Source organism: Sarcophilus harrisii, chromosome 2 (genome assembly GCF_902635505.1).
Source record: "Sarcophilus harrisii chromosome 2, mSarHar1.11, whole genome shotgun sequence".
Lineage (NCBI taxonomy): Eukaryota > Metazoa > Chordata > Mammalia > Dasyuromorphia > Dasyuridae > Sarcophilus > Sarcophilus harrisii.
In genome coordinates this window covers 466,980,334-467,124,512 of record NC_045427.1, presented here as the reverse complement: position 1 = coordinate 467,124,512, position 144,179 = coordinate 466,980,334, and the positions used below count along the sequence as shown (strand labels likewise).

General features: G+C 35.0%; 2 protein-coding genes across 12 annotated transcripts in view; both read right to left on the bottom strand.

Moving 5' to 3' along the window:
• Positions 1–33,285: 33,285 nt before the first annotated feature.
• CYLD (CYLD lysine 63 deubiquitinase) lies at positions 33,286–97,715 on the bottom strand. 7 transcript variants are annotated; one of them, XM_031954482.1, is made up of 20 exons: positions 97,612–97,715; positions 96,668–96,746; positions 79,925–80,573; positions 78,113–78,415; positions 76,869–76,974; positions 72,843–72,851; positions 71,747–71,845; positions 70,038–70,154; positions 67,813–68,192; positions 61,649–61,814; positions 60,415–60,556; positions 57,746–57,868; positions 54,244–54,335; positions 53,291–53,357; positions 47,949–48,081; positions 46,992–47,100; positions 46,702–46,820; positions 46,099–46,315; positions 36,072–36,290; positions 33,286–35,242 (listed from the first exon to the last, which is right to left on the bottom strand). In XM_031954482.1, the coding sequence occupies exons 3-19, from the start codon at positions 80,426–80,428 to the stop codon at positions 36,106–36,108; spliced, it is 2,871 nt and encodes a 956-aa protein (XP_031810342.1). In that variant the 5' UTR covers positions 80,429–80,573; positions 96,668–96,746; positions 97,612–97,715; the 3' UTR covers positions 33,286–35,242; positions 36,072–36,105. The 7 variants fall into 7 exon arrangements, with proteins under 7 accessions (XP_031810342.1, XP_031810341.1, XP_031810343.1 ...); XM_031954481.1 differs by having other exon boundaries at positions 33,286–36,290; XM_031954483.1 differs by having other exon boundaries at positions 33,286–36,290; positions 79,925–80,435.
• A 6,120-nt stretch (positions 97,716–103,835) lies between these two features.
• NOD2 (nucleotide binding oligomerization domain containing 2) overlaps positions 103,836–144,179 on the bottom strand; it is a 42,281-nt gene continuing 1,937 nt past the window's right edge. The window contains exons 2-14 of one of the 5 annotated variants that reach the window (XM_031954475.1): positions 143,782–143,887; positions 141,047–141,096; positions 138,032–138,498; positions 134,823–134,928; positions 130,763–132,614; positions 128,187–128,270; positions 127,946–128,029; positions 125,712–125,795; positions 124,774–124,857; positions 124,547–124,630; positions 109,939–110,022; positions 107,218–107,301; positions 103,836–105,865 (exon numbers count right to left, since the gene is read on the bottom strand). In XM_031954475.1, coding sequence (XP_031810335.1) covers positions 105,793–105,865; positions 107,218–107,301; positions 109,939–110,022; positions 124,547–124,630; positions 124,774–124,857; positions 125,712–125,795; positions 127,946–128,029; positions 128,187–128,270; positions 130,763–132,614; positions 134,823–134,928; positions 138,032–138,490 — 3,078 coding nt within the window. In that variant the 5' untranslated portion in view covers positions 138,491–138,498; positions 141,047–141,096; positions 143,782–143,887 and the 3' untranslated portion in view covers positions 103,836–105,792. The other 4 variants (XM_031954477.1, XM_031954478.1, XM_031954476.1 and 1 more) reach the window with 4 other exon arrangements.

The following is a 144,179-nucleotide window of genomic DNA, read 5'->3' as shown; positions in this document are numbered from 1 at the left end:
AGCTTTCAGCCCTTGAGGGATCACTAAATAAAATCAAAGCAGATGGACCATTACAAGCTCGTTTCTGTTCAGTACAAGCCCTCTACCTCCAGCAGTGATATACGGCACCTTTGTATAAAATGACACAGAGGGTAACATGACCTAATGAAAATAGCATCAGACTTGGCAAGTGAGGGATGAGCCTAAGAAATATGTGTGGCTCTGTCTACAAGGTCCTCCCTGGCCTGGTGGGGGTAGGGACTGGAAAAAATGGATGGATTTGGAATTTACTAATATTCTGAACTGAACTTTCTCTTCAAAATCCTATGGCTGCTATGGAGAGGGCACAATGACTTAGTTGCTTTTCAGTTGTACCCATATCTTTGTGACCCATTTTGGGTTTTCTTGGCAAAGATACTAGAGTGGTTTATAGTTTCCTTTTCCAGATCATTTAATAGCTGAGGAAACTGAGGCAAAGAGAGTTAATTGACGAGCCCAGGGTCACACAGCTAATAAGTGTCTGAGGCCAGATTTAAAGTCGAGAAGATGAGTCTTCCTGAGTCCAGGTCTAGCACTCTGTGTACAAAATTCACAGGGACACTCAATTGCCAGTCTTTTTCCAGATCCAAAGAACCTCTTCATGAGGTCTTCCTTGATCTGTTGTCTTTCCATCAATCTCTGATTCCTCCATTATATCATTCCCTTTATTGTGCTTATGATTATGATATAAAATGAGGCTGACTCAATTAATACCACATATGTCTATCAAGCATGCTTAAGATAACAAAGTGCTGTCCTCCAACTGGTGCTGTGAGTTAAGTCGGCCAACTAGAATTGTTCCCGTGTTACTGTGAAAGAACTATAATTGAAAGAAATAAGTGACTTCACTATTAAGCTCATACAATAAATAAATGTCATAGCCTCAGTGGAAACCCAAATCTCCTGACTCCATGTCCAAAGTTTTGGAAAGAATGAATGAATGAAAAAGAGTTTCATCAGCACTATGTGCCAAGCATTGCATTAAGCCAGTGATGATAAAATCTAAAATCAGATACACTGAATTCAAGGAACTTACATTTAATCCACTGTAATTGTTTTCATGATTGTTATGCCTTTTTCCCATTCATTTTGTCCCTTATTTTCAAGAACAGAGATTATGCTTCTTTCTTCCATCTCTTTATAGAATCTAGGATTACTAATGCCCAATGAACCATTTGTAATATTTTGCACACAATAGATACCACAGCAATAACTTTCATATCACAAATTAGGTTCCTTTTCCCTCTAATCTCTTCAACTGCCAATATAATCTTTCTTCTTTTTCTCCACCTCTGTCTTTGATCTTATCACCACCCACTGGCATTTTTAATTACATTCATGATGACCACATAAGCAATAAGATAGAGAACCAGACATTTTCTCTGACTCCCATGACCTCTCCAAAACAGAAATATGCACAAAAGATAAAGCAACTTCAGCTATCTCAACAATCCTGGATACCCAGAATGCAAAAGAAGATCTTTAAAAATCCATAAATATATTGAGCTTACATCCCATCCTTCCACACCTCATCTTCCCACAGCAAGGATGCATTAACAGAGACAAGTACACAACACAAGCCCCCAGATTAGCTGAGAAAACAGCAAGATATAACTATCTGAAGTTCAAGACAGTCACCTTCCAAACCCAAAAGTAAAAAGAGGCTAACTCTAGCATAAAGTCCCAAATCAAGAAATAGGTTGGAAAAAAGAACAACTTTAAAACAAAACAACAACAACAACAACAATAACAAAAGAACAACTTTAAAAGAACCTAACTATAAAAAGTTACTATGGTAACAGAAAGCTCAAAACACAAACTTAGAAGACAATGACTGAAAAATATCTATAAACAAAGTTTCAAAGAGCAATATTGGACATATGGTCCACAAGAATTCTTAAAAGATCTAAAGAGATCTTAAAAGAGCAAAAAGAAATGATTTTAAAAATCAAATTAAAACCAGTTGAGGAAAGATTGGAAAAAATAAATAAGAGCTATGCAAGAAAATTATGAAAAAAAATTAATATCTTAGTATGAGACAAAAAACTGAAGAAAATGTACTTTTTAAAAACAATAATTATTTTTCTAAATAGTAAAAGAGATTCAAAACCTAACTACAGAAAATAACTCTTTAAAAATTAGATTTGGTGGGGCAGCTAGATAGTGCAGTGGATAGAGTACCAGCCTTGAATTCAGGAGGACCTGAGTTCAAATATGACCTCAATAGCTTAACAATTCCTAGCTGTGTGACTCTAGGCAAATCACTTAACCCCAACTGCCTCAGCAAAAAAAAAAAAAAAAAAATAGAATTGGTCATGTGGAAGCTAGTAACTCCATGAGGTAACACAAAATCATAAAACAAATGTATGATTGAAATTGAATCAAAACAAATTGAAAGACTAAAAAAAAAGAATAAAATGTGAAATATTTCATAGAAAACAATGGACTTGGAAAGTAGCTTGAGAAGAAATCATTTAAAAATTATTGAACTAGCTGAAAGCCATACTAAAAAAAAAAAGGAGCTTAGGCATCCTATTTCAAGAAATTATAAAGAAAAAGTGCCCAAACATCTTAGAACCAAAAGGCAAAATATAAATTTAAAAAATTCATTAATCACCTCCTAGAAGAAATCTCAAAATGAAAAACTCCTAGGAATATTTTAACCAAAATTCCAAAGCTTCCAGGTCAAGGAGAAAATACAATAAGCATTTAGAAAAAACACTCCAAATACCATGGAACTATATTCAGATCACACATTATTTTATAGTTATCACTGTAAAAAAGCAGAGGGTTTGGAATATATTTCAGAAGGTAAGGGAGATAGGCTTACATAACATACCCAGAAAAACTGACTACAATCCTACAAGGGAAAAATAAGTATTTAAATGAAATAGAGGACTTTCAAGCATTCCTAATAAAAAGACCAAAGTTGAATAGAAAATTTGACATTCAACACAAGATTCAAGAGAAACATGAAAAGGTAAATATAAGTAAGCAATCATAAATAACTTATTAATGTTAAACTATTAAATTACCAAATGGGAAAGTGATACATGTAATCCCCAAGTATTTTATCATCATTAGAGGAGTTTGAATTAATCTTCTTAGACAGAGATCATAGATGTGATTCTATTATGATTTCAGTGATTTGAGTGATTGAATGATTGATTGATCATAAGTTTGATGATTTCAGAAAAAGAGCAGAAAGCTGAGAAAGATAGAAAGGGAAAATAAGAAGGGAAAGGAAAATGGGAAAAAATAGTTCCCATAAAAGAAACAGAAAATGAAGAGTTTTTATAATAGGGAAAATGGAGAGGGAATGAGCAACACTTGAACCTTGTTCTCATCTGAACTGGTTCAAAGAAGGAACCATGTATGTATGTATACATACATACATACATTATGTATGTAGGTGTTAGATATAAAAATTAATCTTACCCAACAGGGAAATAGGAGGAGAAGGGACAAAAATAAACGTTTGGGGAGTGGTGATGATGAGAAAGAGGGTAGAATAAGGGAGGCAGTGGTCAGGAGCAAAACAGACTTGATAAGGGACCAAAGTGTGGAGAAGGATAAAGAGAATAGGATGGAGGGAAATACCCAGTTATTTCCCAGTATAATACCCAGTATATTCATAACTGTGAATGTAAAGAATGGATGAGTTCACCCATAACTTAGAAAAGTATAACAGAATGGATAAGAAGCCACAGCCCAGCAAAATGTTGTTTACAAGAAATATATTCAAAATAGAAAGATACAGAGTTAAAATAAAGTGCTAGAACAGAATATATTATACTTCAGCTAAAGTTTAAAAAAAAAAGCAGGGGTGGCAATCATGATCTCTGAAAAAACAAAAGCAAAAGTAGACCTAATTAAAAGATAAAATCCAGGAAACTACATTTAAAAAAATGAATTATGAAATATACTAACAACATGCTACATATATAATCACCAAATGGCATAGCATCTAAATTCCTGAAAGAAAACTTAAATGAATTACAGGAGGAAATGGCAAAATTATATTAGTAGGGATCTAATTTTCCCCCTCTCAGACCTAGATAAATCTAATCACAAAATAAATAAGAAAGAAGTCAAGGAAATGGATAAGATTTTGGAAAAGTTAGACATGGTAAGTCTCCAGAGAACACTGAATAAGAATAGAAAAGATCATACCTTTTTCTCACCTGCAAATGGCAGCTTCACAAAAATTAACTATGTTTTAGGGAATAAAAACTTCCCAAACAAATGCAGAAAAGCCAATATATTAAATGCAACCTTATCAGACCATAATTCAATAAAAATAATCCAATAAAGAGTTTTTGTTACACAGATGAAAATTAATTAGAAACTAATCTAACCATAGAGGATGAGTTGGTCAAAGAATAAATCATGGAAATGATGATTTCATTAACGATAACTAATAATACAATATATTGCATACAATAAGATAATATATCAAAATTGCAAAAGCAATACTTAAGGGATAATTTGCAACTTTAAATGCTAATTTTAAGAAGAGAGAGATGTGTTTTTTTTCCCTTTTTGATCTGATTTTTCTTGCACAGCATGATAAATATGGAAATATGTTTAGAAGAATTGCACATTTAACCTATATTGGATTACTTTTCTAGGAGAGAAGGGAGGGAAAGGAGAAGAGAAAGGGGGAAAACTTTGGAACACAAAGATTTGCAAAAGTGAAAATTCAAAACTATGCATATGGTTGGAAAAAATAAAATACTAAATAGATCAACAAATTGGTTATAGAACTGACTATACAACTAGAAACTAGAACAACTAGAAAAAGAACAACCATGATTCCAGAGTAATCATGATGACTCATGCTACATACTTCCTAACAAACAAATAAGCAATTTAAGGAACAAAATTCTCTGGTTTTGATTATAGCAAATGTGTGGATTTGTTTTCCTTGATTATTCATTGTTACAAGGATTGTGTTGGGTTTTTTCCCTTTTTTTCAACTGGAGAGGTAAGGATAGAGGAACTATGTTTAAAAGAATTAGGTAAAACCAAAAAGAAAAAGAGTGTCACTGAAGCATTTTTTAAAATACAGAGAAAAGAAGAGTTCAGAAAAAATGAAACCATTAAAAATAACATTTTGAATTTATTATATACCTTTTTTAAAAGCAAGCTGTGAGTAACATTTATGGTTTTGTAATATAATCCTCTTTATTCTATTTTATGTATGGAAATGTTTGGTGGGTATGAGAAAGATGGATTAAAGTAGAGAGATGGGAGATAAAAAATAAATAAATAAATAAAAGTAAGCAATATTTTGGAGAGAAGAAAAACCTAAAGTAGGGTGGTGATTGTGGAAGTAATATGTCAGTGGAGCTTAGAATTCAGTTACATAAATCAAAAAATTGTCTATAGAGAGATGGCAAATGAGATCATGGGAGCTAAAGGAGACACCAAGGTGAAAAACGTGTTAAAGAAAAGAGGGCCTAGACTAGAACCTTGAAGTACACCCAGTTGGTACATCCAGTTAGTAAGCATTACATTACAAAGAATCTGCTAAGGAAACTACAGGTAGTCAACAGAATCAAATATTGGAAAGTCAAGGAGAATGATGATGGGGCAGGGCAGGGAAGACAATAAGATTTGGCAACTAAGAAATAAGTAATAACTTTGAAAAGAACAGTTTCATTGAGTAAGTTTCATTGAGTTTCATTGAGTAGGGGCCTAGTTCACTGTCCCTCAGACTGTTGGAGGGCCAGACTATAGTAAAAACAAAAACTTTGTTTTGTGGGCCTTTAAATAAAGAAACTTCATAGCCCTGGGTGAGGAGGATAATCGTCCTCAGCTGCCGCATTTGGCCTGAGGACCGTAGTTTGAGAACCCCTGGAAGGAATCAATAAAAAATCCTATATAATTACTGAGTTGCAAAATGATGTGTTACATGATGTCTCAGGGAGGATATTCTTAGGTTTTGTGGGGTTAGGATTCAGGAAAGAATTAATGGAGGAAATAGTCTTTGAATTGGGCCTTAAAATGATGAACAGTAATTCAATAGCAAAGAGGGAGTAAAAGAAGATTAGGAGTTCTTTTTTCATCACCCATGTTATAGAGTTACTTTACCTCATGTAAAGTTTGTACTCAATATTCAAGTAGATCTGTGTTTGTATCATTTTAGAAATCCCTCTGTCAGTTTAGATTGCAACCCATCTATATTTATATTATCTATGTTATAGTGTATTTTTATTTATTTTGTTAAATATTTCCAAATTACTTTTTTTTGGTGAAACAATTGGGAGTAAGTGACTTGATTAAGATCACACTTGAGTTTATTGGGAAGGGGTGGATGGAGAGAAGGAGGGATTCTAGTGCAGATTTGAAGCAGGCAGATCCACCCTTCCAAGCTGGCTATTGTGATAATCCAAACATGAGTGATAAGGGCCTGCACTCAAGTGGTGGCAGTACCAGGGAAGAGACCCGAATGTGTTCCAGAGATGTTGCAAAGGTGAAATAAGACATGTTTTGGCAAAATTAGATATTGGGGGTGCAGGATGTGAGCTTGGGGGACTACATGTAATATACAATAATATGAAGGGTTTAGAAGTGAAGATAATGAATTCTGTTTTGAATATGTTTAAAATTTAACGGAAAGGCAATTGGTAAATAAAAATTAGAGGTCAGTAGAGAGGTAGATTTGAGAATTATTACCATTGAATTCCTGAGAGCTGATGGAATCACCAAGTAGCATGAGAGAAAAGAATCCAGAACTGAATAATTGAAACACTTATAATTAGTATGATCTGAAAGACCCAGCAAAGGGGACTGAGAAGGACTAGTTAGATAGATAGGACAACCAGGTGAATGATGTCCTAAAAATCTATAGAGAAGAAAGTATCAAGAAGGAGAACAGTGTCAAAGAGAGATCAAGGAGAATGACGATTCAGAAAAGGCCATTAGATTTGGCAACTAGGATATTACTGGGAAATTTGGAGTGTTTGAGGTCAACTGATAAGGTTGGAAGTCAGATTGAAGGGAGTTAATGAGACTGAGAGAAAACAAAGTGGAAGCATCTATTGAAGATGGCCTTGTCAAAAAGTTTTACCATAAGAGCAGAAGAGATATAGGGTGATGGTAAGCAGGGTTGGAAGAATCAAGTGAGAGGATTTTTTTCAAAATGGGAGTGAAATGAGCATGTTTGGCAGCAGTAGGAAATGAGCCAATAGATAAAGAGAGATTGAAAATAAGTTAGGAATGACAGAAGAGACCATCTGCTGGAGATGCAATGGAATGTGATCACTTGAACAAGAGAGAGGTTAACCTCACTAAGGAATAAGGCTACTTTATCATGTGAGACAGAAGTGAAGAAGGACATGGGGCAGAATGCAAATGAGGGATAGAAGGGAAGAGGGAAGAAAAAGGCAAGGTAATCAGTGGAGAGAGTGGGAGAGGGAATGCCATAGGAGGTTAAAGAGGACTGAAAAGGTTTGGAAGATTGGCTATGGAGAGTGGGATAGTGATTTGTTATAGGAGGTAGAGTAAGATTGCCTATTTCAAATTGCCATTTGAAATTGTGCAACAAAAATTTGTAGTAGACCCAGTCAGATTTATTCACCTTTGTTCAGAAGTATCTGTGTAAGAGAAAATGAGGCAAATCATAGCAGTAAAAGGCTTGTAGAATGTAGTCAATGAAATGATAAAGATTCAGGATTCAAGAGAGAAGGTCAGTATAAAGTTAAATTGGTTCAAGAAAGGGATCAAGATGGGGAAAAGAAAAGAAAACATCTAAAGCAGGGGAGATGACCTGGAAGAGAATTAACGGTCCAAGGGAATGGAGGTCATGGTGTGGACAGAGAGAATAAGAAAAAAAGTCAATAGATTATGATCAGATAAGATTCGGTATTCTTAAATGTAGTGGTGGTACATTTGTGGGGAATGATAAAAGCAAGCATATGACTATCTTTTTGGTGGCTCATGTGATATGAATATTTTGAAGAATTGATTGGTTAGTGTTTGAGAGTCAATACGTATATTAAAGTCCCTGAATCATATATAAAATACTGTCATAAAAACTCACTGAGAAAGAAACCAAGTGGAACCTGGTGATTTGGTCTGTAAACAACAGATACCAGAATTTTGGTTGGATAGTAGATATAAACAGCATGGATTTTAAAAGGAAGAGAGGTTACTTAGTGATGGAGGTAGAAGGAGTGAAAGTGTTGGTGAGGAACAAAAAGTAATTTAACTCTCTCAACTTGATTGGTGAGCCAAGGATAATGAGTAAGTTGTAGCCTGTACTAGAAACAGTGGCTAGGGAGGCTGTATCACTTAGGGAGAAACATGTTAGAGTAATAGCTAGATGTATGGGATAATAGTAATAATAGATGAAATGGGAGAGAAAAAGACTTAAGACAAAGGGAATTTTGTTGCCTATGGAATCAGCATTCCACAGAGCACAGAGGAAGGACTAGATGGCATTTAATTGAAATTTGTTGGTAGAAAAATTGAGGGAATTGGAAATGAGGTTTGGATGATGACTTACATATTGTTCCGAATCACTGGGATATAAAGGGCATGAGAGAATGTGAGAATGTTCATTTTTGAGTGAAGGGTGCCTTCTTCGTCTTCTCATAGACATTGATGATCAGGAAGGAGGAAAGGGTAATTTGGATAAAAGGCACAAAGTCAGATTGTCAGATGGGAAATTCTACTTCATTACTTCTCTGCCTTCAGTAAAGATTAAGCAGGAAGTGGAAGGTGTCTGCACCACTGAAGAAAGAAGTCCATTCCTCATCAATTTTTTCCTCAAGGACATTTTTCCCTCAAAGGACAATTGAAGCAAAATGGAACACCACTATTAAAAAGTAAGTTTCTCTATTTTGCACAGGAAGTTCTTCACATCACTGTTGGGAGATAAGCTGGCAGCAGGAGGGGAAAGATGCTTTGTGCCAGCACATGTGAAAGTTGTTGCTTTTGGGGCAAATGGAAGATCCAATAAGGGGCTACTTTTTCATAAAGCTACACTGTACCCACAAGAAGTTTAGGTGCTCTTCTCACCTGAGGAAACCTGATTGCTCCACTCACTAAACAGTTTGGTCAAGGAGGTTCTGTCACTTTGGCAAATCCCTTAGCCTCTCAGGATACCCAACCACTTTCGAAAACTATAAATTTTAGAACAATGTAGCTCCCCCTTTATAAAGGGAATTTCCCTCATTTATAGCTCACTATACTGATGAATGCACACAATTGGAATAACATTTATATAGTCCCTTAAGATTTGCCGAGTCCTATTCCAGTATTTAATTCCCCAAAGCAAATTTGTAATCCTTGGTTGATTTTCTTCTATAAACTCCTACAAGCACAAGTCAACACTAAAGAGTCCATTTCTGAGGGGTCAGGACATTCATAGCTGTCAGAATATAAGACTGACCTTGATTAGAAAAGCAAATTGACTAGAAATCCAAAATCATAGGATGAAATAGTCCATCACAAGTACTTTTTTTGATTATCCACATCATTATCCTTCTCTACTAACATGGAAAGCAGAGTTGAGTTTATGTATTTACACACTGAGTTATCATCCAAGAGAAGGACTACCTCCTCACCCAGCTCAGGCCGATAGAAGAGAAAAGGTTAAGAATTCAGGTCAAATGTTACAAAAAACATTGAAGACTCCTGTGATTTCATAAGTCCAGACCTGAGTAAGGACTCAATTTGTGAAATTCATAATTCTAAAAGTAATTCTTTCTAGATTTAACTCAAAAGATGATTGTCTTTTCTGGTATTTCAGAATTCAGGAAAATTCTCATCATTGCCTTTGGTCTACTTTAGATTCATACTGGAATATATACAACTACAGTTATGGTATAGTCTATTGGTCTATAGTCTATTGTCGGAAATCCAGTCTGGCTTACATCACAGACAGGTATTCCTCCACTAATCACCACTAACAGCTGATTTGGAGGGGCCCCAGCAACTCATGAAACTCAGATCTTTTGTCAGTAGAGGAAATGTCCACACTGGTAATACTCAGAAATATTCTGAAGTTAATATATGTCCAACTCTCAAAAGGCAAGTATAAAGTAAATCTAAAATTCCACTTTTTCAACTCATTATTTGGTGAATAAACCAACAGGAATTAAATAGATAAATTCTACGTTATCTTTCAAAGTGCATTGACTGTTTTGCAAGTTCCTGGAAGCAATGCTGGTGAATGCTCAGAAGTTAAGAATAAAGTTCTGAATTCAAGTATCACTATGACCAACTTAGGCCACAAGATGGCACTGGCTGCACTCAGAAGATCAACTGCCTGAGTTTTTTTGTTTCGTTTTCCTAAGACAATTTTTACCTGGGGATTTGTTAATTCCATCAGTGGAATTATAGAAAAGAATGTAAATTTAAAATAGTGGGCACCGAGAGAGAAAGGATGCTTGAGAACTGGAGAAGAATGATGTTAAAGCAAAATAAAGAGAGGAGGATTTTAACATCTTTGACATTGCTTCCATCTCTTTCCCCATTTTTTCCTAGATCATAAAATCCATGACCTGAAAGAAATCTGAGGAGTCACCTGATCCAGGCCCTCTGCCTTTGGAGATGTGGACACCTAAGCCATCCAGGGCAGGTGGCTGTCTAATCTCTCTCTGAAGTTCTTCTGAGAAGATTGCACAAGTGTTTTTTTTTTTTTATTTCATATAAACGTATTATATTTACATATTAAAAAGTCACATTTATAAAAATTGTTAGATATACAATTCTTTCCCCATAAAACAGAACAATTTTTTAACACACTAAACATACCAATTTCACATCCTCAGTCACTTGGTCCAGTGTTTTATCACTAGTGAAGAAACCTTTCCATACCTAGCACAGAACCTTATATATAAGAATTCAAAAAATGTTTGGTGAATTGAACTGAATTGTTCCTTATATCTTAATGCTTTTACTCTTGTCCAGGATGGAAACAGAAATCTGTTATAGGTACCATACACAAAAGGAAACCAAACCCGAAAGGGCTTTTCATCAGTTTCATGCCATGGACCCATTGGCAAATATACTATATCCATGTGTAAACAATAGCATTATGGTAAAGGGCTTTAAATGACAAAAAGTGAAGTTTGTATTGGATCCTAGAGGCAATGAGGGAATCACTGACGCTTCTTGTAGGAGAGTGACCCAAACCTCTGCTTTAGGAAATCTCACTTTGGCTGCTGTGTGGAGAATGGAGAGGGAAGGGACTCAAAGCAAGAAGACTAATTAGAGGCTATTACCATAGTCCAGGAAAGAGATTGATGAAGGCCTGAATAAGGGTAGTGGTCATATGAGAAGGAGAAGAGGACAGATGTAAAATACATGAAAGTGAAATTGATAAATAAAAGGCTATTAAATAAAAAAAAAAAGAAAGTGAAATTGAAAAGATTTGGCAACTTATTAGATAAATGAAATGAGGGAGAGTTAGTTGAGAGGCTGAGAACACGAGAGACTGGAAGAATGATGATGCTTTAGAGAGAAATAAGATTAAAAAGAGGCAGGGGTTCTGAATCTGGGTTCCATGAATTTGCTTTTTTCTAAATTTATGAATATTTTAATATAATAGATTCCTATCATAAGGAATGTATTTGGCAAAATATTTTTTTACAATTTATTTATGGTTTTTGGTTTGGTATGGGATTTATGGTTTATACTGGCATTTGGGTGGGTGGTTGTTGTTCTTCATTCTCAAAGAGGACCAAAATGATATCATTATGATTTCCTAAAGTAGAGGGATACTGTGTCCAACTAAGGCTGATCACACCCATGTGAGCTTAGAAGGATTACCAGATCCAGAACAAATAGTCCATTTGAACATTTGGAACAGAGATCTCTAACTTAGTGCATTTCACATTTCTTTTGCGCTATGGCAATTCTGCTCTGCTCATTAAACGTAGCATTTTTTTTGATGCAAGCATGGCATGCTGAATAGTCCTATGCCAGTGTCTCTCATGTCTCACAATTATCACCAAAGTTCTTCAAAAAGAACTTTAGAATATCCTTGTGTTCTTTTGACATTCTTGGGAGTGTTTGCCTTATAGAAAATGATCATTTAAGCAAATGTATGTTTGGCCTTCAAACAACATAGCCAAATATCGGAGCTGTGCTTTCTGTGGTAAAATATGAATGCTTAGCAGTTTAGCTTCAGAATTTATGACCAAAGAAGAACGAGATCGTTAATTGATCACAAAATAGAAAATTTCAACTATACCAAACTGAAAAGTTTTTGTACAAAGAAAACTAATGCAGACAAGATTAGAAGGGAAGCAATAAACTGGGAAAATATTTTTACAGTCAAAGGTTCTGATAAAGGCCTCATTTCCAAAATATATAAAGAATTAACTCTAATTTATAAAAAATCAAGCCATTCTCCAATTGAAAAATGGTCAAAGGATATGAACAGACAATTCTCAGATGAAGAAATTGAAACTATTTCTAGTCATATGAAAAGATGCTCCAAGTCATTATTAATCAGAGAAAGGCAAATTAAGACAACTCTAAGATACCACTACACACCTGTCAGATTGGCTAAGATGACAGGAAAAAATAATGATGATTGTTGGAGGGGATGCGGGAAAACTGGAACACTGATACATTGTTGGTGGAATTGTGAACAAATCCAACCATTCTGGAGAGTAGTTTGGAACTATGCTCAAAAAGTTATCAAACTGTGCATACCCTTTGATCCAGCAGTGTTACTACTGGGCTTATATCCCAAAGAGATCATAAAGAAGGGAAAGGGACCTGTATGTGCACGAATGTTTGTGGCAGCCCTCTTTGTAGTGGCTAGAAACTGGAAACTGAGTGGATGCCCATCAGTTGGAGAATGGCTGAATAAATTGTGGTATATGAATATTATGGAATATTATTGTTCTGTAAGAAATGACCAACAGGATGATTTCAGAAAGGCCTGGAGAGACTTACACGAACTGATGCTGAGTGAAATGAGCAGGACCAGGAGATCATTATATACTTCAACAACAATACTATATGATGACCAGTTCTGATGGACCAGGCCATCCTCAGCAACGAGATCAACCAAATCATTTCCAATGGAGCAGTAATGAACTGAACCAGCTACGCCCAGAGAAAGAACTCTGGGAGATGACTAAAAACTATTACATTGAATTCCCAATCCCTATATTCATGCCCACCTGCATTTTGGATTTCCTTCACAAGCTAATTGTACAATATTTCAGAGTCTGATTCTTTTTGTACAGCAAAATAACGTTTTGGTCATGTATACTTATTGTGTATCTAATTTATATTTTAATATATTTAACATCTACTGGTCATCCTGCCATCTGGGGGAGGGGGTAGGGGGTAAGAGGTGAAAAATTGGAACAAGAGGTTTGGCAATTGTTAATGCTGTAAAGTTACCCATGCATATAACCTGTAAATAAAAGGCTATTAAATTAAAAAAAGAAAATGAGAAAAAAAAAAAAAAAAAGCAGTTTAGCTTCAGAAGGTCCTCAGCTTCTGTCTCCTTATCTTGCCAGGTGATCCTAAGACAATTCAAATGGAAATGATTCAGTATATTTAGGAAACAATTCCTAACAATTAGAGCTGTCCAAAAGTGGAGTGAGGATCTTGGTTCTGCAGTCAGGAAGAAGTGCATTCATGTCCTGCCTCTCATAATTATTAGCTGTGTTACTATGGGCTAGTAACTTGATCTCTCTGAACCTTTTCCCTCATATGTACAATGAGGGGGTTTCTGGTATGGTACAGTAAAAATAAGACAGGCTCTAGAGGTAATCTTAGGCAGAATCAGAGGATGTGAGTTCAAATCCCACTTTAACTAACTTGGGCCTCTGTTTCTTGATGTGAAATAAGAGGTTTAGACAAGATGTATCAGAGTCAAGACCTTACAATTCTATATTTATGATTTTATGACCTTAAAAAAATAGTGAATTCCCCACCCCTTCTTCAAGAATAATGAGGGAGATAAAAGATTTTTAATCAGACATAACCATTGAGCCAAGACTATTGGAGAAACTTTTGTTCAAGTATGCATTAGAGGTAATAATATTAATATTATTCAAATATGTCAACACCATTATTATCTCCATTTTGCAAATGAGGAAACATTTAGAAAGACTGTGACTTGCCCATGATCTCACAGAAAGTAAATGACTAAGAAAGGATTGGAATCCCTATCTTTTCTGGTTCAAGATCCAAGATTCATTCTGGCAGATGAGATTACTTCCAGACAGCCTCCAAGGTCCCCTCCAGTTCTAAAACTTAGATTCTCTGGGTGTTCTGAAAAGTACTTTGGATATATTGGGAGGGAGAGCACCAAATTAAAAAATTAAAACATCGCCTTTGTGCAAAGCATTGAGATCAACAAGAGACAAAAAGCATATAAAACAAATTCCTGCTTTCACAAAGATTTAGTAATGGGTCAAGATACAAAGAGATAATATTTAATACTTATAACAATCCTCAAGGTTTGGCAGAGTAGGAAGGCATGGTAGATAGAGATCTGGCCTCAGAGTCAGGAAAACCTGTTTAGGTTCTGTCTGTAACATATACTGCCTGTGTCAATCCAGGCAAATTATTCAATCTCTCAGCATCTGTAGTCACAAATCAGGATTAGTAGAGTGAATTTTCAAAATTACAAGGAATTCTAGTCATCTTTAAATCAAGAATCTTGATCCAGAAAGAGGTTTGCATAATACATATAAATAACATATATAATATAAGCTCAGAGAAGATATCAAATTATATATCTGGTCTGAGAAGAAACCATAACCTTCATGACTTCATAACATTCATGATTTCATGAATGAAAAAATGCGCATTATACTGTAAAGGATAGTAAACATTCAAAAAACTGAAAAGGGAGGGAAAATATTCAAGGTAAATGGAAGAGAGGCAGCTATAGTGCAGGGCAAGAGAAAAAGTATCCAGTATGACTGGAACACAGAATATAAGGACGGGATTAATATGAGAAACCTCAAAAGGTAAGGTGGCACTAAGTCATCTCAATAACCAGACCTTGATACCAAGCAAAGATGGTTAAAATTTGGTAGGCATGAAAAGAACCTGGGGAGATGGTGGAGTGGGTCAAAAAATCCCAAGTCCTCCAAATCTCCCCAACAAGCAAACCCTTAGGGTGAATGGAGAATAGTAAAAATAAACAAGAGTTGGGTAGAATAGTGGTCCTCCTGGGAGAAGATCTGAAAAAAACACCCCAAAATGGAGGTTTGGTCAGTGTGAATTATAAACCCTTCTAGGCTAGTTCTTTTGAAACAGAAAGGGGTGAGTCCTGGGGCTAGCTGATTTGAGAGGTAGCCCTTTTCTTCTAAGTAGGGGAAGATTGAGACAACCTCGGCTAATAAGGGACTCCAGGACCAGATATGCTACCCAGACACAAGCCTTGGCAAGGAGGAATCACCACATATCCCCTGAGAGTAGAAGTGGTGGGACAGGGGCACTGCTGACTATGGGCACTTACAATAAAGCCTGGTAGTTCCAGGCCAAACAGGAGAACTAAAGGAGGTCCTGAGACCAGGGGCACCATTTTCCCCATCCCAGTACTAGAGGTGATTTGTATTATTAAGTTATTATATAAAAAAATAGAAGCAGGAAAAGAAGCAGGAATAGAAAGTTACTATGGGAATAGAGAAGATTAGAGTTAATGAAGAAAAAAAAAAAAACACACAAAAAACTCTTCTCCTACCCCAAAGAGTAACATCAAATGGTCACCTGGCCAAAAAGAATTCATAGAACTCAAAAAAGCCTTAAAAAATCAAATGAAAGATATTGAGGGAAAAAATGTTTTTCAAAAACTTAGAACAATCCAAGAAGATTATTAAAAGAAAGTCAACCAACCAGACAAGATCTGGAATCTTAAGGAAGAAAATTACTCCTTGAAAATTAGAACTGGGCAAGGGGAAGTCAGCAAAATTATAAGAGACCAAGAAATAATAAAAACCAAATATAAATAATGACAAAATAGAAGAGAATGTGAGACATCTCATAATAAAAATAACTAATCTGGAGAACAATCAAGAAGAAGAAACAAAAGAATAATCAAACTACCTGAAAGCTATGATGAGAAAAAAAGTCTTTATACAAGAAATAATTAAATAAAATTGTTCTGAAGTGATAGAATACATGGGAAAAGTAGAAATAGAAAAAGAAATCCTATGAGGAAAACTTACAGGAACATCATAGCCAAATTCCAAAACCTCCAGATCAAGAAGAAACTACTATAAGCAACAAGAAATAAACGATTTAAATTGACAGAGCCACAATTGGAATCACACAAGACCTATCAGTGACTACACTAAAAGATTGCAGGTCTTAGAACACTATATATCAAAGAGCAAAAGAACTGGACTTGCAGCCAAAAGTATCTTACCAAGCAAAATTAAAAATAATACTAAATAAAGAACAATGGATATTCAATGAATTTCCAGACTACCAGGATTTTATTTCAAAAAGGCCTGAACGTAATAGAAAATTTAATATATGAGATTCAAGAGAATTGGAAGGAAAACATCAATATTAACTACAAGGGATTTAATAAAGAGAAACTATTTTATGCATGGAAATGTAAACCATTTGTCTAAGATTGCCAATAATTGGGTAGTTTGAAAGAAAGACTGGGATAGAGCTAAGTATGATGTGATTCTTAAAAGCAAAACTATGGAAAAAAGGCAAAAGGAATAATATTCTTATACAAATGAGGTTTGAGAGGAAGAACTGACAGAGGAATTGGGTGGGGGAAGAGAGCAGGTAGTTCTAGAACTCAACTCTCTTTGCAAATGGTTTAAAGAGGGAACAAAACATACATATATACATACATACATACATACATTCATATATATGTATAAAATCTTCTAAATTCAGAAAAGAATAAGAGGACAAGGGATTAGGGAAGGAGTGAAGAGCATAAGGGCTCTCCTTTTTCTAGAGGGATTTTTTAGATTTTTAGAGGGAATCCTACTCATATTAGATATGGTTAAAGAGAGAACAACATATATATTTCGAAAGGAATACAAGTCTAAAAGTCTTTTAAACTTATAAAGAAATAAGGCAGGGAGGTAATAGGATGGGAATGATATAAAAAGAATGGGGGGAGGATAAGGGAAGGATTCTTAGAAGGGAGTAAATTAATAGGAGAGTAGGTGAGCCAATAGAAGTAAAGTAGAGAAGACAGGAGGGACAGGAAATAAGAGATATACACAAACATAAAATAAAGATCAGAAGAATAATTTATTTTGTAAAAAAAAAAAAAAAAAAAAAGGCAGGGTAATAATTATGACCTCAGAGTTACAGCTGAAATAATAGTCTTAATCAAAAGAGAAAAATAGGAAAACGATACTATATGGCAGCCATATTAATCAATATTGTTTTTAGGCTATTTAAAATAACTAGACAGTATAAGATTGGAATATTAATGTGGTGTAGGAAACCATGAGCTGGTGAAGTTAGAAAAATATGGAAAGACTTATGAAGGAAGATATCTACCTTCAGAGAAACAGAACTAACAAGCACAGTACAGTCTTATATAAATGCAAATGAATGTATATGTGTATACATGTGTGATTATAGATACCTATCTCTATGTATGTGTATACATGTTTGTGTGCACTGTGTGTGTATATATGCTATGCATGTGTCCAAACTTAATTGTATTCTATTTGGATAGTGGGGAGGAAGAGGTGGGGGAAAAGAACAAATTAAAAAGTGCACAGCAGAGAACAAAAGAAAACTTACAAGGAAACGAAGAAAATATGGACAGCAATAAACACAATGTATAGCATTTATTATGTAGTCTTTCCTAAAATGGAAACAAATTGCTTTTTATTTTAAATCCTCTTTTATGTATTCTGTTATGCACATGGCATTGTTTTCATATTTTCTATTTAAGTTTGAATAAAATAAGTTTGAAAAAATTAGGTTTTAAGAAACCAGTGAAATTTTTGAGCAGAGGAAAAGATGGTCAGAATTATTTTTGTTGTTTTTGTTGTTCATATCATTCAGTAATGTCTGATTCTTTGTGACCTGCATCATCACACCTCATGTCCATTGTTTCCATGACACTATCTGTCTCATCTTTAGCTGTCCTCTTCTTTTACCTCCAATCTTTGCCAAGAAGAGAGTCTTTTTCAATGAATTCTGTAGTTTAATTATGTGGCCAAAGTATTAAGTAGGGTTTATGTTTCCATATATGGAACAGTTGAGTCCTTTGAAATTAATCTTTGATGTTGGTTTTTATATGTTAAATTTTCTATTGAGTTCAGATATAGGTGAAGCAAAATCCTGAAAATCTACAGGTTTGTTGAATGTCCATGTGTTTTCATACAATTTTATGCTTAGTTTTGCTGGGTGATATTTTTGGTCACAAGCTTAGTTCTTTTGATTGTCAATATACAATATTGTAATTCCTATGGTCTTTTATTATAGCTGCTCATAAATCCTATACAATTCTAATTGTAGCTCTAGTATATTTAAATTGTTTTTTGTTTGTTTCTTACAGTTTTCTCTTTCTTCTGGGGATTTCAAAATTTAGCAATCATATTCCTATGTGTTTTCCAAAGAAGGATCTCTTTGAGATGGTGATCAGTGGATTTTTTTTCCTATTTCTATTTTTCCTTCATATTCTATCATGTCCAGACAATTTTCTTTCATAGCTTTCAGGTAGTTCTTTTGTTTTCTCTTCTTGATCTGTTGTTTTTCTTATGTTTCACATTTCTCTCTATGCTTTTACTCTATGTTTTGTTTTATTTCTTGGTCTCATAGTCTCATTGACTTCCTCTTGCCCAATTCTAATTTTCAAAAGATCATTTCCTTCTTTAAGAATCTGGAGCTTCTTTTCTAATTGGTTGACTTATTTTCATAATCTTTTTTCTTGTGATTTTTTTTTTTTTAGTTTTTCCTCAATCTCTTCCATTTGGTTTTTAAAGGTTTTTTGGGAGGGAGTTCTCCTATAAATTCTTTCTGGGCACATAGTCTTCCTCTGAATATGAATCCAAGTCTTCTCTATTCTTATAGTAAACTTTCTGTAGTTGAGTTCTCTTTTTCTGCTTTTTTAAAAAATGAAAACTTATTAGTGTAAATACCTCTAAACCTGGGGGAAGGGGAGTAATGGTCCTCTGACTTCATCTCTTCTCCCTGACCTGGAACCCCAAAGCAAGACCTGCACCCTTTTACACCTGACCACAGCCAGCACCATCCTTATACCACTGCTTCTGCACTCACAAGTGGGCTGGTTCTTGCCCTGCCAAGTCTCTGCAACATAGCTGGAGCTGGCATTCTTTCTCAGGAAAAGTTCCCTCAGTCTTAGTTTGGGCTAAGGCTATCTCTAAACGCAGGTAGCCCCAGGGTTCTCTACTTGCTGTTTCTGTGGAGCTAATCTAGATGTATTTGCATTTCACTATGGTTAAAGCTCTTTCCTGGAGTCTTCTTGAGTTGTCCCAGGAGGATTCCTGTTTTGTCCCAAGTCTTGTTTTTACTAATCTATGTTCTTCCCTAAGGGAAATCTTGAAAGCTTGGAATTTCTCTGCTATCTTGCCAAAATCTTCTGGGTTTTGATTTTTTTTTCTTTTAAGTTTTTACTCAAGCCAGTTTTTACACTCTCCTTTTATTTTCTCCCACTCTGTTTTTCACCCTCAACAAAAGGCTCCCTTATTATTCTTCCCTTTTTGCCATCAGAATGTTATTGCCTGCATATCTGAGATATTATTTGATATTTCTCCCAGCAACCTTAATTCTGACTTTTGATTTATCTAGCCAGGAATTTCAAATGAGGGTGCTGTACTCTACATATAAATTGAATACAGTCTTGTAATTCTCCTTTCCTAATCTTAAACCAATTAGTTATCCCAGGATTTGTTCTATTATTTCTTGACCTACCTATAGGTTCCTCAAGAGACAAGTGAGATGATCTCATACTTCCATCTCTTTGAAGAGTCACCACATTTTGCTGTGATCTACACAATCTAGGGTCTTAGTGTAGCCAATGAGGCAGAAGTAGATGGGTTGGTTTTTTTTTCTAGAATTCCCTTTCTTTCCAGAAATGTTGGCAATTTGGTCTCCAGTTCTTTCTACTTTTCAAAAACTAATCTGCTCTTCTGGTAATTCTTTGTTTACATATTGCTGAAACCTAGTTTGCAGAAGTATAACCTTGCTTGTGTGTAAAATGATTGTAGTTGTTTAGCAATCTGAACATTCTTTAGCATTGTCCTATGTTCATAGTCAAATTCCAGAGTTCTTTCGCTTGGTGTACCTGGTTCAATTCATTACTGCTCTATTGGAATTGATTTGGTTCATTTCATTGTTGAAGAGAACCACAATCATCAGAATTGATCATCATATAGTATTGTTGTTGAAGTATATAATGATCTCCTGGTCCTACTCACTTCACTCAGCATCAGTTCATGTAAGTCTCTCCAGGTCTTTCTGAAATCATCCTGTTGGTCATTTCTTACAGAACAATAATGTTCCATAATATTCATATACCATGATATATTCAGCCATTCTCCAATTGATGGGCATCCACTCAGTTTCCAGTTTCTGGCCACTACAAAGAGGGCTGCTACAAATATTCTTGCACATATAGGTCCCTTACCCTTTTTTAAAATCTCTTTGGGATATAAGACCAGTAGTAACACTGCTGGGTCAAAGGGTATGCACACTTTGATAATTTTTTCAGCACAGTTCCAAATCATTCTCCAGAATGGCTGGGTATATTCACAATTCCACCAACAATGTATTAGTGTGCCAGTTTTCCCACATCCTCTCCAATATTCAGCATTATCTTTCCCTGTCATTTTAGCCAATCAGACAGGTGTGTAGTGGTATCTCAGTGTTGTCTTAATTTGCATTTCTCTGATTAATAATGACTTGGAGCATCTTTTCATATGGCTAGAAATAGTTTTAATTCATCTGAGAATTGTCTGTTCATATCCTTTGACCATTTATCAATTGGAGAATGGCTTGATTTCTTATAGAGTCAGTTCTCTATATATTTTGGAAATAAGGCCTTTATCAGACCCTTTGACTGTAAAAATGTTTTCCCAGTTTATTGCTTCCCTTCTAATCTTGTTTGCATTAGATTTTGTTTGTACAAAAACTTTTCAATTTGACATAATCAAAATTTTCTATTCTGTGATCAGTAATGATCTCTAGTTCTTTGGTCATAAATTCCTTCCTCTTCCACAGGTCTGAGAGGTAGACCATCCTATGTTCTTCTAATTTATAATCTCATTCTTTATGTCTAGGTCATGAACCCATTTTGACCTTATCTTGGTGTATGGTGTTAAGTATGGGTCAATGCCTAGTTTCTGCCATATTAATTTCCAATTTTTCCAGCAATTTTTGTCAGTGAGTTCTTATCCCAAAAGCTGGGGTCTTTGAGTTTGTCAAACACTAGATTATTAAAGTTATTGACTGTTTTGTCCTTTTGAACCTAACCTATTCCACTAATCAACTAGTCTATTTTCTAGCCAATACCAAATAGTTTGGGTAACCACTGTTTTTAGATCTGGTACAGCTAGGCCACCTTCATTTGATTTTATTTTCATGAATTCCCTTGAGATTCTTGACCTTTTGTTTTTCCATATGAACTTTTATTTTTTCTAGGTCATTAAAATAGTTTTTTGGGAGTCTGATTGGTATAGCACTAACTAAATCCATTAGTTTAGGTAGTATTGTCAGCTTTATTATATTTGTTCGCCCTATCCATGAGCATTTAATATTTTTTCAATTGGTTAGATCTGACTTTATTTGTTGTAAAGTGTTTTGTAGTTTTGCTCATAAAGTTTCTGATTTTCCCTTGGCAGATAGATTCCTAAATATTTTATACTATCGGTATTTACTTTAAATGGAATTTTTCTTTATAACTAACTGTTGATTTAATGCTGATGACTTATGTGGGTTTATTTTGTATCTTGCAACTTTGCTAAAGGTGTGGATTATTTCTAATAGCTTTTTAGTAGAATCTCTGGGGTTCTCTAAGTATACGATCATATCAGCAAAGAGTGACAATTTGGCTTCCTCATTACCTACTCTAATTCCTTTAATCTCTTTCTCAACTCATTGCCAAAGCTAGCATTTCTAATACAATATTGAATAGTAATGGTGATAGTGGGCAACTTTGTTTCACTCCTGATCTTATTAGGAATGGTTGCAGTTTATCCCCATTACATATGATGCTTACTAATGGTTTTAAATAGATGCTACTAATTATTTTAAGGAAAAATCCATTTATTCCTATACTCTCGTTTTTTTATTAGGAATGGATGTTGGATTTTGTCAAATGCAACATCCATTCCTAATAAAAAACGAGAGTAAAATTCGGATTTTATCAAATGTGTTTTCTGCATCTATTGAGATGATCATATGGTTTGTTAATTTGGTTATTAATATGGCCAATTATACTAATAGTTTTCCTAATATTGAACCAGCCCTGCATTCCTGGTATAAATCCTACTTGATCATGGTGTATTATTCTGGGGATGATTTTCTGCAGTCTTTTTGCTAATACCTTATATAAGATTTTAGCATTGATATTCATTAGGGAAATTGGTCTATAATTTTCTTTTTCTGTTTTCAACCTACCTGGTTTAGGTATCAGCACCATGTCTGTGTCATAAAAGGAATTTGGTGGGACTCCTTCATTCCTTATTTTTTCAGATAGTTTATATAGCATTGGGGCTAATTGTTCTTTAAATGTTTGGTAGAATTCACATGTGAATCCATCTGGTCCTGGAGATTTTTTTCTTAGGGAGTTAATTAATAGCTTGTTTAATTTATTTTTCTGAAATGGGACTATTTAAGAAATTTACTTCTTGCTCTGTTAATCTGGGAAGCCTATATTTTTGGAGGTAGTCATCCATTTCACCTAGGTTATCAAATTTATTGGCATAAAGTTGAGCAAAGTAACTCATTATTGCTCTGATTTCCCCTTCATTGGTGGAAAGTTCTCCCTTTTCATTTTTAAGACTAACAATTTGATTTTCCTCTTTCCTTTTTCTAATCAGACTCACCAAAGGTTTATATATTTTATTGGTTTTTTCATAAAACCAACTCTTAGTTTTATTTATTAATTCAATAGATTTTTTTTACTTTCAATATTATTTTCTCCTTTTAATTTATAATTTCAAATTTAGTATTTGATCAAGGGTTTTTGATCTTTTTCTAGCTTTTTAAGTTGCAAGTCCAATCACTGATCTTCTCTTTCTCTATTTTATTCAAGTAAGCCTCTAAAGATATAAAATTTCCCCTTATTACTGCTTTGGCTGCATCCCACAAATTTTGGTATTATGTCTCATCGTTGTTATTATCTTGGGTGAAATTATTGTGTCTATAATTTGCTGTTTCACCCAATCATTCTTTAAGATGAGATTATTTAATTTCCTATTACTTTTTGGTCTATTGACCCCTAACTTTTTGTTGAATGTAATTTTTATTGCATCGTGATCTGAAAAGAAAGCATTTACTATTTCTGCCTTCCTGCATTTAATTTTGAGGTCTTTATGTCCTAATACATGGTCAATTTTTGTATAGGTTCCATGAACTCTGAGAACAAAGTATACTCCTTTCTGTCACCATTCAGTTTTCTCCAAAGATCTATCATACCTAATTTTTCTAATATTCTATTTACCTCCTTAATTTCTTTCTTATTTGTTTTGTGGTTTGTTCTGAGAGTGCAAAGTTGAGATCTCCCACTATTATAGTTTTTGCTGTCTATTTCTTCTTGCAACTCTTAACTTCTCCTTTAGGAAGTTAGATACTATACCATTTGGTGCATATATGTTCAGTATTGAGATTGCTTCATTGTCTATGCTACCCTTTAACAAGATATAGCTTCCTTCCTTATCTTTTAATTAGATCAATTTTTGCTTTTGCTTGATCTGAGATAAGCTTGGCTACCCCTCTTTTTTGACTTCACCTGAAGCATAATAGGTTCTGCTCCAGCCTTTTACCTTTACTCTGTATGTATCTCCCTGCTTTAAATGTGTTTTCTGTAAACAACATATTGTAGGGTTCTGACTTTTGATCCAGTCTGCTATCCACCTCCGTTTTATGGGAGAGTTCATCCCATTCACATTTATGGTTAAAATTACTAATTCTGTATTTCCTGCCATCTTATTATCCCCGGATTATGCTTTTCTTTTTCTTTCCTTCTTACCCTCCTCCCCAGTATTAAACTTATGGGTCCCACTTGTGTCGTGCAGCTCTCCCTTTTTGAGATCCCTCCCTCCTTCCTTTGAATCCTTTCCCCTTTCTTGTACCCTTCCCTTATCACTCTTTTTCCATTTCCCTTTTCCTCTCCCACTTTTTAATGGGATGAGAGAGGTTTCTCTGTAAAACAAATATGTCAATTATTTTCTCTTTGAGCCAACTCTGTTGAGAGGAAGATTCACACAATGTTCCTCCCTCTCTCTAAGTTCCCTCAGATATGATAGGTTTCCTTTGCCTCTTGGTGGGATATAGTTTCCCTCTTTTTATCTCCCCTTTTTCCTTTTTCTGACACTATCCCCTTTCCATTTCTACTTCCCTTTTTTATGTTATATCAGTAAAATCAAATTATACATGTACTCTTTTTGTATATCCACAAAAGAAATACAGTTCTCAAGAGTTCTTTTTATCTTTTTCTGCTTCTCTTGAGTCCTATGTTTGGAGGTCAAATTTTTTGTTTAGCTCTAGTTTTTTCCTTAGAAACAAATGGAATTCATTTATTTCATTAAATGTCCATCTTCTTCCATGGAAGAAACTGCTCAACTTAGCTGAGTAGTTTATTCTTGGCTGCATTCCAAGTTCTTTTGACTTTCGGAATATCAAATTTCAGGCCCTTCAATCCTTTAATGTGGAAGCAGCCAAATCTTGAGTCATCCTTAAAGTGGCACCTTGGTATTTGAATTGTTTTTTTCTGGCTGCTTGTAATATTTCTTCCTTAGTTTAATAGTTCTGAAATTTTGCCACAATATTCCTTGGAGTTTTTATTTTAGGGTCTTTTTTCGGAAGGTGTTCAATGAATTCTTTCAATGCCTATTTTACCTTCTGATTCTATTACGTCTGACAGTTCTCTTTGATGATTTCCTATAAAGTAGTATCTAGGCTCTTTTTTTCATCATAATTTTCGGGAAGTCCAATGATCCTCAGATTATCTCTCCTAGATCTATTTTCCAGGTCTGTTGTTTTTCCAAGTTGATATTTAACATTTTTTCTTAGTTTGTCAGTTTTTTGGTTTTGCTTGACTGATTCTTGATGTCTCAAGGAATCATTCATTTCTATTTGTTCAGTTTTGATTTTTAATGAGTTATTTTCATCATAAGCTTTTTAAACTTCTTTTTGAATATGTCCATTTGAGTTTTTAAATGAGTTGTTTTGCTCTATGGAGTCTTTTTCCATTTCACTAATTTTTTTTTTTAACCAAGTTATTTTCTTTTTCCAATTCACAAATCCTACTTTCTTGGAAATTCTTTATCTTTTCCAATTCACAAATCCTGCTTTCCTGGGATTTCTTTACCTTTTCCAATTCACAAATTCTGTTTCCTTGCCCTTCCTGGGAGTTCTTTACCTTTTCTAATTCACATTTCAGGAAGTTGCTGCTCTCTTGCACAGCTTCTCTTTCCTTTCCCCATTTTTCTTCTAGTTCTCTTTTATGATTTTTTTATAGTTTCTTCTAGGAGAACTTTTTGTATTGGGGACCAGGTTACATCCCCATTTGGGGTATTGTCTGGAGATTTTCTGCTATTTATCTCCTCCTGGTTGAAAACCTGTTCTCTTTCTATATAAAAGCTATCAATAGTCCTTTTGATTTTTTTTACTCATTTTTTAAAAAGTCTTTAGGGTCTGCCTTCAGGGCAAGGAGGTTACCAGCTTCCTCTGCAGAGCAGGGAATAGGTATATGGACAGTAGCTGTCCTGCAAACAGGCTACAAAGAACGGAAGAGCTGCAGGGGTGCTCTGAGAAGAGCTCCACACCAGAAGTGAGAGGCCTGGGTATCACAGGTCGAGCTGTGGAAGTTCCCTTCAAGAAGCTCCACTGTGAGGATTAGCGACTACCCTGAGGCTAAAGGCTGAGCAGCGAAAGTATCACTGCCTCCCACAAAAGCCCCCTTTGAATATTAGCAGTTGCCTTATCCCTCACAGCATCAGAAGTGTCTCTGCCTGGGGAGCATGTAAATTTTATTGCCCCAGGCTGAGTTGCCCACTGTGAAGATTAGAGGCTGCCCTAGGCTAAAGTCCTGGGCTGCAGAATGCTGCTGCAGAATTGTGTTATAGTCTACGCTGAGTCACTTCTGGTCCTGGTGGGCACAGCCAGATTCTGTTAGGCTTTAGAGTATCCTTCAGAGAACCCTCTACCTGATTAAAGGAATCAGAATAGGCAGTGAGGAAACCAAACTATCACTCTTTGCAGATGATATGATGGTATACTTAGAGAACCCCAGAGATTCTACTAAAAAGCTATTAGAAATAATCCATAACTTTAGCAAAGTTACAGGTTGTAAAATAAATCCCCATAAATCCTCAGCATTTTTATACATCACCAACAAAATCCAACAGCAAGAGATACAAAGAGAAATTCCATTCAGAATAACTGTCGATGGCATAAAATATTTGCGAATCTATCTACCGAAGGAAAGTCAGGAATTATATTAGCAAAATTACAAAAAACTTTCCACACAAATAAAGTCAGGCTTAAACAATTGGAAAAATATTAAGTGCTCCTGGATAGGTCGAGCAAATATAATAAAGATGACAATACTCCCTAAACTCATCTATTTATTTAGTGCTATACCAATCAGACTTCCAAGAAAATATTTTAATGATCTAGAAAAAACAACAACAGAATTCATATGGAATAATAAAAGGTCAAGAATCTCAAAAGAATTAATGAAAAAAAAAAATCAAATGAAGGTGGCCTAGCTGTACCTGATCTAAAACTATATTATAAAGCAGCAGGCACCAAAACCATTTGGTATTGGCTAAGAAATAGATTAGTTGATCAGTGAAACAGGTTAGGTTCACAAGACAGAATAGTCAACTATAGCAATCTAGTGTTTGACAAACACAAAGATCCTAACTTTTGGGATAAGAATTCATTATTTGAAAAAAACTGCTGGGATAACTGGAAATTAGTATGGCAGAAATTAGGCATGGACTCACACTTAACACCGTACACCAAGATAAGATCAAAATGGGTCCATGATTTAGACATAAAGAACGAGATTATAAATAAATTGGAGGAACATAGGATAGTTTATCTCTCAGACTTGTGGAAGAGGAAGAAATTTGTGACTAAAGACGAACTAGAGACCATTATTGATCACAAAATAGAAAATTTTGATTACATCAAATTAAAAAGCTTCTGTACAAACAAAACTAATGTAAACAAGATTAGAAGGGAAGCAACAAACTGGGAAAACATCTTCACAGTTAAAGGTTCTGATAAAGGCCTCATTTCCAAAATATATAGAGAACTGACTCTAATTTATAAGAAACCAAGCCATTCTCCAATTGACAAATGGTCAAAGGATATGAACAGGCAATTTTCAGATGATGAAATTAAAATTATTACCACTCATATGAAAAAGTGTTCCAAATCATTATTAATCAGAGAAATGCAAATTAAGACAACTCTGAGATACCACTACACACCTGTCAGATTGGCTAAGATGACAGGAAAAAATAATGATTATTGTTGGAGGGGATGCAGGAAAACTGGGACACTGATGCATTGTTGGTGGAGTTGTGAACGAATCCAACCATTCTGGAGAGCAATCTGGAATTATGCCCAAAAAGTTATCAAACTGTGCATACCCTTTGATCCAGCAGTGTTTCTACTGGGCTTATACCCCAAGGAGATACTAAAGAAGGGAAAGGGATCAGTATGTGCCAAAATGTTTATGGCAGCCCTGTTTGTAGTGGCTAGAAACTGGAAAATGAATGGATGCCCATCAATTGGAGAATGGTTGAGTAAATTGTGGTATATGAATGTTATGGAATATTATTTCTGTAAGAAATGGCCAGCAGGATGAATATAGAGAGGCTTAGAGAGAATTACATGAACTGATGCTAAGTGAAATGAGCAGAACCAAGAGATCATTATATACGTCAACAACGATACTGTATGAAGATGTAATCTGATGGAAGTGGATTTCTTTGACAAAGAGACCTAATTCAGTTTCAATTGATCAATGATGGACAGAAGCAGCTACACCCAAAGAAAAAACACTGGGAAATAAATGTAAACTGTTTGCATTTTTGTTTTTCTTCCCGGGTTATTTTTACCTTCTGAATCCAATTCTCCCTGTGCAACAAGAAAACCGTTTGGATCTGCACACATACATTGCATCTAGGATATACTACGACATATTCAACATATATAGGACTGCTTGCCATCTAGGGGAAGGGGTGGAGAGTGGGAGGGAAAAATCGGAACAGAAGTGAGTGCAAGGGATAATGTTGTAAAAAAAAAATTACCCTGGCATGGGTTCTGTCAATAAAAAGTTACTATAATTAAAAAAAAAAAAAAAAAAAAAAGAGTACCCTCTACCCTGAGCTCAGTTTCTCTACTGGTCACCCTGAGCTCTAATTTCTCTACTGGTCTACTACTCTGCAACCAAAGCAAAGCAGTTAGCCTATAGCAGAAAGCTCTCTGTAAACCTTCCAACCACGGAGGCCACTCCAGTTTCTATCCCTGGCTGGTCTGTTCCCACCCCTTAGGACAAACTTTTTCTGGCATTCTTCCAGATTATCTTTGGCAGGTAAGTTGTACTTCCAATCTTTGTGAATTTTACCAGGCAAGCGCTATTTTTGAGGCTGATTTTAAAAATTGGTAATGAGGGTATGAGAGGAGCTTAGAAAGTCATGTGTGCCTTCTCTGCCATCTTCACACTTTTTTCTTTTTACATTTATAAGTATTCTCCTTAAATCACTGCCTCCGGATGCAGGAAAACTGGGACACTGATGCATTGTTGGTGGAGTTGTGAATGAATCCAATCATTCTAGAGAGCAATCTGGAATTATGCCCAAAACATTATCAAACTGTGCCTGCCCTTTGATCCAGCAGTGCTACTACTGGGCTTATACCCCAAAGAAGGGAAAGGAACCTGTATGTGCCCAAATGTTTGTGGCAGCCGTGTTGTAGTGGCTAGAAACTGGAAAATGAATGGATGCCCATCAATTGGAGAATGGTTGGGTAAATTGTGGTATATGAATGTTATGGAATATTATTTTTCTGTAAGAAATGACCAGCAGGATGAATACAGAGAGGTTTGGAGAGACTTACATGAACTGATGCTAAGTGAAACGAGCAGAACCAGGAGATCATCATACACTTCAACAATACTGTATGAGGATGTATTCTGATGGAAGTGGATTTCTTTGACAAAGAGAAGATCTAACTCAGTTTCAATTGATCAATGATGGACAGAAGCAGCTACACCCAAAGAATGAACACTGGGAAATGAATGTAAACTGTTTGCATTTTAGTTTTTCTTCCCGGGTTGTTTTTACCTTCTGAATCCAATTCTTCCTGTGCAAAAAGAGAACTGTTCGGTTCTGCACACATATATTGTATCTAGGATATACTGTGGCATATTTAACGTGTAAAAAAAAAAAACTCACTGCTTCCAACATAAACTAAATAGCATTTTGTTCTATGAAATATGTAAATTGCTGGAATTAATGGAGAAGTAAAAGTATACACAGTTGATCATCAGCAATCTACAGGTTCTCAAAAATGGAGAAAAAATTTCCAAATTCCAGTTATCACCCATAGTAGTACTATTACATAATGCATAGGGGGGTAAGGCCTTTGCAGATCCCTCTTGCTATATAGGATATACTGACAAGTTTTTGTAGAAATCTGTTTTTACATAATATTCTCAGTGTTTCTGAATCCACCTCTTCCCCAGGCTGAGATTCCAAAGTTTTTATCATATCCTTTATATAGCTTGAATATTGGGGTGAAAGTAATGGTGAGATTCAAGCCCAATTACTTTTTTTTAATTGAACATATTTGTTGTTCGGTTCTTTGAAGGGAAAATATAAAACTGGGCAAAACAATGATTTTTAACTGTAATTTAAAAATTACAAAACATTATGTCACTTATTGAACACAACGATACATTTAAAGGATATAGATATAAGGGATGACAGTATGCAAAGATATTAAAGAACTTCTCAAACTCTTCATTTTTTAAGCCAGACCTGTGTATAGTCTATAACATTTAAGAACTAGAGTATTTTTAAATATTGGGGCAAAAAGGAAAAGCTTTTTTGATACTCTCCATTACTGCGAAGAAAGGAAATTATTCCTCCCCCAAGTTGCTTGCACTTGTTAGTATTGGAAAAGAAAATTCATAAAGGATATCCACAAAGGAATATGAATAACCACTATGTGGTGTTTAAATGTCTAATAATGTCTATTGATCCTTCATTGCAGTGAATAATTTCCTACATCTACTGGACTTGGAATTCAAAAAACCTAGGTTCAAATCCTGCCTCAAATTTTTAATAGTTGTGTGATCCTGTGCAAACTGCTTAATTATTCCCAGATTCAGTTTCACCATCTATAAAATGGAGTGAGGATCAAATGAGATCACATATATAAAATACTGTGCAAAGTTTTAAATGGTACATAACATATCAATAATTATTTCCCCTGGGTAAATCACAGGTTAGGGGATCTAGTTAATATTGAACAATGCAACTCATCTTTACACAGATTAATTTTACTCACTTATCCAGGATAAGAATAAAGACAGGCAAGATAACCTCCTGCCATCCCAACCACATCTAATGATTCAGAAGCATTATGAGAGACCTTTTAAATATTGTACTTAATTAGGCTAAGAACCTAGAATGAAATGTTATTTTCTATAAAAGCTGAATAGAGAGTTTTAAGTATCTGGAGATGTAAATAGCATTTATAATAACCATGGAGTCTGTGACAAGATTGTAGTTTGACAAGTAGTTTAATACGAATGCCGTTTTCCTCAGATATATTCAAATTTTACAAAGGGACTAGCTTAATTAATTTCAAAAAGAAGAGGAATGTGAATGATATTGTGGCTAAACCTGAAATATTTATATTCACATTCTGTAAAGTCAAATAATTGTAATTGAGAACAACCATTGAACTAATTCTCTTCTAGTACCACAACAACAGCATATGAAGGAATTAGATCAGTTAATATAAATTTCTGTTATCCCGTAATACCCCAAGAACCATCCCCAAAGAAATGAAATATAAGGGAACCATAAAAATTTAATTTTAATGATACAGAAATAGTATATAGTACATTCCTTTCCACAGCAGCACTTCATTCATCTCTAAAAAATTTAACAAAATTAAGGCTAAATCAGAGCAACCTGATAATAATGGGATATCCAATGATTTTTTTTTAAAAGAATGTTTTCATAAATAAAGCATATTCTTCAAGAAAACAACAACAACAATATATCAAGAATGGAAAGTACACAATAAAGCATGTTTCTTTACACCAAATTAACAATAAACAAACCCCAAACAATTTGAAAATTACAAATGGAACTAAACCCTCCAACATCACAATGTAAAGGCTTTCCGGACTTGGAATTATACAGTATTAGGCCATTTTGTATAACAAGGCCAAATATCACCAGAGACACCTATGTCTTCATGATACTCCTTTAGGAATTTTTTTTAAAAGTGCTTTAAAGACATGTATGTATGTATGTGTATATCTATATCTATATGTATCTCTATATATGAAAATATGTGTGTATGAATATATATAGATACTTATAGATATAGATATATATCAAATTCAAGTTAACCATTTAGATTAGTGGATATTTGTTTTCTGAAACTCTGGTTTAGATCTCCAGCACTAACCTTCTTTTCCTTACCTTATCCAGGCAAAAAGAAAGAATTTATGCCTCAGTACTGCAAAGGAAAAGTTGTCTCCCTGCTAGAGACAGGAAAACAAGAAATAAAATCCTTTCTCCTCCTCCCAAAGTAATATATAGTTTCTGTTCATTTTCCATTTAAAAATATTTGCACTCTGGATCAAGTTTATTTTCTAATCTTTTAATCTTGTTTAAAGCCACAAAAATAGGCTTTTAACAAATCTACCAAATCTTTCCCTTTGTTCACCTGACAAGTGACAATTTTGGAAAGTCTTCACTTGTTCCTATAAAATTTTCCCCCTTCTTTTCCTCAGAATAATATTCATTTTTTTTAAAAGTAAAAGAAAATACTGTTAATTTTCAGTAGCATGATTTGCTTTCTGAAATCCTTTGCTCTGAATAGATAAGAGCAATATCTATCTACGACTAATATGAGCCCTTGTTTACATTTAGTTCCTCTTATCACATGTTTTCAAGAGTTTGTCCACTACTTTATTAGCAAATGTTGGTTTCCATTTTGTATTTTTTGTCTCAGTTTTGGGAATTTCATCATTTTTTTCATCAGCAGAAAAGTATGGCTGTTTTGTCAATGTTACCATTACCTAGAAAAACATATCCTATTTCACCTGACAAAAAACAATCAACTATTTATTATCTCATAGTTTCCATGCATGATTATACATTTTCATGTAGCAAGTAGCTGATAGTATTATCTCCAGCTCTACATAATGACTTATCTCCTTATTTCTTTGGCCTTTAGAAGCTTTATTTTTCTAGAGAGTTCAAATAATGAGGGAGAAGTCCAGATAACATAATAAAAACTCATCTTAAAATATGGGAAGAATAGTTTGCATTTGGAACAACACAGCCATAGTACCTTTTTTCCCCAATGACCATAACTATATGAGGGAAAGTCAGTTAAAATAGATGAAATTTTTGCTTTATGTAGCCTTGCATTCAAATCACATATTTGATACTATAGTTAAATCTTACTTATTCACATTAATACCAGGGACCATTAACAAAATAACATAAGATAACCCAATGTCACAATTATGGTGTAAGTTTCCTAAGAATAGGAATTATATTATACTTCTCCTGAATTCTCCACAGAGCTTAATAGCACAGTTAAGCAAATAATAATGGGTACTTAAAACTTATTTGATGATAACCACTAAGACTCGGCTAATGCCTGCTGTTTCATATTAATGAATACTTAGAACAACTTTTCCCACAACTATCTAAAAGCACAGAATCATATAGCTAAGCAGTGAATGTCAATATAAAGATGAGTAGAGAGTAATACCTGTATATAAACTATATTCATTTAAATAATTAGATAATATAACTCAATATAGAAAATGTTTCATGTCCAAACAATTATTATGTGATGAACATAACCTGGGGGGAGGGAAAGGGTGAAGCAGGTCAAAAAAAATTTGGAATAGAAAGGAACTAGAGAATCTGCCAATTAAATAACTAATAATTTGGGAGAAAAGATCTTATATGCCTGTTGTGTTAATTGTTTAATAGCTATCATTTAGTGGACCTAAAATAAAACATTTTTTAATCCACATCTGTGTGTAATACAATGATTATGCTACAACAGGATTTTCCTCTATCTTTTCTCTTGATTATAGAAAAAGTAGTAGGAGAAGAAAGCATTTCCAAGCATTTGAAACATTTTTTAAAGGTTGAAGAACTGAATTTGACATTTAAAGAAAAGAGGGACTAGGGAAGTACAGAGGATGCAACACCATCTAAGACTACATCACCATTGTCTTCTCTCTCTCTATCTTGCACATTTGACAGTTCAGACACATTGGGGGGGAGGGGGGGGGAGAAGGGAAAGAGAAAAATGAAAAGCAAAAAAGAAAGAGGTAAACAAGATAGGTACTTCTGGTCTATTTAAAATTTCATGACATCAAAAAAGAACCATAGTACTGTGCTTTTTCACTCCTTCTAGTACTATTTTTACTTTAAGTGTTGTTGACAAGGGAAAACAGTAAATTAAAATCCCAATATAACAAAAATAAATAAGTTATGACTAAGGGACTTTGTAGAGAAAAAAATGTACCAAATTTCAATAGGAAAAAATGCAAGCATTAAATCATCAGTTCTTTAAAAACTAAAAATCTTTCCTCACAGACAGGTTTTCCTCAAATTAGATATTTAAAAAAAAAAATTCTAAGGAAAGAATTATCTACTAGTTTCTTATCATCAAATGCCCAACTGGTGTTAAGTATCAAATTATGTCAAAAGATAGAAACTAAAGACAATGCAGATAAAAGATTTTACAATTTGAATCTTGACCTGTCCTCGAGAGTAATATATTTTTAAATTACATTAATGACTTTAGTTGAAAAAGTATTATATAAATTAAGGAATATGAAATCTGGAAAGGACTTTACAGGTCACCTTACTCCACTCCCTAATATTGCAGATTAAGAAACTGAGGCCATAAGAAATTAGTGACTTATCTAGGACCAAATAAATGGTTAAAAAAAGAAAATCCAGGACTAGAACAGAGATCTCCCAAGTCCCAGTACAGTGAGCTTTTTGTGGCACTTCCCCAAGATATTATTGAACAATCTTAGTTCATGAATTCCAACAATTTAAGAGAATAATTTTTTGTACACTGTTGTAGTTTTTAAAGTTAATAAATGTTTTTAAAGGAATGATGCAACTAAAGAAAATGTTAAACTTTTTTAAAAAGCTTTTAATTTATAAAGATTTTAGCCATTTGGGCATTTTTATAATACTAAACACTTGTACAGTCATATGCTATAAGCACATGACTCAATCTTGTCTTTCTGCATGGTTAGGAAGTTAGCTCAGAGACACCAAAAGTATAAAATAATTTGAGATTACACATTCCACAACAATGAAATTCGTATCTATAAAGAGAATCTACAACATCCAATTGCGGTATATACACGCAACAGATATTAACTAAGAAAACATCAGGCTTTTTTCCATAGCTTCCATAGAAGTCAGGATGAAACCAGTTGACAGTATGTTTTCACAGAATGCAAAAAGATTCTTAAGAAGCATTATCTCAGATGAAATTAATCTGAACTTGGATTCCTAGCTATGGTCCTGTATGTTAAATGTTTTAGTCCTAGGCATTTAGATTTAAATATACTAAAAGGTTATGGGACTTAATATCTTTTTTTTTTTTTAAATTACCATATGACTTCCCACACAAAAATTTAAATTTTTTGGACTACACTTATGTAGAAGTCTTCGTGCACAGCCTTGGATTCTCCTGGAGTCCAGGGAATGCAGTTCTTCTAGAGACATTTTCAAGTACTCCCCAACTTCTGGACATGGGGTAACTTGAGGAATGTTAAAGCCATTCTGACCACCTATGAAAAAAGAAGTTTGAAAAAATAGATCAGTCAGCTGACATCTACTACTATATATGAATAGCTTTTTTTGTCAAATATTACTGACCCAATCCCCCAAGACCATTACATCACAAAAAAACATTTTGTCTTTTGTTTGGGTTTTTTTGTTTGTTTGTTTGTTTTTTAGAAAATAGTTCCACGCATCTATCGAGGTGGGGGGGGGGGGGAACAGGAGGGGGAAGGCAGAACAAACAGAAATCAACAATATTGGAGAGGAAGGATAGGAATTTTCTGACAACAACCGTAGAAACAAATTCAGGATTCCTGACATGCAAAAACTTGAACTAGATAGGAAAGAGTTAAAACAAATTCAGCAAAACAACTCTAATAACTGTGTTGAAATCAAACCTCTTAATAAAACCAAATTATTTCTTCCTCAAGGCAACCATTAGCAACAAAGGAAAAATTATTTGGTATCCTTGGTCCACTGTAATTCTCCAAGCACAGGGTCATGTGTCTTTGTTGACATTCTCAGTGGACTAAGGAGGTTTTTAAAACTGTTACAAATCAATTTCTATGACTTCAAAAATATTATATGATCAATGCACTTAACTTAAAGCTTCAGGTTTTAATAACTTCATTAGATTTCTTAAAAAACCAACACAAACATACTTTCTAGAGTGCAAAATGCTTCTTATTTAAATATTCAATAACATAAATGCAATTTGTTTTTCAATGCATTAATCCTTTTCTTAAGGATCATAACCACAGAGGCATCCAATGCCGGCAATGGATGCTAATTAGGACAGCCAACTCAAGTAAAATGCAACAATAAAAATTTTCATACAGTTTCTTCTCCTTTTCCAGTTGATCATCATTATTTACTTATATAAACTCATTGTTGGACTCTGATACATGCACATATATGCATCACAAAGAAGTCTTCGTGCACAGCCTTGGATTCTCCTGGAGTCCAGGGAATGCAGTTCTTCTAGAGACATTTTCAAGTACTCCCCAACTTCTGGACATGGGGTAACTTGAGGAATGTTAAAGCCATTCTGACCACCTATGAAAAATAGAAATATTTGTTTTCAGAGCTCATCCAGCAAAAGTAAAAATCTTCAATTCTATTGATTTTTTTTTATTTTTTTTTTAATTCTAATTTTAGGAGTCTCATTTTGAAATCTAAATAAAATTTTACTATGTAGAAAACAGAATGATAAAACCTCAGATAAATACTCTATTGTGAATTAAATTCAGCAAATAATTTTGAAATAACAGTTACCCTTGATAATATCAGAAAAATTTGGGAAGAATTATGTGAACTGATACAAAATGAAGAAAACAAAATCAGGAGAACAACTTACATAGTAACAGCAATACTGATAATTATTTATGAAAGACTCAGTAACTCTGATCAACACAATGTACCCCCACAATTTCCAAGGATTCATGATGATACTCTCCACCTTCAGATAGAGAACTGATGGATTCAGATGGCAGACTGAAGTATATATGTATTTTTCCTTTCATTTTTCTTACTTTTTAAAAAAAGAACATGGCTAATGCAGAGCTATGTTTAAAATGACTTCACAGGTATAATAGATATTCCATTTTTTTTCCTTCTCAATGCTCTAATTTTAGGGAACTCACAAAAATAAACTTCTGATTGTCAGATTGAAAATGAAGCTACGAACAAGGTTTGTCCACTAAACCCTTACTTCTCAAAATAGGCATTTTACAATCCCATGATTTGGTTAAAATTTAAAGAGATTTGAAAGCTTATGACTTAACTTTTGACCACTCTATAGAGCAAGCGAAACTTGTTGCCACTTTATAAATGCTCTAATTGCTTAGTTTCCAAAAACATCTTTTGGCCTAATAGTGAAACTGAAATGGAAAAAAAAAAAGGCACAAAGTAACAGAAAATCCTTGATTTTCTTCAAGATTAAGTGCAAGCACCCACATTTCTATGAAGCTTTTCCTGATCCTGTCAGTTACTAGTATATTCTTTCCTCAAACTACCTTGTGAATAATTTTGTATATATTATGCAAATACTTAAAAGAGATATACATGTGCAATCCCCCTGTTAAAAATGAAAACTCTTCTAGGAGTTACAATAAGGAACTTTCTCACTTTTGTCTTTGTATCCCTGATGTATATATATAGCACAATACCCCCAAAAGAGAAGAGCTTGATAAATACTTGGTAAGTGATCATCAGACTCCACCCACAAGGGGAAACAAAAAGATTTTATCTATAGTGCATATTTCCATAGCATACTCCTAAATCACTCTAAAGAGTGCCAGATTATAGCATACTAAGTAATGTGACTATATTTCTGCTAAATATAAAGATTTTTTGCTTGTTTTATGTGCCACTTGGGCAGAACTGATCTTAAATGTGTCTATATAGAGTAGGAGGGTACCCATGAAGCATGCTTTGAAGGGCTATGAGAAAAAGCCCTTTAGTCCCTAAATACTCTTTGCTCCCTCATTGGCTTCGCCACTGTGTATAAAATTCCCACACTGCCTATGAGTTGACACTTAAATGCAATTATATCTGGAAAAAAATAATATCATTATCATCTTCTTTAACTCCTATTAATTTAGCTTATTAGCTATGGAGAATAACGTGTGCTGATGAAAATCAACTTGAGACTTGCAAATTTTGATGCTGTGGGAAAGGGCGAGGACTCTTCTCAGTAGGAAAAACACAATAGCAAATCCTGGGGAACTAGAAGTAGCATAAGGAACAACGAGGGGCTCCCCTAACTATGGAACTCTATTCAAAAAGTTTTGCCACTCTTCTCCCCATTAACTCACATGGGGTTAACCTAGAATTTAATGAGGTAGAGGGGCATATAAGGAACTGGCCTCCGAATCAGTAAGAGCTAGCTCCAAGTGTCCTCTAATATAAATATAGGTTAGCTATTTCACTATGGACAATTCATTCAACCTCTTAGTGCCCTAAATCAGAAATGTCAAAATACATGGTCTGCACAATACTCCCAAATACAGCCTGAACCAGATTAAAATAAAGTTCCTATCTGATTTTAAAGCATTAATAAATTAATAAAAAAGAAATATATAACCATGTGGTTTTCTAAGTCAATAAGGTTCCTTATGTATGGTTTAATGGTCTCTGTTTCTATTTGAGCTTGACACCAATACTCTAGGCAACCCTCTAAGATGACAATTATAGAGAATATGCGAATCTGCACAAGTAGAAGTATTCTTATCTAGAAGTTCCTATGCCAATAAAATCACAATTCCAATCTATCCCTAGAACTTAGTAAGAGCTCATTTTTTAAGGCTTAATAGCACTTTATTTTACTTTTGGTAGTTTGTGAAGTTGAGTGTGTTAAGGGAACAGTAGAAGATGGAGACAAGAGTAGAATCTGGAGATAGAATAGAAAAGGACAGCAGTAAAAGATGGAGATAGAAGAAATGTCAAAAGGGAGAAATGAAGTAAAGAAAAGGAGAGCTAAGACTGATGAATACAAAAGTGAAATACTTCACTTTTTCCTAGATCTGTTCCTGATCTTACAGTCTTATATATCTTATATTCTGGAAGGTGGTACAGAAGTAAGTAGAAAAAAATTATTCTACATGAGGGATGGGAAATTTTAGTTTGGGGGGCTTTTTAGTGCTATTTCAAAATCCCTATATTGAAGAATGAAATGGGAGGTAGAAGAAACAAGTGATAGAACCAATAGTCACAAGTGTTTAGGACTGTATCTACTTACTAATACATGAACATCTTAAATTGTCAAATATCACTGCACCAATTCCCAAGACCAATATCACAGGACAACAAATCCAGAGGACTTCAGACATGTAAAAAACCTCTAACATATGGATTTCTAATCCATTAGAAATAAATTTCTTATTTCTAGTCTATAGGTTAGAAGTTACCTAATTTTGAAACAGACATAATAAAATTTCACATATAAAATTACTGATTTTAATATATTAGATTACTAATGTGTTTCAAGATTCAGTAATGTCCCTAAAATGATGACATATCTATTGTGTATAGCATTGTCTAAAAGGATCCCTTTATTCCACTTCTTAACTTTAGAGTTCATTAACTTGTTGTGTTTTTTATAATCAATATAATATAATATAATATAATTTATAATTCAATATAATTGGTTTCTTTTATAACCTTACATATTTCACTTATTGCATTTGAAAAACATTCTGAAAAGGGGCCCAGAAGCTGATTCAGACTGGCAAAGGGATACATAACAAATAAAAAAGATTAAGAATCTATTCTCTCTCAATGATCTTATTATCTCCCAATGGTTTTATCCCTGGTAGTCTCTCCCTCTGATTAGGTTAATTCTTCTCATAGCCTCCAACTTAAGAATATCCAGGCTAAAACCATGCATTAATTCCTCTCTGGGCCATATTCTTGACTCTCCAAAGGAATTTTTCCTACCATGCCATCAAATTTGTTTACCTTGGAAGTTTATTCTACTGCTGGAGACTCCTTCTCACATGGCCCCTCATGGCCTCTCTATTTGGCAGTTCCTCCTAGAACTTCTAGTCTAAGAAGGATAGCCCAGACCAAATCGTGCCTTCAGTCCTCTGCAGACTGGACTATGAATTCCACAGAAGCATCTATCATCCCCTGATGCCAGGTCCTTTCATCTCCTCCCTTTTGTATGTTGTCATTCCCCCACTAGAATGTAAACTCCTTGAGGTGCAAGGGTTATCTTTTCCTCGTATTTTTTATTTCTAGCACTTAGCTCCTCAAAGTGCCTCACATATACTTTTTGACTTGATTTGACTTAAACTATCTCTACAAAGATAACTCCTAAATCTACTTCTATTGCAGTCGCTCAGATTACACAATCTCAGAGCCATCTTTGATGACGACTTTTCTCCCAGAAAAAGCTTTTCATATCCAACCTGTTCTCTCCACTCACATGGTCATCATTCTTCTGAAATAATCTCTTAATAAATCTTATTTCTTCTGTCTCTTCTTTGATCCATGTCCACAGAACTGCCAAAATAACTTATATATAAAATCTGACTATGCTGCTCTAACAATTCAAGAATCTTCAACAGTTTTCTATTGCCTCTAGGATAAAATATAAATTCCTCAGTTTGGCTCTTCTACCTTTCTAACGCCCAACACAAAATACATGCTTAGTAAAAACTGAGTTTTCCAGATTTGTTTCACATAATTCCCCTCCATTTACCCTATATTCCAGGTAAATTAAACTATTTTTAAAATTTGTTTAATACTATTGTGTCAACACAGGATTCCAACCCCTACTTTCATCAATTTATCAATAAGCATTCCATATGTTACAAAGTATGCAAGATCCTAGAGATACAAAGACAAAAAGAGCCAATTTTTGCCTTCAAAGAAATACCATTCTAATGGGAAAGAAAAAAGGTACAGATATGAGTATGTTAAAAATAAATATAGGCAGATGCAAAACGGCAGAATAAAGGCAGCAACTCATCCAAACTTTCCCAACATTTGCCTCCAAATAACAATAATGTATCAAATTAAATTTGGGAGGGGAATATACAATAAAAGGTTGGAGTGAAACATTTTTCCAATCTTAAACAACTTGGGATGTCGGCATTAGAGTTCTATGACATTGGGGTAGGGATCAGCCTGAAGTGCATACAGTGACAACATCATCAGTGGGCCTTGGAGGTGGCTACAGCAATAGATGCAACTTTAGGAGTTCTCAGTCCAGACCCTGAATTGACATTGAGAGCAGGACCAGGAACTGTTTGGCAACTCCATTGCCCATGTATAGTTTTAAATCACAGTTCTATGGCAGAGAGGAACATTTGTAGTCAGTCACAAGGGAATAGAAGCATTAACACTTGTGGCTACAAGGGAGTAAAACCCAGAGCACAGACCAGAAGTGCAGTGACTATATCTCTCCCAGGATAACACAACTTTAAAAGCACCAAAAACTTGCTGACTTTTAGAACTAGCTCTGAAAAAAGCATAGCAAAAAAGGCCTGAAGCAAGGAACAGTGCTTTCCAACTTTAACATAAAGTTCAAAGTTAAAAAATAGGTTGGAAAAAAGCTAACATATGGCAGATAAAATCAAGACATAAACTCAGAAGAAAATAATGTGATAAAAGTTACAAGCAAAGCCTCAAAGAAAAAATGTAAATTGAACACAACCCCAACATGAATTCCTAGAAGCCTTAAAAAAAAAAAAAAAAAAAAGGAGGTAAGAGTGGCAGAAGAAATTTGGAAAGAGAAATGAGTGATGCAAGAAAATTATAAAGAGATTTAACACATTGGCAAAAGAGGTGCAAAAAAAACTTCCCAAACAACACCCTAAAAAATGAATTATCTGAATAGTAAGGAGGAATAAATATTCACTATATAATAAAACAACTCCTTAAAAAGCAAAAAGGGCCATATAGGGAAAGGATTCAAAAGCTTGCTCAAGAAAACAATAGGAGCTAATGACTGTCAAAATTTTTTTTTAAATGTGAAATATCTTACTGGAAAAATAACTGACCTAGGAAACAGATCAAGAAAAGATGATTTAAGAATTACTAGAGTACCTGAAAGCCATGATCAAATGAAGGCAGAGGAGGGATTTTGAATCTTATTTGAAGAAATTATAAAAGCAAACTGCCCCAATATTAAGATAGTATGATCCAGAGAATAAAAAAGAAATTTAAAGAATCTACTAAACATTTTCTAAAAGAGATACTCAAATTCACTGAATACCTCCTGAAAGAGATCTCAAAATAAAAACTCCCAGGAATAGTATAGTCAAACTCCAGAGTTCCCAGGTCAAGGACAAAATACTTGAAAGCAAAAAAAAAAAAAAAGAAATTATTCAAATATTGTAAAGTCACAATCAGGATCATATAAGATTTAGCAGTTTCCACATTAAAGGATCAGAGGGCTTGAAGTATGATCTTCTGGAAGACAAAGAAACTACAATCTCAACCAAGAATAACCTACACAGCAAAACTGAATATAATCTTTCAGAGGGAGAAGGGAGAATAAGTAGAGAAAGGGGAATGAATATGCAATGAAATAGAGGGCTTTCAAGCATTTCTGATGAAAAGACCAGAGCTAAATAGAAAATATGACATTCAAACACAAGAATCAAAAGATGAGTAAAACAATAAACAAGAAAGATAATTCATAAGGGACTTAAGATTAAACTACTGACATTCCTTTATGTGAAGATGATAACATGTAACTTCTCAGAACTTTATCATTATTAGAGTAATTAGAAGAAGTCTATACAGACAAAGGGCATGGGTATGAGCCAATAAAAAAAATGAAGGGGTGAGAAAGAAGGATATACTGGGAGAAAGGAGAAGGGAGAGGAAGAATAGAAGTTATCTTACATAAAAGAGAGATACAAAGTATAGAAAGAAATTTATCTTGTGTAACATGAAAATAGTAGAAGGGGAAAAGGGAAATGGGTCAGGGGAGAAGGAAAAGCCAGTGTTAAAAAAGGCAAGTAGATTAAGGGAGGCAGTGCTCAGAAGCAAAACAGATGAGCAGAGGTAGGATAAATAGAGAAAAAGATAAACAGAAGAAAATAGGAGGGAGAAAAATACAGAGTTAGTAATCATAAATATGAAAGTGAATGGGATGAACTCACTTGTAAAATGGAAGCAGAGAGCAGAATGGATTCAAAATCATAACCTAACAATATGCTGTTTACGGAGACACACACACACAGAGTTAAAATACAAGGCTGAAGCAGAATCTATTATACTTCAGTTGATGTAAAGTAAGTAGGGGTAGCAACCATGATTTTGAGACAAAACAAAAACAAAAACCAACCCAATTAAAAGAAATAACCAGAGAAATTATATTTTGTTTAAAAGTACCATAAACAAGGAATATCAAAAAATTTTATAGCAAGTTTCTTTAATACAAGCTTTATTTCTCATATATAGAGAGAACGAAGTCAAAAAATAAGAATCCTTTCTCAGATGATAACAGGCGGTTTTCAGGGAAAAAAAATCAAACTATCTATAGCAATATGAATAAATGCTCTAAATCAGTATTGATTGGAGAAATATAAATTAAAACAACTCTGAGGTATCAACTCAACTTATCAGATTGGCTCACATGATCCAAAAAAAAAAAAAAAAAGGAAAAATGCCATATGGATATGGAAAAATTGGGACACTAATGCATTGTAGATAGGGCTGTGAACTACTCCAACCATTCTGGAGAACAATTTGGAACTACGTCTAAAGGTCTATAAAACTGTCCATATGCTTTGACTTAGCAATACTACTACTAGGTCTGTATCCCAAAGATTTCAAAGAGAAAGGGAAAAGATCTATATATGTACAAAAATACTTATAGCAACTTTTTTTTTTTTTGTGCTGGCAAAGAATGGGAAATCATGAAGATGCTCATCTTGGGGAATGTTTGAACAAATTGTGGTATATGATTATGACGGAATACTATTGTGCTAAAAGAAACAAAGAGGAAAAATCTATATGAACTAATGCAGAAGGAAGTGAGCACATCTAGTAGAACTATATACAGTAACAGTAATATTACAGCAAGGATCAACTATGAAAGACTTAGTTTTTCTGATCAATACAATCAATGATCCAAGAAAATTCTGATGAAAATGCCATCTACAGACAGAGAACTGATTAATTCTGAGCGCAAAATGATGTATATTTTTTTCATTTTCTTTTTCTTTAACATGAATAATATGGAAAATACATTTTTCTTGAGTTCATATGGATAATTTATATTATATTGCTTGCCTTCTCAATGAGTTGGGGAGGGGCTAGAAGGAAGCAGAAAATTTGGAACTCAATTTTTTTTAATGTTAAAAATAAATAACAATTTTTAAAATAAATAAATGCAAGGGTACTTGGGGAATGACATAATATATAATAAAGCTGGAAAGGTAATCTTGTGCCAGGTTGTAAAAAGCATAAATATAAAAGAAAAATAAGTATATATGATCCTAAAACTGTTATGTAGCACTAGTGAAATTTACTGAGTTGGAAGGTCCTACAGTAAGACATATATTTTAGGAAAATTACTATATATATATATATATATATAGGATACATTGGAGAGAAGAAAAATCTGGAATAGGAACACAAATGTAGAAGGCTACTTGTAATTACTGTAATATGTAATAGTCTAATGTGTAATTATTATAATAGCCTAGGAAAGAGATGATGAAGGTCTGAACTAGAGTGGCTGCGCTGTAGAGTACAAGTGAGAACAAATAAGAAAGAGGGTATGGAAGAAGAAATGTTAAGATCTGGTAATCACATAACGTTAGGGACGTTTCTCCTTCTCTGAGAATTGCCATGTATGCCATGTCAGCTGGTAGAGCTGGCCCAGGAGGTAAAAAGGGACTTAGCTTCTGAGGCAGGAGGTTGTGTCTTGCACATGTTAAAGGAACCACTAACAGGTTCCTTGAGATGGCGGAGGTGTGCCCTCTTGCTCTATCTCCACCTAGGATGCAGCACTAACTCCAGGTGTCTCCCTTCTGTAGATCCACCTATGCAGTGGGCTAGGCACAGGGTAATCCCAGAGGAAAGCAAATATAAATAATCAGCTTTGAGCCCATACAGGGAGATGCAGAGAGAGAGAGACACACAGGCATACACATAAAAACTTGCTCTTTTATTCTCTTGCTCCTTTCCTGCAAACCCCAGCTGAGATTACCAATAAAGAAAGGCTATTTTGCACCTTAAAATCAGCTCATCTTCAGTGTATCCGGGAGGTATCCCGAAGACTGGTATGTATGGCCCTGGCAGTCTAGAATAGTGTGCATAGATGGTCTAGTATAGCATAGATTGATAGGTAAGGAAGACTAAGGAGTAAAATATAATACTGAGTTCCACTTGTGCAGTGATGAAGAGAGTTACCTTCATCCATGTGAACAGAGTGTGGAACACAATTTAGCATTCTCACTTTCTCTGTTGTTATTTGCTTACATTGAAGTTATTTGCTTCCTTTGCAGTTTTTCTTTTTCTTCCTTCTTGATCTGATTTTTCTTATGCAACAAAATAACAGTATAAATATGTATATATATATTAGATCTAACATGTATTTCAATATATTTAACATGTATTGGACTATCTGCCAGCTAGGAGAGGGGTTGGGGAGAAGAAGGGGAAAATTTCTGCAACAAAAGGTTATGCAAAAGTCAATGTTGGAAAAATTAACCATGCATATGCTTTGTAAATAAAAAGCTTTAATAAAAATTTTTTAAAAAAGAATAAAATACTGAGGTTGTGAAATGGATTATCTTATGCTTTTAACATAAATAAAGAAGTTGAAGAACAGGTTTGTAGGCCAAAAATAATGAATTGTTTACATGCTGAATTTGAGATAGCTACGGGACACCCAGTTAGAAACATCCATAAGGTGATGTAAGTCTGGAGCTCAAAATGGAGACTAGAGCTAGGAGTCATCTGCACAAAGAGAATTAAACTCACAGAAAACTGATGAAGTCACCAAGTGAAATGGTGAAGAGAGAGAAGGCAGGCCAAGACTTTGCATAGGCTATTCCTCTGTGCATTAGTTCTACAATAAATCTTTCATGATTCCCACAGTAATTAGTGCTATTCTTGTATGCCAGAGAAGAACTATATAAGCTCCTAAAGGACAGATTATTATTAATATTATTTTTTTTTTTTGCTGTTGGTGTTGTTTCCTTATAATACCTGTCCACAGGAAGCAATTAGTGTTTACTCAGTTAAACCTGAATTCATTAAAGGATTTTCAAGTATGAGCAATATATTGCCACAGAACAGGCTTTCTCAATAAGAACTATAATGATATGGTTTGCAAAATGAAAAATAAAACACTATTTTATTGCCTTAAACTTAGAAGAAAGTTGTTTTTAAATACCATCACGGTCCGCCATGCTGTCAAAGAAAAGCCAAGCAGAGTCATCTCGCCCATATTTTACAAATGCAACATAATGGCTTGTTTCAATGCAGAGAACAGCAAACAATTCCATCTTTTGACAAGGTATGCAGCCATGTCTCCAATCCCAGTCAGGTAAGTCTTTGGGAAGTGACACTGGGTTGTATTTATGATTTAACCTCTTGGGATGAAGGTGAACCTAAAATGAATCATTTAAGAGGAATGAGTGAACAACTTTGCCTCACATTGTTCATTATGAATCCCATTTACCATAATGCTAAATTCAGTATTTTAGGTCAATGTATTTTATTAACCCTTAATTTTTAGTGGCCTTAAGTATTTCATAAAAGCTTAACAACATAGTATCAAGAAAATATTATTTTTTTATAATGAAAATAAAATAAATTTTAAAATGAATATAAATTTTTAAAATTTATTGTTTGAAATATAGTCATTAAAACCTAAACTTTCCTTTTAATTAGAATATTTTCCCCTTGCCAATGGAGAAATAAAATATAAAACATCATCATAATAGTACATTGTTATTTACTATATAAATTCTATATCAACTAAAGCCAAACTCACTTGTGTGTTGCAGGTTTTACAAAATTGCTTGATTTTTCCAGCAGAAATGTCAGAATCATCATAACATTCTCTGCATTCATACATGGCAAGTCCTCCACATATACGGCACTGTCTAGGAGCTAAATTTTGGTAACAAATAATACATCCCTCCATTAGAAAGCAAAAATGTCACATTTTGAAAGAAACAGTATTTATGTCATCCTTAAGAATTCCCATGCCCATATGTTTAATTTAGATCTTCTTAAATTTCAGTTATCATTTGCAAAAAAAAACTTGATCTCTATACTTACTATCTTCAAGTAAATCTGTTATATTTAACTCCAATGAAGGAAAAATTTTTTTGAAGAGTTTGAAGTCTTTTCCAAATCGAGGCATCTGAATAATCAGACATGATGGTGCCTTAAAAATATATACATATATATTAAGATCAAAATCCCAAAAAAGAATTTTCCCTATAAAACTATAAACATTACTAGTGTGTAGGGCACATTTAATCAAAATATTTTCAAAGTATTTTATGATGATGTCCTTATTTAAATCATATAAGCAGTTTCAATATGTACACAAGTTTAATCACGTGTTGACATGTTGTTCACAATGTTATATACCAAATATAAAGACTAAATGGTATTGATAGCCCACTGACCTTGGGTTCATAAAATAGATAATTCTTTTTTGCAAGAATGGTACAAAACAGCTATTCATTTCTTTATTTCAACAAATAAAAACACTTGTCAATGTTAAACATGCTTTCAAAAATCAATACATTAAAAACCTACTAATAGAAAGTAATCAAGAGATTTTAAACTTTTACTCAACTTTTTTTTTTTACTTTCACTGAAGAAAGGAGAAAAAGTAAAAATAATCCTCTGACATATCTAAGTAGAAAAAATTTCTACTTGGAAAAAATGATAAATATTTTAGCCATGAAAACATAATATTGGCTCTGTTTTACAAGATACAAATGTTTTTTGTTTTAATTACATAGCTATTTTATTAACATAAATTAGTTTCATGTTTCCTCTTGTCTCCAAAAAGTCAGAATGTTTAGTCAATATTTTTCATTTGTACCAGCAGATGTGACACTTCACATTAAACATTATGCTCGATTTAAAAAAAAAAAAAAAAACTCTTCCTCTATTTAATATGTATAAAGGAAGATATTAACTTTACTAAAGGACCAAGCAACCATAAGCATTAATATAATTACAAGTATTAATAAAATTCACTGAAGACTAGTCACTAACCTCTGCAAATTTTAGGTTACTATTGATAAAAGACCATTCTAGCAGCTGTTGAATTGTAGGAACACCAACTTTTTCATTTTTTTCCATAAAAATTTGATAGAAGTAACAATCTTGTACCTTTTGTCCTGCAGATCTAAAGGATAAAGAACACTGTTCTTAAAACAAATAAGCACTGCATATTTGTTTTTCTTCCCAGGTTATTTTTACCTTTCTAAATCCAATTTTTCTTATGCAACAAAAGAACTGTATAAATATGTACACTATATTGTATTTAACATATGTTTAACATGTATGAGACTGCCTGCCATCTAGGGAAGGGAGTGGAGGGAAGGAAGGGAAAAGTTGGAACAGAAGTGAGTGCAAAGGACAATGTTGTAAAAAATTACACATGCATATGTTCTGTCAATAAAAAGCTATAAAAAAAAAAAAAAAACAAATAAGCACTAAGGTGATACTGAAAGGTTAAGTCACAATGTAAGGATGTAAAATGGTAATTGAGAAGTAGAAACTTTTGTAATTTTAAGTACCTTCTTTAGATAGAACAATTTCAAAAAGAGGTAAAAAATAGTGGCCAAATATATAATTAACTACCTTTAAATACTAGAAGTTAAACTACTTCAAGTTAAAAGTGGTTTGTATGAGTGACTAGGAGGGAAACAAAGAAATCATGTTAGAAGTAAAAGTCATTAGTGATCATAAGCAGAATGCAAAACTGACTAGCAGGATATTTACTAGGAAGTAGCAAATGATGAGCTATGCCATGCAGCATTACCTAAGATGGACAGGTCATACTAGAGAGTTCTAACAAAAGGTAATCCACTGGAGAAGGAAAAGGCAAACCACTTCAGTATCTTTATCAAGAAAATTCCATGGAGTAAGATGCTAAACATTATTACACTGAAAGATGAGCCCTTCTGTCATGTACTTTCGTTGTTATTTAATCATTCAATGATGAAGAGTCAGACATCACTGAATGACTAAACAATATCAAAGTAAATGACACAATTTCTGGGAAAGAAAAAATTGCCAATCCACAGACTCAAAGAATCTATGAGCTAGAAGGGCCTTAGAGATAATTTGTTTAACCTCATTTCATTCTATACATTTTGTTGTTATGTAATTTGTTGTTAAAAAAAGGTCACAAAAAAGAATCAATAGTAGAGCAAGGGCTAGAAAACTCAGATCTCCTTCCTCTCGGTCTATTTTTTTTTTTTCCTACTTCAGCATGCTGCTTCAACTTTTCAACTAGGAATGTCTACCATTATTATAACAGCCATAACTAGGCTTCTCTTCAAAATGGAATCATTTTTAAGAACATTCGATTTTTGTGTCAGGAGTTATGTTTCAAAAAGATTATCTTAAAATTCAGCAATAAATTTTAACATCTCTAATTTGTGTGTGTACATTGACTTGAAATATCTAAATTATTTACTATACGCATTCCTACAATTTCAGCAACAACAAAAAAGTGTGTCTATATTTTCATATATATACATGTAAATATATATGTCATTCATATATATATATATATATATATATATATATATATATACATACACACAATAAAACATATATACAATAAAACCTTGTTATTCAAGGTTATAAAAGAACACCAAATCTGGATAAAACAAATAAAATATATAAGCTAAGGAGGGGCAGAATTTTAAAATGGAAAGAGTATTGAAATCAGAGTTCAAGTCTTGAGTGCCATTATTTGTTTGCCAGTAAAACACTTCCCTCTCTGGCACTGTGTATCCTCATCTGTTTGAGGAAAATGGACTAGATGCCCTAAGGTTCCAACTCCATCATTCTGTAATTCTGTAAAATCAAAACACCTTCTTTGATAAGGAAGAAGACAGCCTTAGTCAATCAAAAGCATAGCACAGAACTATTATTCAGTAGTGATAAAGGATTTCACTTCTACAGTAATACTTTCTTTCTGAAGTTAAAATCAGATCAGCTAATAATTTTTGACTTGTCTAAGTCAATTTTAGCTTTCAAAAGGCAAAGGAAGCAATGATACAGGAATGATTAAAACAGATCTGATTCTCACTAACACAAAAGAACTGATTGCTAAAATCAAAATAATGGTAACTATAGGTAGAAGTAATTATTCAATCTTAAAATATGTGGAAAAGATAAGCTAAGAACAAGTTTGACACATATCTTAGATTTTAAAAGAATAGATTTCAAAGGATTTAGAAAAAAGGACAAATAAGATTTCAAGTTCTCTAATTCTAAGGAGAAAGTCAGGCAAGTAAAAATAGCAAACTCTGAGAAAGAAATTTTATAGACACAAAAATAACTCCAAGAGAACTGTCAAAATAAACCAACATGAATGCACAGGGAACTCACTGACCAACTTAGAGTTTAAAAGATATACAGCCAGATATGATGTCACATACCTGTAATCTCTGCTATTGGGAAAAGCTAAATCTAGTATATTAGGGATCCACCTTTGAATTCAGGAGTTCTAAGAAGTAAGTAGGACTAAAGTTGGTCAGATATCTGCATTAAGTTGGCACAAATATACAAAAGTCTCCTCTCCCAAAGGAAGTGGAAGGCCACTAGGCTGCATAAGGAAGGCAAATTGGCCTGGGTTGGAAATGAAACAATTAAAAGCTTTCAAATGGATTAACATTGGATTAACTCATGAATAGCTGCTGCACTTTTCAAGATGAATTGAGATAGGAAGACTCAGTCTCAAAATTTGGGGAAAATAAAAAAGATATTAGGAAGATAAAAGGTACAATAGAAGATGAGTACATCTATCTATCTATATAAAAAGCAAGGGAGGAAAGAGATAGTGGATGACACACTACTATAACAAAAGTTTCAGGAACAACATAAACTAGAAGCAGTTAGATGGCACAATAGAGATAGCAGGCTTGGAATCAGGAAGATTCATCTTCCTGAGTTGAAATCTGGTCTCAGACACTTTCTAACTGACTCTAGGAAAATCATGTAACCTCATTTCATAAAATCAACTGGAGAAAGAAATGGCAAACCATTTCAGCATCTTTGTCAAGAAAGCCCCAAATGAAGTCGCAAAGAGTCAGACACAACTGAAAACAACAACAAAAAGCCAGAATCACCTTAGGCTAAGAAAATCTATTTTAATTTTTACTGAGGAGAAAGGAAGTATTCAAAAAGGGACAGGACCACTGATAGATCAAATGATGAAAATATGAACAAAAATAAAGTCTTCCATTTTCCAAAGACAATTATGTTTGGGCTAGAAAGGAATGATGATAAGGAAAATTACAAGACAACATCTATTAGTTCTTGATTAGTTCAAGTCAGCACCCAGATTTTAAACTAAATCCCAGTTGAACTAAAAGAATTAGTTAACAACTGTCAAAAACAAAAAAGATTCTATGGGACTGGAGAAAAGCAAATTTTGAACTGGTTTCCAAAAAAGGAAAGATAGTGGACACTACAAACTACAGGCCACTTAGTTTAATTTATATTCCTGGCAAAATCTAGGATATAATATCAAAGAGATTTAATTCATTCAACAAGATTTAATTTCAACAAAATTTAATTCATTCAACAAGAAATTATTAAGCATGCACTATATGTAAGCAGGCTCTATGCTAACTGCTAGGAATGAAAAAACAAAATGAAGAACTGACTCCACCCTCAAGAAGTTTATTTATATTTTATACAGAAGACTTAAGAGACAAGCAAGTGAAAAATAATTTGAGAGAGAAGACATTGAATGGTGGCCAACCTCAAGCTGGTGAGAGGCCTTAAAGCTCATGCCATACATATGAGGATCAGTACGAATAAGGAAGACACTGGGGATGTTTATCCTAGATAAGACTAGGGGTAATGATAATAGTCTTCAAATATTTGAAGGCCAATCATGAGAAAACAAGGAATGGCTTGTTTTGCCTGATAGATCTAGAGAAAATGAGCAAAATTTACAGAATGATAATGCTAAACATGGTTTGTCCCTTGAATACTTTAAAATTGCTAATATGACTTATTGTGGCACTGTTTGTCAACTTTTACCCAAACAGATGCTAAGGAACCAGTCTGTTTCCTAGGCTTCAGAAAAATGCCCTCCCTTCCATGGAGATTTATGCAAAATAAGGGCAGGCTGAGAGTTTTTATATATGCCAATGTTAAAGGCTCTTATGAAAAAAAATACTTTTGGAGATTGAAATATTACAAACTCACTTACTATTTAGAAAATTAAAGTTGGTTCATATATGTTTAAAAAATTCTTATAAGGTGATGTGAGAACTAAGGGAAAAGCTTATGAAAAAGCTATTTTGCTACCAGTGTCCTTCACACCACATAAAAAACAAAAACATACAGTGAAAAACAAAAATAAAATCAAAGTAGCTACAAGCTTTCAAGTAAGGCCACTGTTGTTGAAGCAGATATCATAACTGATGTTTTCAACTCTGTTGAAAAGTCAAAATATATAGCAACAGTAAAAAAAAAAAAAAAAAAAAAAAGAACTGGCATGAGAAAAACTGAAGTTGCTTTAGCTCTTGAAAAGATATAAAAAAGAAAAAAAAAGGCAACCATTTTATAATTAAGATTCATTCCACCTTTATGAGAATAGAAAAATAACTATAAAACAGTAACTGCAATTTTTTCACAAACAAGTTCCAAAATCAGTACCGGGTTGCAGAACTATTGAGTAGTATGGCCCGCTACATATTCATAGTTAGGGATATCCCAATAACCAAAGCTGAAAATGATGACACTGAATATTTAATAAAAATTTATGCTGGTATACTCTTGTTTCAAAAATCAAAAAAAAAGTATAATTCATTTTAGAAAACTTGCCATGAAAATAGTTTTAAATAGTTTTAAGAATTCTAGCACTTAAAAGGGGTAAATCTTCAGCTATCTGGAAACATTCCCCAAAGGTTCCAGACAGCCCAAGAACTAAATGTATCAAGTTCAACAAGTTTACTTAAGGTGAAAAAAAAGATTAATGAGTTAAGAACTGAAAACAATAAACCCAATTTAAAACTAAAAATTTAATTCTTTTAAGTCAATGATGGATATAAGAAAATAATGTTCTTATAGAATGTGATTATCTTATAATATAGGATTCCCCTAAAAGGTTCATTAACTTATTCTATGAAAATATTTGTACACAATTTCATAAAAGAATGGTTTGCAATAATATTTGTTTATCAGATTAAAGTACAATTAAGTTGCAATCATTTTCTAAGCTAAGCTTCTTTTTCTGGGGAAACTACTGACTAAAATGAATTTAAGCCACTGCTACCTGGCATTGAATACTAGTATTGTGAAGATAGATTCAAAGGAAGAATCAATTTTCTTAAACCATCATGAAAGAATTAGAAATTTACCTTATCTTTAATAATGGTTCTACCCTCAAAATATGATGAAACAAGATGTTCAAGAACTCTTCAGGATCTAAATAAAAATGAAAGCAATTTAAGCAGAAAAGATTTAACCAAATTTCTAAGTCATTTCAACCACATATTCAATTTCAAAATTAATACTGTTCTAATTATCAACAGAAATCTGTCATTTCCCTTGTTATCTAGAAATGAAAAAAATTTCATACAAAGATTAAAGCAGCACTGTCCTCCAGTTCTCACTACAATCCTACTACAGTTGAATAGTAATACTAATTTAAATACAATGTGTTAACTTGACATTGTTTTCTCAGATATCTGGGATAAATGGATTAAACCAATTTTCCCTATCATTTAAATAAATGACTGTAATTTAATTTTTGATCAGCAGTATTAAAAAGTCAGTTAAAGCACACTGATGAGACCAGTCATGAGTTTCCATCTCTATGATGGAAAAACTTGACTATGATTCTTGGCTTAATCCCATCTAGCCATAACTTTTTTAAAAAATATATGAAAAACCACCAATAGCTCTAGGCTTCACCCCAAATCTTTAGTTTTAATAAATTTGATGATATTTATTGATGGCCTTCCAAAAAATAACCAAAATCTTAATGTGAACCCCACAGAAGTAATGAAGAAAAAAGAATGGATCCATAGCATCATTATACCGTAAATTAAATGTGTTATCCTTTCTGCCTATTTATTATTTATTCAAAGTAGCCAATTTCTTAGAAATTATCATTTATTACCACTTTGTTTTCAGAAGACAGAAAATAAAATCTGCTAAAGAAAAAAACTCCATAAAACAAATATTCCTTTCATCCTATGATAAAGTAAATCCCTAGTTATATACACATGCCTTTAGATTGCAATGTATTTAATATAATTTTACTTCAATCTATTTTTATCATATATACTTCCTATAAAGTCAATGTTACCTTTTTCCTCTGAGGTAAAACCTGATGCAGCCTCAACTTTCTCAAGAATTTTCCTCAGTTTCATAATTTTTGTGGCACAAACATATCCATATCTATAATAGAAGATAAAATACCTGCTTATTAGTTTTAAAAAAACATTTCAATTATAACCCAATAAACACTCAGAATTATACAAGTTTTAACTTCAGGATTTCATACATTAACATAATATCCAATTATTCTGAAAAAGTACATTTGCATAATTCTTTTTGAGACTGAACACTTAAACAGATTTCAAAGAATAAAAAATATCTACAAAAATGATTTATTTATTTATTTGTTTGTTTTGCTGAAGTTAATTGGGGTTAAGTGACTTGCCCAGGGTCACACAGCTAGGAAGTGTTAAGTGTCTGAGATCACATTTGAACTTGGGTCCTCCTGGCTTCAGGACTGGTGCTCTATCTGCTGCACCACCTAGCTATCCCCAATAATTTAAATTCCTAAAACATGTCAGAAAAAAAAAAAAAAAAAAAAAAAGATGCACATTCAAATTTGTTTTATGTAGAGAAAAAAAATTTGTTGGATATGGCAAATAGAAAAGGTAAAAAAATCTACTTTATACCTCTATTAAAAATTAACAAATAAAGTTTTAAATATTGGCATAATAATCACCACTTACAGTAAAGACATGGCAGATTTAAATTTCTATTTAAATATAATATATAATTATTTTAATATGTGAAACATATCTATTTATATTCCTATATGCATAGAGACAGTTTTTAAGTCAAAATTTTCATTTTTCATCAAATTTGGTATTTTTAGAATTATATGGATAAAGGCTTACTCTAAACCATGAGGATTGAGAATGGAAAGAAATATTCCAATAGTACTACAAAATATAATAAACAACTTCAAATTCCAACAGTAAGAAGTAAATGACTGATAGTTATTATGTGGATTGGTGGCCTAAAATTCATGACTACAAAACAGAAGTTAAAGAGAAATGTATTTGATATTAGTTATGGTTAGAAAATGTTTCAAAAAGGTATACATTTCTATGAAAGTTGAGCTAGAAGAAAATAAGGGAGAACATGAGAGTGATCTAGTGAGAGACTGAGGAAATGTTGAAACTCCTGTATATCTATATCTTCATACTGCTGGGTAATTACCAAATAATTACATGACATCATTTCTTATGGTATGAAAAAAAGAAGATTGGATATATAATTAGGTTGATATATAGTCAGAACAACTACTAAGAAGTATTAATTAATAGATCCATAATACCATGAATGTCTCTAACTGGCTTGCTGAAGGACTCTATACTTGGCACTATTCCTTTTGAATATGTATGCCAATGTCTTAAACAAACATATTATCTCATTTGAGAAAAAAAAATAGTAAAAATATTTAATGTGGTAAATAAAAGAATTAAAATAAAAAACAAAAAACAAATCCCACTACCACCACAATAGGTTTGAATTATCCCTATTTAGGTTTAATCAATTAAGTTCACAAGTACAAAATGAAAAGAATGTTATAAAAGAAATAAGTTTATGAGAAACCTACGGGTTCTAAGTCAACAAACTCAGTATGAGTCAAAAGTAGAAATTAACTAATGCTGATACTAATTCAATATATCCAATTCCGAAAATCCACACTGGAACTCCACCATTCCTGCTTAATCCAGGCAATATTTGATGCATGTCTTCCTTCACACAAGTAAGCCCAATGTACTAAAGATCTTCCTCATGTTGCCTTGACTTTGTGAAAAATGCCAGTGCAAATACTTTGGCTATTTATCAGTAATTCCTCACTCTTGCCATAAGACCATTTATATTTTTTCAATCATACATTTCATTGATAACTTTTTCTAAATCATTTCTCCTGCCATAATTCCTTGCCTTACAATGTATTGCAACAAGTTCACGCCTACAATATGCCTCTCCATTTCCCTTAGAGTATGTCTACAACTTCAATTCTTTGAATTCATGATACAGTCATATAATACCACTGGAAGACTGCTGTTGTTAAAAAAAAAAAGATGCACCTTTAGTTCATGAAGACTCATGTGTATATTATATATAAATGTATACATTATAGATATACATATGTGTATGGTATATGTATATTGTATAATAAAATATATAATAAACTTATACTACACACATGTACACTCACACACACACAGAAAAGTTTTATAGATTGTCCATACAAAGAGAGGCAATGGACTCCAAAATGAAACATAATTTTTTTGGATATGGCCAATGCAAAAATTTTTTATGATCGTTTATACATGTTTGTAACAGAGTTTTGTTTTTCCTGCCTTTTCTATTGGGGAGAAGGGGAATAGAAGAGAGAAGAAAGAGAACTTTGTTTGAAAAAAATTTTAAGAAAACAAAAACTTTTAAAAATGTTTTATATTTAAGTTCAAAGTCCTAACTTAAGATGTTCTTACATACCACCTATCTCCCCACTGACTGATCAAAAACTTTTATTGGGTATTCCTTTTACTTCTGCCAATTCAAACAATTCCTACAACCAAGGAAAAACACTTTCATGTACTAGGAAAAAGTTTCTTAACTATAAAACTTTTATATTATATTTTTTGCAAGAATCTTGTAATTTAAAAAATCATCTGTTTCTAATATGAAAGTTAACAATTAGCTGCAAAATACACAATACTTTCCCCACTGTGGCCCTAATCCTTTACATAAAGGATATCCCAAAAGTCTTAGTACAATTTAATGTTTCCATTAACTACATTAACACTTTTGGGAACATCCTATATAATTAAGTACAATATATTTAAATTCAATTTATCTAAATCATTTAGACACTACTCCTACTAATAAAATGTACATATATAATAATAAAGAGAATCCCAAGCATCTTGGTTTTTCTTAACCTATCATAATCACTAAAGTCCAATATATTTCATTAAGGTTATTTAAACCATTTCATGATACACTACATAGTACTTCCTTGGAGTTAAGAAATCAGAACACTAAGATAAGTTACAGTGGGATGACTAAAGTATGTTGGGGTTTTTTTGTAAGATTTGTATTAAGGCTGGGCACTATGTAACACTCCTATAATCTCTGATTAGGAAGACTAATAAAGCTGATGGATCGTGTGAGTTTGGGAGTTGTGAGCTACCACAACTAAAGTTGAACAGGTATCTGCACTAAGTTTGACAGCAGTATGGTGAGTTCCTGGGAGACAGAGTTAGCTTGTTGACTAAACTGGGGTGGAAAAGTGGTCCAAGTCAGAAATGGAACAGGTCAAAGTCTCTGTACTGATAAGTGTGATCAGGCTCTGGCTTGGTGAGAAAAGAAGCTCTCCTCCCTCCCCCCCCAAAAAATGGTAGGCATTAGTTTTGGAATATACTGCAAAAATAGAATTTGGCTACTTTCCCTTCTATATTAAATAATATGATAGAATAGTTAATTATCACACAATAGTAACCAAATACCTATCTCAAAAGTAGTATAGTAAGCTATAATACTGTGATACTTACATTCTAAGAGGATTTACAATCTCTGTTCTCAGTAGTTCTTGAGTTTCGCTATAATATTCTACATCATTCTTTTCTTTTGGCCTAAGTAAGACAGTGTCCAGAACAGAACTAAAAGAAAATAAGCTGTAAAAAAAAAAAAAAAGAAAAGAAAAAAAATTGCTTTGGGAGGAACTCTCAACACAAGAACATATTAAATTAATACAAGAACTAACACATTAATTCTAAATGCAAAAATAAAAAATGGAGGACCAGAATATAAAGTAGAGGGAAAAAGTAAAACACTAATTATTAGCTTGTTCTGCAATTTTCTACTTAAATGCATTGCATAGGTAGTTTTCCTATACCTGCAATAAGATTTCCTCCACATTTTCATATATTGATTTCTTACAGCATTTTGTTTGATCCTTTCATTTTTCATTATATTGTATTTGGGTATGTGTTTTAATCCTCTGTATAATCTTGGCCATCTTCCATACCTTCCTATTTCTATTGAGGACCCCATCTTCCTAGTTAAGTTTTCTTAAACACTAATGTTTTCTAACATAGAAAACTGAAACTCCTACATCTATCATTCAATTTAATTTAAATAATTTTATAGAGTATCCATTTTATGCAAAACACTGTGTTAGAAGGTAGAGATATGAATCTTAAAAATACAACTATCTGTGCCCTCAATTCAAATAACATTATAATAAAAATTTGCCATGTGCAACCCACTACACCAGGCACAAGGTACATAGAGAGACAAAAATTAATGTAATCCCAACTCTGTGAGAAGGGCTTATACTCTACTAAGGTTACTTACTCTCTATACATATATATAAGTAAGTATAATAAAGGTAAACTAAGAAAGAAAAAAGATAAAACTACCAACTAGATAGATTAGGGAAAACTTCATAGAGGAAAAGGCACTGAAATAAACCTTGAAGGACAGCAATGATTCTTGATGTTGGAGATGTAGTTGAGATGTAATGGGAGTACCTCTGGGTATGAAGAATGGCTTCTGGAAATGAACAGGAGGAGGATGATTAAATATGGAGGGAAGGTGGTAACCTAGTTCAGACTAAACAGATTTGGTCAAGGACAACAGTCCAAAATAAAGCTAAAAAGACAGACAAAAAGCAGATTATTGGGTCTTTTAAATACCAAACTGAATAGTTTGTATTTTATCCTACAGGCAACAGAGATCTTTAGACAATTGAATGTCATGATCAAACTGTACCTCAGATAGAAGATTTTGGCAGCTGTATGGAAAATGAATTTAAAAAGGGAGAGACTAGAGGCAAAGAAATCAATGAGGAGCTTTTGTAGTCCTCTAGGTAAGAGCTATCTGGTAAGATCTGAAATAGAGTGGTAATTATGTAAGTGGAGAGGAGAAAAATGCAAGATACATTGTGAAGTTGAAACTAAGCAAGATTTAGCAACTAATTGGATAAGGGAGATTTGAAAGAGGAGATAGTCAAGGGAGACTAGGGGATTAAAAACTTAAACTAGGAAGATGCGGTCCTCAACAGAAATAGGAAGGTATGGAAGATGGCCAAGATTATACAGAGGATTAAAACACATACCCAAATACAATATAATGAAAAATGAAAGGATCAAACAAAATGCTGTAAGAAATCAATATATGAAGATGTGGAGGTAATCTTATTGCAGGTATAGGAAAACTACCTATGCAATGCATTTAAGTAGAAAATTGCAGAATAAGCTAAGGAACAGCTAGAAAAAAATTCAAACTACCTAGTAAAGGATGAAAAGGGAACAGAGCTAAATATGGCTGGCAAGGTAAACTGTGCCCAGATTGCAAAGATCTGAATAGATCTTATTATCCCCCAGGAGGTCTTGCCAGAATGAAACAACTAAGAAATAGGAAAAAAGAAGAAATAGGATGAAAAATGCTTTTTAGAATCAAATGGGAAGGAGAAGGCTTGACAATACTAAAGTTGCTTTTAGATTGGAATTTCTGCTTTGTTTCTTGTTTTGTTTTGTTTTTTTACACTGTCTACAAGACAAGATAATTGATATAACAATTACAAGAGGAACGATAAGGAGAATGATTTCAAAAGGAACTGAAAATTTTTGAAAAAAGCACAGATCTAGGCCAAAGACTGACAAATCCACAAACACTCTAAATATGTTCAAACCATAGCCCTGTCCTTTAATATTTTGAGCAAATCACTTAACTTCTCTGGGTTTCAGTTTCCTCTTCTGTAAAATGATCAGGTTAGACTATATGTGCTCTAACATTCCTTTCAATTCTAAATACCATGATAATTCTCTTTGAGAGAGAACCAATTAAAGGGGATAATCATCGCATGCTAACAAAGAAGTAACTCAATTCATGGTAGAACAAGCTTCACATACAAATATCACAGTGGTTCTATTGTATATCTTTTGAATGGTTGGTTTCTGAATTTGACCCTACCCCCTAAAATATTTTGAGTGGTTTGTTTTGTTTTTAGATTTGACTCTACCCCATAAAAGAAACCTACTACATACCAACAAATGGACTGCAGCAAACCCCACCGTTTGATGCACACAGAGATAGTACTTGTTTATTCTTTAGAAAGTTAAATGCTTAATGTGTATTGCACTTAGTGTAAAATGTATTGCTTCTAATATTATCATTAACCTATCAACTTTGTCACTCAATTATGTTTTAAACTTACCAGAATAAGGTAGAGTCTAAGTAACAAGAATTATAATGGCCCTGGATTCCTTTCTTCTTTCCAATCATTACCTCTAAACCTTCTTTTTCCATTTTTGGTGGAGTATTCTCTTCTACCACTTCACTTAAGTAACCTCCAAATGCTGAAAAAATAAAAATAAATGTGAAAGTATTTCTCAAAAAATAACTGGATTATCTGTTTCTACCCACACTTTGATTTTACTTAACTACATTTTGATGTACTGCTACACATCTACTATGGAAATCAAATTTCCAAGGTTAAAAATGAGTTCAACTTGTACTATTTAGCTCAATTTACAAAACCTCTAATTGATTCCTGGCTTTTTTTACCCTCAACTCAACCCAGATCTTAATTAGTAAATAGTATATAATCTTTTAAAATCATATGTAGCAACAGCAAAAGTTGGCCAAGTAAAACTTTTATAAATGTTTATTTTGTTGACCAAAGCAGAAAGAGCTGTTTCAACTGTTGCAATTAAAAGTACTTTTTGTCACTAAATCATCTTTTTAATGAAATAAAAAAGACATCTGAGAAGGAAAAGAACAAGCAGGACAATTCTGAAAATAACATGTTAAATTTATTGGATACTTTTAAAAAGTGCTTTTCATAAACATTTATTGGCCAAAAAAAAAGTCACTATTTTGCTTGTACCCATTCAACTCTTAAAATGAAGTACTTTCCAGTATGTATGTCATAACTAAAAATATCTAGCTATTTGCTAAATTTAGGCAAGTGATAATTTCAGGAAACTGCAATATTTAACAAGAAGAGACATACCCTATGTTAATAAATCAAAAATAATTTTCTAGTGTAAGACCAATTTATTTCAAAGTCTTAGCTAACTTTGTAATAATCAATTCATTTAGATAAAGAAGTGTAAAAAAAACTAATTTTTTATTTCATTCTTCTGAAATTATTGAAAATTAAATGACTAAAAATAACAGTAAAGTTTTAAAAAATTCCTTGATTTTTAAAAGTTTTCAATGCGTATTATATATAGTTAAAATCTTGGTAAAATTAATTTCTCATCTAGAATATTTAAAATTATTACTATGAGGCAATAGGGATTTTGTTATTAATATTGATTTAAAAGGTATGTTAATGTTAACAAGAAATTGACCACAATATTTTCATTTCTAACTACTGTACAAAATCATGAAAATGGAAATAGAATCTATTCCAAACTGGAAATAAATAAAAAGGTTAAAAATACCTAAAGAGTTGCACCGTTCAATCTGGTTGGAAACTGGTTGAAGTGAGGCAAATCTAGAATCAGGCCGGCAGCTCTTGAGTTTAACGAACAGCGCCTTCTTCAGGGCACAGGTAAAATAACGTGTACCCCTAAAAGTTCCGTCTGTACAGCCTGCACATTCATCTTCCTGAAATAAAATAAGCTTAGAGGTGAATTATTCTGTATGTACAAAGGTAATGGTTAAAGAACTAGGTAGTGTTGGTTGATATTTTATATTTATTCCACTCTTGATTCACTGGAAGTAATACCAAGATTTCCATTAGAATGATTATTTATAAGAGTTTAAGATAATGAGGCTAAGGTCTTTATTTTAAATATGGACCCATAATTTCCTTAATTTATTTTTAAAAGAACAGCTTGAATTTTCTCTGGGCTACTGAATCTCTTCTACTACTATTTCAAGTAAGGAAAAAAAAAAAAAACTGAAGCCATTATTTTCTTTGAAAACACAATGGTAAATATTATTCATTGCAATGATTAATGAACTGAAAAGGAAAAAGGAAAGAAGAGTCCTTAAATGAGTCACATTTCTGGGATTCTCCCCTTCTAAGACATGCAACAATAAAATAAAGGAAACTCCTTTGGCATATCTGTAGAATTATTCTCAGACATCGTAGACACTATACCATTATTGGAATGAGATGGGAACTTCATCATATTCCTAAAAGAATGACCTCTCCATGAGTTTCCTCTCTTTCATCTCTAAAAACATGTCAGCATCACCACTCATTTTCTCTTGCTTCCCTGCCACACAACAAGAGGTCTTCCTAAAGTCAACTCTTTCCCTCTGCAGCCTTCTTACTGCCTCCCACTTCTTTTATGACCTTGTTTTGGCAGTTATTTCTACTTGCTCAATCTCTTCTTCACTACTTCTTTCACGTTTGCTTACAAATATGACCAGGTCTCCTCAATCCTTAAAAAAAAATCCATAACTTTCCGTTGACCCTTCTACTCCATCTGCCATGCCCTCTCTCCCCTAACAGACATCTACCAACAATATCTCCATTTCTTCATTCGTTGCTTTATTTCAACTCTGAAAAAGCCACCAGGAATTATTCCTAATCTCCATACTCCAATGTTTCTGTTCCCTCAATTCTCTGCCACTTCCTACTCTATTGACATATTTCTACTAACTTCTTCCCTGAGCTCCAAAGGTATGATATTCTCCTATTCTCTGCCTACTTAACTATTTCCTTTCCAGTTACCTTCTTCCTGATGGATTATTCTAAAGCCTTCCTCTTTTCTCACCCTCCACACTTTGTCTCTTGTGAATCTTATTCTCACAGCTTCAGATACCACCTTTTTTGAAAAGATCTCAAAAATCTCAAACTTTAGCACTGACCTGTCTTATGTGTGTCTGATTTTTACTATTGACAAAGACTTTTTCTCCCAAGATCTGTGGTACTTAAAGTCTCTGAAATACTTATAATATTGTACACATTAAGATATATATTTGTCTTACATCCAGTCACAATACAAACTGAGTGCAAGAAATATGTCTTATCAAAATTTTTTCCCTCCCAGCACAGTGTTCTCAATGACATAACATTTATTGAATGTATGAAAAAATTAATAAATGGAGAAAAGAATTATGCTTAATTTACAAACTAATTAGATAGTATATCTCTACAAGGTGGCAAGAAGCCTTTTTCTAATCCATATGTTAGAGATTTTATTGTCTTGTTCATGATAATCAAATTGTAGAAAGAATAAATTTGAAAGAAAGATGAAAAATAGAATCCCAGATGGGGAAATTATTAGCAAAATCAAAGTCAGATCATGCAAGAATTATGATCTTATTATTATTTAAAAGGAGTTAAAGTGCTTTTGGTAAAAAGGCTATTTTGTTCAGCTGAATTCACTAGGTTGTATTTTAATGCTTTGATGGATCTATAATTTCAACAAGTATACTTTGTAAAAAGCAGATTGAAATTCATCCACACCTCCTTATTTTATAACTTTTTTCTCTGACTTCTTGAATAACATCTAGTTATATAATATGTTAGAAGCCTTGTCTAGATCTCTCAACATGCCAAAGGATCATTTGGGCTATTCATTGGTTTTTTCCTTGCTCTTAAGCTATGATCTGTCAACTCTTTTTCTAATCATATATTTTTCTGACAACACTCTTTCTGCTGCTTCCCTCACACAATTCTTCATGGTCAGAGATTGTTGGTGGACTCATACCCATCTTGCAACTCTCCATTGCCAGTAGAGTAGCCTATAAACTTAATTCTTTATAAATATTTGATGACTTACAACTATTCAATGTCACTGGAAGAATGCAGATGGTCAACTCAGTGAATAAAAAATGACTAAACAAATTTTGGTAAATGAATTATTAGGAATATTACATAAAAAAATAACAAATGTTAAGAATTCAAAGAGAAGACTTATACAAAGTGATGCAGAGTGAGGTAAGAAGAACCAAGAAAACAACATATACATTGATTACAAAAATAAAAATGTAAAGAACAAGAAAAAATGTAAAGTTATATGTAATTATGACAAAATTTGGTCCTAGAGAAGAATTGAGAAAATGTAATTCCCCAAGGATATGAAATATTTCCTATAATATTAGCTATTGATGATATAGTAGTGAATTTAGCTAAACTGCTTTCCCTCCTTTTCAAAATTCTGTTTTACAAGGAATACCTCAATGAATAGAAAAGGAATATAAAATTTAAAAACAAGAGATCCAAAAGCAAAAAATGATGATAAAATTAAAAGATAGGCTTTTGTTTCAAGAAGAAACCCAAGGTCATTAAAAGCAAAAGCTATCTAATCCAATATCCTTCTATTCAATTCTGTATCCAACTCACTGTTTAGTCACAAAATCTATACAAGGTATATCAACCTGAGGACCAGACAGATATGCTGTCAATCCAACTGCTGACTATCAGTTGGGACAACAGACATTCTTAATCCACTAGGTTATTCCTCTGAAGATACTTAGACTGAATCTTTTTATGCTGATCACTGTTTTCATTTAGAAGGCTCAGCAATGTTCCAAGACTTGATGCTACCAGTATAAAACTGCCCCAAACAGAAGCATTTGGAATATCTCACCATCTATAAGGAATCTCTCTTCCATTTGCACTCTGCACTGGCCATCCTCCATGACTGTGGCAAACACCTTTAGCAAGCATCACTAGAGGATTGAATAAAGTTATCTTTGTTGATACATATTTCAAGGAATCTCACATTTTTTTTTGATATATATATATATATATATGCATGTGAGATACCTTGTTGGACAAGACTCTTTAAAACATTTCTACTGAATATTCTATTTTATTCATCAACAACAACAAGCAGTGGGAATTGCTATTCTGTTTACTCTTCAGCACACTGAGAAACATTTTGAGTCACAATGTAGTGGCTCTATGGTCACTAATAAGAAAAAAAGTTTGCTACAAAAATCTTGACAGATCTTTTTTTCTATTTTCCTTCTCTTTGTTGAGCTTCTAGTTTCATCCTTAAATGCCCTCAGGATGACTTTAACTTAGATAAATGTCTGACCAAGTTTTCTTTAAACTTGTTTTTTGTTCACTGTTTTATGAGGCAATACTGTTCATAATTTTCCATCATCATCTTTAAGATATTATAACAAATTTATATTCTAACTCATTGTTGCTTTTGACTGCCACACCTTTCTATTTAGTAAATACTTCAAGTATTTGCATGTTGATTTGGTTTCCAAGCTGTTGGCCTCCTAATTGTGGAGACTGATTTACACTGGTTAAACTTCTTTAGAAAATGATAATATATATAAATTTGTCCTTTATCTATTTCTCATTTGTTGGTATCAAAAGTTTATTTACATAAATCAAACTGGAGTTCCCTCAACTATGTGACATAACTTGTAATTTTTATTCTTTACTCCAACAATTCAATGGGGATGGCTTACTTATGAATGACTCTCACCTCTAATCCAAAAAGTAATAATAGTTATTTTCCATGTCATTAAAGTATAAGTTCATTTTTGATACCTGATGTTTCTCATATCTAGTATTTTCTGACTCCATTCTCAAAAATACTATTTATAACAGATAGATCTAGGACTTTTATATAATCTACATTTCTTATTTCTTACTCTCGAACCAAAAAAATACCTACCACTACCTACCCTTGCATTGAAGTCAACAAGTATTAAAGTATATGTGTATTTAATTCAGAGGGTCACATAGAGTTCTTTATAGACTTTCTATCTCCTTTAACAGATATTTTTATGATGATCTTTTCATAAATGCTTCTCACAAGCACTTCAATATGAGATTACCAGTAAAAGAAACCAAGCTATTTCTTGCTGCCTTCAGATACAGAAAGAGTAAAACCAACTCTACCAAATCCTTAATTGTCTTTCCTAAGAGAAACTGTGAACTATCCTTCCATTTATGTGTGACTTTTTTATCTTGTTGTTTCATTTACAGTAAAAATGTCAAAATTGATATGATTTTGTTTGTCTGGTTTCTTCATTGTTCACCAGACAAGGATCTAATATTAGGAATGCCAGGAGCTAATTTAATATTAATTGACAATATAAATACTTTGTGATTCTCAGAACTCTCTCTCTCACTTTTCTCCATTATGCTATGATCCCTACAGAGTATAGGGAAGCTACAAAGAAGTGACAACCATTTTATATTTTCTTTATTTTATGGGATGCATTGGCCAAATAATTCATCACCAAATGGCTAGTCTATTGCTGATGACCCTCTCTGTACTTAAATAAACTGGTCCTCAGAAAGTAAATAGAGTCTGTTATCAAGACTATAATCCAAGCATTTCTGGCATGGTAGAATCTTCCATATCTTGGGCTCTGCTGGCACAACTTCAGAAACCCAAGGACACTTCCATGCCATAATGAGTCATTGAAGTAGAATTCTGCAGAAGCAATAGCATTAATAATTGCCTGTAGGGACAATTATCAACAAATAAGAAATTTCAATGCACAAAGTAATATTGTAACGGCATGAAAGAGTTAATTTACTAAAATTAACAATTTATTCTTATGAAGGAAATTCATACAACCTATATATTAAAACTTATTTCACACTTATCTCACTCAAAATGCAAAGTTTAAAGAAGACTTCATGTATATAAACAAACAAAGCGATCATATTCCTCTCTTTCAGAAATATCGAGAAAGCATTTTAAAATCATCCTGGTCTTGTCTATAACTAAAAGCGAAATCTTATTAATCTTTCTATAACTATCAATTAAAAAAAAAAAAAAAGGTCTTTTCACCTCTATTATTATACAGGGAAGACTTACCCCTTCTGATACATAGGATAGTGTCTGACCAAGGCTAACAGGCTCTTGACTTCCACATTAGCAGAATTTAAGTAATATTTACTAAAGTAAATAAGTTTTTAAAAGTTAAGGTGATACTAACCAGATGGAACGGGGAAGCCTAAAAGAAATGGTCAAAAAAAGAACTAAATGAAGAGCTTTTAGGAAAATTATCCAAAGGGCATGCTGACAGGTAACTATTCTGCTTGAAGAAACAAACTGTAAGGGAATTTTTACTTTACTCTGAGTACTGTAACTATGTTTTATTACCCTAAGAAAATTCCTTGTTCAAGAATCCTACAAATTGGAACTTGTGTCTTATTGACTAATCCCATTCTGCTGATCCAATTAAAAAACAGTGCATAATCCAAAGGGTTTTTGTTAATGTTATTGTTTTACTTTTGGTGTTAGAATGCATTAATAAGTTGATTTAGGTTGGGGCTTCATGGGAATGTGGTGGGGGAAAATGGTTTATGAAAGCAAGTGAGGGAATAATGTAACATATTTACTTTTCTAATTATAACTGCCTAAACAATACTAAAATTAACCTGCATTATTAACCTGCAAAATTAACAAAATAACAGAAAAAAAGAATTAAATTTGAAATGTGCTGGGTAGCAGAAACCAACATATGAATTAAAAATATTGCTTTAAATGACTATGCCCACACGTATACATACATACATACATACACACACACACACTCACACACACACACACATATCATTTTGATGATTAAAGGTTATATCTGTCCATTTTAACAAATAAGAAATTCTGTATAGCCCCATGTAGAAAAGAATAAAGAAATTTTATGGGTCAAATCATATTACCAGTTCCAGTCCTGCTAATACTTCATTTAGTCCTGGTGGCTGACCAATCCAACGGATTACACCAAAGAAAGGAGGATTATCTTTAACTTCAGCCAACGATCCTACTTCAAGACCATGTGAATTGCTTGAGGGTACAGTCAAAGGTGGACTCTCCTGGACAGGAGAGTTGTTTAGATCTCCCATCACTGACTGAACAGACAGAGACAGAGGACTATGCCCAATACCTCCATTGGTATTTGGCATCTTTGTCAAGCTAAATGGTAAAGAGTGAAATCTGTTCTCATTGGTTGAAGAGTTCAAAGAAGGAGGTTGCAGAGGTGGTGAAGAATGCCCAAAATCTGGAGATATATCTGTCAGAGATTTTGCAGGGTCTTCAGCAACTATAAAAAAAAAAAAAAAAAAAAAAATTTACTCTTAATTAGAAAATCAATTCAGGAGTAATATACTTTTTCTTACATCTTTTAAAAAATATTATTTTATGACCTCTATAATTAAATCCACTATACAGAAAAACATGTTACATACATTCATATAGGAAATCAAAGTAATTTACTATGACCAAAATTCAAATGACTCTTTTCTATTTAAAGACAAATTTAAGTTGGGGTTTTTTTTGGCTTGATTTGTTTAATGTGTTATTTGTCTATATTGGTGTGTCTATGTATAATCTCATATCTTCAACTTCATCTTCTTAAAAATAAAATTACCTTACATGAATTTAATTATATTTAACCAAATTCTAGCAGAAATAGTTTTGGATAAGGTAAAATATTCTACCACAAAGTAGAGACTTACTGGCTCTAATAGACAAGCAAGCACTAAAGTGAAGAATTGTTACTTTTTTAGTCTGGATCCATGATAAAATCACAGAAATCACAAAAGAATACACCTTCCTTGAATTACTGGAACAAGCATTTAGCTTTATTAAATTTCTTGTACTTAGAAAAGGTCATTATATATTAAAAAAAAAAAATTTAACAAATCTTACAAATGATAGAGATGAGAAAATGAAATTAAAATCAAATTTATTTACATACACTGATACATAATAATGTACTTTTTACAAAAGTATTAAAAATAGTGCTGAAAAGTAAAATGTAGTAAAATTAGAATAGATAAGATATATTTATAAAATGTCTTACAGTACAGTTTTGGTTCCTAATAATTGGATATGTAGAATGATCTTCCAAAGAAAAGGAATCTCTACTGACTTAAACTTTCAACAAAATTACACAGGGACATATATTTCAAAGTTTTCTTCATATACTCCTTAAGATAACCATAAATTATTTCCACATAGTTCCCTATTGCTGAAATGTAGCTACATTTAAAAATTGAGGTGATGCCATTTAGATGAGTCATGAATAAACTCATTTTATGGTAGCATAGTAGCTATATCCAAAATCAAAAAGAAAAAAAAACCCTACAAAGGAATTATAATAGCTATACTTTCCCAACAAAGAGACTTTCTGTCCATGAGATCAGCCTAGAGAAGACAAGAGAAGTGATATTGGATCTACTGATTCAAATGCAACAGGGGAAGGGGGGAGGAGGCAGTAGGCATGAAATTTAATGCCTACACAGAAGGGTGAGGTTGACTTCTCTGAAGTGTTGAGATAGATCCCCTAATATTGCAGAAGAATAAATGAGACCAGAAACTAAGTTATTTCAGGAATAATAAGATCAAAATAATAGAGTTTGCTCATAGGATCAATGTTGCTTATAATTATTTAATACCAACTAAAACACATTCATTTTATGGGCTAGGACCAAACATGAAATATCAGACTTGTATATAAACCAAATTGGAAAGAATATGATTTAGCTTCAACAACGTTGCCATATTCTATTGTATTTTTTTTATTGTTATTTCAATAATCAAATGTTATCTTCAGCTGAAATGTGTATATATTTGTGTATTTCTTACTTATTTGGGAGATGTTCCTTTCCCAAATAAATAAGCCAAAAGATAAGGACAACAAAATTATTATTGAATATTTTAAAATATTGCCTTAAATTTCAAAAGTAATACAAATCTATACCAATTTTTTCATTTTATAAATGCTAATATAGTGTCACCGTGGCCCATTTTGTTTATGAAAAACTACATAAATTGAAAAAATTGAGGAGAAAAAAAAGGACACTCTATTTTCCACCTTAATGAGCTAAAAGATGGGTAGGATAACTAGAAGAAGAAAAAAAAAACTTTAAAAATTCCAAATTACCTTCATCAATGTACCATGTATTTTTTGATTTGGTTTGTGGTTGAGAATAAACAGAACCACCATTTAAGGTGTAAAATAATTCAGATCTGCTTCTATTTCCAGGGTCTGAGGTAGATCCTATGGATCAAGAGAAGTTCCTTTTTAAAACTCTAAGATTTGGTGAAAGGAAAGAAAGAAAAGAAAGCTACGTAGAGCCACATGCATACAGAGTCAACAATCAATTACACAATCAATACATAAACAATATTTTGTTGTTTTCAGTTTTAAAATAATGCCAAAAAGATTTGTATGCTCAAGTGTCAATATGGGAGAAGAAAATTAAGAAAAACATGGTCACTATTATTTTATAATCAAACTGTTTTTTTAATAAATTTGGCTTTTTTGCATAGTTTTTTAATGGAAAAGTCAGCCTTTCCTAATAATACCATGTGAAGAAACTGGGTTTAGTAGCATTTTATTTTATTTTAAGAATTTCATATTTATATAAAAACTATATGCCTATCATTTTTCTTTAACCTATTGGATCATTATGGGCGTATTAAAACAAAAAAAAATTATGTAAATGATTTCATTTAATTTTTTTTAAATCAGCCTTTGAAACTTCAGGTTACAAATTTCCTTCCTTAGTTTCTTCATACATTAAACAAAAAGCAGCACAATATTATACAAGCAATGGTGAAAAGATTTCCTAGCATGATCCTGCTGATCCTTATCCTGTAGAACACACCCTTGAGAAGTCAAAAGTAGCAAAATCTCCAGGATCTACTCAAAATCTGATTTTTGATAAATCAGTCAATAACTATACATGGTAGTCAACAGGCTAACATAGGTAAACATAATAATTAATATAGTAATATAATTAAGATGTGTGTACATACAGAGAATGGCTATTGAGAGCAATGAATTATCTGACTCAGAATACAAATTTTATATTTTATTTGAGTTACAGATAAATCTATATTACATATGATCCAAGATCAAACAAGTTCCAACCATTTTTGTAGTCTAAAATACTTTTACAATATATTTTCCTCTAAAATTATTTAAGATAGCATTATTTAGTTGATATAACTCATCCTAATCTATATCAAGGATCTCAAGCAACTTTTCAATATTTAAAAAAAAAAACTTAGCAGATTATAGTATGAAGAAGTTTCTATGATTAGTAGCTAGATGTGTTTGGGAAGGAAAAGGCTCACATTTTGGAGGCCCAGAATTTTATCTGTCCTATTGGTAGTTAATAAAGTTCATATGATTATCATTAAGATATTTAATCGTATGCAAAATAATATATCTGTTAATACTGCATAATACATAAAGTATTATGTATATACATAAAGCATTCTGTACAAGTATTATTTACAAATAATTTTTCAAACCACTGAATTTACAATTCCAAATTTTATTCAGGTTTTAAGTCAAAGGTACCCAAAATTACTCAATTTTGATTGATATTCCTTAAAACTTGACCTACTTTATGATGTTCAAGCAATACCTGTATCCCTCACCATCCAAGCCCCAGTGACCATTTTCTTCTGCTAAAAAGATTGAACACCCTAACTTTAAGTGACAAATTTCATACAAAATTTTCTTCCATTACCAGAAATGTTACCATATTGCTTAAGAATAAGAAACTCAATCCTCATCTCTGTTAGTATGTAACATCAAAATTACATGTTAAGAGAAATAGTCATTCTATTAAAGCATACCTGTAGCCTTTGGTTTACTATGACTGGATAAACTTTTATCCCCACCACCTCTTGGCATAAATGCAAGTTTGGGAGGCCTTCTTTCTTGTGTCACACTATCTGAAACATTAGATATGTTTTTCAAGTCTTTAATTTTAAGAATTATTTAAAGCAAAAACACTAAAAATCAAACAAAAAAGCTATTTCTTAAGTAGTTAACTGTATATGGTCAATCTCACAAATTTATAATTTTGTGAGTGCAACCAAAGATACAAAAAGCACCTCCAGAGTCTATTACAAGTTATAGTCAGAAGAAATAATAGTTCATTCAGTCTAACCTTACTTTAAGAAAACTGAGGTCACAGAGAAGGGAAGTTTCACTTACTCAAGTTTATTCTATTAATAAAGGGGGCAAAGTCAATACCTAAACTCAGTTCTTCTGATTCTAAATCTAGTGTTTTCTCCATTAAATCATGTTTTATCCTTAAAGTTTTAACTGTCTCTCTGACTGGAGGGTGGGGCCATGAATTTCAAACCCTTCATTTAAGGGAGGAAGCTCACCTCCAACATCTCACTTCTCACCTGGCTGAACTACTTTTGGACTTGGTCAACTTCTCCATCATGCCCTGGAAAGTTCATTGAGAACTCTCAAGTTCTTATCATCCCTAGTATTCCATCTGATCACTACTTCCTGTTCCCTCTCCCTTTTTAACTTCCTTTTATATACTGTTCCTCGTGAGATAACAATTTTCTTGAGAACAGGGACTATCTTTCTTTTTTTTCCTTTTTCTTGCTGAGGCAATTGGGGTTAAGTGACTTGCCCAGGGTCACATAGCTATCCACTGAGCTATCTAGCTGCCCCGACTATCTTTCTTTTAGCTTAGCAAATGCCTAATAATAGCTTAATAAATATTTAGAGAATGTAATTTTAATTTCAAAACCAGCACAAAATCATAAATTCTAATTTTGAGTTAAAAATTCAAAATATTGAAAAGGTATCTGTTTAGAAGCCAATATGGAAATATAGTCCCTGAAAAAAAATTGACATAACATTCCATATATATATGTATATGTATATATATATATGTATGTATATAAAAACACTTATAAATCATACCTGATAAAGCTGTAAATCAGCCCAAATCGTATCACCCAAGGTAGATTTTGGAAGATAGGAAAAAATGGGAAAAAATGTACATTTTAACAAAAGGAGAAGCCACTTTTGAAAAGAGATTAAAAGGAAATTTATACTGTATTAATTAGCTTCAAGTAATGGTTGGTCATTTTTCTACTGAGGAAAAAAATACACATTTTAAAGTTCTGCACTGCATTTACTGTAGTAATTAGCCTCAACTAGATGCTTGGGCTTTTAAATAAATTACAGAATAGAAGATTTCTTTTAATTTACAAATTAAAAACTAGCAAATTATTTTTAAGTCTATGACAAATTAAAGAAAAATGTTAAATACAATATTAATCAAATAAAGCAAAAAAGACACTTCCTTGGATTCTGCCAGTTCACTAAATGGCATAGTGTTTCATAGATGTTCAAGTGCAGAAAATATCAAAGTCACAAGCTTCACAATATATGAGGGAAACTGCTGAGAATAAAAGTTTTTATTATTAAAAACTACTAATTGATGTAAAAGCCTCCAAAAGCCAATCAATCCTAAATACATTACATATAAAACACAAACATTATATGTTGAGTATACATAAGTATACAAGTAAATACAAGTAAAGTATATAAGTACACAAGTAAAAATAATAATAGTAATTACCACAGTAAATGTTATTATATTTTTTCCCCTCTTCTTTCTCTTCACTGTGCTTATGGGAGCAATGATAGCCCATCTCACAAGATGACAAATATAGGTGCAGCTCATATATGTGACATTTGATTGCCAAAAAAAAAGCATGTATTCAGCATGACAATTATTTTTTATTCAAGATCCACAAAAATAAATAATATAGTAAAGGACAAATGTATTGGTAAGGTACACAATAGGAATATAAATGGCAGATCGAGGGAGAAATAGCAAAGAAATATAGTTAATTGCTACTGAGAAATCTTGGATGATTTACATTTCAAACCAAGTTGGAATATGGAAAACTATACTGAGAAAAACACAGATGATGCAGACTAGAAAATACTTCAAATTTTTCTTCTAAACTTGGGAGTGTTACAGGCTGAGAAAAATCACAATTATACATGAGCTAAACTTCACATTTGGGGTATCTTTTTCTTCCTTAAAATAGAACCTAAAAATGGACAATTTCTTGAGATTACTAGTGGGCTCAATATATATTCATTTTTATACTTAAAAAAAAAAATCAAAGAAATTTAAACAAAGTAAGTTAATAAAATCAGCTTTTCCTTCTCTATAAAAATTCTGTCAGAAAACTATATCCAAATGATATAGAAAAAACCTTTAACATGCTTCTGAATTGGTTCAGAAAGCTCACAATTTAACCATGTACTCCTAAAGAATAATATTGGATAAGAGATTTATAACTGGAAAGAACCCTAGAGAGTTCATCTAATCTAGCCTTCACTTTACAGATAATGAAACTGAGGGAGTGACTTGCCTAAGGTCATGGGTAGTAACAGAAATGGGATGTGTACTCAGGTCCTCTAACTTCAAACATACCTCTAGCTTATTCTGCTTTACTAATTCAATTTATCAGTTACAATTAAAAACTTAATAAAAGTAAGCATATGTGTATACTTTTTAAGAAATACTACTTTAGGTAAGATGAACATAATGTCTGTATGGTATTCTTTTGTATTTGACAAAGTTATTTTTTTTTAAAGCCTACTTCTTGTATGTTTCTAATATCTACCTATGGATAGAGAAAAAAGTAACTAGCCACAGAAACTACTCCATAGTCCACTAGAAATTATCTCTGTGACCTTGGGTCAAACACTTTTCCCATATGTATAAAATAGAGAAAACAAAAGCACCTACCTACACTAGATTCTTGTAAGGATCAAAATCAATGAAAGACTATATAAAAGTACTTTGCAAAAGGCATTGTAAATTTTTAGTTATAATTAACATTCTGGTATATTTTTCTAAGTGACAATAGAATAGGCTATGAAAATGCCCTCATTTACTTATGAATATTTGTACTAACTATTCATTTGTACTAAATGAATTCATTTGTACTAACTATAATAACCATCATACTAATGATGCTATGTCATGGATTTGACTTCTATGTGGCTTTCTACTCCACTGCTGTATACTTGTAGCCTAAATCTGGCCAGGTATCACAGAATATATGCCATTTATCACAAGAGAGAGAGGATAAATGAGAGTGGATGGATCAGAAAAGTCCATCATTATTATCATAAAAACAAATCAAAGTTAGTCCCTTACTAAGGGGGAATCTTTCTAGTCACCTTTCTATTGCATCATTTTCCTACTGATATAATGGTAGGCCCCAAAATAGAATGAATATAATCATTCTGAAATTAAAGAAAGCCACAGATACTACTTTTTTTTTTTGTATTTTACACACTTATTTTGAAGAAACCATGAAATATTCTCCTAGAATTTCTAAATGGAGTTTTACAAATAATTATATATTTTGAAATACTAAAAAAATGCTATGTTAAAACAGAATATCTTAATTTGACATTTTTAGGTTAGATAACTTTTATACACAAGGGTCATTAGTGAAAACATAAAATGTACAAGAATGTTTTCATCTAATGCAAAATTTTGTTCACAAAGTACAAGGAAGGAATACCCATGATTCTAATTGTCAGAGTAAAAAATGATTTTGAAGAATTCAAATATATAAAAGTAACTCAAATTATAAAGTAAAAATGGAATATTGCAAACATTTATCTCATACTTCTTAGATTTAACACATTTCCCTTTGCAACTTAAAAAAACAGTGAGGGACAACTAGTGGTGCAATGGATTGAGTATCAGCTCTTAAGTCAGGAAGACCTGAGTTCAAACCTGACCTCAAACACTTAATACTTCCTAGCTGTGTGACCTTGGATAAGTCACTTAACCCCAATTGCCTCAGCAAAAAAACAAAACAAAACAAAACAAAAAACAGTTTTTAAAAAAGATTTTGCCCATCTTAAGCCTTCTTAAATATTACTTGTCAACCCAACAGAAAAATGACCAAATATTAGGAATTGATCAATCTGTCAAAATGTTACAGCTGAAAAAAATTTAAGAATTACCTAATACAATTCCTGCATTTTATAAATGAAAAAACTGATGCATAAAGGAAAAAGTGAGAAGTAATTTTAAAAATTTAGTCATGCCAAAAATAGCATTAGGGCCTCTGGCAAAAAAAATTGCTTCAGCTTGCTTACCTAATAGTGCTATTAATCACAGAAGAACTAGCAACAAAATATCACTATAGGAACAGCTGCTTAGGAATATGGATTGGCACTGATTTTGAGACTTCATTGGTATAAGGAACTCAGAGATAAATTCTCTCTACCATGGCAGGTCAGCATCTTCTCTTCAACTTAAAACTTTAAAGAAGCAATCAGGACATTAAGACCTGCCCAGTGATCTGCCCAAGGTCACACAAATAAAATCCTCAAAAGATGGGCATTAAAAGCAGGCATAAATGTAGCTAAACAAGTAATTTGTGTAAATCTCAAATCTTTCCATGCCAAATACACCCATAGGCCCTTATTGGCTCAAACTGCTTAAGTAACTGCTTACAGGTTTTGTCATCTTTTACAACTCAACCATTTTTATTAATGTACCACATGATATACATCTCAAGAAATACTGTTAAAGATAATATTCTATACAACAGAAATATAAAAAGCAAGATTTGGATTTGGTAAATAGTTTTATAATTAGGTTTTTATTTTTATTTATTTTAGGTTTTATAAAAACTATAAGTTTAAAACCTTTATAGAAATATGGAGACTTAAACATAATATAATTGTAATATCAGGAAAAATGAATGATAAAGATATACATCCCACATGGCACTTCTAAAAAGTAAAAGCAGCATTTGTCATTTATTTTATGGTAAGACAGAAAAACTTTCTGTGCAATTATAATAAAAATATGTGCTTATTGGAAAACTATAAAAAGTTTGGGGCTTCAAATAAGCAGGCTGTTTTGTAAATAAATAAATAAATAGAACATACCTGGGAGGATGTCATTGATATGCAACAGAAGTGTACTTTCGACACTTGCAAAACTACAAAGTTGTATTCCATTGAATCTTCCATCCCAATTTCCAATCGGATTATCCTAGAAATATAAAATAAAATCATATTAAAAACTCATTCCTATTTTTTAAAAAGTGCTGAATAAAGAAATTTAGCATTTCCAACTTTATGTTACCACAGAAAATTTTCTTGAAATAATTTCATCTTTTGTGCTTAAGAGGAAAATTGATGAAATATGAAAAGTTTTTATAGAGAACTATCATCATCCTTTGGAAAACATAATCCAAGAACTATTATAGTAAATCCATAGGGCAAGGTATCTAGATTTTTCTTCACATTTTACTGTACAATAACTTGTTTTTTCATAACCATGTTCTCCTTCCATATTTAACAATATTAACATTAATCTGGATAAAAATTGTTCGCAAAATTAGATTATTCCCCTCCTCCAGAAATAATGAAAATTCTTCCCATTCTGATTACATCTTAATATCTCTTTAGTACTTTTAAATATTTATATTTAAACATTAAAAATGAATTTCAATATTCAATACACAACATAAATAATAGTACAGCATAAATTAAGAGTTTAAAAATATGAACGAGTACAGATATGATAAGATCTGCACCGCTGCAAAGAGTGATGAGATCATGAGTCCATCAAAGTAATATTATGTCTTATTCTGCATTTGGGGGGTACAATTTTTTGGAAATAATTCTATCAATTCATATATGTCAGCTTTTTTCCCAGAAAAAGGGAATAAACTCTTCCTAGGCAGAATATTTATCTTATATATAATCCTATAATATCTAGGAAAAAGCCTTGACTATAATAAATGCTTATTTACTATTATCTATAATATAGGATACTTGTAAAGTCAATTGATCATAGGACCATAAAGACTTGGAAAGCCCAAGATCTTTCCTTTGCCCATCAAAAAACTATACTTAAACTATCAAAGTTAGGTTTTCTAAAACTAAATATAAAAAATGAAAATTCTACAACTTCTCATTCAGGGGCTTAATTAATTCTAAATTCTTTCAAAATCCAAATTTCCCCAAGTTATGTGCACTTTAAAAACACTTTTAAATCCATACCCCACGGATGTTCCATCTTAAATATGCAATGGGCATTTTCCTTGTTGATTTAATAAACATGTTAGATAATCAACTAATATACATTCAACCCCTCAAAAAAATTAAACCTTCGAGTTTCTTACCATGTCAACTCCAACAAAGTATCCTAAATTCTCTTTTCCTGGTAAGACATCACAGAATATAACTGTTCCAGATTCTATACCTTCTCCAACCTTCAAAGAAACTCTGGAATTTATTTCCAAAGGAGGAAGTTCAACCTGCATCATGTCACCCGGGCCTGCATAATCACTTTCCAGTGCATTGTCATCATCTTCTATAAGTTCTAATTTGTCCAAAGCCACAAAGACACCACAATCTTCATCACATCTGAAAAGCTGTTTTCCTTGGTAAACTCCATCAGTGAAACCTTGACCACGACCTTCTTCCTAGATTTAAAGAAAGAAAAAAATTACTAAAGGTAATGTTAGAGATAATCTTAGAAAAGTCCAAATGCAAGTAGTTAAAATATGCAGCCACTATTTAAAGCTAAGACAAAGTTACCTGACAAAGTAAAAAGTCTCTGTAGAAAGAAAATACATTAAAAATTATAATTCAGTGCATTTATATATGAATGGATGAATTATTTCACAGTTTTGATATTATCAAAAGAACTAAATCAATATCTGTGAAGAAATGCTCTTTTTCTAATCATTTTTGTAACAACTAACAAATAAATATAAATGATTCTATGGACAAAACAGTAAAAATACAAAGCTCATGCAACTGAAAACTGTAATTGGCATTTAGTTTTGTAAGATATGATACCTTATAAAATAAATGTAATAGATATTTTCATAATTATTTAGAATATTTTTAATACCACTAATATTTAGTAATGTAATATAATCAACTTACATGTTTACATGTATATAAAATCACAATTTTTAAAGTGTTTTCATGTACATTACCTAGCATTACTTTTCAATTAGCACATGAGAAGGGTATTACTAAATTTATTTTACAGATGAAAAATCCAAAGATCAAGGCAATAATAGTTTTGCCCAAATTCATTCAACTCATTAGAGGAGGGGTCTGGGATTAAATTCTAGTTTTTCCATGTCAATTTAATACTCTTTCTACTATATCATGCTGTTTTTCTATCTTTCTAGAAGAAATGATTTAAAGATGATTTTTCCAGCTAGTCCCCAGATAGGGTAACTGTCAAGATACTATAGCTAGCTTACAAAAAAGAGTTTTGCCAAGATAATCCATGTATGCCAGCTTATATATAATAATAATAATATTAATAACAGTAATTAGTATTCATATAGCAAGCACTATGCTCTTTTCAAACATTATTCATTTGATGCAACCATAAGAAGTAGGTACTATTACATTTTACAGTTCAGGAAAGTAAGGCAAAAGACATTAAGTAATTTGCTCCAGATCACAAAGCTATTAAAAGTGTTCAGAGTCATATTTGACTTCATGTCTTCCTCACTTATATAAATTGTATATGATTTATATATAACTAGAGAGAACAATGCATCAATGATACATCTTAACACATTTAGGAATTTATTTGATTAATTAGTTTGCAGTTCATCTGTAGTTTTACTAGAATTCTTTTTTTAATAGCATGTAGTAGATATTTCAAGACCAAGATTTTAACTATTACTGTTTATGCTTAACTGCTTTCTCTAATGTAGCTTTAAAGTAAATCATTTTGGAATGTCCAAAATAAGAATATATTTTTGGTCCTAACAATCAGTCCCTAAAAGAGCTCAATATATCCCTGGGGCAAAAAAATAAAAACCTTAAAAGTGACAATTAAAAGACAGAAATCTTATCAAAAATCTTTATGTTTAACTATATACTTTTCCCCTTCAATACCCTGCCCCCATCAAAAACAAAACAAATATACATCATGTTCCAAAATTGCTTGTCACACTTACCACCAATTCTACTCCAAAGAATATTCCCGACACTGTCCTCTCCGTTAACAAGGGTCCTCTGAAGCGTACAAGTCCAGGAAATTTTTCTTCCCCAGATCTCAGCTGTACTTTCACAGGGCATCCCACATCTATTTGGAGGCCTTTACTTAGTCTGTTTCTGTTTTTAAATAGACTGTATCTTTCCTCACAATTGGTAATTGCCAAAAGCAATTCTGTGAATTTTTCATTTATTTCTACTACATCCTTCTCATCCACAAAAAGGACTGCATGTGGCTGCTCCAAAATTTTTAATCCAATATGATTTTTCTTGCCTTTAGAAAGAGGAATTCGCGTATGCCCCAAAGAACGATCTTGAATATATTGTCCTATACTCCCCTTTGGTACTTTAAGAATTTTTTGTGTTTGTTTGTCTGAAACACTGCATTCTTGAAGAAGCAAGTAAAAAATCCGTTCTTCCAAATAGGGTGAAGTAACTTTTTCTTGGCTCCATAAGCCTGAACTCATTGTGATTCTAAGTTTGAAAGATTAATTCAAGAAAAAAGAATCACTACTATGCTTTCAATAAAATGCTACCCCCCACCAAAACAAAAACAAAAACACCTTCACTGGCAGTCCCACGCTTTGGTTTTAGCAAATTGATGTCCATTTTCTAAAAAACAAAACAAAACAAAACAAAATCCTCAAATCAAAAAGCCTAGAGGACAAGCAAAAAAGAAAATTTTAACTTTTTTCAACATTAAACTATGATAAAATTTATTCACTTTTTATTATGATTACAAACATGTATATATAATTATTATCCTAGAAATAATTCAAATATATTCAAGAACAAAAGAATTCATTTGTATGTGTATTATAAACACATGTATATATTCCAATACATCACCACATATTCACATGTATTTTATATGTAAGTATAATTTTGTAATTTTAAATAAGTGGCATATCTTATTACAACATCAAGTAGGTTAAAAGCTAGCATGATAGTACTTACAAATAAATTCAATTTTTAAAATTCAAAAATGAGAAAAATCTCAAAATCTACCTAGAAAATTTTAAAATTTTTATTAACAGTAATTCTCTAAATTTTAAAATAAGAAAAGATTCAACTCTAATAAAGCTTATTAAAAGTAAGCCAATTTATTTTTAACATGAAACCTATAAAAGGTTCATTACAACCAAAAAAGTCTAATATCTGTGCTCTATAAACTTCCTATATATTTAAGTGATGGCTACTAATATTATATAGAGCGGTTCAAGATTCTGTAATTTTTACATGCATGTATATGTAGAGGGAGAGAGAAGGGGCACACATATTCACCTTATATGAGAAAATTCATTTTTTAAAATCACAGAATCTGATATTATTTCCATTCAATTTAACTCCTATTCCATTCTCAATCCAGTTTTACAAAGGAGGAAACTGAAGCCCCAAAAGGTGATATGATTTACCAGAGATCACATGGCTCATTTCACATATCCTGAGCTAACCACAATTAATTTTTTTTTGTATGTCATATTTTGGTCAATGGAACATTTCACCTCTGAATCATTAGTATCATTTCTCTAATCTTAAAACACTTTTTATGCCTAAACTTTTTCTCCCATTTTCTCACAGGCATGGAACTAATTTATATAATAAAAGGCTTACTGGAAATTGTAAAAGTACATAGCCTCAATTCAATTTTATTAGGGGCTTAATCTCTAAAACATTTTTGATAGATCAAATTTATAGGGTTTTGATGAGAAAAAGTGTCTATATACATCCTCTTTATAATAAAGTGGCTTTTAATTCCTGAGTATTACTAATAAACTAACCTACTACTAACTAGATATATATTCCTAGCATAGCCTACATTGTGCCAGGGACTGTACTAAAACTCTTTACAAATATCTCACTTGAGCCTTATGATGTTAGGATCCTGATTGACTCAGATTGAATATAAATACAGTCATTTCTACTTTGGTCAGAAACGTGAGGGTCTTCCCCTCCCAGATTCATTCATTCATTCATTTAGATTTCTTTTAGATTAAGTGAAAGGAGATTGCCTCAACTGCTATCTAGCCTTAAACACTGAATGGGTGCAGCCCCAGTCAAACTGAAATCCATTAAAGATCTTATCTTAAAAAGACCAAGGTCTCCCACTCCATCCAGAGCCATCCCCAGTCTTCCTAATCTATATCTTGCCTCTGGTCCCAGATGGCTGGAGGAGAAAGTGAGGTGGGTGAACTTGCACAGTCCTCCCTCACTTATTCACTTGCACTTTATGGCATCACCTTCCCTAATGTCATGGTCCTCTTCAGCATGAAGGACAAACAGCAACAATTATTACTTTCATTTTATAGATGAAGAAATTGAGGAAAACAAAAAATAAGTGGCTTAACCCAAGGTCACACAACAAGAAAACATCTGAAGTCACATTTGAATTCAGATCTTCCTGACTCTAGGCCCTGTTCTCTACTTACTGAACCACAAAGCTACACCATATATTTATTACTGTATTTGTTTTATTCTTTCTTCTAATACAAATGTCCACTTCTTTTTTATGTATAATTTACAATATTCCCATATTTCCAGATTTATTCAATTCTTGAATAGATCTTGATTATGAAATACAATAATCAAAATTTTAAGTTCAATCAAATTAAAAATGCATAAAGTACACCATTTGTAAAGCACTATCAGTTATTTCTACAAGTTAATTCTCCAGGTAAGGAAGTTGAAACTCACAAATGTTATTACACAGTTCAATACCTTTTTCAATAGAGTGGAAGGTATATGATGCCTGAGAGTCATCTTTGTGAATGAATTGTGATACTGTGTTATAACAAAGTAACTAACTCAGGGATCATTGGGGTATGTTGTCCATAGGTTGAATAGTTGCAGATTAATTTTATTTTAAGCATGGGATTTTGCTTTCTACAATTATCTCTTCCCTTTTGACATTTGACTGTCGCCTTTTTCAGCCTGCTTCTAGAAGCCAGCTCTCTCTCTTTTTAACTTGCAGTTTTGGTGCTACAGAGAGAGAGGAAGCTACATAAGTAAGCATTTAAGCCTTGTATGAAAAACAAAAATATAAATGCTCTGAGAGAAGGCCTAAAGAAGTTTTACATGAATCAAAATGCATGGGCTAAAGTTCATGGAATATGCTTGGAGGATCTTTTTTCTCTCTCCTTTTCCCCTCAAGCTCCAGGATTCTCAGCTCCAGGCTTTAGAACTAAGGTTAAATCCTGACTGAGTGAAGTGTTACCATTTTTAAGTGTGTATTCACACACACACACACACACACACAGAAAAATGCTTTTATTTAAATAGAGTTATTATAGCATGTCTGGTAATATTTTTAAAAGAAATCATGCAAATCAAATTCAAATTTAATTATGAAAAATATAATATCATTTTCACTACTTTTAAATACTAAGAACCTGTGACTCTTTATGTAAAACAATTCTCATAAATCGCAGTTCTTTATCCTAAACATTTCGATCATAATTTGAAACCATTTACAACCATTAATACATTAGTAACATTTAGCTGAATTAAAACCTTCAGTTACTGAATTTACTATTGGATCATTGCTGCTGTTCAGTCATTCAGTCATTTTTAATTCTTCATCACCTTGCAGACCATAGCATGCCAATGCTGTCTACAGAGTTTTCTTGGCAAAGATACTGAAGTGATTTGCCATTTCCTGCTCTAGTAGATTAAGGCAAACAGAGGTTTGTCCAGATTTGTCCAAAGTCACACAGGATGTAAGTGTCTGAACTCAAATCTGAACTCAGGTCTTCCTAACTATAGGCCCAGCACTACAACCACTGAGCCACCTTAGCCGACTCACTTTTTTATTAGGAAATTATATTAAAAACTAGTTGTATAATTATATTCTTTTATTAGAATATTTAATATTATTAAAATTATAATTTATATGTTATATACAATATATAACATATATTATTCATAATATATATTATAATATAATTGGCCTTTTTAATTTGATTGAACTTAAATATTATAAATTATCATAATATATTTCTAATGAAATTAATTTATATAATTAATTTCATTAAAATATTTAATATTCTACTAAATAGAATTGTGTGTTGGTAGGATAAGGGAAAAAAATTATTTGAAAAATCTTCAATCTAGAGAAAATGGGACTGGTCTATAGAACATGAACAGTGTCCAGGTACTGCGTAAGAAAATATTTTGAACAGGTAATGATAAACATTGCTTTTCCTTTTCCTCTTACAACAATATAAGAGGGAATAAGTTCATATTAGAGCAAATGTTGGTAGATGTGTACGTCTATGTATATATGTATAAAGCATTATCAAGAAAGGCTAAGTTCTTGTTTTTATTTTTAAGTATTTTTTAATATTTTAAGTAAAATTTAGATGTTATTTTAAGCAAATTTTTAAATTAAATTAATATTTTAATTTAAACTTAATTTTTACTTAATAAAAATCAATTTTTAAATTAAAATTAAATTATAAAAAATTTCTAAGTAAAATTTAGATTTGTTAACTATAACAACTGCCTTTTACTGAACATATGAAATGGTGGGGGTGGGGGGAAGAAGAGGGAAGGACACGATGGTTCTAAGAATTCAGAAATCCAATAACTGGCAAAACTTTAAAACTATAGTATGACAGAGTAATATATTAATTACATATTACAAATAATATATTTATTAATTTCATACTTTCTTTTCAAGAAACATCATGGAAACAAGCAGAATACCAAGCAACAGAGAAAGCTCTGTAAACTAAAATATTTACAGGAGTTGAAGTGATAGTTGCCACTAATATTTCAGAATCATTCAAAGCAATGCTGATGAAAATTGCATTGAAGTCAGGTTTGTATTTGAGAGAAAACTATTTACTGAATATCACATTCATATAGCAACTGCCTTTGTTTAAAGCTAACTAGGCACAGTCACATTTAATACTAAGAAAACTGATAATAATAATAATAATATGCCCCTTTCCAAGTTTCTAATCAGTTAAAGATCTGATTCAGTTGAGGAGTTTCCTCACTAATGAAATCATAAGTCTGTACAAAAGATAAACTAACAAAATCCCGTAGGTCTTTTACCTGATTTGACTATCATAGTTGATTTTTTTCCCTTAAGCTATCCCAAAATTGATCATGCTTTACCTGAATTTGTAAATATAGTTTAACCATCTGAAATATAGTAAATTCCTATTTCTCCAGCACTGGAAATTGGAAATATTCCGATTCAGTATTTTAACATGTATGCTGAAAATGAGGAATAGAGATTGGACTTGTGATTTTACTGGAATAGGGAACTCCAGAATAGGGAAATTCCCTCTAAAAATGCCAATTTGCTCCTTCTCTGAAATTTATAGTCTTAAGAGTGTCCTAGAACACTGAAAAGTGAAGTGACTCTGAAGACTCACAAAGTTCTAAGGCTCACTCCAGTCATCTGTTTGTCAACAAGTACAGATCTCTGTTGCTGTATTCTACTATTCAACATGTCACTTTCCCTCCTTTCTTGACCAGGTCAAATTCTTCCAACTCCTAACTTTAACCTTGTGGACTTTGATTTACACATTGATGTTCCCTCAACACCGTGACCTTCTAATTCAACAACCTCATTGACTCTTATGACCTATATCTTCCTTTTATCTGAGGCATTCATTGTTGTTTAGTCATGTCCAACTCTTTGTAGCCCCATGGACCATATAGCACACCAGCCCTTTCTATCCTTCACTGTCTCCTGAAGTCTGTCCAAGTTCATGTTCATTGACTCCATGACACTATCAATTCCATCCTCTGCCATCCTTTTGTTTCAATGTTTCCCAGCAAGAAGGTCTTTTCCAGTAAGTCTTATGTTCTCATTAAGCAGCCAAAGTACTTAAGATTCAGCTTCAGTATTTGAATGTCTGGTAAACAGCCCAAATATTGACTGATTTGATTTCCTTGCTATCAAAGGTCTTCTCCAGCACCATAATTTGAAAGTACTGATTCTCTAGCACCCACATTTCCTTAGGATCTAACTCTCACAGAGATACATTGCCAGTAGAAAAATCAAAGCTTTAATTATACAGAACTTAGTCAAAGGTGATGCCTCTGCTTTCAATATGCTGTCCAATTTGGGCATAGTTTTTTCTATTAAGGAGCAAGCAGCTTTTAATTTCATGACTTCAATTGCCATTTCAGCAATCTTTGAGCCCAGGAATATAAAATCTGACACTGCTTCCATTTCTTCTCCTTTTATTTGCCAAAAAATGATAGGACCAGTTGCCAAGATCTTTGGTTTGGTTTTGTTTTGTTTTTATGTTAAGCTTCAAATCAGCTTTTACACTTTTCTCTTTCACCCTCATCAAGAGGCTTCTTACTTCCTCTTCACTTTCTGTGAACAGAATAGTATCATCTGCATATTTGAGATTATTGATATTTCTCCCAATAACTATATTTCTGGCATTTCACAAGATGTATTTTGCATAGAAGTTAAATAAGGTCACAGTATACAACCTTATCATACACCTTTCTCAATCCTAAACCAGTCAGTTATAACATGGTAAGTTCTGTGTTCTTCATGCCCAGATATGGATTCCTCAGGAAACAAGTAATGTGATTTAGTACTTCCATCTGAGGATTTCCCACATTTTGTTGTGATGCACACAGAGTCAATGAAGCAAAAGTAGATTTTTTCCTAAAATTGCCCTGATTTCTCCATGATCCAGTGAATGTTGGCAATTTGATCTCTAGTTCCTCTGCCTCTTCAAAAATAAGCCTGCTTTTCTGGTATATTGCTGAAGCCTACTTATAGAATCTTAAGAACAACCTTGCTGGTCTGTGAAATGAGCACAACTGTTTGTTAACTTGAATATTCTTTGCCATTGGTCTTCTTTAGGCTCAAAATGTAAATTCATCTTTTCCAATTCAGTGGCCCCTGTTGAGTATATTGAGTGCAGCACTTTTAACAGTATCATCTTTAGGATTTTAAATAGTTCAGCAGGAATTCTATTCATCTCTACTAGTCTTAGCAATCATTCCACCTCCCTAAGGCATACTCCCAAGGAATATTTATTACCTATAACTATACTCCTTTCATGATCTTAACTCTGAAATATTCCTCTCTAATCGTAACTTATTCTTCTAGTTCTTCCTCTACCTTATTCCTCCTAAATAATCTTTCTACACCCTCTTCCTTTTTTCCCCAATCTATTAGCCCTGCTCATTTCTCATTTTCTATCCTTCACAATCTTGCTAAGAGTGACTATCTTTTCCTGTTAGAATCTTAGTGTTAACTCAATGGAATTGATACAATGCTTATTGGTTCATACATTAGAGCAAAACCTTACAAGGTGTTAAGTATTGGTACTTAACTAATATTGGTAGAAACAATGCTTGAGTTTACACCTCTGAGAATTCCATAAATTGGAGTTCACAAGTAGGGGACATACACAAAACTTTGTAATTTTGTGAATTCACACTTCCCATAATCCTACTCTCAGAGGAGGAGTCAACCTTTGGGTTCACTCCTTTAAGAGATCATATATAAGGAGCTCTTAGAGCTTTAGTCAGTCAGTCAGTTCGGAAGATTACCAGGAGTCGGAGTTGAGCTAGAGGCAGAAGCTGGCAGAGACAAAGGACAAGCTGCAAGAGCTCTTGGAACCAAGCAGAGAGATAGGCCTCTAAGAAAGCTAACCGGGCCCAAGGAAATAGACAAGACTTGGAAGGAAAAAATAAACATTTGGATTTTATCAGCTGGCTGTATTTGAAGTGACTATTGATCTGAACTGAAACTAAGGCTGCCTCCAGAAAATCTCCCCAAGCAACCTGCTCCCAGAGAGAACGAACATATTATAAAAAAGAAGAGAACACCACATTTTCCTCTTGAATTCCTTGCTCCCTTGTTCTAGGACCATTCAGGCCCTGCTAATCCTCAGAAGTAGGTCAGCCCCACAGCCTTTTATTCTCCTGCTTTTAACACTGATGAGCTTAATAGGTGGAAGTCAAGCAAGTTTTCTAGTTAGGATCACTCTAACCAAGTCCATGATCTCAACTGAGCAATCACTACTACTTAGCAATCCACAATCTATAACTTTTGATACTATTAACCACGGCTTTCCTCATATTCTCTCCCTCTTCCTCTCCTCCTTTCCCTATCTCTGCTGTCTTGTCTCCCTTCCTCCTTCCCTCCTCACCTTTCTCTCTCATCTTATCCATTTTCCATGGGTTCAATGATCACCAATATGCACATGAATTATAAATCTATATATCTAGCCCTAATCTCTCTCCTAAATCTCAGAAACTCACATGTATAATTGGCAGTTGACAAATAATCACTTAAATGTCTTGTCACGATACCTCCAAAATGGAATTATCTCCCCTCTTCCCCTGCCCCAAGATCTTCTCCTAATTTACTTTCACTGAGAGCATCATCATTCTTTTAGTCACCCTGACTTATAAGCTCTTTTGTCATCCTTTGTTCTTCCTAACCTAACCAATCAATTAACTTTTAGAGAGGTTACATCACTGTCTCTTGTATCTGTCCCCTTTTCTTCATTCATACTAGTCTTAAGTTCTTATCACCTTTTATTTCTGAAATGGTCTCCATGCTTCTAGAGCCTTCCTTTCTAATCAGTCCTTCAAAAAGTAGCCAACATAGTATTCTTCCTAAGGTAAGATCTAACCATGTCATTCTTTAGTTAATAAAATTCAGCAGCTCATTATTTATTCCAGAATAATTTTTTTTTCTCTGTTTAACAATTCACACCCTCATGTGGGAAAACAGGGACACTAATACATTGTTGGTGGAATTGCAAATACATCCAATCATTCTGGAGAGTAATTTGGAACTATGCTCAAAAAGTTATCAAACTGTGCATACCCTTTGATCCAGCAGTGTTACTGCTGGGCTTATATCCCAAAGAGATCATAAAAAAGGGAAAGGGACCTGTATGAGCATGAATGTTTGTGGCAGCCCTTTTTGTAGTTGCCAGAAACTGGAAACTGAGTGGATGCCCATCAACTGAAGAATGACTGAATAAATTGTGGTATATGAATATTATGGAATATTATTGTTCTGTAAGAAATGACCAACAGGATGATTTCAAAAAGGCCTGGAGAGACTTACACGAACTGATGCTGAGTGAAAAGAGCAGGCCCAGGAGATCATTATATACTTCAACAACAATACTATATGATGACCAATTCTGATGGACCTGGCCATCTTCAGCAATGAGATCAACCAAATCAGTTCCAATGGAGCAGTAATGAACTGAACCAGCTACGCCCAGCGAAAGAACTCTGGGAGATGACTAAAAACTATTGCATTGAATTCCCAATCCCTATATTTTTGCCCACCTGCATTTTTTATTTCCTTCATAGGCTAATTTACAATATTTCAGAGTCCAATTCTTTTTGTACAGAAAAATAACAGTTTGGTCATGTATACTTATTGTGTATCTAATTTATATTTTAATATATTTAACATCTAATGGTCATCCTGCCATCTAGGGGAGGGGGTGGGGGGAAGGAGGGGAAAAATTGGAACAAGAGGTTTGGCAATTGTCAATGCTGTAAAGTTACCCATACATATAACCTATAAATAAAAAGCTATTAAAATTAAAAAAAAAAAACAATTCACACCCTCTACAACCTAATTCTCATCTACCTTTTCAAACATTTGATATTATATATAATATGTATATTATAGATAGATAGATAGATAGATGGATGGATGTGCCAGGCAAATTGGATTCTTCCCTGAACTGGCATTTTGTCTCTTAATTCCATACTTTCATATGGTCTGTCCTTACCAAATCCCACCCTGACCCAAATGCTTCAAAAACAGATTGTTACTTTTAGTCAAAGCTCACTTAAGATGCCACCTTATTCAAAGCTTTCGAAGATCATCCCAGTTAAGTATTTCCTAGCTTCTCATATCTCTGAATATGATGTATTCATCCTAAAAAAAAATCTAAGTTTCCTGTGGCATGGGACATTTTTGCTTTTGTCTTTAAGGATTAAGGATCTTAATGTTTAGCAAGTTAAGTTGAAGCATCAATTATCACTGGAAAAGACCTATGAAAGCACTAGTTATTTGAGTTTGTAGATTCTAACTAAATAAGAGATGTACTTAATATGTGGGTAAATAATAACACATAAGTTTAGAGAACACAAATATTTACCTTACCTCATAATGACCTGAGGAATACAATACAATCAAAAAATATTTTTATACTAAAAATTAAAAAAAATTCATCAAGTTCAACCACAGCAGACAGCAAAATTAACAGCATCAAATAGCTAAATCACTCTATGTATACATTATTAAAGTATCAATATCTACCTTATCTAGCAGATACAATGTCATTTTGATTCTCAGGTATCAGCATATACTATTCATAAGAATATCACTGAGGAAACAGAGCCAGTTTTGAAATTCAAGAACTTTGTGCTTCTTCTGAGGGATAATAATTCTTAAAAGCACTGGTGCTTATCCATTCCTTATCGGATTTCAGAATCAATACATATTCTACTAAATTACTATTCCTGATTATAATTACCAAACAGAAAGGAAATCCAATGAGAAGGCTTTCAAACTCTTCTGAATAGTATAGAATGACTGACCATCACTTTAAGAAAAAATCTCCTCTAAAAGGAAAAACTTCCATATTCTTAAGCAAGCTAAAATTTGATTTAGGAAGAGAAAGGTTTTTACATTTCATGACAGTAGGGAAAATCCTCATGCAGTTTAAAATTTCTCTCCAACTTAATACACTGATACATGTGGAAATATCAAAAGAGAAATGTTATAATATGTGAAAATCTATAGTTAAATTAAGTTATGGAATTTTTGCTTTTTACAAAATAAACAAAAAAGTTTTCTATAAATAGCAAATTCTCCCAACACAATTAAAATGGAATTTGGTTTACATGTAACTTTAGAGAGGTTTATATCGCAAAAAGTAAAATGTACCTATAATATAACCCTTTAAATCATCTTTATTTTATTTTCTCCTAAGTAGTTCCCTTTGTCCTTAAACATCCTCTCCTGTTTCTTCCTACGAAGGATATAAATTGTTGCTAACCTTATAATTCTGTAATAGCAGTGTGATCAGCATGGTCCATCTAAACTCTACATAGAAACACATTGACAAATACCCAGCCAAGCCCTTTCCATTCCCATTTCTATACTCTTTCCCAACAAAAATGTAAAGAATATTAGGAGTTAAACTTGTTTCCAGACCACAGAAGAAGGTTAAATCCTAGAGACTATCACTAACAGGGCTTCCTTTTTCTCCAATACTATGACTGAGAGCAAATATTGGTTCGTTGCCAAAATGCTTTGGTGGATGATTATATATATATATAGTGTTAATGGGATTTAATTTCTCCAAATTCATAAAAATTCATTAAAAAAAATTTATTATTCACAGTCAATTTTTATCTCAAGTGTAATGTCATCCCTTTTACTATCTCACAAATGACAAGATAAAGAGAATATAGGATTCCATTGCACTTATTTATTAACTATTAAAAAACATTTGATTCAGAAGAACAGTCTTTCAAGCCCTTTTAAAAGGTGTTTCCCACTTATATGCCAAAATCATTTCTCGGAATGTGACAGATTCTCTGGAAAATGACAGAAATAACCCAGTTCAATGACCTTCTGAAAAATAAACTACAGGTGAGATATTAAAAAAGGAAAAATGTGCTCACCAAAAATATTCATCATTGTGATGAAGGAGATCCAGCAAAAGAGTCCAGAAATATGAAGTCCTCAGATAAAGATGGCATTGTGTTAATTACATCAAATATCAAGACTGAAAAATCTCCAAGAAGAAATCTGCAATCACTCAAGGGAATTTGGCCTAACTACAGAAAAGACCAAATAGAAAAAGAGTGCCTTGGCTTCATCATGCACCTACTAAATAAGCACTAACCATCTACAGCAAAGACCAAATGGGTAAACACTGCCCATTTCCTTGGTTTCAAGATGCACCCATTTGATTTAGATATACTACTAAAAAAGCACCTTATAAAGCTTGTCCAATAATGTATACAACTAGGGAAAAAAGTACAGGTGTTCAACGAGCTGTTTCTAAACTTGGAAAGAACAGAATAGGCAGGATTGCCAGCAAAACCCAATTTTTCAATAGACACAGTAATCACTGTGTCTATACAGTGTAATGAGATTTGTGTTGAAGAAAAAAAAATGATTAATACTATATGTTGGGACAAATCTACTACAAATAATTTTTTTCTTAATTTTACATTAACCTAGTATCCAAATCATTTCTGGCAGAGAGACAGAGACAGAGACAGACAGACAGACAGTCTGATAGATAAATTGGGTTGGTTCTCCATAGCCTTCTGACAGGACTCTCACCCAAGATGACTTGAGACAACATTTATATAGCAATCTTGAACAAGAAAAAAAATCACATATAAAAATAGTACTGTGTTAGCATTCCAAAATAATAATAAAATTACTATTCATTTACTTAGCTTATCACTCCCCTCACTCCCTAAACAAATAGATATCATTCAGTGCTTCCATTTCTTTTTTTTTTTTTACTTTTTTTTAAACTTTCTGCAGTCCAGCTTCTGACTTCATCATTCAATGGAAGCTGCTCTCTTTGAAGTTACCAACTATTTCTTAATGCCAAATCTAAAATGCCTTTTCTCAATTTTCATCCTTAACCTCACTGCAGTTTCTGACACTGTCCATCATCCTGTTGATGACACTGCTCTACAGGTTTTTCTGACACTGTTCTCTTCTGGTTCTCCTATCTTTCTGACCACTCTTCAGGCTCCTATGCAGAATTTTTACCTAGCTCATGTCCCTAACTATGGCTATACCCCAGCACTCTGTCTTGGGCCTTCTTCTCTAATTCATTGTTTTGATAAGATCATCAGTTCCCAGAAATTCAATTATATTCTCTCCCTATTTCTGTCTCTGTCTCTACCTCTCTCTTTCCATAGAGAAACACATACCTTTATTTATATACATATATATGTGTGTGTATATATATATATATATATATATACACACACACACACACACATATATATATATATATATATATATTATATACACTCATGTATATAATTCTTAGATCTATTTATTTATCCCCACCTCCCTCTCAACTCCTAGCTTCCTATCTCCTGGGATATCCAACAGGTATCTTAAATTCTACAAGCCCAATTCTTTCCCCCAACACTGTATCCTCTTCCTAACTTCCTTATTATTGTTGAAGGTACCATCATCCTCTTAATCACCCAGCCTCATCCCCAACTCCTTACTCTTTCCCTTCCACATCAATTTGTTAGCAAGTATTACTAATTCTACTTGTGCAACATCTCTCTTGTGTATGTCCTATTCTCTCTAAAATTCCACAACCCTGATGGCCAATCGGCATCACTTCAAACCTAGACTTCTTTCATTTATTTGTTGATTAGTCTCTCTGCCCCAAATCTCACCCCACACCAGGCCATCCTCTATTCAGCCTATCAAAGAGATCTTCCTAAAGCATAGATCTGACTATATCACATTCCTATTTAATCAACCTCAGTGATTCCTTATTACCTTAGTATCAAATATAAAAATTTTCTGTTTGGCTTTTAAAGCCCATTATAATTTGACTCCCTGTTAATTTTCCAAGTTTCTTGTGTTTTATTCTCTATCACCCCCAAATCCCTAGAGCACAGGCATATATGCACGCACACACATACTTACACACAATGATTCAGTGACACTGATCTCCTATTTCTCACACTAAACACTCCAACTGTGGGCATTTTCAGTGATTGTCATTCATGCCTAGAATTCATTACCTTCTCATGTATGCTTCCTAGCTTCACTGGCTTCTTCCAGTCTCAGATAAAGTCTAACTTCTGAAAGAGGCTTTTTTCAAATAGTGTTCACCCTCTCTTGATTATTTCTAATTGATTCTTAATATAATTTGCACATAGACTGTGCTCCTTGAGAGCAGGACTATTCTTCCTTTTCTTTGTTTCTCCAGTACTTACCACAGTGCCTAGCAAATAATAGGTAGTTATTAAATGCTCACTCAACTAATTTTTTCTCAAAGGACAAACACAGGGCAAAGAAATCCCTTCAAGGAAGGGACAAAGACTACATGCCTTTAGAGAGATCTTTCAGGTGGGTGGGAAGGCGATGATTGAAAGATTCTGTATCAATTATTTAACTACCACTACAGTGAGAGCTTATTGTCCATGCATCTGGTCCATCTCTATTCAGAGAAGTCTGGAAAGGGTTTAGATCAGAGAAATTCTATTTCTCAATATTTCTAGAGAATCCTATAAAACATTTAATTATTCTTCAAAACTTGGAATATCACTGCCTCCCAAGAACTAAAAATGAGCATTATGTTAGAAAGCAACAAAATAACCCTGTGATGGGCATAAGCATGTTGTAATATATAAGCAAAGAAGAACTCTGAAGAAGAATATGAGTAAAGGATATAATCAAAGAATTGTATTACTGAAAGAAAAGATGGGCTGGTCATGTCTCAAGAACACATGATCCGCTGATGCTCTAATAATATTGAGAAAATGTCTACAGCATGTTTGCCAGTCCCCTTGTAGTGAACTTTTTAAGAGAACAAGGATGAGAGTCACAGAGGATAGATTGGCATAGAATTGATTTTAAGCTATATTATTAAAGGGATCTTTTGGAATCATGTCAGAGATTCAATTAAGTATAACATCTAATGATTTCAGTGATCTTCTACACCACAATGAGTTATATTTGATATCAACAATAATGTGAAGAATGAGTGAAGTTATTCTTCTAATCATTGTTCTAGTAATATTACACATTTATTACTGTGTTAGGAAGAAGCAATGCTATTTTACTTATCATATTAGAAGTATATTATATTAGAAATATATTAGAAAAAAATTGTAATTTTGACATTCAATTTTGATTGATTTTTCTGGATAATACCCCAAATTGTGTGATATCAAAAACCTAAACTTGACTCAGAATATAGCATAAATGGGGAAAAAAATAGTGACATTAAGCAAGTGATAAAAAGAATAACTTCATTCTCCTTTCTTCACTCTCATTTTTTTGTCATCAAATTTCTGTCCAGTTTTAACATACAAAATCACATTATAATTTTTTTAAAAGAAAGCATGACATACATGTTTTCAGACTTTTAAAATGCATTTAACAGTTGTTTATTTTTTTCTCTCTAAAAATTACTACTATGGTTTTGAATATGATATGGTCCTCTGAGAGAGGAAGTAGGAGGAATACCTAATAATTACAACTAATATAACAAATAGAAGATTTCAATAAAAATTTATTTTTATTAAAGCATGAGCCTTGGCCTTATAAAATCTTATAAAAATTACTACTAAGAAGAATGTGCTATTTGCAGGAATTTTCATGATTTTGTAACAGAACATAAATGTTTTGGACTTCAATAAGTTCAAGATATTTTTCTCCTGATAATATACTACTGTAAATCCACCTACTATCCACTAAAGAACAGCAGCAGATTAATACTTAGAGCCATTACCTCTACCTAGAGTGTGAGGGTGTTCAGAAAAATAACACTTGAAGAAAATTTCATCTCTCAGTTCTTGAAACATATTTAGGACTTCTCATTTTTCCCAAGGAAACTATAACTAGAAAATTAATAATCATGTCACAGACAGACTTTTTCAATCAAAAAGCAAAATAATGAATTATTTTTTGCTCAACTTGGGGGAAAAGGAACTAGGATAAGCACAATCGTATTAAAAATGCAAAAGCAATAGAGCTGTGCACAAGTACACAGATCATGTCATTATATACTAGACATTCATGAGTAGCAGTCTCTGGAATGCAATTTCAACAATTCTTATTTCCATCATCCATATCACAGTCACATTAATAGTCCTAAAGGTCAGGTCTGACTATGTCACTGTTCTAATCAAGACACTTCAGTGATTCCCTACTACTAAATAGAATAAAATACAATACAAATAAAATACAAACTTTTATTTTGTAATAAAGTTACCTTTAGGATAAAATGCAAACTCCTTTGTTTACCATTTAAAGCCCCTTACAATTTGGCTCCTTTCTATTTTTCAAAACTAATAACATCATACCCTTTTATTCATTCTACATTCTAGCAAAACAGACTTAGATTCCCTCTCCTGCCTCTGTGCCTTTACACATGCTATCTCCATGCTTGAAAAACTTTCTCTCCTCTGCTTCTCAGAACCTGCTAACTCCTTTAGTTCATTTCTACTCTGGACTCCAACATTCTTCCAAGCCAGGTGACATCCTTTGCACCACCCTATCTCTTTCAGCTTTCTTGTATATACTGTCTTTACCCATTAAGTTGTATTTTTTTTTTTAAATTCCACCCTTAGAGAGAAGGGTCTGTATTTCTTTTTGCATGTATCTCTATTCGGAGGACTTAGTACACTGACACATGGTAAGTATTTTATAAATGCTTATTGACTGATTCCTTTTAGTATCACTTCCTTCAAGAAATATTTCCCTCATTCTCCCCCCGCCCCTTCATTTTAGATATATCCTATTACTTATCTGCACACATGCTGAATCCCCCTAGTAGAACGCCCTTCTTGAGAGATGAGACTGTCTCACTTTCTGAGACAGTGTTTGCATCCCCAGTACCTAGAATATATAGTAGGTGTATAACAAATTGTGCTGATTGATTTGGATCTATGTATGTTCATCACCAGATCATTTTACTATTAAAGAAAAAGAGAGATACCTTCTGTCCACAGAGAATTTTTCAACTAAAAAACTCCAAGTAGTTGTGTAACAGCATCCTTACCCAAAGGATGGGGAAACTGAAAGAAAAAGAAGAATAAATTAGTAAGAGACAGCAGTAGGTATTCCTTTACTTCCCTAGGTCTCAGGTACCTCCTTTGTAAAGTGATCATGACCAAGAACCTTCTTAATGTTTTTGTCACGGACAGGGCGCTCTGGCCAACACTCTACAGACCCCTCATCAGAAGAAGGTTTTGTTGTCTACTTTCATAATTACAGGAAGTGCTAAATTTCAGTTAGAAGTTAGTGAAACAAAATATGTATTATTTTTTCACCATTCAAGTTCACAGATGCCCTGAAATCTACCCTCATGCCTCTTAAGAATTCGCGAAACCCAAGTTTTGGAACCTTGAGTCAGACTACCTGAGGTCACTTCCAGCCCTAAATCCTAGGACCCACTGATCCTCACTGAGCCCTACCTCCATCATCCTACGGAGGAAGTCGAGCTCCAGTTTGAGCCCATCTCTACGTCTTTGGGTCCAAAGGCGGGCGCTAGCTCCCTGGCAGACTACCAGCCGGCCCGGTGACTCGGTTTACCTCCCCTTCCCCTAGGGAGGAAGAGTTAATGATTTATGACACTCCCTTTCCCCACCCCCACCCCCAGCCCCAGAGAGAGAAGGGACTGTCCCAGGGCACCGGACGGGCAGCGGCCGTTAGTTCGAGATTGGGATGGCTCCCCAGGGAAGGCCACGGCCCGCAGGCCTCTGTGGGAGCAACGTGACGTCTCCGGGGCTGGCGAGGCCCAGACAACTTGCCGGGACAGGGAGCCCCGACGAGGCAGGCGGCGGGGTCGCGGGCGTCGGAGGAGGGAGGGGAAGGCGCCCGAGGATTCTCGCCTTCCTAACCCCGGCCTGGAGGCTCCCGCGCCGCCCGTCATTTGCTCACCTGAAGGCGACAGGTCTGACCAGGCTGAAACCTGGTTCCCAATTCTGCGGCCCCTGGCTCCGGAGGCCAAAAGTCGTCGCCGCCACCACCGACTATTTACCTCGGGCAGACGCGCGGCCCTGCGCAACCGAACGTGATACCTGGGCCCGCCCCCGCCTGCCCCGCCTCCAAGACGGAGAGAAGGAAAGGAGGGAGTGGTAGTGGGTGGGGAGAAATGGCATGAGGACCAATAGTGACCCGAACGACTTTCAGCGCGCGCCAGGATTGGTCTTTCTCGTGACAGCCTCTCCGCCAATGGCTACTGAACCAGCTCGATACGAAGGGACTTTCCGCTCCGTCAAGCTCGGTCGAGCCCAAGTGGGGGTGGGGGAAGACTAAGAGAGGAAGAAGCAAAAGAGGGCGGGGACGGGGGAAAGTGGCGTCACGCTCTCTGGTTGGCTGTCTAGCCGCAAGTCTCGAACCGCCATTGGCTACGTGGTGGGAGGGGGTGGAGCACGGCCGGTCCCAGACTCTCTGGGCCTCAGCTGTCAAAATGCTTTACAGAATTGGGAAGGGCAGGGTCCTTAGTCCTTGAATAATAAGATTGGGAAGCCAAAGTTCACACGCCTGCTTGGTTTGGAAGTCAGGACTCCTGGGTACGGACTCGTCCCGGAGTCCCGAGACAGCCCTCAGCCCTTCATCACTGAGTTTCCCAGTCCCGCTGAGCCCAGTGCCTCAGTTTCCCTTTCTGAATGAGGCGCAAGGGAAGTTCGGCTCCTGTCCCAGAAGCCCCGTATTTAGGTCACAGTGCCACACATTTCATGCATCCTTCCTGGCCAACAGCCAGATTTACGTTTTAGTTAAGGATCTTTCAATTAGAAGGGAGGTTTTTGATTCCCAGGTGAGCTCAAAAATACTTAAGGAAGTGATTCTCTAACTCCGTAGTGAAGGCTCTCAGTACACTGATTCTTGTTAATTAATTCTTTCTCCGACAAATTAAGCACCAATTATGAAAGAGGATGAATCACAATACTCAAAGGAGGGATGTGGGAGGAGAAGGGTCTTGTGGAAAATGAGCTGTTCCTAAAGATCTGTGGGATTTCTCCCGAGAGGTAACAGCCTAAGGGGGCTGTCCTTGTTTCCATAATTAATTACATGTAGAGTGACTTTCACTTACTACTGTCCTCCCCAGTTCTTCATCCAAGGGCAGAAGTGATGCCAAAGTTGAACTCACACTCTAAGGTTTTCTAATTTCACGTTACCTGCTGGCACTTGTGCTCCCCTTGGCTGGTATCACAGACTATCAGAATCCTTTAGGATCAAGACCCATCTTCAAACGGCCTTGCCTGACTCTTCTAATCCCCAAAGTGCTCTCCCCTCTCTGGTATTCTTCTCCAATTATTTCACTGATAATAAATATCATTTCCCAAACAAGATCAGCCCTCCTACAGCAAGAGGCTGGATTTCCTGTTTATTTGTTCTTTTCTCAGTACCCAGCACAGGATTAGGCATATGGTAGATAGTGTGATCTTCTGTTTTCATGAAATATGCTTCATAACTATTCATTTTAGTGTGTATCACTATCCAAATTCCCATTGCTTTGGGAATTCAAGAATATTTAGCAACTCCATTTAATCTCAACAAAGAATAAATAATAGAAAATTGCAGGCATTTCTCTGAGAAGACATTGTTAAATGTATGATTCCAAATGTCTTGTTTATTCTCAATCCCCCAAAGAGATATAAGAGCCCTGTAGTTTTTTTTTTTTTTCTGTGCAGAATCTATTGAATTTAAGAGAATAATACCTATGATAACTTTACTGAGAATCTTCATTTTCATTCAGAAAAGGCAAGAGGTTTTTTCTAGAATGAGAAACCATGTCATTTCCATTTAACATTTGACCGCCACGGTTTTGTGATTGAGAAAGGAGCTCGACTTCCTCCAGTAGGATGATGGGAGGTAGCTGGTAGGAAGAGCAATGAGGATTAGTGGGTCATAGGATTTAGGGCTGGAAGTGACCTCAGGTAGTCTCCTGTCAATGAAAAGTTATAATAATAATAATAATAATAAAAGGATCTCATGTGAGCTCTTATTTCCCAATACCTTTACCATAAGAATTCATAAATATCATTAGAAACGTATTTCAACTGTGTAAACTTCTCATTTCTCACCTGGCTGCACTCATTTTGCACCTCTTTGACTTATCTACCATGTTCCCTGTAAATTCACTGAGAAATCTCATCATCTGGCCAGAGTCCCAAGGAAAATCGGCCTTGGTATCCATATCTCATCAGTACTCTTTGCTTCTGTTGGGAAGACAGAAGAAAAGTCTTCTAATATCCTATTTCTTATTCACCTTTACTCATGTTGGACTTCTTTGATTTTTCTTGTTGAACTCCTTCTGGATTTGATGTCTCTATCATCCCCAGGCCAGGTACCTTAACCCCCATTCAGTGTAGTCTCCCCTATTAGACTGCAAGCTCCTTGAGGGAAGGAAGTATCTTTTTCCTCATTGTATGCCCAACACTAATAGTTATTGATTGACTATGGTATCCAAATGCCTATTCACCCCTAGGAGAACTCCTGGCTTTATTCTTTCTTTGGAAGTCTTTAAAAGCAGTAACCACAGAGAAATTAATCTGACCAATCTCACCCATATGGTTTAGGATGCTATTGATCTGATCCTTACTGGGATTTGAAACTTGTTTTTCAGCTATAACCTCCCTATGGTGAATAATTTCAAATCAAGCTATGTAGGAAGATTATTCTTATCTATGAGTAATTAATGATTGCTATGAAAAGTTTCCCCCAGCTACCATTAATTTATAATTTACAATCTAATATGGATTCTTCTCCAAAGAAAACAAGGCCACAGAACAAAAAACAAAAGCTTGTAACTAAAATCTTACAGGTTGGAGTCAAGATGGCAAAGTTAAAGGAAGTGGATTCGCTACTTCATCTAGTACACCTCCTCCACAACCATCTAAAAGAGACCAGACTGAATTCCAACCCAGAAAGCCATTAAAAAAATCTCAGTGAATCATTTTTCCAGCTTCAGACTGCTTAGGAAGACAGAAGTTCTACAGGCCAGGGATGACCAAGAGTGGATGCTGGCCAGAAGCTGATCAGTGGAACAGAATAGGCATACAATATATAGAAGCAAATCAACATAGTAATCTGGTGTTGGACAAACCCAAAGATTGCTACAATTGAGGCAAGAACTCACTACTCAATAAAAACTATTAGAAAAACTGGAAAGTAAATTGACAGAAACTAGGCATAGACCAACCTCTTATACCACATCAAGATAAACTGAAAATGGGTACAAGAGAGAATTGTGGGAAAATGGTGGAGTAGGTCACTAAATTTCAAGCTCTTCAGATTTACCCCCCAAATAGAACAAGTTTGTGCCTCAAGGCAGAAATAGACTAGAGAAACACAAAGAAGGTTTGGATGTGGATCACAGGATAATATTTTCACCTTTTATTGTTCTTGTTTGCTTGCTTTTTATTTTCTCTCATTTTTTTCCTTTTGATCCGATTTTTCTTGTGCAGCAATTATGCAAAAAACAAGGGAAAAAATCAAATATGATGGAGCTATGATTAGAATTGTACAGGACTTATCAAAAGCCACAATAAAAGACTGAAGGTCCTGGAATATACTGGCAATCAAAAGAACTGGGCCTAAGGCTAAAAATATCATATCCAGCAAAATCATCCATAATATTGAATGAAAAAAATAGATATTCAATGAAATTGCAGATTTTCAACTAAATCTGAAAGCAATAGAAAATTTAACATGAAAGAGCTAATATGAAAGATCAATTTCAAGGAACTTAATATGAACAAATTGTTTATGTTTTTCACATGGAAATTATACTATGTGTTTAAGATTGACATCAGCAATTGGGTAGCTCAAAAGAAGCAGGGTAGAGTATGATCTGACTTTTTAAAAAAATCAAAAATGTCTAGGAAATATAAAAATAGTAATTATTTTATACAACTAAGGTAGAGAGGAAGAATAGACACAGAGGCATTACAGGAGGGAGGAGGGCTCATAATTTTGAAAACCTCACATCAGGAATAGGTTAAATAGGTAATTCTACATATATAACATGAAGGATATAGAAGCCTCCAAAATCTATTTTAAAAATTAATGGGGGATGAATGGAGAGGGAATAGGATAAAGTGATATATAGAAGAACACGTAGATTTATGGCAATGGGACAAGGTGTGTAGATTAATGGACAAATAAAGAAGGGGCAAAGGATATCATAAGGTATGTAGATTAATGAGAATAGGATACAAAAGAAAAGAAAGGGAGGGGGGGGGGGGAAGGTAGGGATCCATGAGTAGAGGAAGGTTAACTAATAACAAGGCAAGTTAAGGAGTAGAACTAAGTAGAAGAGTTAGCAGAGATGAGAAATAAATGATATATAGAAACACTACATCAAGAATCAGGAGTAGCATTTACTATAAAAAAATAGGCTAGTAATAATTGACTTTAGACAAAGTCAAACTTAAAGATTCAATCAAAAGACAAATCTACATTATATGTCAGTCATATTGTTTTAGATGCATATTTACATACAGTAAATGCATATATCCTGTCAAAATATGCATGTAGATATATGCATGTGGATATATATGCATGTAGGTCTATGTACATGTGTATATAATCTATGTGGATATGTGGGTGGGTGAGAATATGTGTGTGTGCATCTCTCTCTTTCTATATATATATGTAATATATATATGTATGTATTCAGCATATATATATATGCTGAATTGTAATCTGCGTGAAGCGGGAAATGAAAACAGAAAAAAAAAAGAAAAAAGTTCTCAGCAGAGAACAAAAGAATAACCTACAAAAGCAAAGAAAAGATGGACACTAATGAATATGATTTATTACATATATGCTTTCTTAAAATGCAAATTTATTGTTATATATTTTGAATCCTCTGCTGAATATATGACTGTGTTTTGTTTTATTTTGTTTTAATTTTCCTTTTCTGTCTTCTATTTTTTTCTCATTTTATATTTAGTTCAATAAATTTAAAAAAAGAAACAAAAATGGGTAAATAATTTAGAAATAAAGAGTGACATGATAAGCAAATTAGTGTATCCTGGGATAAATTACCTCTCAGATCTATGGATAAGGTGATGCTTTGGTCATGTTCATGACTAAACTTGAGATAGAAGGGGCAAAATAAAAAAAATAATAAAAATTTTTAAAAAGTGGCAAAACAGATCACTTTTTATTATATAAAATTTTAAATGTTTTTCCGTAACCAATTCAACTAAAATTAGAAGGAAAGTTGCAGCATTTTTCTAATGAAGATCTCATTTCTAAGATATAGAGGGTCAAATTAACAAGATTCCCAAATTTATAAGTGCTCAAAAGATATTAACAGGTAGTTTTCAGAGGAAGAAATCCATGATATCAATAGCCATATAAAAAAAAAAAATGCTCTAAAAGACTAATAGGAAAATGCACACTAAACTTAGAGGTATTTCCTCATACCTATCGGATTGGCTAAGATGACAAAAATAGAAAATGACATGCTTGAGGGGATATAGGAAAAACAGGTATACTCATGCACTACTGGAAGAGCTAGGAACTACTCCAACCATTTTGAGAAAGCAATTTGAGACTGTATCCAAAAAAGCTACTAAACTATGCATGCCCTTTGACCCTGCAATACCACCACTAGGTCTATGCTACAAAAAAGTTAAAGAAAAAAGAAAAGGACCTAGAAATACAAAGATATTTATTGCAGCATTTTTTGTGGTGGCAAACATTTGGAAACTAAGAGGATACCCATCAATTGAGGAATGCCTGAATAAGTTATGAATGCAATGAAATATTATTCATTAAAAAAAAAATTAAATTACTAGGAAGACTTATAGAAACTGGTACAAAGTGAACTAAGCAGAACCAGAAGAAAATTTATACAGCAACAGCAATATTGCAAAGATAATCAACTGTGAATAACACAGTAACTAACACAATGACCCACCACAATTCAAAAGAATTCATAATAAAACATACTACCTATCTTCAGATAGACAGCTGATGAACTCATTTGTAGTGCAGATTAAAGTAAATTTTCTTCCCTTTTTTTCTTTTTTTTGGACAAAAATGATATGGAAATTTGCTTTGTATGATAATATATATTTGTTATGTGTTTTATTTTTCTTGCCTTCTCAGTAGATAGAGATATGAAAGGGGAGGGAAAGAATTAAGAACTGAAAATTAAACTTAAAAAAAAAATCACAAAGTATTTCTTTCATCTCTTCCCATCATCCTCCAAAATAAATGTCTCTATCAGAATCCCAGAGAAACCATTATCTTCAGTCTCTCTAAAAGTGTTCTAATGTTTGTGATACCTTCCTTAAACAAAATAACAAAGCCCAAAGTATTTTATTCAAGCTAGTGACAAAAGAGCCTTGGCTCCCTCAGTGCTGAAAGTAATTGTTTCTGTGGGGGCAGTAGCAAGAGGTTACTTCAATTAAGTACCTACAGAAAAGAAACAGACTAAAACTTTCCACATTTTTTCCTGTCAAAAGTGTCTTCAGCCACTTTTTTCCACATAGTGAGATGCAGAGGCTCTATCTAATTTGCCTGCAATTTTACTTTCAGCCTATGTTTAGCAAAATTCTCCTCACATAGCTCGTTGGGAATTTGTGCTACATTTGATTTTCTTAGCTAAAAGATGTGTGTTTGCTTGCCAGAGGTATTCCTAAGCATTCTTTCTTAAATAAAATATTTCACATGTATTTATAAAAGTCTTATTTATGAAAAAGGCAGTTTTACTGACAAAATATTTTAATATCATATATACTTATAGCTTAATAATTATATAAAAGTTCACAGTCACATTTTCTATAAAAATACAAATTTTGAGAAAATAGGAAGTGCTTTAAAAATATGAATAGCCTATCCTCCCCCAATCAGTGTTTTCTCCAAGTTGTAGTTCCAGAAAAATAAAGAGTTATGACAGTAGTTTTTAATAGTCAGCGTCTTATTTTGCACCTGATAGATCACAAGCTCCTTGAGCAGGGCCCATTCATTTTTGTCTTTGCATCCCCAGTACCTTGCACACTATCTACAACATAGCACGCACTACATAATTTATTTGTGGGTTGACCTGTAAGCTCTCCATACAGTCAGCCTGGCATAGTGAATAGAGTACTGGATTTGAAGTCCTAGGTTCAGATCTCACCCTTGACATCTCCTAGCTTTTTGGAACAAGTCATTTTACCTTTGTGTCTCAGGCGGTGACTAAGGCATAGACTGTGTTAATGGATAGAGTTCTCACACCAGGAACTCTCCATGCTGAAAGAAATTACAGAACCTTCCAGGAAGTTTTTTATATACAACTAGGCAAACATAAATATTCTACTACTAGCAATCCCAGAACAGAAAAACAATTGCCAGAGATCTGCTTCAGAATTCATATCCAAAAAAAAAAAAAAAAAATCTCAGCAGAGCTCATTTCACATACAAAAATCCAAAGGCATCAAATTAGAAAACCATCTGACACCTCTCAAAATTCAGTCCTTAAGTGACTTTAAAATGCTGCAATTTGATGAGTCTGTTTCCAAAGATTCCATCTATTTATGGACATTTTATATGATTTAAAAGAAATTTGATGTAGTTCAGTTCACATAGTTTTGCCCTTCACAAATGAATTATAGCCAGTTTATTCCAGGATGACCCCCAAATTACTAATTTTGTGGCAATTTTAGAACTGAATAGGGAAATTAGCCCTTCCTTCAGCTTCATCACCATCTCCCAACTCTTGCATTTAATGAAAAACAGGCAGTATTTTCTTGTGTACTACAGTATCGTGTACAATAGCAAACACTCTATTAAAGCTAACAGAATTTATAACCCCCTGCCTCGAAAAGGTGAAGCATAAGAACATATATTATCCACCTAAGAGATGCCCACCAATCTCCAGAGGGATTCATTGGATTATGTCACTCAAATGTCAGTTTACAATCCAGCAACGGAATATGGGAAAGGTTTGATGGAAATAAGTTTGGAGAATGATCTTCAGATGTCAAATACTGCTCCAATCTACAGGAATGGGGGAGAATAGAGTTCAATCTGTATGTCATGATTCTGCATCAAACCAAATTTCCTGGTATATAAGATCTAAACTCAAAACTCCCCAAACAAATTAGCTCTTGGTGATCAAAGCAAAAGTCTGGCATCCATGATGCTGAGCTGTTCAATTTCTTCTGTAGTGAAAATGTTCCCTCTGAGCCTAAAACCATGAAAGGATAAAGGAAGCTTCAGTTAAAAAACAAACAAACAAAAAAATCTACTGCAATGTTTTATAATGCACTTTATTACTTTCAGAAAACTGGAGTTCATTTGCATCCTCAGATACTTTGTATGATCCTGGAAAATTGGCTTAACTTCTCTGTCTTAATTTTTTTCTCTGTGAAATGGGGATAATAATATTGCCTATATTACAGACTTGCTATAAGGATCAAATACTGCAACCTAATTTTAAAAACCTAAAGTGCACTAAATAAATGAGTTATTTATTAGGAAAGGAAATGAGAAATTATCTAGTAATACAAAATTATAGAAACTAGAACTGGAAGGGTCCTTTGAGATCATCTAGTCCAGCTCCTTTAGTTTTTAGAGAAGAATATGAGATCCATAGAGAGGTGGCTTGATCAAGGTCACTTAGATAACAAAGCTGAAGTGTAACCCAGGGCTTCTGACACCAAATACAGAGCTCTTTCTGCTAGACTGGTTTTAATTCCCTTATGCCCATATGACAGCAGAGACAGAATATCTGTACATTTGAGTCTTCCATAGAACTATGGTCATGAAAAAGTTCCTGTGATCCCTCTCTACTCTCAATCTACTAATTCATATCCATTTCCCGTCTCTATGATATTTAATCAGACATGGAAGATCTGGGGGGAAAGTAGCAAGAAATATGAACCAAGGAACTCACAGGAGATAAATCAAAAAGTGAAAACCACCCCATTCTGACTTGATAACAATCTAGAGATGGAGCTGCTTGATCTTTGTTAACATGTTCTGGGTAATAATTCACCTGATTTATTTTTTTTTTTAAGTGAAGGACTGAAACCAGCTCTGGTCTTTGTGATTTAAGTAAGGTACAAGGAAGAAAAAAAAGAAAGAGAAGGTCCAGAGAGAAATAATAAAAATAATTAAAAGCATGGAAAATAAAGCTCAAGAAGAGATACTTGTAACTAAGACCTTACAGTTAGATTGAAGGAAACATTTCACTTGTTAATGTGAATGAGTCACCTACTAGAAGGTTGCTAGGTGGTATAGAGGATAGAACCCTGTAACTGAAGTCAGGAAGACTCATCTTCCTGAATTTGAATCTGGCCTCAGGCATTTACTAGTTGGTAAGTGTCATTTAACCTTATTTACCTTGGTTCCTCATCTATAAAATGAGCTGAGGAAAGAAATGGAAAATCACCTCAGTATCTTTGCCAAGAAAATCCCACATTATTAATACACCCCAAGTTCCTAGCACAGGGTTAGGCTAGTAGAAAGTTCTCTCAAATACTGTTGCTAGGACTGATTGAAAAATTGGAAAATTGGGACTGCTTAAAAAAAACTTACCAGATTGATTTGATAGTGGCATTACCTTCCAGAACTTGAAGGAGGACAGAAACACCTTGAAGAGTAATGCTGTTGTTGGAAAGCCTGAGAATAAAGAGGAGAATAATATTGAAAATTTGTGAGACACTGCTATATATTATTATTATTATTATTTCCCCATTTTACAAAAAAGAAAATTGGTATCCAGAGAGTTTACATGATTTAACCATAGTTATACATCTAATAAGTTTTAAGGGAACCAAGACAAATTCAGGTTTCCTGACTCCAAGTCTACTTACTGCTCTTGCCACTGAACTACAAAACTGAAGTATTAGAAAACAACCTTCCTTTTAATCATTTCTGTTAGAGAGTGGGTTAGGGATGGGGACCAGCTTTAAGAACAGGATAAATAGTGAGTAATTTTGCATGGAGTATCCAAAAATCTGCCCACACCAATCATCATCCCCACCTGTCTTTAGTCACTAAGGAGATTAAGGAATGAATTCTAATTGTGGTAACAACTCCCAATTTATATATTACTTTTCTTTCCTTAGAGCAATCCAATGGGATAGATAGCACAAGAATTATTTTCATTTCTTAGATGAAGAAACTATAATTCTGAGAGGTCAAATAACCTGCCAAATGATAAATGCTTAATAAATGTTTGTTGTGGACTGACTTGTGGATTAAGTGATTAAGGCTGGACGGTTTTCTGAGATGTCTCAAAGATTTGTTTTTCCAAAATGATCCTATCTTCTCTCTCCTTATCCCACCTACTCTAGCTACAGCAACCACCTTAAGAATCAATCAATCAATAAATAAATATTTATTAAGTCTTATAGGTACTGTCCTAGATACTAGGGATACAAAAACAAATTAATTGAATGCTGTCTCTACTCTTGAGCTTTAGTAGTACTTGAAGCCAAAGTATAATATTGTGGTGATAGCTAGCCCCAGATAAAGAAAATTAACCTTTCAATTTAAAAAGATGAATATTTCTAACATCTTAGGCAAACATTTGTGGGGAAATGGCTCAACTACAGTGATATACCATATCCAATAATATTGGACTTTTATTACATCAGAGTTTCTGTGAATAATTTGCTATGTTGGGAGGAACAAGGTTTGGAAAAGCTGTGGTATATCTAAATTTGGACAATAATGGGCCACATTATTAACCCCACTTCCCCTAGGCCCAAATTTGTAAAATCAGCATTGAGTCCTAACTTCACTAGCACTTCTGCCAAAGTCTGATTTTTGGAAATATCTCCACTGGAGTAACAAGTGGAAAGGCTTCCCTTAAACAATTGGCATCTTCACAGCCCCCCAAAAGCAACACAAACAAGCAGAGCTAAAGTGGATATTTGTCTGTCAGGAAGCAGACGGTTTTTAACAGAGGCAGCTGTCTGCTTGTCACCAGACAAGCATTTTCCTGGGGACATATTTGCCAGGGCAGATGCAACTTTGCTCTAGCATTAGGCAGCATGTAATGCATCTCTTATGCTATTTCAAAATGAGGCCTTTTGGCTCAGGACAAGGTTTGGAACACTGCCTTTCTACTATTGCCAAATGCAAACACAGCTCAGTCCCTTAATTACCACCTGCTTGATGGTTTATTTTGCATTTATCCCCATTTGCTCTTCTTGTAAGTCTACTGGCAGTTAGGTGGTGCAGTGGATAGCTAGGCCTGGAGTCAGGAAGACCTGAGTTTAAAGCTGGCTTCAGACACTCCCTAACTGTCATCAATTCTCTCAGATGTAAAATGGAAATCATCACAGCACTTAGTTCATAAGGTTGTTGTGAGGATCAAGTGAGGTGATACTTGTAAAAGCCCTTAGCACATTGCCTGGCACATGGCAGACACTTCATAAATGCTTGTTTCTTTTTCCTTCCCTTTCTCTTTCCCCTCTTGATTTGAGGCAGGAAGATCTGAGTTCAAATTGTATCTCACATACTTCCCAATTGTATAATACTAGGAAAATTGCTTAATCTTTCTCATTATCAGTTTCCTCATCTCAAAAGTGCTGTTATGAAGATCAAATTCTTATTCTTTGCTCACGAGGTTTTACTTTAAAAAAAAAAAAAAAGCACTATACGACTGCCCAACAATTTACAAATATATTATTTCATTTGATTCTCACGACAGCTCCATTAAACAAGTGCTATTACTATATCCTTTTATAGTTGCAGAAATTGAAGCTGAAAAGGCTAAATGATTGGCTTAAGGTCAGTCAGCTAGTAACTTACTGTCCAAGGGAAGATTCAAACTCAGGTCTTCCTAACTTCTAAATTCAGTATTGACTGTTCCATCGGGACATATGTAAAATAGTAAGAACAACAACACAAAGTCCACAGAGCAGAGGTGACCCTGGGTCATAGAACCATAAAATCTTGGCGATCACCTGGTCCATGCCCACCCCATGTAACAGAATAGGAATATTATCAAGTTCAGAAAAAAGAAGTTTGCCCGAAGACCCACAACTAGTCAGTGACAGAACTAGATGTACAATCCAATCTTGCATTATTATATTTCATGATGCTTCTTCTCTGAGACAAAAAGATTTGTACTATATCAGAATCTATTTCTTTCTCTAGATTGGACAGGATGGAGACCTTTATTAGCCTTGTGATGATATAGTATATATGATGCAAATTATGATTTAGTACCATGACCCCTCCCCTGTTTACAGGCAGTCAGAGAGTTTGCAAAATTGTTTTCACCCAAGTCACCAGGTTCCTTACTTAAGGACTTTCAAACTTGAATTTTTCTTAAGTCCACGCACCAGGACACACATGTCTTCATCTTGGAGATGGTTCTCTTCAAGGCTAGCAAGAATACAAAAAAAAAAAATCTGGTTATGACTATGGGAAGACTTTAAGCAAAAAAAGCCTACATCTAACTTTCAAATCTAACAAAAGAAGTAAATTTTGGAGTGGCTGACATTGACATAATTTCTTTGTATTTACAAAGAATTGAGCTAGGAGCTCCTTTAAGTACCAAACCCAACTAATATACTTTAGATGGAATTTGATTTGCAAACAATTTTTTTTTACAATTAAGTCTCTTCTGTAGAGTGGTTATACTTTCAAGTAAGAGAATCAAGATGATTTATAACCTACAAAACTTATGCAGAAATAATTTGCTCTGCCAATGAAGTCATATCATATGCTTTCTTTGATGACCTCAAATAGGATCTCACTGCCTGCCTCCTCCATGCTTGAAAATTCAAACTTAGAAATTCACCTTTAAATCTGCAACTACATTTTTCTATAACCCTATTCTTCAAGGGTTATAGACCCTTGGGTCTATATATAGAGGTCTATATACATATATATATAAAACCCAAGGGTTATATAACCCTATTCTTCAAGGGGAAAAAAGGTATTTTTAAATACAAGGGATAATAATAAATAATTCTGAGTAGAAGTTTTTTTAAAAGAAAAAAGGAAAAAAGGGCTACAATAAGAAAATATTAATAACATTTACATAGTACTTTAAGATTTGCAAAGTATTTCATAAATATTAGCATCATTTTACAGATGAGGGAACTGAGGCAGAAAGCCAAATGATTTCCTCAACACAGCTAGCGAGGGCCTATGACTGAATCTGACCCCAAGTCCAGCCTCCAAGTCTATATCCACTGTACTAAGTACTTAGCTGTCTGAAGGCAAAACAAAGAAGAAAAGTGTCAGAAGGGATAACAGACTTATGGCAAAAGGAAGAAGAGAAAGATAAGGGAAAAGGAAAAAAAGAAGTCCCCTTGAACATTTGGAGCCTTGAGATTCTTCTCAAAAAGGAAAGAACTGGACCCTTCTGAGGATCAAAGGATCAGAGAGGTAAAATTGCAACAGAGCTCAAAGGAAGCAGCAGCTTAAGATCTATACCTATGATCAGGTGAAAAATCATCCAGTAAAAGTCAAATAAAAAAGAGAGTAGGGGGTGGTGGCTAGTGGCACCCTGTTGGAGGCTGCTATTTTTCAACCTAATAATAACAATAAAAAGGTCTAATGACTTTTTAGGCTATGTGGCAAGGAAGTTCTGAAGTTTTATCATCAGACCCAGTAGGCATAAATGATATTAATACATCTGTCTATCCCTAGAGTTTAATATAGTTCTTGGCTCATAGCAAGTGCTTAATAATGCTTGTTAATTGTCTTTAGAAAGAAACTAGAAAATATTCTTAAGAATTATGAAGTTTGAGGCAAGAAACTGAAAGTAGATCATTTGAGGGTAGGTCATAATTTCATCAACTCAATGGCTCAAATGCAAGGGCTTCAATTTTTTTAAGTAGCATTTTATTTTTCCAACTACATGTAAAGAAAGTTTTCGACATTCATTTTTGTGAGATTATGAGTCCCCTCCCCTTACCTCTCCTCTTCCCAATACAACAATCTGATATAGGTTATATACGTACACTCATTTTAAACATATCTCCATATTATTCACATTGGGAAAGAAAAAATCAGAACAAAAGGGAAAAAAAACACAAAAAAACAGAAAACAAACAAAAATGGTGAAAATAGTACACTTTGATCCACATCCAATCTCTATAGTTCTTCCTTTGGATGTGGATGGCAAGGTTTTGCTGAAATCAGCCTGCTCATCATTTCTTGTAGTACAATAATACTCTATTGTATTCATATTCCATAACTTATTCAGCCATTGTCCAATTAATGAGCATCCATTCAATTTCCAATTACTTGTCACCACAAAAAAAAAGAGCTACTACAAATATTTTTTGCATATGCAGGTCCTTTTTTAATGATCTCTTTTATGATCTCTTTGGAATATAGAACCAGTAGTGATACTCCTAGATCAAAGACTATGCACAATTTTATATTCCAATTATGTTCCAAATTGTTTCAAATTGCTCTCCAGAATGACTATATCAGTTCACAATTCCACCAACAATGCATTAATGTCTCATTTTTCTCACATCCCCTTCAACATTTATCACTATCTTTTCCCTGTCATCTTAGCCAATCTGATTGATAGTACCTCAGTTGTTTTAATTTCCATTTCTTTAATCAATAGTGATTTAGAGTATTTTTTTGATATGACTATAGATGGCTTTAGTTTCTTCATCCAAAAATTGTTTGTTCATAAATTTGACTAAGTTCTCTATTATATAATTTTAGAAATGAATTCTTTATCAGAAACTGACTGTGAGAATTGTTTCCCAGTTTTATGCTTCTCTTCTAATCTTGGCTGCATTGGTTTTGTTTGTACAAAATTAATTTAATGTAATCAAAATTATCCATTTTGCATTTTATAATGTTCCCTATTTTTTGGTCATAAATTTCTCCCTTCTCCAAAGATCTATTAGGAAAACTATCCCTTGCTCTCTTAATGTGCTTATAGTATCAACCTTTATTTCTAAATTATGAGCCCATTTCAACCTTATCTTGGTATAAGTTGTGAGATATTGGTCCGTGCCAAAGCAGAACTAGAGATCATTACTGATCACAAAATAGAAAATTTTGATTATACCAAACTGAAAAGTTTTTGTACAAACAAAACTAATGCAGACAAGATTAGAAGGGAAGCAATAAACTGGGAAAATATTTTTACAGTCAAAGGTTCTGATAAAGGCCTCATTTCCAAAATATATAGAGAATTAACTCTAATTTATAAAAAATCAAGCCATTCTCCAATTGAAAAATGGTCAAAGGATATGAACAGACAATTCTCAGATGAAGAAATTGAAACTATTTCTAGTCATATGAAAAGATGCTCCAAGTCATTATTAATCAGAGAAATGCAAATTAAGACAACTCTAAGATACTCACTACACACCTGTCAGATTGGCTAAGATGACAGGAAAAATAATGATGATTGTTGGAGGGGATGTGGGAAAACTGGGACATTGATTCATTGTTGGTGGAGTTGTGAATGAATCCAACCATTTTGGAGAGTAGTTTGGAACTATGCTCAAAAAGTTATCAAACTGTGCATACCCTTTGATCCAGCAGTGTTACTACTGGGATTATATCCCAAAGAGATTATAAAGAAGGAAAGGGACCTGTATGTGCACGAATGTTTGTGGCAGCCCTTTTGTAGTGGCTAGAAACTGAAACTGAATGGATGTCCATCAGTTGGAGAATGGCTGAATAAATTGTGGTATATGAAAATTATGGAATATTACTGTTCTGTAAGAAATGACCAACAGGATGATTTCAGAAAGGCCTGGAGAGACTTACATGAACTGATGCTGAGTGAAATGAGCAGGACCAGGAGATCATTATATACTTCAACAACAATACTAGATGATGACCAGTTCTGATGGATCAGGCCATCCTCAGCAACAGATCAACCAAATCATTTCTAATGGAGCAGTAATGAACTGAACCAGCTATACCCAGAAAAAGAACTCTGGGAGATGACTAAAACCATTACATTGAATTCCTAATCCCTATATTTATGCACACCTGCATTTTTGATTTCTTCACAAGCTAATTGTACAATAATTCAGAGTCTGATCTCTTTTGTACAGCAAAATAATGTTTTGGTCATGTATACTTATTATGTATCTAAGTTATATTTTAATATATTTAACATCTAATGGTCATCCTGCCATTTAGGGGAGGGGATGAGGGGTAAGAGGTGAAAAATTGGAACAAGAGGTTTGGCAATTGTTAATGCTGTAAAGTTACCCATGTATATATCCTGTAAATAAAAGGCTATTAAATTAAAATAAATAAATAAATAAATAAATAAAAAAGAGATATTGGTCCGTGTCTAGTTTCTTTCATACTATTTTCCAGTTTTCCAAGTAATTTTTGTCAAATAGTGAATTCTTACCCCAGAAACTAGTCTATGGGTTTATCAAACAGTAGATTACTATAGTCATTGACTTATGTCTTATGTACCTAACCTATTCCACTGATCTACCACTCTATTTCTTAGTCAGAACCAAAGGAAAGGAGTTTAGAAGAAAAAGGCTTATTTGAGAAATGCTGGCGGAAATGATATATGAAAATAAGATTTGCATTCTGTACTAGGACTTATAATATAGAAATTATGGTCTTTGGTGCAGGATGGAGTATACATAACAAGGACAGAAAATAAAGAAGAGAAAAAAATTTGTCCGAAAGATAGATATCATGAAGAGTACCAACAAAGCAGATAAAAGAAAAGTAGTAAAAAATTTTCAGAAATTCACAATAGGCAAAATTCAAGGAAGAAGCCAGCAATAAAATTCATGGCTTCAGATATCTATTCATAATACATAACATTTAGCTAAATGTAAGTTGAACAGGAGATGTTGATTTTACCCCAAAGTTATCATTAGCTTGGGGTGGGATAGAACACATGACTAGAAAATGATTCTGGAAAAGCCATTCAAATTTCTAAATTAACAAGATAACCCCAAAGAAAGAACCCTACATACAACAAAATATTCTTACCAGAACTTTTTGTACTGTGCAAAACATTAGAAAACAATAGAGACCCCTAAATGGTAAGGGTTAAACAGAAAAAACAACCACCTTTAATAACTATAATAACAGGAAAGACAAAATCCAAACTGAACAATGTGAGATTATAGTAACCAAATTTGATCCTGGGCATGAGAAAATGTAGCTCCTTCCCTTCTTGGCTGATGGGAATGGAGAGGAGAGAAATATTGAAAATACTGCCAGATAGGTTGATCTGTTGGTAGGCTTTACTGAAATGCTTCTCTCTATCTCTCTCCCTTTTAAAAATCCTATGTTACCAAGGATAGTTTGCTGGTTATGGAAAAAGGGAGGAATATTTGGAAATGAAGGTGATGCAAAAAAAAAAATCAATAAAAGAAAGAAAAAATGAACAAGATAAGAAGAGGAAAAAGAACAAATAGCATTATAGAATGATGATGAAGATGATGATGGTGGTGGTGGTGGTGGTGGTGTGGTGATAATGATGATGGAAAGCAGAATAGCTAATAGCTTTAAAGTTTGCAAAAATATTTACTTTCTCTCACTTGACCATAACAACTCTGTAAAGCAGGTACTATAATTATCCTCATTTTACAGGGTGGGGAACAGAGACAGAGAAATTAAATAAATAGTAACTAAATAAATAAAATAACAATAACAATAAATAAATAGCAATTAATCTGAGGTTACATTGATAGTAAATGTCTGAGGCAGGTCTCAAAGTCTTGGCTCCAAGCCCAAAACTACATTCACTATATAACAATGCTTTTCTAGACTATGTAGCTATGATTGTATGTTTCTCCTAATTTTCATAATTAAAAAGTACTTTACTTTTCATATGGAATTGTGAAGTTGCCTCCTAATTTGTCTCCTTACTTCTAGTCACTCCTTCCTCCAATCAATCCTCTGAGCTGCTAATAAAGTAATATATTCCTAAAGGCTGGCTCTAACCATATCTCTCCCCTACCCAAGAACCCGTAGGGGATCTGGGATAAAATACACATTCCTCTATTTGGTATTTAAAGTCCTTCACAATCTGACCCTTCAAAATGGTCAAGATTTCATTATGCATGCACTATGTTTAATTATATAATGCATATAATACATACATTAATGTATAGTTTTCTAAACATCACACTTCATCTTCTGGTTCTGTGCTTTTGCTCAGACTGTCTCTCATGTTTGGAACACTCTCCCTCTCAGTTTTTAGTGTTTTCCCTAACCCTGAGTACTTTTTGTCACTATATATATATATATTTCATACTTATTTTTCTGTATTAAGCCATTCTAGATGGAATCATTATGTTTGTAACCCCAGTACCTAACAGAGAGTAGGTGTATATTAAATTCTTGCTGAATTTAATTGCCTAGAAAGGAATATGCAAAAATCCAGGGTCTAGAGCTTATGGATAAAGATCAACATGAAGCAGAAACAAAAGCAATATTATAAATAGAACAGCAGAGTATGATCAGACAAATTATAATATAGGAATAGAATGTTACTGTATCATAAGAAATAATGGATATAAAAAAAATTTATGGAAAGACTTACTTTGATGAAAAGTGGAAAAAGTAGGAACATGAAAATAATGAGATAATGTCTTCAATGAAAAGAACAACAACTATATCAGCATTAAGCAAAATGAACTCTGTATAATTATTAGAATCATGTTTGGCTTCAAAAAGAGAGGAGAAAATGTACCACCTCCCTCCCATCTTTACAGAGGTAAGGGAGTACAGGTATAGAATACTGCATATACTATCAGACTTGGTTAATGTATTAATTTTACCAAACTTTCTTTCTCTTTTTAAAAATTCTTTATTACATGGCCCATTCATTAGAAGAGAGAGACATTTCTTTGTAAATGTTAGTAAAGTAAAAGCAATAAAAAAATTTGAAAATAAATTTATGCTACTGACCATCTTAAAAAAAATTAGGAAATAAATGAGATGTTCAGGAAACAGATCCCAAGTCAGGCATCTTAATAGTGATTGGGGAGTTTAAATTATCCAAACATTTATTAGTGTTCTCTCTGCCAATGTCAAAACTGCTAATAATACAAAATCTATTATAATAATTTTACCATTCAGTTAAAAAAGAAAAAAACTTAAAAGGGGAAACCTGAATTCAGGTTCTGGTTCTAATCAATAAACAGGAACTAATTGCAGAAATGAAAATCATAGGAACTTTAGGAAGTCACCATTCCATCTTAGCAGTTATTATAGAGAATTATTAAAGTGGTCACAGTCTGACAAAAATCCTAGATTTAGAGAAAACATTTCAAAGAATTCAGAGAAAAGCTAGGCAAAATTCAATTTCCTCTGGATCTTCTTAGGCAAAATGCTCCCTAAATCCTTCCCAGCCATCTCCATTATCTTTAGTTTCTATCTACTGATTCATTCCAAGTTGCCTATGAACAGCCTAGGATATTTTCCATGCTTTAAAAAAAAACAACATTTAATCCTACCATCGCCTCAAGCTATCAAATAATTTTTCTCCACCCTTTCATAGCAGAACTACTAGGCAAAAAGTCTATTTGTGCCTTTATTTTCTGTCATCCCCCTCATTTCTGAGCTCCCAGATTTCTGGCTTCTGGCTTCATCAATCAACTCTAAACTACTCTTTCTAAAATACTAATGATCTCTTTTAGACTGGAAATTGAGTGAATGCCCTTCATTTGGAGAATGGCCGAATAAGTTGTGGTATATGAATGTTATAGAATATTATTGTTCTATAAGAAACGATCAGAAGGATGATTTCAGAGAGGCCTGGAGTCAGAGGGTAGGAGGGCCTACAGTTCAGGCAATGTTATGGAGATAAAATGCTATGTATAAGAATCAGCAAGGTCAGTTTGGGGGAGAGAGGGAGAGAAAGAGAGAGGTAGGGGGAGAGAAAAAAAGGGGAGGAGAGAGAGAGAGAGAGATAATATTGAATTAGCCTGGAAAAGTAGGTTGGAGATAGATTATGAAGGACCTTAAGTGTCCAGCAGAGGAGTTATATTATATCCCAGAGGTAACAGAAAACTACTATAGTTTATTGAGTAGGGGAATACCATATCCATGCCTGTGCTTTTGGAAGGTCAGTAGCAGCTGCGTGAAGGACAGATTGGAGAAAGGAAAGAACTGTGGAAAGAAAACCAATTTTATCTTCATAACATTGCCTGAACTGTAGGCTCTCCTGCAACAGATACATCTTATATTACATTTTCCTCCTGATTTGTTAAGTACCCCCTCTCAAAAAAAAAAAGGTGGGGGTTTAATTTTCAGATACTTTTATACATACATATCATTTCACCTAATCAAATGCCTTGGAAGGTAGTGAATTCCTATACCTAGAAGCCTTTAAATAACAATTTGAGGGTACACTGCTGCAGGAATTCTGGTTTAAATCCAGGTTGGACTAGAAATACTGAGAGATTCCCTACACCTCTGAGATTCTGGGACCCTATGATCAGGAATTATATGTATGAAAATTATTTACAGCTCAGTTTTCACTCTGGATTAAATTCCCTCTCACAACATAGTGCTATAAGGTCTTCAAAAGCCAGTTTCCAATCAACCAATTCTAATCACTATGATAGATACTGGGGACACTCTAATTCTCAGGGAGCTCATATTCTTTCAGGAAAAATATATGAAGATATAAATATATCCCAAATATGGATGAAGTATTTTGGGAAGATATAGTAGCTATGGCATAGGGAGAAATAAAATGCAAAAATTTTAATGTAGCCCAGAGTCTTTTTTACAATGTATTCAAGAGTACTCAGAATACTCAGGACCATAAAGCCACTGTAACATTCATTCACAATACAACAACATAACAAAAAAGAAAAATGCTGCCTAAGCATCAGTGATCTAAAGGAATTATAGATGCTAGCTCAAATTCCTATAATTTTTAACCTATGCCCCCAACCTTGCCTGATTGCTGCCTGACTTTTAGGAAAATGGATGAAATCATGGATGGACATGCATGTTTTCTAAAGTATCTGGGACCTACACAGATCCCATCACTTCTATTTATATAGCATGTTACAGCTCAAAAACACTTACCAAAGAAGCTCCCAGAAACAGAGGGTAAGTGCCTAGCTCATGTTCAAGTTCATATGACTCATCAGTCATAGACTTTGAACATGAGCTCAGTTCTCCTGACTCAAAGTCAAGTGTGCTTTCCAATATATCATAGTATCCTTCCTGTGATAAAACTAAAACCTATACAAGAGACAAACCTGCTATGAAACTTTTGGAAAGCCATGAAAGACTACAGAGAGAAAATTACATTTAGCTTCCCAATCCTACTCCCACCCCCCCATAATCAGCAAAGAATATAAGAGAAAAACAAGAAGATAGGATTGATGAAGACATCAGTAGGACTCTTATTGGACCATAACTCTGGGGTTTACATGATCAATAATAAGTCATTCAGTGTTGTCTTATCTTTCACTTCCTTTAAGTAAAACTTCCTTCTCTAAAAACTAATAATAAATAATAAATAAAAATAAATAATAAATCAGTGATACTCTAACCCTCTCATTCTGCTTTTTGTCTAATCACATAGAAAGCACTCTAAGGCCTACTTCTTAATGAAGAAGCCACTGAGAGAAAGAGGACAGGGATAGAGACAAGATAGTAAAATTGCAGGAAGTTCAGCAAGCTACCTTACCTCTCCCCCAAAACTCCTCCAAACAGATCTAGAAAATGTAGGTAACCAAATTTTGATGGAGAAATCCAAGAAAAAGTCACCACAACTTGTCAAGCCCGGTTCAACAAAGGGAGACAGAGCTCTATGGACTTAGGGATGAGGTCTAGCCAGACGTCCACCCTCAGATATTTTCAGCTGTCACTCACTTTCCAGTTACAGGTCGCAGAACCATAGTGGACAGCAATGGGAATCAATGGTCTATCATGGGAAATCATGTCCACAGGCTTTGGGCAGTGTACTGAACAAGAAGCAAACTGAGAAACAAGCAGGACCTGGGGGGCTTGAAGTCCCAAGAACAGATCTTCGTTCTAGTTTACTATTTCACTCTTGTAATGTTCTCTGGTTTGGTTTTCTTGGGGTCTCTGGAGCAGCCTTTTTTTCAGTTCAGTAATCACCACAAGGACAGTCAGGTGTTAAAGTCCAAAAGTCTTTATTGTCTCCTTGCCTGATGCTGGGCAGCTTTCTGGAAAGCTTTTCAGACCAGGTCTCCATGGGGGAAGGGCAGGAGGCCAGGCCAGACACCAGGAGCCTGACTGAAGGTGAAATGAATTTCTGTCTCCTTGGCTCCAAGAGCTTCTAGTGCGCTTGTCTTCTCCAGCTCTGTCTCTAGCTCTCTCTCCTTCACTCCGAGAGCTTAAGCTCCTGCCTCCAGTTCTCCTCTTCTCCGCCTCTCAATCTGGCTGAGTTTGTCCAAGTTTATATACTCTCTTATCATAGGTGTGAATCTTGTAGGACTATATTAAGTACTAAGTACATGTACTGAACTAGAGAATTATTAGTCACCATGCTAAACTAGATAATCATTGTTATTGTTAGTTAGCACCTTGTAAAAACCCTTGTTTCAAATTCAGACTTCTGGCCCACAACACACTCTGAAGCATAACGGAGGAATGACCAGAGAAGAAATCCAAACCAAAAGGAAGTCTACAATTCTATTACTCTGAACTAACAGCTTTCCAACTAGTTGGCAGTTGCAGGGTCTAGCAGCAATCTATCATTGCTAAAATGCAAATCCAAGTCAGGAACTTAAGGAACTCAGATCAGAAGAGCAGTGATCAGACTTAGCCCTGGGTCACTCCACTCGGAAAGCTGTTGGGTCCCTCCACCTAAACTGTCATTGAGATCTGAGAATAACAAAACACTCAATGCTCCAAGAAAGCAGCAATAGGATTAGACCAGATCTTCCCTCCATTAGTGCTCAGAATCTAGTCCTAATATAGAAATCTAAAGTCAGAAAGTAAGATGGTGAGATGAGCTAACAAAAAGGTGGGGGGGTTTGGGGCCTTACCTTAAAAACTATTATGATAATAGAGGCACTCAAGATATAAACACAGAAGATAATGACTCCAAAACATCTACAAGCAAAATATCAAAGAAAAATATAGTTTGGACCAAATGCAAATAGAATTTCTAGAATAGATTTTTTTAAAAATTTTTAATAAATGAAGAAAGAGAGCTAAAGGGAGAAAATGAGAGTAATAGAAAAAAAGAATCAGAAAGGTAATTAATAACCAGACTATACACTTGGTACAAAATTTTGCTCAAACAATAAATTCCTGAAAAAATAGAATAGAATTTTCAGGATTTTGTCTCAATCAAACCTGAATTCAATAGAAAATTTAACACATAAAATCCATTATCAAAGACTAATTTTAAGGAACCAAACAAGGATTAACTGGGTGTTTTTTTTTTTTATATGTGGAAATATAAACCATGTAACCATGAGTAATTGGGTAGTCCAAAAGAAAACGGAGTATGATCTGACTCTAAAAAGCAAACCTATCTAGGAAAAGGTAAAAATAGTACTTACGTTACAAAGGAGGCACAGAGGAAGAACCAACACCAAGTACTAGATAGGGGAGGAGGCTGATAGTTCTGAAAACCTACTCACATTGGGAATGAATTAAATAGGGAACAATACTTATATATACCATGAAGGGTATAACACCTTCTAAAATCTATAATGAAATAAGGGGGGAGAGAATAGGATAAGGTGGTATAGGAGGGTGTGTAGAGTAGGGGGAATGGGATAAGGTGTGTAGATAAATGGAATGGGATAAAGAGGGATGGAAAAGTTGGGAGGAGAAGATTTGGAAGGGATCCATGGATGGTGGGAGATTAAGTAATGAGACAACTTAAGGACTAGAATTAAAGTTAGCAAGGTTACGAAATTAGAGCTATACAAACACAATAACAAGGATTAAGAGTAGAATTTATTAGAAAAAAAAAAAGTAAGGCTAGTAATCACTGATCTCAGACAAAGTCGAATTAAAGATTCAATCAAGAGAGAAATCTATATTACATGTCAGCCATATTATATTGTTTTAGATGCATGTCTATGTCTATGTATATATGTGTGTGTGCATGTAGGTATATGTATATATTATGTATATAAATATATGTGTGCCTGTGGGTGTGTGGGTGTGAATGTATTATGTATGTACGTATGTATGTATAAATATATCCACGCTTGCTTAGGAGAGATGGGGAGATGAAAAAGGAAAAAAAGAATAAAGAAAAAGTGCACAGCAGAGAACAAAAGAATTACTTACAAGGAAGCAAAGAAAAAATGAATAGCCATGAATATAATGTCTCCACTTATTATATATGCTTTCTTGAAATGGAAATTTATTGATACATATTTCAAATCCTCACTGATGTTCTGCTGGGCACATGACAATTTTTTCTTCCTTTTTTCTATTTTGTTTTTTCTTATTTTTTAATTTAGTTTTAAATAAATTTTTTAAAAAGAAAATTAGAATAGAACAAAGAAAAACCAAGAATTCCATGAGACAACAATAAACATAAAAACAAAGTCCAAAGGCTAAAAAAAAAAAAAAAACAGAAAATTATGTAAAGCATCTCATAGCAAAAACAACAGACATAGAAAGAAGATGGAGAAAAAATTAAAAATTTTGGAATTATCTGAAAGCCATGACAAAAAAAAATAAAGAACTTAGACATTTTATTTCAAAAACTCTTAAAACTAATCAGGTTTCTTAGAAAAAGAGTAAAGTATAAATAGAAAGGGTCCATCAATTATCTACTAAAAAGAAACTGAAAAATGAAAGCTCCTAGGAACATTATAGTACAAATTCAGATATTCTAGGTAAAAAAAAAAAATTCGAGCACTGAGAAGTCATAGTCAAAATCACACAATTTAATAGCCACCCACTAGAAAGGAGTAGAGAGCTTGGAATACATAGTATTTAAGAATGCTTTCAGCCAAGAATAACTTACCCAGAAAAATTAAGTATAATCCTACAGAGGAAAAATGAGCCTTTAATGAAACAGAGGATTTTCCAAGCATTCTTGACCCAAAAAAAAAAAAGAGTTACATAGAAACTTTGAAGTTCTAATATAGGAATTAAGAGGGGAAAAAAAAAGGTTAAGCATGAATGAAAAATGATAAGGGACTAAACAAGGATAAACAACTTATACTCTGATGTGAGGAAATGATTCATGGGTCCTTTCTGAACTTTATCAACATCAAGGGTTTTAGAAGGAGCATATTTAGATAGAAGGCCTACCAGTGGTTCTATTCTGTTTTGAGGATCTTAAAAGAAGAATGGAAATAGAGGGGGGAAAAGAAAAACACTGAAGGAGTGAGGGGAAGGAAGGAAATGGAAAGGGAAAGGGAAAGAAAAGTTGGGGGAAATTATATTAGGTACTGCAAGTTGAAATCATTATATAAACAAAGGAGAAAGGATGGGGGAAAGATCACATTTGAAACTTCATTGCCATCTGAATCAAACAAAGAAATAACAAATACTCATATATTTAGGTATATAAATACATTTCACTTAGACAGAAATAGGGGAAGTAGGCAAAGATGGTACTATAGGGAGGGTAAATTAAAGAAAGAATTTATCCTAAGCAAAACAAATACTAAGTACGGATGTAGAAAAATATTTATAGTTCCTTTTGAGATAGCAAAGAATTGGAATCTGAGGGAATCTTTAGGAAAAAGCAAGATGAGTTATAGTTTATAAATGTAATGAAATACTATTGTGCTATAAGAAATAATGAATGAAATGATTACAGAGAAACCTGGGAAGACATATAAATTGATGCAGAGTGAAATGAAAAGAACCAGAGAAATTTATTCAATGACCAAAAAATACATCAACTCTTTGAAGCTCTGATTAGGATGATGATCAATCACAATTCCAAAGAGCAATGATGAAACATATTGCTTACCTCATGAGGAGAGGAGCAAAACCTAGAGTACAGAATGATATATATATACATTTTTTCTCTCTCTCTCTCTCTCTCTCTCTATATATATATATATATAGATAGATATAGATATATATATATAGATATAATATATGTATGTCTGTATATGTGGCATGTATATATATATATATATATACACATACATATAAATATATGTATAACTATAGAATATGTGTGTATGTATATATTTTTTTTTCCTGTAAATGGTCAATGTGGACATTTGTTAATTTGATTATACATGTTTAAAATAGGGATTTAGTTTTTCTTTTATTCTTAAGGGGAGAGAAGAAGGAAATGGAAGAGTTTTGTTAATTAAAAAAATAAAATTTAATAATAATAAATTCTTGTTGATAGAAAAACAAATAAATGAGAGATTGAGAAAAGGGAAACTTGCTAATTGATGTGATGTAGAAAGGAAATTTCTTTCCATTTTTTGTGAAGGGATCACTGTATAAAAAACAAGTTTATATATTGTTGCTTATAAATAGAATTGTACCTAGATTTTTTTAAGAGAAGACTCCACCTACAACAAATTCCATAAGGTTACCAAGAAAAATTAGAAGTATGTAAAAAAAAATTAAGAAGGAATTATATTTGCAATGATGTAAATTTCTGCTCATTTCTTTGCTTCTCTGTTTTTGATATACAGAGAAGTCTACAGATGGGGCAATTCCCCTTTTAACCAGCCAGCTCACTAAAAGTGGCCACCCTGGACTTGAAGCAGGCTTTTTATGGCAAATTGTTTTGTCTAATATTTGTATCATCTCATGCTTGCTTTAAATATTTCCTTTTGGAACCCCAGGATCAAATGGTTTCATAGCAAGGCTGTAACATTCTAAAATTACCATAAATTAGGGATAGATTATCTACTCTTTACCTAAAGAACTGCTCCCTTCCATAAGTATTACATAAAATAACGTGATCCTGAGCACTTTTCTCCCCACCAGGGAGTCCTTTCCTGGCATAAGGATACAGTAAATACTTTATACCTACCAGAGTTCCTCCAGTGACACGTTCTTCTCTAGCATTAGAGCTAAAGCCTGGGCACCCAGACTGCCAATGTTGTTCCCCACCAGGCTGTATGAAGCACAAGAACAAGAGGGCAACAGTCACTGGATAGCCAACCTGACACAAGTTTTTGGTTGCCCCGCTTTCCACAGTCCCACTCAAATTCTCCCACCCCAAATTCTTCTCCAACAAGACTAAGATCCCAATGTCACCTGAGCCACTTCAAGCTGGGGTGATCATGCAGAGCAGATGCAAGTGCCCTGGCTCCTTCGTCTCCCACTTTATTGCCCCAGAGCCTGAAACGAAAAACACCCAAGTAAGTTAGCATAATAATTTTACCTTATGATCCTGGATCATTCACAAGGCTCCATTTGGCTTTTATCCCCTCCAGAGGCAATATAATTACATTACAATATAATAATGTTAGATTTAAATTTTTAAAAATCAAGAAGGAATTTTCTTTCCAACCCAACATAGGTTGAGAATTCAGAAAGAGGTAAAGTAGCTAGATCTGGGAAGATCTTGGTACATTTAGCATTAAGTGAATGACATGAAAATTTCATCCAGAATGTGAATTTTTATGACAATACTTTTTTTCTAGTTTTCCTCCCACCTCTCTGAACACTTTTTCTTGCTTTCACTGATTCTTCTCCTTTCATTGACTTCCTAAGTATCACAGAAAGCTCCCACTTCAGCCTTTCTGTTCTTTCTGTCCTTTACTGATTTTATCTCTTCTCAGAGTTTCAACAATTACCTTTATGCAAATCTATGATTCCAGCCCCAAATTCTACCCCAAGCTACCCCACACTTCCATCTGCTAAGTGGGTAACTCCATCTAGATGTTTCCAGCCATTATCTCAAATTCAGTATATTTAAAATAGAAGTCCTTTCCCCAGAACCTACTCTTCATCCTAATTTCTCAATTTCTATTTTTGTATTAATATCTTCCCAACTGTCCTTCCTCAAAATCTTGATTTCTTTAATTCTTTAATCTTCTAATAGGTACATATATGCATGTACACATGTATACACACATGCATACATTCACATATACATGCCTATCTCTGTGCATCAAACTTAAAACAACTGAAAATTGGCCAGTGGAGGCTCTGGATGGCCTCCTCTTCCCTTTCCTAGTAGAATAACCTACCCCAAAAACTGAAGAGAATCATTGCCTTTGAGACCTTCAGCCAACACCTTGGCTCCTACTGCAGTAAAGTGGTTGTTCCCCAACCTGGAATTCAAAAGTAATCTCAATTCACACTCTGTAAATTGAAAGGCAGACAGAAATACTTATAATCATCTTAATTCTGAACATTTCTACATTGCTTTAACATTTACAAAACACAAAAAATCTGGATATTGCTCCTGGTTTTTCCTTCAAGCCAAGGGGATCAGCAGGCTCATTTTATGGAGGCCAGATTAGATAGGAGAGGACGGGGATAAATTTCTGGATTAACTCTGGATTTACTCATTGTTCTTTTGCAAGAAAAAAAAAACAGTCACTTCTTAACTTGACCATTTTGTCCTCTTTGAAAGTCTGATATAATTTAATTTTCTACCATCGAGAGAAAAAAAAAATTAGCAAAAAACATAAGCAAAGCATGCTGGGTATATTAAGAGTGCAGGGAGGGTAGAAAGGTCAAAATAGGTGGTGGTTTCTTCCCAACCATAAGGGAGTGGCCAGACTAGAAGAGATGAGTCATGTTCCTCTTTGCTTCAGTCACTGACTCTGTGCCTGCACAAAGACAAGCTTCAATTACTTAGGGTTCATTTTCCTCTTCTGGAAATTGACTGCAGGTAGCACTTACCTGTTACAAAATGTTCTGGAGAGGGATGAGAGACAGGGAAGGGAAGGAAAATGTGAATATCCACATAAAGAGCTGGTAGAACAAAGGCGTGCTTATTATAAATTTCTTGAGCCCGCTACCCCTATTCCCAGAGACGGATGCTGTGAATTTGGCTGACACCCAGCCAAACTAGAGGGGAAGGACTCAACCAGGAAAGCACCAAGGAGTCAGAAATCAGAAGTCACATTCAGAATCCCAAGAGGCCCCTTCAGGCAGGGTTTGGTCCACCTAACAGTCACAGAACATATGCTTTTGAGTTGCATTTCCCGTAACAGAGATGGACTTGGGACCATTAGGATAGGATGGGTATATCTAGAATGAAACTCACAATCATCTAATGGTTCAACACTCTTATCGATGGGAACACCAAAGACTAGAGAGACACAACGATTTGCTTCAATTGTAAAGCTGAAATTTGAACTTGGATTCTCTTGTTCCAAAACCAGTGCTCTTTCCAAATTCTGTTGTTGTTGGTTTTGTTTTGTTTTGTTTTCAAATTATCCAAATAGGAGCTCAACCTATGTCAATGAATCCAGTTTTTTTCTTTGCTGTTAATTTCACCACATAAGGACAGACTCTTCAACCTTGGCCTCCCATAGGAATACCTCAGCTAATTGCCAGAGAACAATAACAGGAAATAAGATTAGGTGAGCAAGTGAATAAGATCAAGCCCAACAAACAACAAGGGGAGGCAGATAATAATTTGCTTTATCAACTTTAATGATTCTTCAAACCTGAAAAGCAAAAGTAATACAGAGGAAAGAGAGCTGGATTTGAAGTGAGGCACTGGATTCACATTTTGCCTCTGCCACTTACTACTTGCCTGATCTTGGGCTATCCACTTAATTGCTCTGGGCCTCAGTTTCCCATACACAGACAACCTTGGCTTTCCATCACTGTAAAATGACAAAGTTGGTCTCAATGATCTCTAAGACCCCTTCCCAGCTCTAAATCTATGCTCCCATATAATCAGAAAGGCAAAATAACTGAAAACGGTGAATAAATTCTTAGGTGTCTAAGCACATAAATGAGATCAAGTGAGTTTCATGCTGGGAGAATCCAGAACAGAGAGGCACAGATGATTTAATGTTTGTGCTACCTAAGCTACTACTGAACAGATTTGCTATTTCTGTGCAAAAAAAGACAGTAAGTCTGAGTAGACATGCATCTTCAACTGATTATATGATAGACCACAACATCCTTGCATCACAATTTGCAATAAAATCCCAAAACAAGCCTGTAACTACCACTTATTTAGCACAGTACCAACACCACACCCAGATTGCATAAGGCACAGAATAAGGAGAAATGACCAAAGGACTCTTTGTCCTGAGTGAGGCAAAGAAAAGGTAGCCCAAAGAATGGTAATTTACCCTGTATTCAGGCAGCTCATGAGCTCTGGAATTTCAAATCATAATCTGGTAGCACAAGCCCTACTCCTTGATTCTTAATTAGCTCAACTGAGAAATCATTGTGGAAAAGTTGGGATGTAGGACTAGGGGATTTCTCTGGGAAATAAATCCCCCTTCCTTACCTCAGTGCCAAGAAGTTCTGCTTGTACTTGAGAAGGGTGGCCAAAGAGTGAGCACAGTCATCTGTCAGCTTGTTATTGAACAACCTGAAAGACACACAGCATGAAAGGAAGGCTGGCACAAGCAAGAACCTCAGGAACAAATCTGCACTTGCCTCTTAACCTACACCTGTCCTATACCCAAAGTCAGAAACCCATACTCCAGGGAGCTAGGATCAAGCTCAGTGATGGAAGCCCTACTTACGCGAGCTTCTGAAATTGTTCACACTGAAGAGCTTGGTCAACCAGCCTGCAGATTCCCAGGTCCGAAATGTTGTTATCTCTCAAGCTGAAAAAAAGAAAAAGAAAAAAAAGAAAAGAAAAGAAAAGGAGATAAAGAGTTTTTATAGAATACTGTCTATCTGAAAAGAACTATCCACTCCACTCCATGATTGAGGAATAGCATTAGAATTTAACCTAAACACATCTTAACCAATCAATAAAGCACTTACTAAATGCTAGGCATTATACTCTAGGGATATAAAAAGAGGCAAAAGGCACGCCATGTCCTCAAGGAATTTATAATCTAATGGAGGAGACAAAATGCAACCAAACACAGAAAAAGCAAGTAGTATACAGAATAAATAGGAAATGATGAACGGTGGGAGGCCAGCTGGGACTTAAAGGGAGCCAAGGAGTCAGTAGTCAGAGCAGAAGAGCTTTTCAGGCATTAGGGACATGCAGAGAGAATGCCTGTATCTGAGAAAGATGGAATGTCTCATTTGTGGAACAGTCAGATTAGTGTCACTGGATCAAGGAGTACAAATCAGGGATTAAAGTATAAGAAGACTGAAAAGGTAGTTTATAAAGCACTAAACAACATTTTGAATTTCCTCCTGGAAACAATAGGAGGAAATCACTGAAATTTATTGGAAGGATGGGGTGGGGGGTGGATTCAACCTGCACTTTATGAAAATCACTTTAGTGATTAAATGAAGGATGGATTAGAGTGGGAAGACTTGAGGCAGGCAGATATACCAATAGACTATTACAAAAGTTTGGCAATGAGGTGATAAAGGCCTGCACTAGAGTGATGGTGGTGTCAGAGGAAAGAAGTGAGCTTGTTGGAGAGATGTTGCAAAGGTGGAATCAACAAGCCTTGGAACTTAGTTTTTATTTATCCCAACGTCTGTGCTTCCTAGATGGGAGCTGAGCAAACAATAATCTCCAATGTTCTTTCGAGAGCTGACATCCTGTGAATTTCTCAATCTGTAAATCAGTATTAGGCACAATTTACTCCCTTAAGTAAATGACACTCTGCCAGGCTCAATTTATAAAAAGCTGTTCTCTGTGTGGAAAGTCTCTTGAGACTTCATTAGGTCACCCTCATTCTGAACATCAAAACTGCCTGCTTCCTGTCCAGGGGTCCCAGCTATGTCACCACATCCAAAAGCAGGATGAGGGCGACTGAACCTGAAGGGTGTAAAAATGATCAATCCTTGGACAGAGAACCTGAGAAAACTGAAAGAAGGCCAAGGATTAGCAGGTGTTTTATTATATTTCCTTCCCATTTAATTAAAGATTACCCCCTCAACTAGTAAATCAAAACAATAATAAATCTACCACAAAATAAAAAAAAAAAAAACAAAGACAATGTCTACAGTTTTTTTTTTAAACTGGATTAAAAATAAAGCCCAAACAACTATGGGATCATCAACAAACAAATCTCTGCAGAAGTCCGAAACAGGAATTTGCTTTGCCAAGGAAGTTCTCTGCTTGGCAAGGCTGACTGCCGGGACTTCGGGCCACTGCGAAGATTTTCTCTTCTCAGTGTTGACCCCTGTTACTTCCCTGACAGGACCTTTTGCCACTAAGAAGTCTGTCTTCCTGGCAAAGCTGGCTTCTCAGTGCCAAACTCCTCATGAGGAGTTCACTGAGAGAGCTTCTTCTTAGTTGAACAAAAAACTTCCCTTTTCTGCCGCCCGGGTTCCTGGTTTCCGGATTCTCTCTCACCGGACCTTCCCGACCAGAGGGGATTCCCTGCCCCCGTTCTCACGTCTCTTCGCCCCCACTAGCCTCATCATTTGCACTTCTTCATCGCAGCAGCCTCTAAGCTTCCTTCAGATCCTAGCTTTAAGACCCTATGATTAGAGTTCTTAACGGGGGTACAAGAACCTATTTTCTAAAAGAGAGTGACTACTGGAATATAACTGGTTAGCCTTAGACGCCTAACTTTATTTGTTCGACCTTCACTCAGAGGACGCGGAGGCCAAAGGGAGCCGTGGTTAAAAGAAAGATTAATGACCCCTGACCCGGAGGTGCTTGAGAGAAGTCATCATTTCTCTTTGTATTTAGAATTAGGGCCGAGACCCCCCCCCCCCCTTTTACTTGCTCACCCGGAAACCGCGCAGTGTGAGGAGCCTTGAGAAACGCTCGCGCCCGCCCGGGGGACCCCTGCTTACTGTTCCGGCCGGGCCGTTCGGGGGGAGAAGCAGGCCGCCTCTTCGGCAATCTCTCTGGCCGAGGCCTGGGCGAGCCGAGTCCCAGGCCTCCCTTTAGACGGAGCCCCTGCCCCTACCGAGCGCTTCTCCCGCGCTGCTGACCGCTTGGGTGTGACCGGCCCCTCGGAGCCCCCGCTTTTCCGGAGCCCCCGAGTCGCGCGCTGCTGCCGCGGGGCACTGGCGTGCCAGCGCGCCACTGACCCTTTTTTTAGGTTGGCATCATTGAGGAAACGATCGCTTTGCGCCCCCCCCGCCCCCCGCCCCCGCCCCCGCCGGGGTCTCACACCCGCTTCTCCGAGCCGCGCGGGGGCGCTCCCGGGCAGCCCGCCGCGGCACTTACTAGAGCGCCTGGCAGACGGGCAGGCACGGCAGCAGCTGCTCCAGCCCGGCGTCGCCCACCGCGTTGTAGTCCAGCTGCAAGGCCACGGGCCGCTGGAGATTCTTCAGCACGAAGGCCAGGGCGGCGCACTCGGCGGGGCCGATGTTGCAGTAGGTCACCTTGAGGTGCCCCACGCCCAGCTTGCTCACGGCTTCCCGCGCCAGCCGCTCGTCCTGCATCTCGTAGAGGCTCCGGATCAGCCAGACAAACTCGGGCATGGCGTGCATGCTCTTGGCCTCCCCAGGCACCGCGGGCGGGATGGCCCGGAAGTGCCTCCTGAGGGCCAGCGCCAGGCTCCTGCGCACCAGGCTCTGCTTCCGCGGAAGGGGCCCGGGGGCGCCCTGGCCCGGGGCCACGAGGCCGCGGTGCTCCCGGGACAGCAGGCCCGCCAGGAAGGCGGCGGTGATCTGCACGTTGTGGGGCTCGGCCTTCTGCAGGAGGCCCGAGACGCTCGCCGCCGCCTCCTCCGCCTCCGCGGGCTCAGGGGCCCGGAGACAGGACACCGGGAACCGCCGGGCCAGCGACCGGCCGGGCTGCTCGCGGCGGTGGAACAAGTGCCTGAGCGCCGAGGCGCGGACGTCGGCACCCAGCAGCAGATAGAAAGCAGCAAAAAAGCACTGCAGCGTGATGTGCAGGAACTCCAGGGAAGGCGCGCTCTCCTGGGAGAAGCTCTTGGAGCGCACCAGGAAGCCCAGGGAGAGGTCCTCCTCCTCCACCCCGCGTGCCCAGAGCTGCTTTGCAGAGAACGCGTAGCTGCAAGTCCCCAGGCCCCACAGGGCCAGCCTGCCCAGGCGCAGGATGGTGGGCAGCCAGGGCCGAAGGCAGGGAACGCCCGGGCCCCAGGCCGCGGCGCCCGGGCCCCAGGCCGCGGCGCCCGGGGAGTTGTGCATCACGAAGTGCCGCAGGATCAGCAGGTACATGTCCGTGGTGGTCTTCGGGGAGCCGCAGCCGCGCTGGAGGAGCTCCTTGTGGCACCTGGACACGATCCAGGAGAAGACGGGCACGTGGCACAGGCCGTGCAGCGCCGAGGTGGCCTTCAGCAGGCGCACGATCCGCTCGGCCAGCCCCGGCTCGCTGTGGTGCCTCCTCATGAACAGCTCTATGCCCTCCTGGGAGAAGCCCCTCAGGCCCAGCTCCTTCCGGACGTACTTCCTGAGGAAAGGGGTGACGGCGTGGGGCCGGCTGGTCAGCACCTTCCTGGCACTCTTCATGAGATTGCCGCGGAGGAGGTTGAAGAGCAGATTCTGCACGGAGGTGGGCTCAGTGGGGGAACAGTGCGTCTCCCCGTCCGTAAACCTGAACTTGAACTCATCAAACCCATCAAAAGTGATCAAGACCCGCTCGGGGTGATCCAGAAGACACTGGAAGACCTCCTGCTGGCCCTCGTCCGGCCAGCAACACTGCTCAAAGAGCAAGGTCTTCACCGAGACCGGCTTGTCCACGGCCTGCAACTGCCGGCAACTGAAGGGGAAAACGAAGAGGAAGCGCTGGAAGAGGCGGCCCGTGGCCCACAGGCGGTGGAGCTGCTGCAGAAGCGTGCTCTTCCCGCTGCCGGCCTCCCCGACCAGCAGCACCGTGTCAGCGTGCTCGTTGTCGCAGCCGCTGTCCGAGAAGATGTCGGGCAGCCCCACCGTGTCGCAGCCCCTCTGGCCCGGCGCCCCGCCGCCGCCGCCGCCCTTCCGGAGCTCCAGGACGTTCTCGGTGTATATGTCTTCCAGGCAGAGGTTCTCGGAGCCGTCGTAGGTGCTGAGGAAGCGAGACTGCGCCGACAGCGTGGCCTTCAGCTTGGCCCGGTACCTCCGGCAGGCAGCAGCTGTTAGAAAGGGAGACTGATAAACCCCGAGCCCCGCGCAGGCCCGAGCCCAGGTCCCTCGGAAACACAGGCTCCTCCCGATACTGCCTTTCTCCGGCCGAAGGATACCTAGCATATCCCCCATCCTGCAAGTGCAGGGCCGCAGCCACAGGGAATCTTTCTCAGAGAAGGCCCCCAATCCCATCCTGCATCCCCTGCCACCAGCAAACCCCCGGGCCGCCCCCAGGCCCCAGACACATGCTGTTGTGGGCCTCCTGCGCCGACAAAGAAGACATAAAAAGGGAATTAGAAAAACAAGAAAAGAGAAAGGTGTTTGGACAGGGAGGGTTACAGGGTGAGCCAAAGACCCTGCCTCTAGCCTTTCCTACAGCCCATGCTCTATGCCTTGGCATAGAGGGGTGGCTTGGATTTCTACATTTTCAGGTCATTTTATCATGAAACACTATTAGATACGCAATGTTATGGGTTGAACTAGGCAAGATTTATTAGCTCATAAGTTTAAATAAATAACCTGGAATGTCTTAACACACTTCCCCTTTCTAGAAATATGAATTGCTCAAAATTCTGGTGGGGAGGGCAAGATATTGAAAAGATTTAGCTCACACTGACGTAACCATTCACATACTCATTTGTTCCACATTGATTGCTTACTGTATAGAGAACACTTGGAGCTGCTACGTGGAACAGTACATAGAAGTGCTGGGCCACGAGTTAGGAAGATTTATCTTCCTGTGTTCAAATCTGGCCTCAGACAATTAATAGCTGTGTGACTCTGCTCAAGTCACTTAATCCTGTTTACCTCAGTTTCCTCATCTGTAAAATAAGCTGTAGAAGCAAATGACAAACCAAGAAAATCCCAAATGGGATCATGAAAAGTTGGACATGACTGAACAACAAAAATATCTTAGATGCTGAAAAAGATCCAGAATTCAGGTAAGCCCTTACCTACCCTTATGGAACTTTCACTCTAGTAGGAGATAGACACAACACAAATAATCATGCCATACAATGTCATATGACATATGCATTATATGTGAAACAAAGTGCTGTGTGCACTCAACGAAAGATTTCAGATTTCTTTAGCAACTAATCAACCATTAAATTAGTAGACTGTCAAATTGTCACTCTTCTCAACCTAATAGCTTACTTAAAGGATTGCTCATGCTCTACAGGCAATTAGCACAGCATCTTGAGCCAAAGTGATGGACTTTGTGGGTGTTTGTACTTGTTCCCAAGACAAGTTGTTATTATAGCAGCCTTTGAATATGCCAAAATGCATCACAAAATTTTCAAAGAAAGTAAACTTTGCTTTTAGCAATCATTGGATCATGATCTGAGATCAAAAGGGAGCTCAGAGCTACTTAGTATAACCTTCACATTTTACAGATGAGGAAACCAAACAGGTGATAGGGACAAAATTTGAACCCAAGTCCTCTGTATCTCCATTGGAATACATTAGAAACATGTATATAGGGCTCTGGATTGAGTAATAATCATGATGATGATGATGATGGCTAACATCATAATACTATCTTGAAGAAACAGGCAAAAAGAGCTTAAGTGACTTTCCCAGGATCATACAGCTAGTGAATGTCTGGGGCTGGATTGAGTTCAGGTCTTCCTGACTCCAGACCCAGCATTCCATCTCCCACACCCCCTAGTTACCCCTGCGGATCTCCACGCTCTATGCTTTCCTGCCCACTAGTGTATTGCTTCACTAGCCTTTCTATGGATTTCTATAACTATAGCATCAGTCACTCTAAGCCCATAAGCTAGAGGCAGCCAGGTGGCACAGCAGATGGATATTCCCAGAGTCAGGAACACCTGAATTGAAGCTATGTGACTCTGAGCCTAATATATCCCTTAATTCCATTTTCTCCTCACCTATAAAAATGGAAATAGTAATAATACCTCCCAAAGTTGTTTTGAAAATAACACACATAAAATGCTTTATAAACTTTAAAGTGTGACATAAATGGTAGTTATTATTAAACTCCCAGGAGTCAGGGAGCAGAGCTGTGTAGTACCTCATACACAAGTAAGTATATAATCAATGTTTTCAAGCATTCTCAGTGATATTGCTGGAGAGGTGAGGCTCACGTTAACTGTTTTTTGTTTTTAAGTCACCAGGAGTTCCTTCTCTCAAGAACAGCCAGTTCTGGGGAAAAGATCCTTACCCTTCTGGGAAGGTAAGAAAGATATACATACCATCAGGGAATGGAGCTGGCAGGACAGGCAACTGGTGGACATGTTGGAGGAGAAACTGGGCCACTCCATTTTCTTTTATTTTTGCAAAATCAAGGAGCCTTCTTGCCTTTGAGAATCACAAAACGTCCATTATATAGCCATACAAGTTTATAAAAAATGACTCAAGGGAAAGTAATTGACTAATTACTATGATTTCACTACCCTTCTCTTCCACAATAAAATATCAGGAAAAGGCTAAGAGCTGTGAAAAAATAAAATTATGACTAATGCCAAGAGCATCTGAGTTAAGACTGATAGCCCACTTCCAACCATGTTAAGAGCTTGGTGAATCAGGCTGGTATTACAAAGCTCTTGTTTCTTAATAGCCTGTTTATATCCAGTTACTCAATTAGTTTCTCAGTGAAAAAAGCCTTAAGGGAACTTGCATTTCCTCACAGTAGTTTCTCTTTCTGTCATACACATCCTGCACACTCCCTTGATGGTCAGTGCTCCTTGCCACATGGTATGTCAATCAAGAGATATGGCTGGTTTTAAGAAAATGAAAGATTCCATTTTGACAGATTTGTAATTTTTCCGTCTGCATTTCCAACAGCTTTCTCTGCTATCACCTCAATACATTCCAAAAACATTGCACAGACATTAATTCAGAGAAGAAACTAGAGAAGGATATCTGCAAAATAGGAACATTTGCTTTTGAAAAAACTAAGCCATATGTTTTTCACTTAAGTCCCTTTAAGAATCCTGACTCTGCTACCCATGTTACTGTCAGGCAAATCACTGAGATGTTCTCTCTGGATTTTACCATCCTCATCAGGATTTGGAAGAGATCATATCTACTTTCCTTTTCAGTCCTAAATCCTGGGATTTCACACTCCCAGCATCTGACCTTCTCCTTGTTGTTAAGTTGTTTCTGGTCATGTCTGACCCTTTGGAACCCCTGTTTATGGTTTCCTTGGCAAAGGTACTCCAATAATTTGCCACTGTCTTCTCCTGTTCATTTGACAGATGAGGAAACTGAGGCAGTTAAGTGACTTGCCCAGAGTCATACAGCTGGTAAGTGTCTGAGGCTGGATTTGAACTCAGGTTCTCCTGACTCTAGGCCCAATGCTCTATCCACCATACCACCTAGCTGCCCTATCCTACCTCTCATCAAATCATATGATCTGGAATTAGAAAGGACAGCAGAGATCATTCATTCCTAAATCTTCTATACACTGTATAGATTAGGAAACTGAGGCCCAGAGAGGTGTATTAATTTGGCCAAAGTCCCCTGTATCAGGCATGGTCCTTCTGCACGGCTGCTCCCTTCCATTCCACCCAATGCTCTTTCTTCTGCAGAAATTTCTTCTCATCTTCTCTCTATCCAAACTCCTCCCAGCTTTCAAGGCTCCACTCAAGGCCCAGCCTCCTCTGTAATATTTTCTGAAACAACCCAAGCTTACACTGATCTCTTAATTCCCACAACTCTTAGACTCTGGGTTATACAAACCCATGTCTTTGTTTACATGCTCCTGCGGCCTGGTCTCGCTGCTTCATCAGGTTGCTAGAGCATCTTCCAGGCAAGGACCGAGGCATCTTGCATCCCCATAGTGTGGAGGGACATCAAATACTCACAGACTGGACTTAGTATGGAATACATGACATTTACTGGGCAAAAATACACATAGCTCTAGCTGTGTAGTTGATAGAGAGTCAGATTCCACACCATAAAGACCCACAGGGTTCAAGTCCTACCTCAGACACATACTGGGCAAGTCACTTAACTTCTCATTGTTCCAGGTACCCTTCTATTGTTCTAAGATGGAAAGAAAGTACCAATCTGCATCAGTAGAGGAAATTTCCTCACCTGATATTTTTCCTATACTAATGAAATCACAGGATATTCAATGCCTATCTTTCCACTCAAATATTTATCAGTTAGCAAAAAGGTCAATTCAATTAGTCCAATCCAATGCAGACATGGATCTTTTTAAATCACTTGTTTTCTTCAAGATTCTGTGCTTGGTCCTAGAGGCACAAAATCTAAATGAAAAAACAATAGTAGGATAAACAGCTAGAATGAACTTTCAAAGCTATCTACTTCAACCTCTTCAAATGAGAAAACTAAGGCACAGAGAGGGAATAGAATTTGGTTCAAGTCACAAAGTGGCCAAAATTCATACCCAGGTTCTTCTGATTCAAATCCAGGGTTGGTTTCCTCACTTATCCAGGTGCCACTCTTGCCCAGGAGCTCAGGGGGGATGAAGGTTGTGCTTGTAAACAAGTGGCCTGAGCCCACTAGTGAAAAAGTGAGGTGAAAAAGCCCGGCTTTTCATAACAACTTTACCATAAACACACCGACCTGAGTCTAATTTCTCTATCTATAAATGGAGATAATGCCGGCTTTTACAAATATAGCCAGTACAATTACAAGGTCATTAAAAAGATATCCATTTTTTAAGATCCAAGGTTAAGGTCTGGGAAGAACTAAAGTGGTCATTCGGTAAATGGAAATAGAGACCAAGGGATTTTGAATGACTTGACCAACATAACACAGGTAGTGATCACCAGTGGTGAGATTTGAACCCAAATCCTCTGAGCTTAGAGACAGTGCTCTCTTTATTATGTTGTTCTTATTCAGTTGTCTTCAGTTATGTGAGACTCTTTGTGACCCTTTTTGGGTATCGCAGTAATTTGCTATTTCCTCCTCCAGCTCATTTTACAGATGAGGAAACTGAGGCAAACTGGTTAAGTGACTTGACCAGGGTCACACAGCTAGAAGTATCTGAGACCAGATTTGAATTCAGGAAGATGAGTTTTCTCGACTCCTACCTTGGCACTCTATGCGCTCACTGTGCCACCTAGCTATACCATACTAAAAAAAAAAAAGTGTTTTGGGGAAAAGTTGTACAATGTACCAACAAATGTATATAAATATATAACAATGATGTTGTAAGTTGTGCTCCTATGTTATTGCCTGATGTCACGTAGTTATAATAATAACTACATCTGTAAAACGAGGGGTTGAGACTAATAGCTTCTAATGTCCCACCCAGCTCTAAACCTATGGTCCTATGGACCTGCAATACTCCTTTTATATTATATTAATATTTTAATAGATAATTTCATTCAAGTCCTGTGACCCTCATTGATTTGCCAGGGTGATTCCAGATACTGTTCTTGATAACTAAACATTCATCTCATGACTTTTTTCTCATCCAAGTTCTTACCCGCTGAGATGACGTAAATATTGGCAATCTGATTTCATCACATTCATACTTGGTGATGAAACCACGTTCAAGTAAGAGGTCTAAAATGCCTTCCACATGGCCACAGATTTTCCTGACAATCACTGGCCTATGTCTCTGCAGGTCCTGGGCTGGAGAGGCCACATTCTGACTCCACAGCCTCGGTGGTTCTGTTTGCTCCTCTGCCTCCTCTGCCTTCCGCACCGCAGCAAAGAGCAACTCACAGCTTTGCCCACCCTTATTCCAAATGATATCCAAGAGGCGTCGAGCCAAAGTGGACAGGGGCTGCCCAGGGAGGCTTACGCTTTCATAATCCTCCCAAGTAAGCACTTCCCAAGACAGCAGATAGTCCAAGATACTTTCAAAGTTCTCCAAAGACCTTAAGGCCAGCCTCCCCACCAACTGGCTCCGCTGAGCCTGGAAAAATTCTTGTGCGCACATTTCTCATCCTAGGAAGGAAACAGAAATAAATACTGAGCTTCTCTGAAAAAGTTAGGCTGACAACAGTCAAACAAACCTAGAGTTCTGGAGACAAAATATTCCTTCATGAAAAACTAGAGGATTATAAAATCACAGAATATTAGAATTGAGATTCCTCCTGGTTCACTGTGCTCATTTCATGGATGAGGCTACAGATTCAGAAAGGGGAAATAATTAAATCAAAAGCCACACATCCAGTTAGAGGAAGAATCAAGACTCCGAATAAATGATCTAATCCTGGTTTCCTGAGCCTTATTAGTAAATATTTTACTATCATACTGATAATTTTTCCCTCCAATCAATATCTCTGGTCAATCTTATACTGGATGGGAGGAAGTGATTTCCTCCCAACTGATTGGGTATAACCTTAGAGGGCCAGGCTACTGGGTAATGTTTCCAGAGTCTCTAGCCAGTGATTTTCCATCTTCTCCTGAAAAGGTATAAACTGCCTTTTCTTTTTGGAGAGACCTAAATCCTGGAGATTCTCATTTGTTAAGCTATGTGCTTAATATGTGCTATGTCATTATTCTAATTGTTGGGCACAGAAAGTTAAAAATAAAAATTATCTCTGCCCTTGAGAATCTTACATTTACACACCAAAGTAAAACCCATCAATTTCAATCTTGTGGGTACCTGATGATGAGCACCAGTACAAGATGCAGGTCCTGTTTACATAGTTTCATCTCTTCCCTTCTTTATTCTCCACCCTTCTCTGACATAATATTTTCTTTCTCTTTCTGTCTCTCTCTGCCTCTTCTTGTCTCTCTCTCTCTTTCTTTCTTGTGATCTGTCTCTTTCCGTCTCTGTCTCTCCCCTCCTCCCTTCTTCTCTCTCTTCCTCTTTCCCTCCTTCCCTCCCTCCTCCACACTATCTCTTTATGTTCTGCCATTGAGGGCCAGTTTGAGCATGAAGAAGGCCTGGATATTAAAATTCTGTTTCCAACACATATTAACTATAGGACTGAGGGCAAATTTCATACCACAAGTCCCCAGGAAATCACAGAATCCAGATGGAGGGAAAAGTCAGCTTCAAGGCTTGTACCTAACAAAATCACAAAGTATCTCAGACCTAGTGTCTATTTCATTCTCCTTATTAGGTCTTGGAATGAAGAGGGGGAGTAAGGGGAGTGCTATCTTAGAGAAAAAATTAAAGTCTTATTCTCAAGTTAGCAAAGGAAATTTCATAAAATGGTATAAGAGGTTTATTACTCATACTCAAGAATTCAAACAAAGAATTGATGCGTTGCCAACTATAACAGTGAAAATATTCTCAGGCCAGAGATGAAACAAAAAACAGATCAGAAGTTTTGTGAAGGTAGGGGGATATATTTTGTTCACCTTTGCAGCCTTCACTGAATCAGCACAGAGGCTCATGCTTGATGTTTGTACAACACATGAACAAATGAATCCCCAATTCAAATCAGGGTAGGGAAAAATGTCTTGCTTCTTTCTTTGGAGCAATTAGGAGAAACAGTAATGTTGATTTTGGCTTTCTGCCCTGTGAGGAGGGGCAGTTGGCTCGGAACACTCTGGGTACTTGTACATACAAGGCCAAGCAAAACCAAAAGTAGAAACCCCCTCAAAAAAATTTCTCAATCCTGGAAGATTAAACCAAATTTTCCAGAGATAAACAGAAAGTCAAAGATTGGAATTCTCTTTTTTTCTAAATAAATTAGGAGAATATCATAGGATTTAAAGTTGGAAGGAACCTGACCACTAAGTCCAATCCCCTCATTTTGCAGATGAGTAAACCTTAGCCCAGACAGATAAATAAGATGCCCCTGGTCACACAGACAGTGAGTAGCTGAGATTTCTTTTAATTCTCCACTAGTCCAGCTGCTATAGGCACCGACCCTCTTGAAACAGGGCATGCTGGCTCTGACCTTGTTTCACCATCTGCCCTGCCTTCCCTCAGGATACTTTTTTCTCTGAGGTCTCTGCTGCCCATTCTCTTGAGATGCCATTTAGCCCTTAACTGAGCTGTAATGGGACAACATCAAAGAGATATTCCTGAAGGAGACGTACTATGAGACATGTTCTTTTGGGAAGCAGCCTTGGCTCCCCTGATGCATAAAAGGGGCAAGGTCCAGCTGTCCCTATTCTATGATCAGAAAAACCAGAAATCTCTTGCATAAAATCCTCCCAGAATAATTCTACGCAATTTTCTATGTTTATGCCTTCTTCATTCTAAAACCCTCCAGGTGCCCACCACTACCATCTTCGTGCCTCCACTGATCCCAGGAGGATCCTAGGCAAGTCACGTAATCCCAATTGCCTCCCACCCACCAAAAAAAAAAAAAAAAGATTGAGAGTGAACGTGGTGAGAGTCCTTGGGTACAGCCATTTTCAGACCCAATTCCAAAGTCTGGATCCTCACTGCCATGCACAGGACAGGTAAAATGAGGAAGGCAATAAGCAGAGGAGGTTGAAGTAAGAGGCACATCCTTCCCTAAAGCACACACACATACACACACAAGTACAAACACACACACACACACACACACACACACACACCTACCTATATGTAGGAGTGGGGAGCAGGACAATGGAGATGAGATGGAACCCAGACTAGAAAGGGAACAGAAACATAAGAGTAAATATGAGGCTTTGTCTCAACACAGAGAATTTAAACTGGATCAACTACAAACCATTATTTACAAGTTCCTCTCTACTCTCCAGCTGTCATCTCCCTCCCTGAAGTATAGGATCTTCCTTTAGAAAAAACCATTTAGGTTTGAACTTCTTTTAAAATTATAATGGAATATACGTATCAAAAATACTTAGGGGCAACTAGTTGGTGCAGTGAATAGAGTACCAGGCCTTAAGTCAGAAGGACTTGAGTCCAAATCTGGCTTCAAACACTTAGCAGGTCTTAGTTGTGTGACCTGGAGCAAGTCACTTAACCCCAACTGCCTCAGCCAAAAAAACAACAACAACAACAACAATGACAAAACCCTACTTAAGATAGCACTTTTTGTGGGTAACAAAAAAAAATAGATTTTAAAGGTGGAAATTTAGAGAAAATCTAAATAAATTGCGGTAGAGGAATGTGAACATAAAGAATTCAGAGAACCAAAATTTATATAAACCAATGCAGAATGCACTACACAGAACCAAGAAAATATATATACAATGTCTATAATAATATAAATGGGAAAAAATCCCTACACTCTGTAATTATAATGATAAAGAAAGGTCTTAGAGAAGAGGCCAGAAATACATCTCTCTCCTACTTTTGCAGAAATGGGAGACTATGAAGTTATACTATGGGATTGAGGTGGTTGGGTTTTTTGTTACTATTGATGTTTCAAGGGATGCTTCACTGAAGCTTATGGAAAGAATATACACATTCTGAACATATTCAGAAGTAAATATATATTTTAATAAAAACAAAAATGCTAATAAAATACAAAATGAAATAACTCTCATCATGGAGGCATAAAAATGTATGAGAATCACAGAATCTCTCTCTGATCTCTCTTTAAAAAAAAATCATAGACCTTTTTTAGAGGAAGTTTTAATTCAAAAAGGGAGGATATAAGGTCCAAAATAAACACCTAGTAATGGACAGACACAAATAAGGATAAAACTAGAAGACCAAAGGGCATCAGTGATATAATTCAAGTACATTTGGTGGGTTTTCTCACTCTCATCTCTTATAATTAGTACTGCCTTCTTCCCCTGGAAACTTCATCCTCCAGCACTAATGCCCTAGAATCCATAACAGATAGAACATGTCAGGGTAAGCAGCAAGCACATTAGGTAGACAGGTGGGTAAATCACTGAAAAGTATTCTAGAGTGATTTACAGCCATAAAGGAGTGACATGAAATTTAAAAAAAAAAAAAAAGAACAAAGAACTTGAATATTTTTCCTTTCTCTACAGTATCATCACAAATTCTAATTTAACTCAGGGAAACAGACTAGGAAAGAATCAGCACACTCTCACAGGCCCATCCCTAGGCCTTGGCATCTAATACAAAAGGAATTAAGACCAAAAATTCTAGGCCATTTTCATCCATACTCTGAGCTATCTCTTACCCAGGATCCCAAACAAAGGCAAACAGATACATACAGATTCACAAAGGTACAAACTTGTGACAAGCATACCAAGATACAGAGACATACTGTGAAATAGACTCAGGAGAGAGATTCACAAGAAACCTACCAGAAGACATAGGAAATGTCTTTTCTCAGTGAAAAGAGATCTAGGGGATAAGCATTATTCCATTTCTTAGGATGGGAGAGGATGGGAGAGCCCCTTAAGATCATATCCTTCAGGATGAGATCGGAGCTCTCTAGACTCAGTCACAAGGCAACTATAATCCCACTTTAAAAGCAGTCAGGCTGGTTCCCTGAGACATGAACCCTGCCTTCTGGCAGTGGGGAAGTCCCTCTGCTTCCCTGACATCCGTCTAAGAATTCCACTTCTGAAACAAACATCCAGGGATGAGCTCATCCAGCCTCACACCTTCCAACAAATATGGATCTAACCTATTTTAAAATCTGACTTGTTCCATTCCCAGGTTACACTATCAAGAAGTTAAAAGTGCTGAGGTGGGGTCAGAAAGATCTAAGTTCAAAGACTGCCTCAAATACTTTAAAACTGTGACTCCTGGGAAACTTAATGTTTCTATACCTTAGTTTCCACAAAGGGTTGGATTCATTTATCATCTAAAATCCCTTTTAGCTCTAAATCTATGATCTAAGATTATTTTGTTGAACTTCATTGTCTTCTGCTGCAGTTAAAGTTTATTCCTTTGTGATGTAAAAAAATATACATGGTCACTCAAATTTATTGTAAAAACTTTTCACAAAATTGAAGACATTGCCCCTATTACCCTCTCCTTATCCACTTGCCATCAACACCACCTTAACCTTCTTCTGACTACTAGATCCTTTATTTTCATCTTTTTTTATTAGCTTATTTTTCTATCCCTTTAAATCACAGGAGAATGAACATGCCCCAGAGATAAAAATGAAATGAAATTCGGGTGAAAGAGTCATAAGGAATCATTTCCTTTAAGACATTATGCATGACATCAGTTTCAGTGACATCCAGGTGTGACTGATTTTTTTCCCCTATTGTGTAGGCCCAGTGATTTGCATTTCTGGTTCTGCCCAATCTGAGTATGCTTCTTTAGCACACATGCAACAAAATGCTAAATCTCAAACTAGATCTCTCACTCTCATCATGTCTGCATCTAGTTTCTTAACCAGAAACTCCTATGGGAAAGAGAGAGGAAAAACTAACCTGCTAAGAAATCCAGATGGGATGACCAAAACCCCAATAGTATTCCAATCAAGCCCCAGGCGATTCCAATTACACCTCAAATCTGTGGCTATGTGGTCCTTACAGTCTGCAGGAGGAATCACAAGAAAGTGAGGCTAACATTTATCTCCACTCTATTCTGAAGTCTACCCAGAATAGATACCACCCAATCTTATTAATGAAGTGTCTTAAACCAGATTCTATAAAGAATTATTCAAATTAAGACTCCCACCTTTTCCTTCTAAGATATAACCTTGCCTCAAAAGACTTCAACCCAAGTTACCCTAGAGCATCTTGTCACAAGTAGACCAACTGTAGTCTTCAATCACCTCTCCCTCTGCATGGAGCCTACCTCTCAGGCTGGAGGATCAAGGTTGAAG

What these genes read in the sequence shown, in the direction of transcription:
- CYLD (XM_031954481.1), bottom strand. Translation starts at nt 80,428, where the DNA reads ATGAGTTCAGGCTTATGGAGCCAAGAAAAAGTTACTTCACCCTATTTG. An exon ending in TATTAGCAGGACTGGAACTG is followed by an intron (nt 61,815 to 67,812) that starts GTAATATGATTT and finishes ATTTTATTTCAG; the next exon opens with GAAGATGAATGTGCAGGCTG. An exon ending in ATTGTAAATCCTCTTAGAAT is followed by an intron (nt 54,336 to 57,745) that starts GTAAGTATCACA and finishes CTTCTATTATAG; the next exon opens with ATATGGATATGTTTGTGCCA.